This window comes from Homo sapiens, chromosome X (assembly GCF_000001405.40).
Source record: "Homo sapiens chromosome X, GRCh38.p14 Primary Assembly".
Taxonomy (NCBI): Eukaryota; Metazoa; Chordata; class Mammalia; order Primates; family Hominidae; genus Homo; species Homo sapiens.
In genome coordinates this window covers 13,229,984-13,374,162 of record NC_000023.11, presented here as the reverse complement: position 1 = coordinate 13,374,162, position 144,179 = coordinate 13,229,984, and the positions used below count along the sequence as shown (strand labels likewise).

Sequence of the window (144,179 nt, the reverse complement as noted above, 5' to 3'; positions counted from 1 at the left end):
TCCTCCATTAGGTCAGGGGTGGGTGAAGCTTTCAAGCTGCTATCACTTTTTCCAAATAGTTTCACTCATTCTTACTCCTAATTAATCTACAGTATTATGTAGCAACCAAATAAATAGTCTCCTAAGGAAAGCATTCTCTCCTTGGCTGTTCTAGAAAACTCTGCTGACTCATTCGCAGTTGGGCTTGAAGAGTTTTTTTCAGGCTCATAATGCCAAAGAAGCTACATTTTTTCTGAGAAACGCCTCTGCTTCCCTGACCTTAACTAACAGGGGAAGCTTTTATTTTGGGTTTTCAGTGTCTGGGCAACTTACGGGGTTTAGCATGGTTCAGGGAGCCATTTCTAAAGAATATATGCTACAAGTTAAAGATTCAGTTGCTGTCTACCCCACCTCCAAATTCCTTTACATGTGTATCAAATAGCCTTTTATGCTCAGGTCCTGGGTTCATGAGGACTGGTTTGTGGCTCTGCTGGTTGCCCCTCCCTCACTGGGTATTTCTTTTGGAGAATCTACCTAGATGATCTTACTCACCAGAAAGGGGTGATAAGAAGGCGACTCAGCTCGGTGAAAACGTGGTTGGAGCTTAAGAGTCCCAGCATCAAACAGTGATAGAAACCGTAGTAGCAGCAATAACAGATGTTCCAAACTACACATATACAAAAAGATTTCAAATAATAACAGTAAGATGGACCTCAATTTGTGGGAGATACCTTCTGATGAAATCTTGCTAAATTGAAATTGGATTGTAAATGTTTCCAGCTGAAGTCAATGAAAGTGATCATGTCTTTCTATTGTTTATTCTTGATATGATGGTTTCAACTGATATGAGGCCAGGTGTTTGGACCTAGTCTAGCTTGTGCCTGTATTTTCTACTCAATTACCTAATTTATCCTAACACTATGAATCTACCCAATATTGATGTACCTACATGTTTGTACAAGTAGTCATTAAAATCATGCTTGGTAGGGTAAATCAAAGTCAGTCTTCAGCTCATTGCCAATGGCATTTTCCTGTTTCTTTGATGGGAAATCCTACCCTTCAGAAGACACGCCTTTCAAGAGTTCAGTGGTGGAGTTTTACTTTGACTTCCTGGTGATAGAGCTAGGAAGTCAATCAATCAATCTGGTCAATTAACAGAGGATACATGGAGTAAACAAAAACAGCCCGGGGAACAGAGTAGTCTGAGATCTAATTTTGACTACGTACTTTTATCTGGGCAAATCTTTTCAATTCTCTGAACCTGTTTCTTCATCTATAAAATGAGAGGTTAGAATGCTTATTCCCACTTTGATTTTTGCATTCTGATGGTGTATTTACCGAAGACTATTTACTAGGTACAGTCCCCTATAAGAAATGCAAAAATTTTAAGACATAACACTTCCTCTCAGAATGCATGCAATCTTGTTGGGAAATTTTTTTTAAAAAAATAGCTAGTATATGCTACATCTTGTGGTGGTGATAGGGAGGTTATAAATGTTCTGTCCTCAAAGTTGAGGGGACCTTCATTCTAGCTGCTATTTGGCAGGAAATGTATGCAGAGGAATATAGTGAGGACTTGTATGAAATGTTAATTTTAACTGAAACAGATTTATCCCCAGGACTGGGGTCAGAAGACAAATACAAGAGTAAGGGGCTCTACAATCTAAAAGCTTCTAAAGGGTGTACAAGCAGTTAGTCATTAAAGTCATACCTGGTAGAGTAAATCAGTCTTCAGCTCATTGCCAATGGCATTTTCCTGTTTCCTTGATGGGAAGTTCCAAACTTCAGCAGGCATGCCCATGCTAGACATACTAAGCTAGCAATGCAATGCAAGATGGGTTAATCCCCAACAAAGCATATAAAAACTGTGAGAGTTTTTTGTTGAGTTGCATGGGTCAGGAAGGACCCTCCAATGAAGTAAAAGTTTAGATGGATCTGGAATTTTGGAAGGAAGCCATTCAGATAAAAATCATTGTGGTATTTGTGATATGATAACTCTCTTTCCTGAAAGCTTTATCAACCCAAGGAAGTTAATACTGGAGGGAGACCCACTGTGGCTGGTTGTTCATGATCACAGAAGTGGTGAGAAAATAGGCTGAAGCTCTTCTTTAGCTTAATTGGATCCTGTTGTTTAACAAGTATAGGAATCAAAAATAACAATTTAATGTTTTGTACATGGCTGTGTGGGCTCAGTAATCCATAGTTTCAAAAAATATGATTCTGATGTTCAGCCAGATTTAAGAGCCAATGCATTATTAGTCATATCTCCATGGAAGCGCTGTGTTCAAATTGGGAACTTTAGTTCAAGGGAGAGATGTAGAACTTGGAGAAAATCCAGAGAAAAGCAATCAAAGCCATTAGAAGTTAGGATGGTGGAATTCTAGAAGAAATGGTAAATGAAATGAAGAACAGAATGCTAAGGGAGAATTAGACTTTGAATATGGAAACCACTGTTATATGGGTGGTAGCTGACAGTTGTTCTCTGGGTATACGAGAGAATAAAAAAAGTGGGAGTGAGCAAAAATGGGAGCAATTGGGATTTAAAACAGATTTGCCAGCAAAGTCTTGACAAAATCTGTGAGAGAGTTGTTGGGAAGTTAAAGGTGGAGATTATGGTGTTTGGGTAGATTTTTTAAAGGTATAATTTGTATTGATGTCAAAAGGCAAGAGATGGACAAGGCAAAGTATCATTACTCCATATATATTCAAATTACTCAGGGCTGAGCTTTAATCTACATCTACCAAGGGACCACAAACAAGAACACACTTAAAGAATGTAGATTTACATGACTAAGGGCCCTGGACTCTCTCTGGTGATTATAGATACTTTCTGTGTACTTGGGAGGATGAAGAATAGGGAGAGGGAGGTCTTTTGTGTCCCTATGAATGTTGGAGGCTGGAAAAAATTGCACTGCATTTAAAAAATTCTCAGACTCTCTAGCAATTGGCCATGATGGGGTTCATTGCCATTAGTCCACAAAGTGGGGACTGAGCCTAGAATTAGATTAGGTCTGGAAGGGAGCTTGCAGACACTCTAGTTTAGTGTTTCCCCAAGTGTGTTTGAGAAACAATCAGGGTGGGAATGTTAGGACTGTTCCACTAAAGAATAAAAGGACTTCATTAGTCATATAAATTCTTATAATGCTGAGCTAAAAAGTTAAGCAAATTTATTTATTGCAGGGATTCTCAGAGGCTTGATTCTTCCAGCAGGGCATAGTAACAAGCATATGCAGTGCTGTATCTTATCATGAAATACTTTGAGACAAAAGGAATATTCTGGACCAACTCCCTCCTCTAGTTTTTAAGAATAGCATTCTGAAGTTCACAGAGATAGAGAGTTACTCATATGTAGACTTAGTAACACGTCAAGGCATAGAAACAAGTCTGTCAAATTTTGGAGAGTACTTTTTCAGGACTCCACTCTGTTACAGTTATATACTTGTGTTAGTTAAATAGTTATCATTTCTAGGATGCATTTGGGACAAACCAACATGAGCAGTTCTTATACATCCAATGAAACACTGTTGATAACCAAAGCCAACGGGATCAATTGCAAAACTCATACCACCATGAAGACATCATGTGATGCTGACCAATGAGAAAGTTGTGATTGGAACTGATCTCGAAACCACTATACTTGAAGACAGACTCAGGTCAACATTTTAGCATGCTCTGTATTATATTACTGCAGCACAAAGCTCTGCATGAAGGTCTTAATTTTCTATAGAAACTTCCTTTATGAGTACTACTCTATGCTTGTAATACATGGTTTGTGTGTACATAGACATTTACCTCACACACAGGATAGAGGGTAGAAGAGATAATGCACTGCAGATGGATGTTGGGAGTCAAGTAAATTGCCACCAATTAATTTATTTCTGATAAAGTGATTCTTTATGCCTTATCTATTAAAAACAAAGCAAAACAAAACAAAAACACCTCTCTGTGCCATTTCCCCCTAAGGAATAGAAAGTATTAATCTATGTATCTGAATAGCAACCACAGATCATTATTTAAGCATAAATTCCCTGCTGTAATTTGTGGTTTTGACCATTTTATACACAATGGAATTAATTTAATATTGGATAAAAGATACAGAGTAGTAAAAGGGATTGGAACCAAATAATTGCTGTTTTTAAAAAATTATGCAAGAGTTTTCTAGAGCCTTTGTTTTATAGTTTTTCAAAGCCAGCTATATTTGTGCCTGTTGGAAGAAGCTGACTCCTGCTGTGTGCAGCTTGGGTTGCAGAGGCAGCATATTCTGCTAGTATATTTTAGCTGTTTTTATGCTGAGATGAATAGGCTATTTGAAGTGAAAGGCGGACTGGTAGTTCCTATTGGAATGAAAGGATCATAAATCCATTCATGCCAAACTGAACACAGTTAGACAATGCACTGAAGGCAATTTTTATCTGGTAATTACTGTCTTTGTTCAGAAGCTTTGCCAATGCTAACTGATTGAAAAGATCCCAGAACAAATAGTGAAAGGACACAGCTCCTTCATTAGCCTAAACTGCATTTGAATCAAGCCTGCCTTTGATGACATTTTGTTTTTCTTTTTAAACAAAGAGTTAATGTGCTTTTTAATTTGTGTATTTAAATTCTAGGGAGATGGCAAAGGATCATTATCTCCCATCTTCCTAACCTTGCCTAGAGTAGGCCTTCTAAATGAGACCAACAGACTTTCCTATTTGAGAGCTTTGCATTTATGGCTGCTACCTGAAAGGGCAAGGGTCAGCAAGCGAGCCAGATGGCTGGAAATGCTCCTGAAGACTGGAGAGATGAATGAGCATATTAAAGACTCTCTATTGGATGGAGAGCAACTAACACCCAGATTAGCAAATTTCCTTTCTTTGGGGGTCATCTTGACTCTCTATTATCGTGGACATTGGCCCTTGCAATCAATTATCTTGGTCCTTCAGGATGCTAATGCTGACCTAACCTCTTTATGCTGAAAGAGTGAAAGAAATAAAGAAGAAAATAAGGGGGAAGGGGGGAAAGGGAGAAGGAAGGAAGGAAGGAAGGCAGGAAGGAAGGGAGGAAGGGAGGGAGGGAGAGAGGGAAGGAAGGAAAGAAACCGAGAATTACTCTGGTCACCCAAGACTTCCATGCAAAATTATAGGTAAAATAAAACCTTTTCTGTCTTGTTTGAAGATCCATTTTTCAATTCAAATAACATTTGTGAAATACTCTGTGTGTGCCCAAAGTTACTTCTAGGCTGTCTTTCTAATCTTGCCAATGATTTAATTGAGGCATGTGCTGCTTATGATGTGTTTCTGGTTGGCCTGGAAATATTGAAAGATGAAGATCGTAAACGAAAAGACATTCAGTGCAATACTGTTAATTGATACCTACTTGACGGCAGTCATTGGAGGTAGAAGATGAATAAGTCACAGCTCCTCCATTAAAGAGGCTGTTAAGTAAACAATATTGGTGCATGCTAATGGTCCAAATACTTATCTAGATACTCACAGAAGAGACAGGGAAGCAAAAGTCAACATAACATTTTAAAAATATGCTAAGGAATTAACCACTTAATAAAGTTTGTCCTCAATCAATATTGTGTGAGCATCTATGCTAGTCAATATTTAAACATGAAGACCTTAAATGAAAAGCCGTTAAATTCAGCTAATACTAATCAGTATCTACTTTATGGCAATCATTGGTGGTAGAAGATAAATAAGTCACAGCTTCTCCATTAAAGAGTTCATAGTCTAACAAAGGAGCTTTGTAAGTAACTGTGCCATTGAATGTGGCTGCTGTAAAATCTAATGATGCAATGAAAACAGTTGTTAAACTGAAATCACAAATGTTGCTAACATGAAGGAGTTCACAAAGCTGATGATGTTGGAGAATGGCTCAAATCATTGGCAAAGCCAAAATAAGAATCTGGTAAGGTTAATTTGGGAAAAAAAGAAACTTAACAAAGATGATGTCAGAAGATGGGAGTCAGAAAACAATTTGAATATCAAAGGCTTCGGAGAGGTCTGTGGGGAAACTGGTGAAACCTCAAACGTTTTTGTAAAGATGACCTTACTTATGACTGTGCGCGAAAGTCAACTGTGAAGACAGGGTGCACAAAACTATCATACGGTTTTGCCAGAACAACTGTGTCAAAAGAAAAATCAACACTTACGTCATTGTTGTTCATTTTAAGAGTTAGGATATGGCAATTATATCCTGAATTTTTCGCAAATAAGAAAATATAAATGTATTTTCCTACTTTTTAAAACAAATTGGTTTTCTTTTTAGAATAAAATCCTAATCTTTTTTTCCAGTACTTACTGTGACATTTGGTTTCTATTTTGGGTGGATTAATTTTTTTTATATTGCTCACCCATACCTCTAATTCAAGTACCAAAAATGTTAGCCTCTTCTTCACTTTAATTTTTCTTTCTAACTCCAGAAACTTTTTTCTTTGTACTCTTGAGTCTCCTTAAGTGTGCTTATGGTTGTTGCATTCATGTTGTCATATGCCTCTTTTGCTCTTGAGTATTCTGTCCTAACTGATATTTCTCTTCCTAGTTGCTGGGTCCTATGTGATGTGGTACTGTTTTTCTTTGCCGACCCGCTGGGAATGTTACAGGTGGTTTAATTTTAAATGGACTCTTGCAGAGACAAATTACGCTTGGGCAATGAAGGCTTTCCATATTTATGACACAATATGATAAGCATGTACATAGATAAGCAATTACAAACAAATAGAAAAATAGTCGAAACTGAAGGATTGTTCTTTTGAAATGCACTCAATGCATGTACATTTCCTACAGTATTTTACGGCAGTGCTCTTTTGAGTTAGATGTTCTCAGAGTCCAACCCTACGGGAAGAAGAATGTGATGATGAATCAATGGCAATGTCTGGCTACTGATATCTGAATTGGAGAGATAAATACCAGCTCATGTTGTCAGTCCAGGATGCTGGGATACCGTAAAACAGCCCAGATTTGCTTGCTGCCTCTCTGACTTCTGATTTGATCTTTGTTCTCAGGCTGCCCAGCCACATGATTTACCTTGGTCCTAGATCACCTCCAAGTTCACCAGGCCATACAGGGTCTTGAGGAATGCAGGTACCTAAACCCCTCCTCTCTTTTTGGGAGAATTGCCAAGTCAGGGAATGAGTGGAGTGTTTGCTAATAATTCCGGAAAGGCTTCTCTAGGTGCAAGTATTTGCATTCATTCCAGTTACTTTCCTTCATTTTTTAAGGCCCTTGATTCTGAGTATTGGCAAGGGTGTTATGCAAAGCTGTTGCTTTGGTGATGTTGGTTTGGACAATCACTTAAGTGCTGGTGTTCTATTCCTCACAATAAATGGAAGTGTGAACATTGCGATCTTGGGCTCCAGTGACCAAGAGGAGAGCAGACGCTCCTCTCCACAGGTTCCTATCAGAGATACTTAGAGCTTAGAGTTGGGGAAACTGACCCAGCAATATCACGCTGCCATTTGTAAGCTTTCAGATTCCCATCTCATTCCTTTTTTATTTTCCTGCTGCTAACTCTTAGATGTGCTATTCCAACTATTATGATGCTGTCAATAATTGGTAGTTTTAAGGCGTATTCATCCTGTAGCCCAATATTTCCAGCTTCCATTGTGGCCAATCATAGTACAGAGTTTCACTGCAAAAAGACTAATCTGACATCTAAAAAAGTATGGAAAATGTATACAACTTTACAGAAATCTCTTAGACTAAGGGGATTATGATTCATATCACACAGCCACATTTCTAAAAATCACTAGAACCATTAACCTCTACAGTGCCACTCAACACAGGGTGACAGCTCTCTAGTCTCCCATCTCTAGAAACTTTCCCAAACTCTTCCCTGAAGCTCACTCCTCCCTGCCTCTCCTCTGACTTGTAGCTTTTTCTTTTCAGGATTGTTTCTTCCTAAGAGCAGTTCCCTGCTTTTCCTAACATAAACCAGCCTAGCCTTTCCTTTCTCCTGACTTCCCTATTGCTACCCCTCGTCTTGTTCAACAAAAACTTGAAAACAGCATGTGCCTTGTAAGGCGAGGGGAAAACAAGAAAGGCTATGAATGCTCATTTACCTTCGTGGTACCTGAATGTTTGTGTACTTTGAATATTTTGTCCCTGTGAGAGTCCCTTATGAGAATTCTGCCACTACCTTGAGCAAAAATCCTTGTAAACTATTTTTCATATGACACTGAAAGTCCTCCTGAAGCTTCCCTTTAAAACAGGCTCAGCAAACATTTTCTGTAAAGAAGCAGATAGTAAATATTTTTTGTTTTTCAGGTTATAAGATCTCCGTTGTAACTACTGAACTCTTCCGTGGTAGCATGAGCGCCACCATAGGCAGTATGTAACCAAATGGTGGCTGTGTTTCAATACAACTTTATTTGCAAAAACAGGCTGGTGACCCCTGCTCTAAAACAGTGCTTCTCATTCTTGGCTGGCCATCAGTATTACCTGGGGAGCTTTTTCAAATCCTGAGGCCTAGGCCATACCTCAGACCAATTAAATTAGGAACTCTGGGGTGGGACCAGGTCATGCATATTTTAAAGTTCCTCAGGTGAGTCCAATGTGCGGCCAAGGTTGACAATGCCTGTTCTAAAACTCAGGAAGCAGCCACCTGGAAACTGATGGGGATCCCAGCCTGGAGAGATACTGATTTCTCAATCCCTGGAGTGGCCAGGTGGGGCCTCCTGTAAGCAGCCCTACTATTCCTTTACCCTAGTGTGTCCTAAAAATGTGCTCATCTTCCACATGTACATGAAAGGCTGAGAAGCATCCACTTAGGAAATACGTAGCCGCAAATGCAAACATTATGCTAAAGTTACTGGCACTTCAGCATACTACAGGCAAATGCCACCAGTTAGGCAGGCGTGGTGGCACGTGCCTGTAGTCCCAGCTACTTGAGAGCCTGAGGGGAGAGGATTGCCTGAGCCCAAGAGTTCGAGTCTGCACAGTGAGCCATGATTGTGCCACTGCACTCCAGCCTGGGTGACAGAGAAAGACCCTGTCTCAATAAATAAATCAATCAATAAATAAAAAAAGTTACTGAAATTCCTTGGATAGTGATACATGGAATAGTTGTTTCTTCGATAAAGCTAAATTTAACTATTCGCTCTCATCTAAACTGAGAAATATTAATATATTCAACTGCTCCTTTTTCTTGGTCCTACAGGCTACATATAAAACTGTGATTTTAACAGGATTGTCTCTCTCTAGGGAGATGAAAATAAACTGTATTTTCTGTAAGTAAATTTGAAACCCGTTCCTCAGTTCATGGCTGTGCTGCTTTTTAAATCTTCCAGAGCATGTCTTAGTTGGTAACAGTGGAGGACTGGGTTAGACTAATACTTCTCTGTTTTAATTGGAACCCGGGTTCAAGCAGATGGAAATGCTGTTTTAAGTTATTCTGAAGCTGAATTGTCTGTGACCATTTAACTTGAAGTATAACACTTTGTAGAGACAATCTCTCCATGGATAGGACTCCATTGTACCTGATTTACTGCTTCTTGGCTGTCATTTAAGAAAGCCTTGCAGCTGGCCATCAGCCAGGAAACAAATCCACTGCTTTTCTATTCCTTGGCAACCCTTGGCCTGTCACGTACTTTTGACTGTCTTCCAAACATCGACCTAACAAGACACTCAGATTTCAGTGCTAGCGAAGACACTTTGTCTAGTATTGAGCTAGGATGATGAGGATGGAGGAGACAGTAAGCCCCAGTGCACATCCCTTTCTCCCTCCTCTTGGTCCAAGGAGCACATGCTGCCTCATGGACTTTGGGATGAGTCTTTGCATAGCCAGCTCATTGCCTCATGCATGCCTTGGCAGTAGTTCATGCCACATGCCCTCCCTATGCCCCATTTGGTTGAGTCCAAAAAAGTTATGAGTTTATTGCAGCAGGCTCAAGGGCTGCTAAAGGGAGAAAAGAACACCAGTAGAAGATCCTTCTGGCATCTTAAAAGGCTCTTTGGAGAACTTCACATGAGGACAATGACTCAATGTGGTCCTTTCCAGATTTTCAGTTCTTTCCATGGCAGCTCTAGGAGAACAGAGACCTATTTGAAAGGCTGGCAGGGCCTTTTAGTTACGTTAGCAAAGAAATTCATATTACCTTGAGAAAATATTAGTGGTACACATCAAAAACGGGGAAGGGGATCTGATGGAGATTGGGAAGGGAGATAAACTCCACTCCTTTTTAGTGTTCCCACCAGCACCCGTGGCAGTGCTATTGAGTCCCTTGGATTCCTAACCCAAGTGATTTTGAGTAGGCCTAGAATTTGCCCAGATGTTTTGCAGTGGTAAGTTCTCATTTGAGTGAAGAGTTGAATAGTAATGGAAGCAGAAAAAAATATGCTACAGAGGGTAACAGGTGCCATTAGTAATTTTGCTCAGACTTTTCTAGAAGACTCACTTTCTGTTCTTTGCCTAGTCAAGGCCCATCTTTCCTACTCACTTCTGTCTTAACCTCAAAGCATTCCACAACTGCCCCAGGCCCCAATAATTAGCCTTCTTCAGACCTTCACATTTGTTCCTTAAATGAAAACAGCTCCTCTATTTAGAGGTGCCATGAAGACACTGGCCTATGTATTCTAATTTTCCTCCTGGGATAATCCCTGAGGCACTTTCATGAAACTCCCAGGGCTCTAAAACAACAAATTTGAAAAATCTTTGGCCTCTACCATTTTCCTAGCATGTAGCATAAGATACCTTGTGTTGTGTTTTATCTACTGATTTTCTATTTTACAGAAGTAATATATATTTATCAATATTAGGAAGATACAGGTATATGAAAAGAAAAAAAATGAAAATGCATGTCATCCCAGACTCTGAGATGAACACTAGTAACGTTTTGGACTTTTCCATTTTGATCATTAATCTACGAATTTGTATGGGTATCTATGCTCATAAATATTGATTTAAAGCTAGCCTTTTATTTCAAACTAATACTTTAACATGAATAATTTTAGTGTCATTAATTATTTTTATCCAAGGTCATTTTTCATCTTTAACAAACTTACTGAGGTATAACTGGCAAAAAGTAAGCCACACATAGTTAAAGGGTATATTCTGATAAGTTTTAACCTATGCTTATACCCATGAAACCAACACTGCAATCAAGATAAGGAACATGTCCATCTCCCCTAAAAGTTTTCTTGTGCCTCTTTGTAATCCCACTTTCTTCTTTCTGTCCACACCCACCCCAACCCCTACCCCAGGTAACCACTGAAATGCTGTCAGTATAGATTAGTTTGCATTAGAATTTTATATAAATGGGCCAGGCACGATGGCTCACGTCTGTAATCCCAGCACTATGGGAGGCCGAGGCAGGTGGATCACCTGCAGTCAGCAGTTAGAGCCAGCCTGGCCAACATGGCGAAACCCTGTCTCTACTATAAATACAAAAATTAGCTGAGTGTGGTGGCAGGTGCCTGTAATCCCAGCTACTTGGAAGGCTGAGGCAGGAGAATTGCTTGAACCCAGGAAGTGGGGGTTGCAGTGAGCCGAGATTATGCCACTGTACTCCAGTCTGGGCGACACAGCAAGACTCCATCTCAAAAAAAAAAAAAGAATTTTATATAAATGGAATATTATACTATGCACTCTTTGTGTCTGCATTCTTTGACTCAGCATACTTATTTTGAGGTTCATATTGTTACCTATATCAATAGTTCAATCCCTTTTATCACTGAAGAATATTCTGTTATATGGATATACCACAATTTATTTATCCACTCACATGCAAATGTGGACATTTGTATTGTTTCCAGTTTTGGGCTATTTGAAATACATCTTCTTTTAACATTTATGTACACGTTTGTGAGGCCATATGCTTTCTTTTTCCTTGGATCTTAGGTAATTTTAGTGGCTGCATTATATTCCATTGTATGAATGTACCCTTGTTAATTTAACCCCTATTTCTGATGTTTAGATTGACTCATGATTTGAGTTCCCTTGAAAGTAAAGTCTGAGATCCGAGACAAGGATTTGCAAGAATTTATGTGAGAGAAGCAGAAGAGAGGGGTGGGGAGAGTAAGTCAAGGAAAGAGCAAAGCCACAAAGGTGTGTTAGTGAGTTGCTGATCGCTGTGGGCAACTGAAGCTCAATCCCATGGGGTCCCTTGGAGGAATCACGTAGAATAGTCCTCAAAATGGTCTCTGGATGGAGAGGTTGGAGCATTCGTCCTCCATTTCTTTCTCTCATTGCTGCACTGTGGTCCCCTGGGAATATTAACTACCCCACTTTTCTCTGCCACATCCAACACAGGCAGAATGGCCTTCTGTGGGATCCAAGAAAACTCTGAAGCAGAAAAGCCTTGAGCCAGCAAGGTAAGCCCACAGTGAAAGGCTGGGACCATGCATGAAACTGTCCACCACAGGTGTACTAAAAGCAAGGGGCTGAGGGTAGTGGTGTGAAGAATCTATCTTGCTTCAGTGGTGTCATATTTTGCTATTATATACAACAGAGCATCAAACATCTTTGCACTTAGACTTTTTATTTATTTTTTTAATTTTTTTTTATTTTAGACAAGGTCTCACTCTGTGTCTCCCAGGCTGAAATGTAGTAGTGCAATCACAGCTCACTGCAGCCTTGACCTTCCAGGCTCAAGCACTCCTTCTGCCTCAGCCTGCTGAGTAGCTGGGACTATAGGTGTACGCTACCATGCCTGGCTAATTTTTTTTTTCCATTTGTTTTGTAGAGAGGCAGTCTCACTTTGTTTCCCAGGCCGGTCTCGATCTCCTGAGCTTAAGCAATCCTCCTCCTCAGCCTCCGAAAGTGTTGGGATTATAGCCGTGAGCCACTGCATCCAGCCTGCACTTAAACTATTATATATATGTTATGATATGTTCATAGAAGTGGAGTTGCTAGATTAAAAGGTATGTGCATTGAAAGGGTTTTGATTCTAGTCACCACATTATTCCTTGGAAAGGCCTCAGTTTACCTCTCATAGGTTGTATATGAGGACACCTGTTTCTCTGCTCTTTTGCCAATACTGAGCATTTTCATTAAATGAACAAAGAGAAACTTTGCTAATGGTCAAAATGATTTACTATTTTATATTCCACTTAATTACAGGCCCCACATATCAAGAGACCACACGTTATTCATCAGACACTGGATTCACAAATGAGCATATTTAAAGCAACCATCAAAATTTGTCCATGGTGATGGGACTTTGGGCCTGTAAAAAGTAGCCTATGGTCAGACTGTGTAACACCCTAGTTCCTGAGCTGTCTTTCCCAGTTAACCCCTTCTGATGTGACTTCTGGATTTGTCAGGTGATTTCTGTTCTGCTGCTGAACAGAACTGGGCCCTGCTCAGTGTCTCACTTAACCTGTGCCTTGCTGGTTCGATGCTGGGTCCATGCCTGCCCTCACAACTGACCTCTGTCCTTTATATCTCTCCAAAAATATTATGTCTTACCTAACAGCTTGTCTTCACTGGCGCCTGCCTTGTAGTTAGGACATGTGGGACTTTTTGACCCTTCATAATCCTGGAAGTCAGGCCAATGACCCTGGCTGTAGAACTTATTATGTCTGATGGCATTCAAGAGGCTGCCCCAAGACCCCAAATCTTAACTAATTAAGATACATGAGGAAGAGATCTTTTGAGAACACAGAGAGAGAAACACTTGCTGGCATTTCATTTTGGGCACAAGGCATGACTGTGCATCCCAGGCTGTGACCCAAATGTCTGCCTCAGAGCTTCTGGGCTCTTCTCTGTCCTGGGCTTTCACCTGTTGGGTTGGCACTGCCTGTGGCCCCACACGTGGCTATCCCCTTTCTGACAGCTGTGCTCCAGCAGGTGGTGTGAGCCACCCTCATCACCTGCTGTCTGCACTGACACTTGATCACTTGAAGCTGTGCATTTGCTTCCATGTGCACATTTTGCCCTCCATCAGCTTGCCAGCCAGCAGTACTTTCTAAATCTGTGACATGCATGCCCAGCTTCCCAGGGCTGACCACAATCATCCCCACTTCAACACCCACAGATGGCTGTATTTCAGGGCTTCATTTGACCTGCCATTTGGCTTAAGAGAAAGTGTGTGGAGAAAAGTCCTGGACAAAGGATAGGAACAGGGCCAAATCAGAAAGCCTCTGAAGAGACTGGACAGCATTATTGTTTGAGAGAATGGACAGTCCTGATATCAGAGACTGACCCTACGGGAATCCCTAACAATTTCTTTTTCTAAATAACCTCGACTTAATGAACAGCAATTTTTCAGTTTTAAACTGTGTTTTGCTTTCTTTCATTTTGTTTTTTGACCGTCATACAGACTCTGATGACAGGTCAACTGACTATGGACCATGATGTGCATTACTGACAGAATTGAAATTGTTTGTAAAGGCATGTCCAGTAAATATGGTACTGCTGTAAGGAAAGAATAGAAAAGAAAGAGGTACAGAGAAAGAGAAAATTGTATTCCCTAAAAAACTACTATTAGCAGTAAGAGAGTGCAAAAGAAAGACAACTATACAAAAATCTATAGCTATATCATTAAACCAGCAGTGCCCAATAAGAAAATATAATGGAGCCTAGAGGAGAGGCCAATTCTTCATGCTCTCAACACATAGAATTTACTGGGTAAAGTATAACAAAATTACTTCTGAAATAATAGAGGAGCTCAAATATAAGTATGTGAAATCCACAGATACCAGAAAAAAAAGAAAAATCTCCAAGCCAATAAAAAATAGCACAAACGATATAAATAACAAGAAGAAACCCAAATAACGAGTAAAGATACGGACATCATTAGTAATCACAGAAATTCACATCAAAACAACAGTGAGAGTGTTTATAACCAACAGATTATAAAACAAACATTTTGATTTTTGACAATGTGAGCTAGAGGTGAGGATTCAGAAAAGAAAATGGAAACTCCCTTTGACTGCTCATGGAAGCAGTGCTTCCCAATTATTCATGGTGCAGAATCAGGTCCTTTTATTCTTTTTTTCTGATAAGAAATTATTATATAATTGGTCATACCCCATATCCAGCTCCAAATACAGCATATTTTTTTTCAACATCATATTTTAAAAATAACATTTTTTTTCATTTATCCCTCATATGTCTTCTAAGACACTACTCCTTAAATATTTTGATTTTCACAGTGAAAAGCTTTTGGCCTCACTTAACCCATATTGTCCAAATGAGCCCTTTCCACAATTTGTTTTAGCATTACTATTGTTATTTTAAAATAATCAGGTTTTCTTTTTCAGTCCGATGCTTTTGTAAAATATAAAATTCATGTTTGGATATCATAGAAATATCAAATTATGATAAACACTTCTAAACACTTACTCTTAATGTCTGTACTTATCACAGACCAATAAGTCATGGTTCATGGACCAGACTCTAAATTTTTATGGTCAAAGAATGAATTGAAAGTATGTTAAAATTAAGCTAAATTAAAAAAAAAGTTTACCTTATACTTCGACAACCTACTTCTAGAAATCTATCCTAAATATAAGTTGGTTTAAGACACAAGGAAACAAACTAGAAATATATATTAATAGGAGAAAAGATGATTATAGTCTAGCCATATGGTGGCATATATAGCTGCTAAAACGAATAAACAATATTTACATAAAATTGGAAAGAAGTTACAAAAATGGGCTCACATTATTCAAACATGCATATGTTTGAAAAGCATAGAACACACATCTAGAAATGCATGTATTTATGTGTACAAGTGTGCATAAACACAAACCCTAAATTGTTAGTGGTGCTTACCTTTGGTGATGGGATTGGTGGGAAATTTGCATGTGCTATTTTATAACAAGTAAGTATTTCTGTTTAGAATCTCTTTATTTTCTGTTTGGAATCTCTCAGTTTGTCAAAACCCTACTGACAAAATTGCTGCAATTTCCATTTATTCCTGAGTATGTGGTCAACAACAGACAGTAGCCTGTAAGGGAAACCCAAGTGTCTGCTCGAAGCTGGAACAGGAACCCCAGACTTCTAGGAGAGCAGATGTTTCTAAACACATGGCCACATCCAGAAAGAAGCAGTGCAGATCTTTTAGGGCCTCCCAAGAATCCAGCATAAGACACATTCTTTCAGGCCCTAATCAAGTTCCCTGCTGTGTGCCAGGAGCTGCAGAGACCAGACACAGAGTATCAGACATGTTAGAACAGGATGGGCTGTCTTCACAAGGAGCTTACCAGCTGCCTGGAGAATAATCCAGACAAAACACAAAGGAAGTCCTTTAATGAGCACCCACACTACAGGACAAAGAACCAAAATAGAAACAGGATCCCATAACATCAGAAAGAAAACAAAGATCCTTACTGCCATTGTATTAGTTAATATAATTCTAAAACAGATATAGGGACGTTGCTATTGGAAATGAGAAAACAAAAAGTATTATTAGAGATGATATAATTGCCTACTGAGAAACCCCAAGATAATTAAAAAGTGGCTATCTTTATGGGAGTTTAGTAAAATGACTGGTTAAAGATAAGTGAACAAAAGTAACCAGCTCTCCTGCTCTCCCTGAAGTAACTAACCAAGATATATGAGGTGTTGGGGAAACAACACTCCACCCTAAAATGTCTAGACATAATGTTAATTTTAAAACTGAATCTATGTGAGGAAAATTACAAACTGCAACTGAGAAAGTTACAAGAAAACATGAATATATGAATATAGAATAAGATGATTGGATGAATACAGAATAAGAAGACTGAATATTATGGAGGTAAATTTTTCCCAAATTAGCATATTGGTTTAACACACTCCAAGAGTAATTAATTGAGCTGCTCTGCTAGATATTAAAGCATAATATAAATTGTGAAAAATTACGTGAGAGGACCTTGGTTCAATACTTTTTATTTTTTTAGAGATGGGACCTCAGGACGGGTGCGGTGGGTGGCTCACGCCTGTAATCCCAGCACTTTGGGAGGCCGAGGCAAGCAGATCATTTGAGGTCAGGAGTCCGAGACCAGCCTGGCCAACATGGTGAAATCCCGTCTCTACTAAAAATATAAAAATTAGCCAGGCATGGTGGCGCACCTGTAATCCCAGCTACTCAGGAGGCTGAGACAGGAGAATCGCTTGAACCTGGGAGGTGGAAGTTGCAGTGAGCAGAGATCACGCCACTGCACTCCAGCCTGGGCAACAGAACGAGACTCAGGCTCAAAAAAAAAGAAAAAGAAAAAAGAAAAAAAGAGATGGGACCTGACTGTGTTGCTCAGTTTGGAGTATAGTGGCTATTCACAGGTCCAATCATAGTAGCACACTGCAGTCTCAAACTCCTGGGCTCAAGCAATCTTCCTGCCTCTTAATACTTCTTCTAGAAAGAGACACATTATTTCATTGTTCTACTTTTTTGTGTGTATGTATACACACACAAACACACACAGACACATTAAAAACTACGGAAATGAGATCATATACTGGCATGGAAATGGATATATATCATCAACGAAAACAAAGTGATTGTAAAAAAGAGTCCTGATATATGAGAAGATAACAGATAACAAAGGAAGACTCACAAACCAATGGGTTAAGAGATTATTCGTCAGAGTTGAAAATAATTGACTCGGGGGAAAGTGTTATATTCACATCTCACATCATGCAAAGAATAAAATGCAAATACTTTTAAGAATTAGGTATAAAACATAAAAGCAGGCTGGGTGCAGTGGCTCACGCCTGTAATCCCAGCACTTTGGGAGGCTGAGGCAGGCGGATCACCTGAGGTTGGGAGTTCGAGACCAGCCTGACCAACATGGAGAAACCCCGTCTCTACTAAAAATACAAAATTAGCCCGGTGTGGTGGCGCATGCCTGTAATCCCAGCTATTCTGGAGACTGAGACAGGAGAATCGCTTGAACCCGGGAGGTGGAGGGTGTGGTGAGCCAAGATCACGCCATTGCACTCCAGCCTGGGCAACAAGAGTGAAGCTACGTCTCAAAAAAAAAAAAAAAAATTAGGTATAAAACATAAAAGAAAAAAATAGCGGAGAAAATGTTGATAGGCATAGAAAATGTTTTAGAATAAAGTTCTCATTTACCACAGTTATATGACCTAAAAGATGCCTAAGAATAAATTTACACAAGGTATGCAAAACCTTTTATGGAGAAAAATACAAAACAGTACTGAAAGATGTGTAAGATGGCCTAAATATATGCAGAAATATAGCAGGTTCATGAAAGGAAAGACAAGATCGGGAAGATGATGCTTCTCAAACTAATCTATAAATGCAATGTAATTCAAATCAAAATCTAGAAAGGATTTTCTGTGGAAACTGATGAGCTGACCTTAACATTCATATAGATGAGAAAGAGACCATAATAGTTAAGACACATGAAACTTGCCCTACCAAATATCAAGACTTACTTTTTAAAATATAGTAATTTAGATAGCATGCTACTTGTGCAGAGTTGGACAAAACAGATCCAGGCATACACAGAGATTTGATGCGTGACAGAGAAGATCTTACAAATTAGTGGGGCAAGTATAAACTATTCAACAAACGAGTCTGGGAAATTAGTTATCCTTCTGAAAAGAAAATTAAGTCACTAGCTTATATCACACAAAGATAAATTCCAGACAAAGATTTAAATGTCAAAAGAAACCATGTAAACTTCTGGAAGAAAATAAAGGAGAAAATCTTTATAATCTTAAATCTTCCATAGACAAGCACAAGAAAACAAAACCCTTAATTAAGGAAAAAATAGACAAATATAACTACACTAAAATTACAAACTTAAATACAAGAAAAAAGCACCTTAAAATTAAAAGAAATTATAGACAGGAAGAAGATATTTGCAATGCATATAATCAACAAATGTTGGTATTTAAAATATGTAAAAAAATGTTTACAATTCAGCAAGAAAAAGACAAATACTCCAAATGGGCAAAATATATGAAAAAGCAAATTCACAGAAGAGGAAACTTGAATACCAAATGAATGGAATGTTGCTCTATTTCTCTAGTTTTTAGGAAATGCAAACTAAACAAGAATATGCCATTTCACAGCCAACAGATTTGCAAAATGAAGGAAAAGAAACTTTCATACATTGGTGGTATAAGTTGATAAATCATGCTGGAATGAAAGTTCTCACTCTACCTTTGTGAATCTTTAACCTAGAGAGGTTATCTGACATGTGCACAGTGAATCACACACCAGATTGGTTTTTGCAGCATGTTTGTAATGGTGAAAAATGGAAGTAACTTAAATGTTCACCAACCAAACAACAGATATGTAGATTGTACTATATTCAGCGATGGAATATTACAGAGCAAATCAAACGAGGGAACTAGAACAACATAGGTAAGATTCATCAAAACAACCAATGAAAAGGCAAGCTCCTCATAATGCCTGATAGGATGCCATTTTCAAAACTAGAGTCTTACTGTGGATACATGCATTTATGGTAATAGTGTAAAATATGGAGAAGATTGATCCAGATGGGGGTGGCCTCCACAGCAAGAGGAAGGGTAGGAACCAGGAAGAGGGCCTGGGGAATGTCAAAATGTTAATATCTGTTACATCTGAGTGTTGAGCACATGGGTATCTGTTATATCACTCTGTATATTAATATATGTTTAAAACATCTTACAATAAAAATGGGGAAATTGTTGATTATACTTTATACATTTTATTTTTTTTAGAGACAGGGGTTTTGCTCTGTCACCTGGGTTGGAGTGCAGTGGCATGAGCACGGCTCACTGCAGCTTAGACCTCCCTGGGCCCAGGTGATCCTCCCGCCACTGCCTCCCGAGTAGCTGGGACCACAGTAGCGTGTCACCATACCTGGGTAATTTTTTCTATTTTTTATAGAGATGAAGTTTCATCATGTTACCCAGGCTGGTCTTGAACTCCTGAGCTCAAGCGATCCACCCACCTTGGCCTCCCAAAGTGCCGGGATTACAGGCATGAGCCACCATGCCCAGTCTCTATATTCTTCTTTAAGCTGGTGGGAGGTTTATGTAGGAATCTTATTTCCCTTAGTACCTCTTCCATTACCTTTGCTCCATAGCAATAGCTATTCCCTGACTTCTTAGTCTACGATAAGGGCAACTGGCATTTTCTCAATCTTACATACAGTAAAAATTTTAAAAAATCTTTAGAAAACTTTGCTATTCTTATTTACCATAATATAAATTCTAAAATAAAAACTGTGTATTCGCTGTGCAAACACAGTTTCAAATATGTGTGCCATCCCTTCCCCACCCCCTAGCTCCAAATATATTGTAGCTTCTAAGTCTATCCTGGATAGAAATTCTGAGGCCAGCAGTGTGCACAGCTTTCCAAAGATCAAGGAGGCACGTAATTGGGAAGCTTCGGAGTTGTCCTTCTCCATCAATGGCCAGAATTATAAGTGGAGAACTACAAACTCAACAGTGTATGGAACAAAGCTATTCCATATATGTTGTGAGCACGAAACATCTTGGACATGGCTAATGTGTAGCTTCCATCTGGCATTTTTGGTATTGTGTAAAATTGTTATGTCAGCAACAGATGGTAAAGCTAAGTGTTAGGAGATATTACTTATGCCCAGTTATCAGGTTTGCAAATCTGAACCTGAAACAGTTCATGGGTCTGTGGAAATGCATGCGGTGCTAGATTTTCTTCTGTTGAGCTGCTTTTCAGAGTATTACTTTCTTGCCTGTTTCTCTTTTCCTCATTACTAACAAATCTTGATTTTGCTCTGATATCCTCATCGGAGCTCCTGAGGTGACTTCTCCACCGTTAGTCCATCAAGCCCTTGGCCCATGTTTTTTGCAAACTGAGGAAGGACTTACAACTTGTGTGTGGGTGGAATGTTTGTATCTCCTCTCTCTCGTGTGTAGCTTCTAGATGTGATTTCTTCCAGCAGCCATTTAGTGACCGTGAGGAAAACTGCTTTAGGGGCAAGCTGATGCTGAGGAAGGTAGAAAGAAGGGTCTGAGAAAGTCAGAGTTTTTGCCATTAACGAGCTGTTGATGGTCTATAGACTACCTGACTACTGGACATGGTGTTTTAGTAGATGAAATACATCCTTATTGCTCAAGTCTGTGTGAGCAAGGGTTTCTTTTTTTTTTTTTTGTGATGGAGTCTTGCTCTGTCACCCAGGCTGGAGTGCAGTGGTGTGATCTTGGCTCACTGCAACCTCTGCCTCCTGGGTTCAAGCGATTCTCCTGTCAGCCTCCTAAGTAGCTGGGATTACAGGTGCCTGTGATCACGCCTGTCTAATTTTTGCATTTTTAGCAAAGATGGGGTTTTGCCATGTTGGCCAGGCTGGTCTTGAACTCCCGACCTCAGGTGATCCACCCTCCTCAGCCTCCCCGTGTTGGGATTACAGGTATGAGCCACTGTGCCCAGCTGAGCCAGGATTTCTTTTACTTAGAGACCAAAGTATCTTGATAGATGGAGAAACTTCAATATTTGTTAATTTGGAAGTCTCCTTCTATAAAGTTTATGGAATATGATGAAAAGGAACCACAGACATGAATCAAGAGCATCTGACTTCCTGTTTCCTCACTTGGAGGTAACGCTATTCATGTTGACAAGGCAGGAGCTCTGAAATCCAGCCCAGCCAGGACAGCACACTGAATATATATCTTACGTTTAACACCTTACAGTTTAAAATATACATATATATGTAAGTGCGTGTGTGTGTGTGTGTATATATATATATATATTTCCCATTTAATTGTCTCATCAATCACGTGAGGTGAGCTGTTTCGGCGTTTTTTAAAAAACTGGAAGTTCAGAGACATTATCAAAGGCAAGCAGGTTAGAAACAGGTCTCCTAAATTTAGGACCACTGAATTTTCTGCTGAGTTCTGATTACTTTTCAAATACTCTGTATTATGAATAGATGTTTTCTGTAGAAATACCTTATCAATACTTAATTATGAGATGATAAATGTTCTGGAAATTGTAAAGGTCAGGCTGGCACAGGTTATCCTCTGGTAAAAAATGCCCCCAAATCTTAGTGCTTTTACAACAGCAGGGGCTATTTCCAATCATGGGTTGGCAACAGCTCGCCTCCATATTTTCCTCACTCCAGGCCCCAGGCTGATGAAGCTATTTCTATTTGAACCATGGTTGGTCATGATGGCAGAGGGAAATGCACATGGCAAACCGCGTGCTGGCTCAAAATCTTCTGCCCAGAAGTCCCACACGTCGTGTCCACTCTCATATTTTGACCAAAGCAAGTCATGTAGCCAAGTCAAACATCAATAGAGTGGGGAAGAATGACCCTCCCCTAGAGAGTATTAGTGACAAGTCCACTCTCATATTTTGACCAAAGCAAGTCATGCGGCCAAGTCAAACATCAACAGAGTGGGGAAGAATGACCCTCCCCTAGAGAGTATTAGTGACAAGATGGGCACAGGGGCTTACACCTGTAATCCCAGCACCTTAGAAGGCCAAGGAGGAAGGATTGCTTGAGCCTAGGAACTCGAGACCAGCCTCGGCAACACAGTGAGACCTCCATCTCTACAAAAAAATAAAAAATATTAGCTAGGCATGGTGGCACGCACCTGTAGTCCCAGCTACTAGGGAAGACTGTTTGAGCCCAGGAGTTCAAGGCTGCAGTGAGCTATGATCGTGGCACTGCACTCCAGCCTGGGAGACAGAGCAAGACACTGTCTCAAAAAACAACAAAAACCAACAACAACAACAACAAAACCAAGAAAGAGAACACTAGTGACTATTTATGAACACGAAATATTTTCCATATTTCAAATGAGCTTCTGTTCTAATTCTGTGTCCCTAGATGCAATACCACTCAGCCTCGAGAATGACCAGGTCAAGGGGCTGTGGTATCACTCACGACTGGATGTAACCCACAGTTGACCTAGGAAAGTTTCTCAAAGCATGTCCTCAAGAATACTAGTTACGTCAAACATCCCTAAAAATGGGTTATGTAGTCTTGATTTGGGAAAGTGCTATATCCCAAACTCTTGAAACTTTGCAGTGATAATAATATGTTCAAGTCTCTGAGAAGTCCTGTAAAATGCTGGACTTTGTTTAATCAAAAACTTTCCAAATCTTTTTGATCCTGAAGCCTTTAATTTCTTCCATAATTTTATTTATTATTTGCTTTGCATAACACCTATTGGCATCCCACAGTGCCACGGTTCCCTGATCACAGTTTGGGCCAATTTGCTGCAATAAGACTGGGCTTGGGATCAGGTCCCTAGGGTTTTAGCTCCACCTCTTTCACTAAATAGTGTGAACTTGGTATAGCATTCATAACTCTGTTTTAATTTCCACATTTGTTAAATGGAATTATGTTATCCTCTGAGCCTCTAGTGAGATCATTAATGTGAAGACGACTTAAATAATATAGTGTTTTATATATGCAAAGAACCAGCCTTGGACAAATATTTCAAAAAGACCCATCTTTTTTATCAGAGTCCCGACTCTTCTCCTTGCACTTCCCACAAGCCCGGTTCTTTGGGCCTGTGTCAGAATAAGATGAGCTGACAAATATGCTTGACGTGAACTCATCTTCATAGTTGAGCTATAAACACAGAGCCCTCCTCTCTTTGGTGTTTCACAGCCAGCTGGGCTCTGGCTTGAAAAAGTAAAACCAATCACTGCAGGCTGTTGGTGCAGCAGTAATAGTATTTTTGTCTTCTAGATGTGCCTGGATGAATGGGACTACTCAGGTGAAGGGAGACTTGAGGGACCATATATCTACCATAGGTGGGGCAGAGACAGAGCCTGAATTCTCATTTCCCATAGTAAATGCACCAGGGCCATGCAATGAAGATTAGGGGAGGTCCCAAGACCCTCGCCCACCCTCCTCAGCTTATTCTACACATGCGGAAATTGAGCTCTCGGAAGAAGAATTCCCTTGGTGTGAGTCCACAGAAAGTTGGTGATGTGGTAGAATTAGCAGTCTGGATTTCTCCCTTGCAGCAGACTTCTTGTTCTAGCCCACTTCCTTTCCCTGTTCACTGTGCATGAGGGTAGCTTGTAATAAGATTTCCTACTTCTGAAAGATTTATTTGAATATACTTGTAGTGGATCAGGAATTTTCCACAAGTTGAAGTGACCTATATGTCATTTTGCCGATAAACACAAAATGAAACAAAAAACTGTAATCTACTGTGGAATTGGGCATACTGTCTCCAAGCCATCTTTGGAAACCAGTTCTCTGGGGGTGGGGCTTGGTTAAGAGTCTACTGGAGTCTACTGAGCAGTTAGAGGGTCTAGGATGAAGGAGGAAGGAGGAAGGAGAGAGAAGGGAAATAATTCAGGGTGATGGGATTCTCTGGCAATGTGCAGAGCCCTGGGGAGATAGATGTGCTATTGATGAAGTTTGTGAAATGGTAAGATGTGAGCTCTCTCTGCACATCGGTGAGTTCTGACTGGCATGGAGTGCATAAGAAGACAATTCATGACCTTAGAGATTTAGCTTCAAGCCCTGGATTCTTTGGCAGCCAGATTCAGCTTTCACAAATACGATTTTGTAGGTGATCTCTCTTAAAGCCAGAGAGAAAAGCAACAGCAGTTCTGTAAGTGTTGATAGGGAGCCTTTGTGCTTCGGCCTTTCTCCTTCCATCTGCGTCTCCTGAAGCGGATTTAAAAGGAAGCCTGGCCAGGCAAGGTGGCTCATGCCTATAATCCCAGCACTTTGGGAGGCCGAGGCGGGCGGATCACAGGGTCAGGAGATGGAGACCATCCTGGCTAACACGGAGAAACCCCGTCTCTACTAAAAATACAAAAAATTAGCCAGGCGTGGTGGCATGCGCCTGTAGTCCCAGCTACTCGAGAGGCTGAGGCAGGAGAATCGCTTGAACCCAGGAGGCGGAGGTTGCAGTGAGCCGAGATCACGCCACTGTACTCAGCCTGGGCGACAGAGTGAGACTCCGTCTTAAAAAAAAAAAAAAAAAAAAAAAGGAAGCATGTGAATGCATGCTTTGAAACGGAACGTGTATCTTTTTGCGAATAATGTCACCTAATTCTTAAGCTACTTTGGGAGCATAATACACTATCTGATCAATTTGTGCATTCAGGACTAAGTCCTTTATAAGGGTGGTGGAAATTTTGCTTTCAGATGTGTTCCATTGAGGATATAACTAGCCTTTGATAATGAATGGATTTTTCCATTCAAAATAAAGATATCACTCAGGAGGGTTCCAATATATCTTCTCATTATATGGCCTGGACTTCGCATACTTAAATGAGCTTACCTCAACCTACATTTCCAAGGTCTTCCCCTCCCTCTCTTCCCTCTCCACTTTTGGCTATAGTCATGTGACTTTTCAAATATACACACAGATATTACCAAATATGTTCCCAGACATGTAGAGGCAGCATGTTGTAGTAATTAAGACTATGAACTCTAGACCTAGGCTCTTGGATTCAAAGCCCAGCTTTGACAATTACTGTTCCTTTGGGCAAGTTACTTAGTAATTCTGTGCCTCAATTTATCTGCAAAATAAGGATGGCATTAATAGTACTTATCTCAGAGGGATGTTGTTAGGATAAAATGAGTTAATATTTATACAGCTCTTGAAACACTGCCTCGCAGATGGTAAGTCCTACAGGCTTATTAAACAAAATGCCTCTATTTCTTTGCATGTGCTTTTCCTTCTGCTCAGAATGCTTGTCCACCACTTCTTCAGCCCTCACTGTACTCCCATCACTTTTTAAACAGCTCTACGGAGGTATCATTGACATGCAGTAAACTGCACATATTTAAAGTTTTGACATATGTACACATTCATGAACACATCTATCACTCACAAAAGGTTTCTCATGCCCCTTATACTTCTTTTCTCTCTCTCCGTGCCCTCCTCCTTGGCAATCACTGATCTGCTTTCTGTCACTGTAAGACTTCTTTGAATTATCTGGATTTTTATATAAATGCAATCATACAACATGTAGTTTTTGGTGTCACTCCTTTCACTTAGCATAATGTTTTTGAGTTTCATCCACATTGTAGTATGTATCAGTAATTAGTTCTTTTTTATTGCTGAGTAGTATTCCATTGTATGGATATACTACAACTTGCTTATTCAATTACCTGTTGATAGATATTGGGGCTTTATCTATTTTGTTACAGTTGTTTTCCTAGTGCCTCAAACAGTGCCTGACATGTAGTAAGTACTCAATAAGTAGTACTTTAAAATAAGTGAATGAAAGAATTCCTTCTGGTGTGCTTCACCTTGTCCTTAAAACAATTATTGTTGCTATGAACAATCTGCAGCCATTACAAACCATGCCTTCAAAGAATATTGTATCATATGTAAGAACACAAATTGTTGCTGATAATAGGTCAGGCGAAAAAGGCAAAACCCCAGAGCACATAAAGGCCTAGAATGCATGGAGCAGTCTAATATATATATATAATCAACATATGTAATCTCTTTGACTTTATTTTTACTACTTCCCATAGTTTCCAAATTTTTGACAATGAAAGGAGATTCAACTTTTTTTTTCAAAAATGCAATTATATTTTTAAGAACAATCTGGCTGGGCACAGTGGCTCATGTTTATAATGCCTGTAATGCCAGCAATTTGGGAGGTCAAGGCGGGAGGACTGTTTGAGCTCAGGAGTTCAAGACCAGCCTAGGCGACATGGTGAAACCCCGTCTCTGCAAAAAAATACAAAAACTATCCAGGCATGGTGCCCCATGCTTGTAGTCCCAGCTACTTGGCCAGCTGATGTGGGAGGATCAATTGAGCCCGGGAGGTCCAGGCTGCAGTGAGCTGTGATCACACCACCACACTCCAGCCTGGGCAACAGGGCAAGACCTTGTCTCAAAAAAAATAAAAAATAATAATCTGCTCAAATGTTACTTCTTTCATGAATCTTTTGCCCTTTCCCCCAGGCAGAATCAATGGCTCCTGGCTCCTTCTGTAAAGGCAACATGGTATGTATCAGTCAACTCTTGCCAAAGTAATGCTGTATACAAAATCCCTACCTATCTCAGTAGCTTACCATTACAAACCTTTCTTTCTCCTGAGTCTGCAGGTTGGCTAGGTGAGAGGCATGGTGCTTTGCTTCAGGCAGAGGGTCAGCTAGGCTACTCTGATTCTATGCCTATTACCTTCTGACATGGCTTTGTGAAAGAGACGAGTGCAAACACATGATGCCTCTCAAAGCCAAGACTCAAGAACTGGCCCACAGTTCTTTAAACCTATATTCCATGGCTAAAACACAACGCACAGCTAACCCCATGGCAGTGGGGCAGAGAATGATCCTTCCATGGAGATCAGGAGGTGTGGGAAAGGAAATACTTGTTGAACAATAATTTAATCTACCACATTATAGGAGACACAACACTGGTTTTGGAGTCTTTTGAACCTGGCTTTGAAAGCTAGCTCAACCACTTAAGAGCTGTGTGCTTTGGGGCAACTTACTGTTTACCTTTTTTGTTAATTGGAGGTAATAAAATGCCTGGAAGAGGCGTTGTGAGCTTTAAATGAGGTTAGGTGTATGGTGACCACAGAAGTACACTAGTCAGAGCTCCTTCTAGAGAATGTGCAGTTGGCAAATAAGTATCCCAGCACTGGGTGCTGTCCCCCTGGATCCTCCATCAGGCTTGCCCTGAGGCCATGCTTCCCTCAGGCTGCACCCGGCCATTGATGAAGCCCAGCAGAGAAACTAAATCAGGCCCATTGCTGGAGGATGAGACTCCTCTAGTAGGAGACATGGGCTTGAAGGCCTCCCACTGATCTGGCTTAAACATTCTGACACCAGCACTGCAGTCTGAGGCTCTGTCTCCAATCCTCTTTCTCCCTTCCTTTGCTCCTCTAAGCTGGTGTCAGGCCTGCACTGCAGTTGGGAGACTCTCCCTGCACACCCCTGCTTCCTCCCCTTTATCCTGCACAGGTGTTTCTCCCAATACATCTCTAGCTCATTCAATTTCTTTTTTTTTTTTTTTCCTTTTTTTGAGACAGGGCCTCAGTCTGTTGCCCAGGCTGGAGTGCAGTGGTACAATCATGGCTCACTGCGGCCTTGATCTCCTGGGCTGAAGCGATCCTCCCATCTTAGCCTCTTGAGTAGCTGGAATGACAGGCACGCACCACCACACCCAGCTAATTTTTTGTGTGTTTTTTTTTTAATAGAGACAGGGTTTTGCTATGTTGCCCAGGCTAGTCTTAAACTCCTGGGCTCATGTGATCCTCCCACCTCGGCCTCCCATAGTGCTGGGATTACAGGTGTGAGCCACTGAGCCCAGCTGCACGTTCAATTTCCAATTTCATCTTGGTGTCTGCTTCTTGGAGGCAGACTGAGACACTGTATATTAAGTGCCTAGTAGAGTGCCTAAGAAAAAGTAGAAACTCAATACATTTTGTTTTTAAAAGATTATTTCTCTTGTTTACTCAAGATCTTTAACGTATATCTCATCTATAGCTGTTGTCACACTTCACAGATAGTTGAGGGTTTTCTGATTTTAGAAATTGTGATAAAATATGTGCAACATAAAATTTGTGATTTTAACCATTTTTAAGTGTACAACTCAGTGGCATTAGTTACATTCACAAAGTTGTAAAACCATCACCATGATCTGTTTCCAAAGCTTTTTCATCACCCCAAAATACTCTATTACTAAGCAATAACTCTTCCCCCGCTTCCAGTCCCTGGTAACCTTCATTATACTTCCTGTCTAAGTTGTTTTATTACTTATTTCCCATGGTTAACTGAGCTCAAAGGCAGGAATTTTGTCCTAGTTGTCTTTGTATTTTAGGTTGTGTACTAAATCTTAATAGAAATGAAATGAAAAATACAAACAGGGATGTACACTACTAAAGTGATGAATGCACCAGATTGTTTAACTTGATTGTAATTTTGATTGACGTTACTATCTCTCAATATTTTTGCTTCATGATAAAACTTGTAAAGAAAAAAGGAGGGTTTCTATGCATGCAGTTTAAGTGAATCTATCTTTTTCCCCTTGTGACCCCTTTCTCTCCTCTACTGCATTTTCTAAAGATCACTGCACACAATCGTTTAAGCAGAACGCCGGTTGTAGGTCAACAGATGATTTTGTAACAAGGGGGCAAAGGAAAAAATGCAAAACTTCCTCTTTCTCAACATTAGTTAGCATGGGAAAGTTAACATGATGTGCTTCAGAGGGTTCATTAGAGGGGGCTTTCCTTTATGTGGCATTTGACTGTTTCTACTCAAATAAAATGAACTGGCAAAATATTTGAGCAGAAATGTGTATGCCTTTCTGAATAAAAGGAGCCTGGAGGTAGCCGCTTCACCTTGCTGATTGTTTCCTTTGCTGTGTAGAAGCTTTTTAGTTTGATGTAGTCTCACTTGTTCATTGCTTATGTTGCTTGTGTTTTAGCGGTCATATCTAAACATATCACTGCCAACGTCAAGGAAGGCTTTTGCTGTGTTTTCTTCTAGGAGTATTACGGTTTTACGTCTTTAATCCATTTTGAGTTAATTTTTGCATATAACGTGAGATAAAACCCCAATTTTATTCTTTGCATGAGGGTATCTAGTTTTCCGAAAACCATTTATTAAAGAGACTGTCCTGTTCCCATCATGTATTCTTGGCACCCTTATCAAAGACTAGTTGACTGTACATGTGTGGGGTTATTTCTGGGCTCTTTATTCTGTTCCACTGATCTATGTCTCTGCTATTACAATAAAATCAGTATCTCCAAGAGATACTTGAGCCTCCATGTTCATTGCAGCATTATTCACAATAGCCAAGATATGGACACAACCTAAGTGTCTGTCAATGGATGGATGAATGAATAAAGAAAATGTGGTATGTAAATACAATGAGGCCAGGTGTGGTGGCTCATTCCTGTAATCCCAGCACTTTGGGAGGTCGAGGCAGGCAGATCATTTGAGGCCAGGAGTTCAAGACCAGCCTGGACAACATGGCGAAACCCTGTCTCTACTAAAAATACAAAAATTAGCTGGGTGTGGTGGCGGGCACCTGTAATCCCAGCTATTTAGGAGGCTAAGGCACAAGAATTGCTTGAACCTGGGAGGCAGAGGTTGCAGTGAGCCGAGATCGCACCATTGCAGTCCAGCCTGAGTGACAGAGTGAGACTTTGTCTCAAAAAATAAATTAATTACATAAATAAATACACTGAAATACTATTTGATCATAAAAAGAAGAAAATCCTGCTATCCATATGGGAAACATTATGATAAGTGAAATAAACTAGACACAATTACTGTATGATCTGAAAGAAACCAAAATATCTCACCCCAAAATATTATGCATCCCTATTGCTCACCACATACGAAAATTAACTCAAGATGGATTAATAGCTTGACCCAGTGCAGTGACTCATGCCTGTAATCCTAGCACTTTGGGAGGCCGAGGTAGCTGGATCGCTTGAGACCACGAGTTCAAGGCCAGCCTGGGAAACATGGCAAAACACCTTACCCCAGCCAGAATGGACATTAAAAACTCAAAGAACTATAGATGTTGGCATGGATGTGGTGGAAAGGGAGTGCTTATGCACTGCTGGTAGGAATATACATATATATATATACAATATGCATACATATATACACACACACACATACACATATACATACATATATATATATATATACACACACACACACATATACACACGTGGGTGGAAGTGGAGACCATTATTCTAAGAGAGGTTAACTAAGGAATGGAAAACCAAATACCGTATTTTCTCACTTATATGTGGAAGCTAAGCTATGGGTATGCAAAGGCATACAGAGTGGTATAAAGGACATTGGAGACTCAGAAGGGAGGAGGTAGGAGGAGGATGAGGAATGAAAAACTACATATTGGATGCAATGTACACTACTTGAGTGATGAATGCACTAAAATCCCAGACTACCACCATGCAATTCATCCATTTAGCCGAAAACTACTTGTACCCCTAAAGGTATTGAAATTAAAAAAAAATTTTAATATATATTTTGACATATTTTGAGGTGGCTGTTCACAGGGCCTGCCAACAGAAGTGGCCTGCAAAGCTATCTTGTGTGAAGGAGATTTGCAACTGTAGAGGGAGTAAAATGAAGTAAACAACAGATGCTATCATGTATTCTTTGAAACACCACCCCACTCTCTCCCTCTGGATCCAGGAAGGATCACCTGGGAGTCTTGACACTTTAAAGGCCCTGCAGAAACATTTATCACAGGCTCCCATCTCTTCTCTCTGAGGGATTTCAGAGAGATTTCATCTGTGAGATTTCATCTGCATAACAAGACCACCTTTACTAGCCAGGCCTCCTCTTCTCTCTGTCCCATAACCTGTCTTGCCACCATAACCTGTTTTGCTATAATCCAAGTCCTCATTCTTGCTGTAACCTCAAGATGGTATAAAAGTGTCAACCCTCTAGCCATTTCTTTGAGCTTGTATGACTTCCATACACATGTGCACACAATAAAATTTGTATGCCTGTTTTTCCCGATAATCTATTATCAGTTTGTTTTATAAACTCAAATGACTGAAACTTCAGGGGAAAAAATTTAAACTTTCCTACAGTCTCACTTATATGTGGAATCTAAACAAAGTCAAGCTCATAGAAGCAGAGAGTAGTATGGTGGTTGCCAGGGGCTGGGAGGTGAGGAAAATGGGAGATGTTGGTCAAAGGGTACAAACTTTTGGTTATAAAATGAGTAAGTTCACCAGAACTTATGTGATCTAACATACAGCATGGTGTAACATACAGCTGTATGTGATCTAACATACAGCATGATCACAGTTAATAATACATTCTTGTTTACTTGAAATCTGCTAAGAGAGTAGATCTTAAGTGTCCTCACCACACACACACACACACACACACACACATATACACACAGAGATAACTAGATATGGCGATGAATGTGTTAATTTGTGATAATCACTTCACAGTGTATGCCTATATCAAATCATCACATTGTACAGCTTGAATATATATGAATTTTGTTTGTCAATTACACCTTAATGAACTAGAAGAAAAAGTAAAAGGATCCTGGATCACTTCAAAATATAAGCATGGCCATGATTGTGTGAGAAAATCAAGAATGCAGCTAGGTACATGTTTGAGTTTAGAGTCTGTGCACAGGTTGGGTCTTCAGGCCTAATGAAGGTATCCTAGAGCAAGTAGTGGGAAACATCACCATGTTGAGCCTGCTTGGAGTTGGGTGGGTTGGAGTCAACTGTGTGGATGACATACCACAAACTCCAACTTGATTTGGAGATCCATCTCTGACAAGGCAATGATTTAGAATAGGGTTCCTCAACATTGGCACCACTGTCAGAGCATTCTTGGTGATGGGAGCTATCCTGTGCATTGTACAATGTTTGTAGCAGCATCCTTATCCTCTACCCACTAGATGCCGGTATCACTCCACTTGCCCACCCTTACACCGCCTCCCCAAGTGGTGACAACCAAAAATGTCTAGACATTGTAAAATGATGTCCCTGGGGGGCAAAATAGCACCTGGTTGAGAACCATTGATTGAGATGAGAATGACCATGAATAAATTTCACCATTGTATTATGCCTGTATTTCTGCATTTTCAAAGTGGAGATACTATTTTTCCAGGTGTTTCTTCTAAAGCTTTTGTTTGGATTTCTGCGTCAGAAGAAGGAAATGAAAAGAATGCCTTTAAGAATCTCCTATTCTCTCATATCCTTCCTTCTTACTCATGCTTGCTAGCTTTTTTCCCTCTTCCTACTGAGAAATAAGTAATGTTTTATTGAATTGGTTTAGGTTTGCAGTTTCTGTTTCCCTGCTTCACTAAGAATATATCAATAGATACATACTTTGCCACAACAATAAAGAAAAAATACTTTCTGACAGGTGGTCCAGGCTGGACTTCATTTTACAAAGCATTCCAAGGGGGCTGGGCGCGGTGGCTCACGCCTGTAATCCCAGCACTTTGGGAGGCCGAGGTGGGTGGATCACCTGAGGTCAGGAGTTTGAGATCAGCCTGACCAACATGATGAAACCCCGTTCTACTAAAAATAGAAAAAATTAGCTGGGCGTGGTGGTGGGCGGCTATAATCCCAGCTACTCGGGAGGCTGAGGCAGGAGAATCACTTGAACCCAGGAGGCAGAGGTTGCAGTGAGCCGAGATTGCACTACTGCACTCCAGCCTAGGTACGACAGAGTGAGACTCTGTCAAAACAAAACAAAACAAAACAAAAACCAAACCCCCGCAACACCCCCCCCCAAAAAAACCCAAAGCATTCTAAGAGATTTCATTTTATGAAGTATCACAAAAGACTTCATTTTCTGAGCATCAGGAAAGTTGTAAAGGTATGTTAAGTCTTCTTCAAGCAAAGGACTGCTGGGCTGAAGCCCCAGGCCTTCTGTTTCCTTGAGGACTTTCTGTGGCTTGGAGGAAAAGCGGAAACTCTCTCTCTCTGGGCATTCTTTCTGCCTAAGCCCACCAGGGAGCTACATAAGCTTAATTAATGTTTGTAAAACATTTTTGAGATGAAAAACACCATTAGCTCAAACCACTGCTATGAAAAGTATTGTTTTCGAAACTGCATCCACACATTAGCTGTCTTAACTAGTCTTGAGGGAGACAGAAAGAACCAAAAGTACCAAATGGTGACAGAGGAGATGATGAAGCCCTAATGGGACTCCTGGCTCCAAGGAGGAGCAGTGCTGGATGGATTCATTCCTATGTGTGCTGTATGTGTCCTGCTTTCCAGAACAGCCTCCAGCAACTGATTATTTACGTGAGTAAATAACAAAAAATGCTGTTTTATGCCCGGGATGTTGCTGAAACAAGAAATCAGCATAGTCTCATACCCAGGGTGAGAACCAGGAGACAGAATTGGCTAGCTGGTGAGGGTGCATCTGCTAAGAGATTTAGACAGTAAAGGATGACTGTCAGAGGCCATAAGGCCCAGGAAATGTCCTAAACACACGGCTGCTGAGCACAGACAAAGCCTTTGTGTTGTATAGAAAAGAATCCCCTCTGGGCACAGCCCTTTCCCAAAGCCATGGTGAGACAGCCAGGTGGGAAGGGCTCCCTGGCAGAGCCTCCGACCGACCTGCACACTGGAAGGAGCGCGCAGTGGGGTGGAGCCACAGAACGTCCAGCTTTTGCAGGGGAGAGGAGCCTTGCCCCTCCTCTTCCTCGGTGGTACCTGAGAAGCCCACGGGCAGGAAGCACACTCTCTTGCTTTGCTAGGTGTCTCTTTTCTCCTTTTCTTCCTTTTCACCCAATAAAACCGTGCCCTACTCACCCTTCAAATAATCTGCAAGCCTAAATTTTCGTGGCCGTGTGACAAGGACCCCGTCTTCAGCTGAACTAAGGAAAAGTCCCCAAACAATGGGAAGAAAGGCAGGGAGTAGACATCCAATTTCCTGGCGTGGATTGTGGAGGGGTACCATGGTTCTGACCAGATGTGTATCAGGAGCTTGGAATTCATAAGCAGAGAGGTAAAGCAGAGCTGAATTGAGGAGGTGTCCCTTCGAGCTGGCATGGTTTGGTAAGCAGGGTGTGACCTGGAATTTGGCCCTCGATCTAGCTTTTACAGCCTGGCATTCTGGTGTGCTGCATAACCTGTGTGGCCAAGTGCTGGGCCTTAGAAGACCAAGCCTAGCAGGATGGAGTTGCACCTCTGAGCTGCATCTCTTTAAATTGCCTCAGAAAGAATCTGGAAGCTGCTGGAATACCTACTACCAAGGTCTTCCACCAGATTTCTGGCATCTTGCCCTTCCCTCCCTCTTCAGTTAGTTAGTCCCAAGTCACCACTCCCTTGTCGGGAGACTTGTCCCAACTACCTTCAAACTGTATAATCCTTCACTACCATCACTGATGACAAGAGGAGAGCTTGATAAAACTCATGAAGCCTTGCATTTATTTGTGAGTCTGTTATAAAGTTCTAAAGTTCAGCACTTTATCTTTCAATACGTTAGGGGAAAAAGTTATAAATATATCTGCTTCTGAGAACTTTAAGCTTCATGTTTCATGTAATAATTTATCTTTCATTCCAGTGTTGGTAAAAAACATATTTTTCCAAAGAATCCTGGTGTCTGTGGCTTTATTGGAGGAGACACAGTATTTTTAAATATGAGAGCTTCATCAGAGAGTGATTTTCTGGCCTATGGGTTTGAAGACATTTGGCACAGACAAGTAAGTGAGGTCACTCTGCTCTCTTTTAAAGACTGTCCATTGCATTTCAAAGGAAACCCAAGCTCCTCCTCACGACAGGCAGGGCCTTAAAAACCTAGCCCTTGCCTCCCCTTGGGCCACTTCCATCCCTGCACACTGCCCTTCATCCACACTGCCTCTCTCTGTCCTCTGGATATGTCGTTTCCCCTTGCTGTTCTTACAATGCTTACACCTTCACTCTTTATCCGACTGGCTCCTTCTTGTCATTCATTCTGTGCTCCCCTCAGAAAGAACTGCCCTGACCACCCAATTGAAAGAAGTCCTTTCCCCAAATTACTGTCACCTTACTTTAGGATATTTATTTTTAAGTTAAAAACATTTAAATTTCTATTTTTTCATCTTCAGTGTCCAGCTGGAATGGATATTTTTATAGCACTTATTACTCTGCAGTTAATATATGTCCTCACCTCTATATTCTCTATTATGTCCAGGGTGACTATGTAATGTATTATCCAAACTGAGACACTCTTGAGAGTGAGAGCTATTAATAATTATAATGAGACAATGAAATAAGGTGAGACTCTCCCAGGGACACAAGAATGTATGGATCATTGGAGTTGAACCCATTAGAGAATGTAATCTTCCTTAGGCATGAACTTTGTGTGGTTTCTTCACTGTTGATCATCAAAGCAGGGAATTGTACCTACTACCAGTAGGTACCTACTGTTAAATGAACAAATGACTTCTATATGCATAGATTTACACGTTTAAATGTTCCTTGTCATTTTTGCATTTTTCCATATATTAAATATGAGTGTATATATTTACAATGTCATTTTAAGAGAAAGAAATCAGAAAATTATATGAACCTTATGTTCCCTATATGATATGTATAAATGTGGGTAATGACTGATAACAGGGAAAAATAAAGTGTTTATATATTTTAGTGATGGTATAATGGTTTTTTCTTTCTTTTTCAATTTCTTTTATCCCTGTAACATTATCTGTAAAATTTTCAAAAACTAAAAGGCAAAAATGGAAAAATGAAAGAATGTTTTCTTTAACATATCTGACCCTAAGCTACATCTCTAGCTCTGGCTTGCCTCTGTTTTATGAACTCCAAGCTCCTCAAACATATGTAGCCAGAACCATGGTACCCCTGCCACAATCCATGCTAGTAAAATATATGTCCACTCTCCTGCCTTTCTACCCATGGCTCAGTTCCAATAGAGGTTACATGTGAACATCTGATGGTGGAACCTAAATCATGCTCACCCACCTGTGTTGCAGGAAGTCTCAGGAATGAAGTTGATAGCTTTCTTTCCATCACATGCTGAAAGAAAGAATGGTTGTTGAATGAGCCAATCCATAAAGAAGCATTCATTTACTTCAACACATATTGAGTACCTACTATGTGGATGGCCCAGAGGTGACAGCAACTTGTTGAAAGCTTTTTAAACCCTCATTTCTTTAACCTTTTTTCCATAACTATCTTAATCTACTACTACAGGTTAACCCCTTTAACTTCTATTTTCCAGCAGAATTATACTATACGGGTCTTGGTCTGACATATTTTCAATGGTGTTGAAATACAAAGCAGTGATTCTATACCCAGATGAACAATAGCTGTGAAATGGATCCTAGAAGAATGGTAAAATCAGAGGAGAATGGAAGGTCATGGGTTTCCCATTTGGCTGAATTAAAATTCAGACTAGGTTGCTTCCCTTCCCCTTTGTTGGAGACATTTATAGCTAGGGGTTTAAGACTGAGATCCAGGCTTCCTTAAAGAAAGTTTTATTTTGAATTTCAACAAAAAGCAAAGTGTATGATGGAGAGTCTGACCAACTGGATATATATTTCCACTTAAAGAAGCTCTTGTATTGATTTAAAGAAGCTCTCGAACGCTTGTTTTATTGCTTTTCAATTGGTCTCAGGTTTTCAATAAAGAAAATAGGAGGCCGGGTGTGGTGGCTCACGCCTGTAATCCCAGCACTTTGGGAGGCCGAGGCGGGTGGATCACGAGTTCAGGAGATTGAGACCATCCTGGTCAACACGGTGAAACCCCTTCTCTACTAAAATACAAAAATTTAGCTGGGCATGGTGGCGCGTGCCTGTAGTCCCAGCTACTCGGGAGGCTGAGGGAAAATTCGTGGTTTTGAGAATTGGTAAAGACTCTATCATTTCCTATCTGAACATTTAAAAAGAAATCATGGTAACATCAAGTGTTAGGGACACAACCATCACTTGTATCTATATGAAGATCAGGTAATCTGTGCTCTGGTTTAGGTCTCTCCATCATCATTTACCTCAAAACCAGCAATATCACATATTAATTACCGTAGATAGGCTCACCGTGATCTCTTGACACACCCTGGAAAACACATTGTGGGAAATGGGTTTGGTACTAGTCTAATTCTACTTGTACAGCTACAAATTCCCTTGGTTTCTTGAATCTTTTGGGGCCCACAAAAGCTAGATAAGGGCAGAACTACAAAGTCAAACTATAGGAAGAGGCACCGTCTACTCTTTGACAGATACCTCCAAAAATCCCATGGCCAATAATGTGGTGATGAGCAATATGATAAAATAGCAAGATACCTGCATATATGTCTATCAGTACAAGTGTTAAATACACATTATCTCAAAAGAAAAATACATTAAAAACTCATGGTTCCTGTTAGTAGTAGGGATAATTTAATTTTTAAACTGCATACATGCCATAAACAAGGTTTATGTAACGGCCTTGAAAACACCATTCATTACTTACATGACTGAAAAGACGAAGGCATCTAATGAGTTAGAGTCACACCATCTCATGCCTGTATACTATCAAACAACTTTTGGGAAGCCTGAAAAAGACAAACACAGTAACACTGTGTTAGAGGGACCATACTTGCTTACCTAAAAATCTGAAGAACAGGTGGTCTGTAGTGTGGTAAGACCCAATTTATCACTGACCTGGTTACTACCAAGAACACATAAATGACCACTGTTAGGTTCACTATGATTTCATGACTATGGGTACCTGAAGAAACACATTCAATGATGAATGTGTTTAATGAAACACGCTGTTTTACCTGCAAAAAAGGACGGGGCACCTGCAACTTGTATCAGTCATTTTCCTCATTAGAGGAACCACCAACACTACCTCGATCTTAGTAGAACTTTGAGATCAACACTAATGTTAGAGATACCATCATCGCTTGACTTAGAAATCTCATTGTTCATACTATAATGTGGAAGAGTAGGATAACTCACCTGGATACCGGCATAGCCCTCCTTAGAGACTAATGTTAAACACACATTATATCTCTTTTATTTTTTTAAGAGACAGGGTTTTGTCCTGTTACCCAAGTTGGAGTGCAGTGGTGTGATCACAGCTCACTTCAGCCTCAACCTCCTGGGCTCAAGTGATCCTCCCGCCTCAGCCTCCAGAGTAGCTCATACTATAGGCACATGCAACTATGCCCAGCTTGGTTAGATACTACACATTATATCTAAACTGTAAAATAATAAGGGCTAATGCTTACTAGCCTTGGTTGGGAAAACATCATTTCTTAACTGAATGCCTGCAAAAAAACCATGGTAACACAAAAGTTAGAAGCACCATCCACACTTAATTATAGATCTGATGATCAGATTGTTTTCTGAGTGCTTGCTTAAGGCCCACGTCATTACTTACCTGGATGCAAGCAAAGTCTCATTCTTGATCATGATGAGGTTTACCATGTCTTCTTGACAGGATCCTAAAAACACATTATGACAAATGTGTGTAGACACAGCTTTTTTCCTTGAACCCCACAATTAAGCTTATTCACTACCATCATTCCAAGAACCATCAAGTATACCTGGAATCTTGCAGTACTGCAAGGTCTATAGCACTGTTACAGATACCATTTTCTCTCTACTACTTACCTGCAAACAAACCCACAATTGCTACTATGACATGCAACTCCATGGTTAATTCCTTGGATAGCAAATAGCTCGCCAATCACAAAGTTAAACATAAATTTTCTCTAAAATATAAAACAGCAGGATAACATGGTTGCTGTAGTTAGTAAAGACTATCATTTCTTACTTGAGTACCTATGGAAAAAAATCACACAGTAAAAAAGTTTAGGTAAATGTATAACACTTACTTAGATATATGAAGATCTGGCCGGGCGTGGTGGTGCACGCCTGTAATTCCAGCACTTTGGGAGGCCAAGGTGGGTGGACTGCTTGAAGCCAGGAGTTCGAGACCAGCTTGGCCAACGTGCCAAAACCCCATCTCTCAAAATACAAAAATCAGCAGGATGTGGTGGTGCACACCTGTAATCCCAGCTATTCAGGATGCAGAGGCACGAGAATCGCTTGAACCTGGGAGGTGGAGGCTGCAGTGAGCCGAGATCACCCCACTGCACTCCAGCCTGGGTGACAAAGCGAGACTCTGTCAAAAAAAAAAAAAAAAAAGATATAAGAAGATCTGATGGTCTATGATGTGGTTAAAGAACACATCATCACTTGCCTGCATACCAGAAATGTCTGCCATACCAACCATTGTTAGGTTTATCAGGGTCTCACTACAGAAACCTGAAATACACATTGTGAAATATGTGTTAAAGGACACAAACATTTCCACCAAGACATCTGAAAATAACCTTCGTCACTCCATCATTACAGAACACATAAACTCTACCTGGATACTTGTAATAATGCAAGATCAATACCACTGTCAGGTAAGACGGTCATTTCTTGACAGGACACCTGTAAAAATCCCCTGGTTACTGCTGTGGTAAGAAACACCAATAACCAGGATAGGCACTATCACTCAAAACTCAGAGGTTAATCATAAAGTTATTCTAAAATATAAAAAGTGAGAAAAATAATGTTTTTTTAAATTGGTAAGAGCTCTATCATTTCTTACTTGAACAGCTACAACAAAATCATAGTAACAGAAGTGTTAGGGACACCACCACTTACCTATATAAGGGAAGATCAGATGGGCTGGGCTGTGTTTTAGGCCCACATTATCATGCACATCCATACGAGCAATGACCCCTGTTAACTATTACTGATAGGCTCACTGTGACCTCTTCAAATGAACCTAAAAAATATACTGTTGAAAATGTGTTTCCTAAATGTCTCATTCTACCTGTACACCTGCAAATTCCCTTCGTCTCTTTCATCATTTCAGGGCCTATCAAAGGTAACTGGATGCTTGCATAATGCCAAGGGAAAACACTCGTAAGAGAAACTTTCCTCTCTTGAAGTGATACCTACAAAAATCTCAGCATTACAGTGATGGACAATATGATAAATTACCTGGATACTCGCATATCCATATATCACTACAATTGATAAATACACATTATGTCTAAACAAGAACACAGTAAAATCTCACTCTTACTAGTAATGTTAGGGAAAAAGTAATTTCTTAACTGCATGCATGACAAACACAAGGTTACAAGAAGAGTCTCAAAAAAATCATTAATCACCTACATATCTGAAAATAGGAAGGTTGCTAATGTGTTAATATCACATAATCTTCTACCTGTATACTAGGAAAGAACTTAACAGGATACCTGCAGGAATACATGGTAGACAAGTGTTAAGGACACCATCCTCACTTACATGGAAATATAAAGATCTAATGGTCTGATTGTGGGAAACACACTTTCTCAATTAGCAGGTTACAGCACGGTTCCATTAATGACTATTGTTAAGCTTGATTGTGAGCTCATTACAGAAAACTAAAAAACACATTGCTCAAGTGTGTTTAAGGAAACAATTTGTTTTACATAAAAAAAGACAAGACACAAATAATTCTGGGCACTTCCATCAGCAGGGAACCTTCAACACTACTTGGATTTGCCATGACTTCAATGTCAACAATGTAGTGGCACCATCATCTCTTGATGATGTTGAAGTCTCATGGTCAATAACGTGGTGGGAAACAGTAGGAAAACTTACCTGGATACCTGCATATCCCTCCCTCACTATAAGACTAAACACATTATAACTAAACTCTAAAATAATGACTGATGCTTACCTGCGTTGGTTGGGAAAATATAATTCCTTAACTAAATACCTGCACAAAATATGGCAACACAAAAATTAGGAAAACCATCTACAGTTACCTACATTTCTGTAGATCACATTTTTGTAGGGTGTTTAAGGCCCACATCATAATTGGCTTGGATACCAGCAATGTCCCATTGTTGATCATGATGAGGTTTCCCATGACCCCTTGAGAGGAACCTGAAACCACATTATGACAAATGTGTCTGTGGACACAACTCTTCCACCAGAACCCTGCAAATAACTTGTTGGCTGTCATCATTGCAGAAGACATAAATCTACATGGAATTTTGCAGTATTCCCAAGGTCTACAACCTTGAAGGACACACCATTTTTTCTTGACTACCTATCTGCAAGGATACCACAGTTACTACTATGAAGCACACCACGTTGTTATCTGTGTACACGCAAATCATTTGATACTCACAGCGTAAACCATAAGTTTTCTCTAAATTAAAAACAATATAACATGGTCACTAGAACTAGAAATACTGTCATTACTTACAAAAATCACTGTTATAAAAGCACATGATAAACAGTTCACGTAAACAGACATCACTTACCTAGATATATGAAGATCAAATGGTCTGTGATGGGGTTAAAGTGAACATCATTACTTACCACAGATACCAGAAATGTGGCCTGATAATGACCCCTGTTCATTGGGATTTCTTCCAGGAATCTGAAAAACATATTATGACATATGTGTAAAAAACACGTAACATGTTCTAGCAGTACAACTTGCTAATAGCTTTGGTTGCATTTATCACTATGGAAAACATGAACTCTATCTGGATACTTTTAGTACTCCAGGACCAAAACTATTGTCAGACACCTTCAAAATTTCCACGTTTACTACAGCAGATGGGAATATCTCATGATAATCTGAATATGTGCAATCCAACAACACTCACAGGGCAAAACAAATGTTTTCTTAAAATATAAAGAGGACTAATTTAACTGGCGTGAGATGGTATCTAATTGTGGTTTTGATTATTCCTCAAGGATCTAGAACCAGAAATACCATTTGACCCAGCCATCCCATTGCTGGGTGTATACCCAAAGGATTATAAATCATTCTACTATAAAGACACATGCACACGTATGTTTATTGCAGCAATATTCACAATAGCAAAGACTTGGAACCAACCCAAATGCCCATCAATGATAGACTGGATAAAGAAAATGTGGCACATATGCACCATGGAATACTACGCAGCCATAAAAAAGAATGAGTTCATGTCCTTTGCAGGGACATGGATGAATCTGGAAACCATCATTCTCAGCAAACTAACACAGGAACATAAAACCAAACACCACATGTTCTCACTCATAAGTGGGAGTTGAACAATGAGAACACATGGGCAGAAAGAGGGGAACATCACACACCGGGGCCTGTCAGGGGGTGGGGGGCTACAGGAGGGATAGCATTAGGAGAAATACCTAATGTAGATGACGGGTTGATGGGTGCAGCAAACCACCAAGGCACATGCATACCTATGTAACAAACCTGCACTTTCTGCACATGTATCTGAGAACTTAAAATATAATTTAAATAAAAGATAACTGAATTTTCAAAAAAATTTATATATATATATATATATAGAGAGAGAGAGAGAGAGAGAGGAAAAACCCTTGGCTTTGAGAGGTGATAAGGACTCTACATTTTTTTTGGTTTTTTTTAGACAGAGTTTCGCTCTGTCCCAGGCTAGAGTGCAGTGGCGCTATCTTGGCTCACTGCAAGCTCCGCCTCCCGGGTTCATGCCATTCTCCTGCCTTAGCCTCCAGAGTAGCTGGGACTACAGGCGCCCGCCACCATGCCTGGCTAATTTTTTGTATTTTCAGTAGAGACGAGGTTTCACCGTGTTAGCCAGGATGGTCTCGATCTCCTGACCTTGTGATCCACCAGCCTCGGCCTCCCAAAGTGCCAGGATTACAGGCGTGGGCCACTGCGCTCAGCCAGGACTCTACATTTCTTATCGGAATATCTGAAAGAAATCATAGTAATGACAAGTGTAAGAGCCATGTTCATCTCTTATCAAGAAATACGATATTCATAGGCTGTTTTTTGGTTTAGGTTCACATCAGCACTTAGTAACATAAGTATCTGCCACTGAAAACCAAGGTTAGATTAATCTTCATCTCTGTAATAGGATCTCAAAAACACACTACGAAAAATATGTTTCAGGACACAAGTTTGTACATCAGAAAAACAGCAGATAAACTTAGCTACTTCCACAATTATGAGACATATCAAATCTACCTGCACAACTTCAGTGATACACGGTCAAAATCTATGCAGAAATCCATTATTTCTTGACTGGACACCAGGAGAAATCCTATTGGCAGAACAGGGGTGGGGAACACAGTGATAAATACCTGGCTGGTTACCTGCAATCCCTCAACACTCTCAGGGTTCAGCATATACTTTTGGTGAAACAGAAAATGTGAAAACTCGGCCTACCTGGGATTGGTAAGGACTCAATCATTTCTCTCCCAAATACCTGGGAAAGAAATCACGATGGGAAGACATGTAGGGACACATCATCACAGAACTAGGTCTCTGTAACAGTCCCACACTGCAGGCTGTGGCACTTACCTCACCCAGCAATGTCCCACATTACCTAGGATTGAAAGGCCTGCTGTGATGCCCTGACACACATCTGAAAGACATATTATGGAAACTGCTTGGTCCACAACCTATGCTACAAGGACAATCACAAATACTCTTGTTCACTGGCATCATTTCACGACTCATCAAGGCTACCTGGATAACAGAAGAACTCTGAGGCTACAGTCTACAAGGGATACCTGCAGAAACACCACAGTCCACATCTGGGTGACAGACAATATGATCAACTACCTGGGCATTGGCATATCTGTCTATTGCGTGGAGTGTGAAATTTGCAAAAAACAAACAAACAAAGCCTTACCTCTGAATAAGCAAACAGTAAAATCTCATGCTTACTGGCATTGGGAATCACTAATTATTTTTTCCCAATGACACATATGCCAAACACAAGGTTACTCTACCAGACTCAAAACCGTCATTAATTTTATCTACATGCAGGAAACACAAAATGTCTTTCACGAGATAATGTCACAACATCTCCTACCTCTCTACAGGAAGAGAACTTTACGGGACTCCTGCAGGAAACCATGGGAAAAACAGTGTGTCAAGGAGAGTGCCCTCTTTGTCCAGGAAATCTGAAGTTCAGGTGGTCTGTACTGGCATAGGACTCATGTGATCAATTAACCAGTTACAATCCAGGGCCCCTGAATGGCCGTTCTCAGGCTGGCCTTGATCTCATGACTAGCAGCAGCAGAAGAAATGCATCTGACAGGTGTTTTCCGGGATGCCACTTGGCGTACCTGAAAGACGAAAAAGATATGCACTACACAGCCTGGTCACTGCCATCATCTGGGAACCATCGGCCTTACCTAGATCCTGGCAGAACTCCAACTTCCACCCCACTGCTGGCACCATTATTGACTCTGGACTGAGGATGTGTCAGAACTATCATTCCATCCTGTGGTCTGGTAGAGTAGGATAATTTACCTGGACACCCACATCTCCCTCAGTCAACACGGACTCAGGTTCAAGGCACATTTTCCTAAAGTTGAACATAGCAAGGACTAATGCTTACCAGTCTTGGTTGGCAAAGCATCGTTTCTTAACTGAATAACTGCAGAAAATAAAGAACAGAAAATGAGCCGAGGAACCCATGGCAGGACAGGGACAAGAGCCAGAAAGCCATCTGCATTTACCTGTGTATGGGAAGATCGGATAGTCCGTGGCCTGCTTAGGCCCACGCCATCACCCACCTAAATACAGGCACAGTCCTCCGCTCAAGCACGAAGAGGTTTCCTGTGACCTTTCCACGGGAACCTAAAACCACATATGTGACCAATGTGTCTATGGACACAGCATTTCCACTAGGACCATGAAAACCGCCTGCTCACGATCATCGTTGTGGGAGCCAAAATTGTACCTGGATGTTTGCAGGTCCTCCAAGGTCTAGGCCATTGCAGGACATGCTATTTTCTCTGGCCCGCTTCTCTGCAAAGCCACCATGGTTACTCCTGTGATGCACAGTGCCATGTGAATTCCCTGGGCACGTGCCAATCAATCAGCACTCACAGGGTACATACCTCATACGTTCTCTCCTGGACTGAAAACAACAGGATCACATGGCAATGAGAACGGGGAGCTACTACCCTTTCTTACCAGAACACCCATAAACCCATCACATGGTAAACCGTTCAGGGAAAGGAACCTCACTGACCTAATACATTAAGATCAAATGGTCTGTGTTGAGTTTACAGCACATACCATCACTTACCCAGATAGCAGACACGTCCCCTGATTGTGTCTCTGGTTAGTTAGGATTTCCTCCCGGGAACCTGGAAAGCATAAACTGAGATATATGCCTCAGAAACACACAAGCTGTTCTAACAGGATACCTGCAAATCACGATGCTCACATCCATCACTGAAAGACTCTTACCTGGATGCTGACAGGGTCCCCAAGCTCAGGGCCGTGGTCCCAGAAGACAGCATTTCTCTCTACAGGACACCTGCAAAATGTCTACGGTCACTGCTGTGGCTGGGAAAGCCAGATCATTACCTGGTATTTGCTGTCCCACTGCACTCACAGGGTTAGTCATTGTCTCTGAAATATGCAGAGGGAAAACTCACAGTTTACTATGCCAGGGAGTCTTACCATTTTTTCCTAGGACAACTGAAGTGAAATCATGGGAACAACAGGAAGGATGGACACCATCATCACTTTCCTAGACTGCTGAACCTTACGTGGCCCGTGCGTTGCTTTCAGTCCTCATCAGTGCTGACCTCCAGACCTGTATCATACTCATTGTGATGTCACGGTCAGGGGCTGAAATAGGCATGAAAACATATACGTAGAAGGACACAGGGTTTTCCACCAGGACTCCTGCAAAGAACCTTGAGTTCTTCCAGCTTTATGGGACACACCACTCGACCTGGATACTTGCAGTAATCCTAGGTCGACCCTGATAGCAGAAAACCACCGTTTCACAACTGGACACTTCCACAAATCCCAGGGGCAGTATGGGGGTGGGTAATACAGTGATAAATACCTGGTTACTTGCAATCCCTCAACACTCACAGGGTCAGCATACACTTTCGGTGAAAGAGAAAATTAGAAAACCTAGCCTATCTGAGATTGGTTAAGACTCAATCATTTCTCACCTGAATACCTGGGAAAAAATCATGGCGGGATGACGTTTAGGGACACATCATCACTGAACTAGTCTCTGTGACAGTCCCACGCTGCGGGCTGTAGTTAAGGCCCGCATCAGCACTTACCTCTGCCAGCAATGTCCCATGTTACCTAGCTTTGACAGGCTTGCTGCGATATGTTAATGTAAATCTGAAATATATATTGTGAACAGTGTGACTGGTACACGTATCATTCTACCTATATACCTCCAATCTTTTCTGGTCCCTTTTATTATTTTTGTAATCATCAAAGGTACCTCAATACTTGTAGAAATTTGAGGAAAACGCCTTTTAAGAATCCTTGTACTTTCTTGATTAGATCCCTGCATAATTCCAGTTGTTAATTTCATGGTTTTGGACAATACTGTTAATCCAGATGCCTGTGGATTTGTGTAGCTCTGTAAGTGTTCAATACTCATTATCTGTCAAGACATGCAATAAATTCTCTTGATTATTTGTATTACTAGAGGCATATTTATTTTTAACTGCATAAATGTGAAAAACAAGTTTAAGTTAATATTGTGTAAAACATTAATAAAGTTGATATCCGAAAATACCAAGGTGTTTTACATGTTAATACAACCTTATCTGGTAGCTGTATACTAGCCCAAAAACCTGAATGGATTACCTACAAAATACACAGTAGCTTAAGCATTAGGGATCCCTTTTTACCTACCTAGAAAATCCAACGCTCTGCATTGTGTAATTACCCCCATTACAGGACGCAAACAGTTATCACTACCTGTTTACAAGCAATGTTTCATTACTGAGCATTATGTGATTCACCTCATAGTTTTGACAAGAACCTGAAACATCATATAAGACAAATGTGTTTAAGGTCACAACTTGTTCTCCCCGGGCACTTGCCTACAACCTTGTATGCTTCCATTATTTTGGAATACACATCAACTCTACCTAGATACTTGCTTCAATTCAAGGTCAACATATCTTTGTTAGAGACACCATCATGGGTGGTGATAACTGCACAGCTGATAATATCCCATGGTTGCTACCCTGATGGGGAGCCACAAGATATTTTCAAGGACACATGGAAATCATTGACCACTCACCTGGTTAAATGTAAATTTTCTGTGAAATACAAACTCTGGATTAACACGTCTGCTAGAATTAATAAAATGCTATCATGTTTTGCCTGACTACGTACCAAAAATCAAATGGTAAAACTTACCTAGATATATAAAAATCAGATGATTCATGATTGGTTAGGGTGTGCATCATCACTTACTTAGAGCAGAAATGTTTTTATTAACATCCACTTTTAGTTTCATAACAATCAGTTCACAGGAACCTGAAACACAATGTGAATATGTGTTAAAGGATGCCATGTTTTCCAGGAGGACACTTGCAAATAACCTTGCAGAGTTCCGTCCTTATGAGACAAATCATCTGTACCTGGACATTTGCAGTATTCCAAGGACAACACTGTTGTCATATCAAACTATCATTTCTTGAGAGGAAGCCTAAAAAATTACGTGGTTTCTACTGTAGTGAAAATCACCATGATCATTGCCTGGATACATGCAATCCCTCAAACTCAAAGAGTCTGCCATACATGTTCCCTAATATATGAAAAGTAAAGACTCACGGTTTCTAGAATTGATACAGGTTCTATGATTTTTTTCCTGAACCCCTGCCAAAAAATCATGGAAAAGGCAATAAAGAAGTGCTTGGGGCGCTGTCATCACTTACCTATGCACATGATGATCAGATGGGCTGTGCTGTGCTGTGCTTTTGTCCCACACCATCTCTTGCCTTGATACCGGCAACATCCCATCTTTCACAGACTCCCTGATTACCTTTCACAGACTCACTATGATGTCTTGACTTGGATCTGAAAAACACATTGTGGAAAATGCATCTGGTATTGTGGAAAATGTGCTTGGTAAGTATCTTCAGATACCTGAACACCTGCAAAGTCCTTTGGTCACCTGTATCATTTCAGGACCCATCCATGCTACCTGGATGCCTGCTGAATTCCAAGTTCAAACCAAGGTAAGAAACTCCTTCATCTCTTGAAGACATATCTGCAAAATGACCAATAACCTGGTGATAGATAAGACTATAAATTACCTGGATACCTGCATATTCATCTGTTGCTCGGAGTGATAAATATGCATTATCTCTAAATAAGAATACAGGAGAATCTCATGTTTACTAGTATTGTTAGGAACTAACTCTCTAACTGCACACATGTCGAAAACAATGTTAATATATGTGTCTTAAGGATATCACTAACTGCTCAGGTATCTGAAAATTAGAAGCTCTCTCATGAGTCAATGTCATATGATCACTTACCTGGACACCAGCAACGTCTCCTGTTAACAAACATATTTAGGTCCTTTGTGATCTCTGGATAGGCATCTGAAAAGCATAATTTGAGATATGTGTTGAAGAACACAACCTTTTCTATCAGGATGCCTGAAAATAACCTTGATAACTGCCATCATGCAGAAACCATCTACTCTACCTGAATATCTGAAGTACTCCAAGGAAGTGCTGTTGCCAGATAAAAACATCATTTCCTGACTATAATCTCAAAATTCCCATGGCTACTAGTGGAGGAGGAGCACCACGATAGTTATCTAGACATGTGCAGTTCTTCATCACTAAAAGGGTTGAGCATACATTCTCTACAGAATAAAAAAGTGAAAATTCATGGTTCCTCATATTGTTAAGGGCTATCTCATGCTTAGCTGAATAGTTGCGATAAACACATAGTCAAAAAAATGTGACACCATCATTACCTATATACATGAAGATCAGATGGCCTAAGATCAGATGGCCTGTACTGTGGTTTAGGCTCACATCAGCACTTACCTGGGCACCAGGTGAATCCCTGTGAATGACCATTTTGAAGTTCATCATGTTCTCTGGACTGAAACCTGAAGAACAAATTTTTACAAATGTTCCTATGCACACAATTTTTTCCTCCTGAACAGCTATGGACAAAGTTGGTGGCTTCCTCCATTGCAGGACCCATCAATTCTACCTGATTACTTGTAGTATTCTATGGTCTGCACTACTGTTAGTGAAAACACTTTCTGTTCACTGCACACTTCCAGAAGTCCCGGGGTTACATCTGACAAGCAGGACATCATAAGAATTACTTAGATTTCTGCAAATCCAACACTCACTAGGCTAAACATAAGTTTACATTAATATATAAAACAAACAACATAGTTAATAGTAACAGTAACGAGATTATCATTTCGTACTTGAATACTTTAAAAAAAAACAAAAGCTGACAACACTAAGTAGAAGCCAACAATACCACTATGGCTCACATCATCACTTACCTGGACACCAGCAACGTCCCATGTTAACCACCGTCTTTAGGTTCCCCATGCTCTCTTGACAGGAACATGAAAAACACTTTAGAAAATACATGTTAAAGGACACAATTTATTTTCTATGAGGATGCTGTCAACTAACCTTAGTTACTTCCAATATTACTGGACACATCATCTCTACTTGAATATTTGTAGTACATCAAGGTAAACACCATTTCAGATAAGACCATAATTTCTTGACTGGATAACTGCAAAGATCCCATGATTACGAATGCAGTGGGAAACACAATGGTAATTACTGTGACAATCCCTCAATACTCACAAAGTTAAAGAAATTTTCCCTAAAAGGTAAAAAGAAAGAACTCATGGGTTCTATTACTAGTAAGAACTTTTCATCACTGAATACATAAAGAAAAAAGAAACAAACACAGTAACAAGTATTTGGGACATCATTAATCACTTACCTAGATATAGGAAAATCAAGTAGACTTGCTGTGATTTAAACTTACCACATCAGTTACCTATATTCCAGCAGTGTCCCACATCAACTACCACTGTTGGGCTCACCATAATCTCCTGACAGAATCCTGAAAAACACATTACGAAAAATGTTATATTTGATATACATCTGATTATACCTGGTCACCTGCACATTCCCCTGGTCATTTCTGTCATTTTGGGACCCATCAACATTACTTGAACATTTGCAGAACTCCAATGTCAAAATCTAGTAAGAGACACTTTCCTCTCTTACATGGATACCTGCAGAAATCCCATGGTCATTATGTGGTGATGAAAAATAGGATAAATTAGCTGGATACCTACATGTCCATCTAACACTAGGATTATTAAATACACATTAGCTCTACATAACAATAAAGTAAAATCTCATGCTTATTTATACTGTTAGACAAAACTAATTTCCTCTATGCAAACCAGCCAAAAAACAAGATTAGTATCAGAGTTCTCAGCACCACTGTTAATTACCAGGATATCTCAAAATAGGAAGGTCTCTACTACATAAAAGTCGTATTAGTTCTTACCTCTATACTAGTAAAGCCCTTGCCTGATAGCTGAAAATAAAAACATGGTAATACAAGTACTAGGGACACCATCATCACTGACCTAGGTATGTGCAGATTAGATGTTCTGTAGTGTGAAAGACCCACATCAACACCTACCATGTTAACAACCATTGTTAGGTTCACCACCATCTCTTGACAGGAATTTGAAAAACATGTTTTGAAATATGTGTGAAAAGACACTTTTTTAAGCATGATGCTTGCAAATAACTTTTGTCACTTCCATCATTATGGGACATATACACTCTAGCTGGACATTTGCACTACTCAAGGTGAACAATGTTGCCAGATGAAGCCACTGTTTCTTGACTGGATGTCTGCAAAAATCCCATGGTTACTACTGTGGTGAGGAACACCATGAAAATTATCTGGATATGGCAATGACTCAGTGCCCATGGGGTTAACAATACATTTTCTAAAATATGTAAAACTAAGAACTCATGGTTCCTAACACTGGTAAGGACTATGGTTTCTTATCTCAATATCTTCAAAACAAACAAGCGAGCAAACATTGTAACAACCGTTAGGGGCACTTTCATCACTTACCTTCTTATGCCAAGGTCAAATATTTTCAGCTGTGCATTAAGCACACCTCATCACTTACCACATACTCATAATGTCCACCATTAATGGCCATTGTTAAGCTCACTATAATCTCATGAAAGGAACCTGAAAAGCATACACCTCTTATAATACCTGGACACCTGCAAATACCCTTGATCACTTCTTTTTGTGACTCATCAATGCTACATCGATAGTTCCAGAGGTGTGAAGTTAAACCCTAATAAAGACACCTCTCTCCTTTGAAGAAATACCTGCAAAAATCCCATGGTCACTAGTGGGGTGACAGACAGTGTGATATCTTACCTGGATACCTGCAGGTTTCTCAACTGCTACTAGGGTTAAGTACAAATTGTCACTAAAATTTTTTTTTAAATCTCATGCTTACTCTTACTAGGGGAGCAAGTTCATTTCTTCCCTGCAAACCTGTACCAAACCAGGTAACTATTACAGTTATGATCACCATCATCAATTTCCCAGATATCTGAAATTCAGGTCTCTAGTGTATAAATGCCACATGGTTTCTCACCTTTATATTAGCACTGACCTTACCTGAATGCCTCTTGATAAAAACAACATTCTTGTAACCACAGTATTACAGGCACCATCAACGCTTACCGAGATAACTGAAATCTGAAGCTCTCCAAAGTGTAAAGGCTCACACCATCTTTTCCCTCTCTTTTAGCTAAGTCCATGTTCACTATCATTGTTAGTTTCACCACCATCCACTGACAGCACCTAAAAAACCCATAAAGGCAGCCCATGGTTAGAGATACGTCTTTTTCTATTTAGACCATGACACATCTCATGAGAATCACTAGCAGTAGGAGAACCATCAACTTTACCTTGATACTTGCAGAATATCCAGGTCAAAACCATGGATATGTCATAATCTCTTGACTGGGTACCTGTAAAAATACCATAGTCAATACTGAGATGAGAAACAGTACGATAATTTACTTGGAAACTTACAAATCCCTCAGTCATAGCCAGATTTCAAAACATTATCTCTGCACTAGTAAGCAGCAAGGGTGTATTATTAAATAGGAATTATGGGAACACTATAATTTCTTACCTGAATATCTGCAAAAACCCAAAAAAACACGGTAACACAAATGTTAGAGGTATCATCATCACTTATGTAAACTTCTGAAGGTCACAATGTCTACCGTGTGATAAGACCCACATCATCACTTGCCTGGATACCAGCAAAGCTCCATGTTAATCCCCGTTGTTAGGGTTACCTTGATCTTTAGACTGAAACCTGAAAAAACATATTGTGACAGATGTGTTTAAGAATGCAACTTTTTCTAGCAGAACATCTGCAAATAACTTTTGTCACTTCCATCTTTACAAACCCATTAATGCTACCTGGATATTGGCAGAACCTGAAGGTCAACACATTGGTACAGGCACCGTCATTTATTGTCTGGGCATCTATAAAAATCTCAAGGTCATTACTGTGGTGAAGAAAGTTATGATCACTTGCCTAGATACCTGAAAATCCCTCATTCACTCCTAAAGTTAAACACACAATATCTCTAAACTAGAAAACTGGTTAAGCTAAAGCTCATGGATTCCAATACTTATTGGTAGAGCCCGTATCATTTTTTTTTACCCGAATACCTGCAAAACACATGATACCAACACATGTTGAGGACATCATCGTCACTTACCTCGATGTCTGAAGAGCAGATGGTCTGTACTGTGTTTAAGGTCCACATAATCACTTAGCTAGATTCCATGAAATTCCTACAAAAATGACTAATATGAGTTTCACCATTATCTCTTGATAGGAGCTTGCAAAACCATATGGCAGCAGTAGTGGTTAGGGATACATCTTCTATACGCACCTCAAAAAATCCCATGGTGACTAGTATTGTTAGGGGAACCATGAACTCTACCTGAATCTTAAGGTTCTGAGGCCAATGTTGTAGTTAGAGACACCATCATCTCTTGACTACCTGCTGAGAAAACATATGGTGGCAACCCTGGTCAGGATACATGTCCTTCCATCTGGACCCCTGATAATTCCATGCATACACTCACTATAATCATTAGGGCAACCACTAAGTGTACTTGGACACTCAAGAGAAGTCCAAGGTCAACATAGTAGTTTCACACACTGTCTGTTCACTGGACTCCTGCAAAAATCCCATAGTTACTACTGTGGTGAGGAACTCTGTGATATCTTACCCGGATACCTGCTAATATCTTTGTCACTACTAAGTTTGAGAAAGATTGTCTCTGAACTAGAAAACAGTAAAATCTAATGGTTACTACTTTTGTTAGGCACATACATTTCTTACCTGAACACCTGTAAAAACACATGGATAAGAAAAGAGTTCAGGACATCATCATCAGTTTTCTAGATGTCTGAAGATCATTTGGTCACTCATGTTTTTCAGGTCCACATAATCTCTAACTAGGATACCAGCAAAGTCCCATCTTCATTGCCACTGTGAGTTTTATTGTCATCTATTGACTGGAACCTACAAAATTCTATGGCTATTATTGTGGTCAGTGACATCATGATAACTTAGCCAGACAGTTCCAAAATCCCATGGTGTCCATTCGGTTAAAGCCCATGTTATTTCTCTCCCAGTTACCTGCCAAATCTTCTGTTTAGTGCTGTGGTAAATTTCACCTTTATTTACTTACTAAAACCATGCTGACAAGCATAATTAGAGAGACATTATTTTTATAGGACATCTGAAATTCCAACGGGCACTACTATGGTGCAAGTCACCATTATCATCTATGGGATAACTCCAAAATCCCATATTCACTTTAGGTTTACCATCAGCTTTTGACTGGATACTGGCAAAACCACCTTGGTCACAATAGTGCTTTGTGACATACCATCTCTTACCTGAATACCTGCAAAAACCCATGGTCTTCATAAGGTTTGAAAACCTAACATCTGTTACATGGCTATCCACAAACTGCCCAGGTAACTGCCATAGCTGGGCATACAACATCTTCCGGCATACCTACAGAAACTCACGGATACAATTAACATGGATTTCATCTTTCATGAGAAACAGGAAGGTTTCCTGTGTGCTCAGCACTGTCTGAACAATCTATTGCAAGGAGAATATTTTAGCCCTGTGGAATTAGCCTCAATTGCACATCAGCTAGATGAAGAAGAGAGGATGAGAATGGCAGAAGGAGGAGTCACCAGTGAAGAGTATCTTGCATTTTTACAGCAGCCTTCAGAAAACATGGATGATACCGGTTTCTTCTCCATTCAGGTAATAAGCAATGCCTTGAAGTTCTGGGGTTTAGAGATCATCCATTTCAATAATCCTGAATATCAGAAGCTCGGCATTGATCCTATAAATGAAAGATCTTTTATATGTAATTATAAACAACACTGGTTTACTATTAGAAAATTTGGAAAACACTGGTTTAACTTGAATTCTCTCTTGGCGGGTCCAGAATTAATATCAGATACATGCCTTGCAAATTTCTTGGCTCGATTACAACAACAAGCATATTCTGTATTTGTTGTCAAGGGTGATCTGCCAGACTGTGAAGCTGACCAACTCCTGCAGATCATCAGTGTCGAAGAGATGGATACACCAAAACTTAATGGAAAAAAATTAGTAAAACAAAAAGAGCATAGAGTCTATAAAACAGTCCTTGAAAAAGTATCAGAAGAAAGTGATGAGTCTGGAACATCAGACCAAGATGAGGAGGATTTTCAGAGGGCCCTTGAACTAAGCCGCCAAGAAACCAATAGAGAAGATGAACATCTCCGCAGTACTATTGAGTTAAGCATGCAAGGTAGTTCCGGAAACACATCGCAAGATCTTCCAAAGACATCATGTGTAACTCCTGCTTCAGAACAGCCGAAGAAAATAAAAGAAGACTATTTTGAAAAGCATCAGCAGGAACAGAAGCAGCAGCAACAACAGTCAGATCTGCCGGGCCACAGTTCATACCTACACGAAAGGCCAACAACAAGTTCGAGAGCAATTGAGAGTGATCTCAGTGATGACATCAGTGAAGGCACAGTACAGGCCGCTGTCGACACCATTTTAGAAATTATGAGAAAGAATTTGAAAATCAAAGGGGAAAAATAATGCCTTTAAAAATAATTTAGATAGTCATACTTTCCAACATTATCCTGTGTGATTATACTGTAGGATCCATTTTGGTCATCTGTCAAAGAGATGAGGAAATAAGGCTTTTAGACAGTTTGCAAACAAAATGACGAGAGAGATGTGGGACTAAATAATGATCGTTCAACTACTAGCCAAGGAGACATTCAGCAATTAATTAAATTTAAATTAGCTTTCAAAATGTTCCTTTGATTTTTGAGCCTGCAATATCTAATGTGTCTAAAATTGGGTCATTTTTCATGGATCTTTTTGTATACCAACGAATTAGCTCTTGCCATAGAACTTTTTCCATATAGTCTCTTCTATTGTAGATAATGTGGCTCATTTTGGTTGCTTTTATTTCTCATGAAACAATTTAACCTTTCAGGGAAGTGTCTCTTGTCTGTGTTGATCATAGTAACGGTTTTAGAAGGATAAACAGTTCTCCCTCCAACTATGTACTGTGCGCTTAAGTATATTCTTATGTTATTTCCTCTGATCACAATTTCTGCTACCTGGTCCTTAATTATTTTCCACAAGTCTTTCGAAATATGGTAATATTTTCTGAGGTTTTGTTTTTTACGCCCTCTGTGGTAAGATCATTATTTCATGACTCTGGTGCATTACTCTTTCTTTGTTTGGGGGTGGGGTGATGGGGGCAAAGACGCTCTGTCGCCCAGTCTGGACTGCAGTGGCCCAACCTCGGCTCACTGCAACATCTGCCTTCTGGGTTCAAGTGATTCTCGTGCCTCAGCCTCCCGACTAGCTGGGACTACAGGCATGTACAAGGACGCCCGGCTAAATTTTGTACTTTTAGTAGAGACAGGGTTTCACTATGTTGGCCAGGCTGGTCTCGAACTCCTGACCTAAAGTGATCTGCCCGCCTCGGCCTCCGAAAGTGTAGGGATTAAAGCGTGAGTCACTGGGCCAACCGCTGGTGCATTCTTATACTCTGAAATCAGCCCTGCACAAATATTTGAGAATGAGCGACTTTTTAAATGGGAAAAAAAAAAGGTAACATCAAGATTTCAGGATATATTATTGCTTATCTAGGTATCTAAAAAATCATATGGTCTGTAATATGTTTAAGGACCACATCATGTCTTACCTGGGTATCAAGAAATCCCATGTTTGCGCCTACTGTTAAATTCATCATCACCTATTGACTACAACCTGCAAAATCCCATGGTTAGGGACACCGTGATCACTTATTTAGAAATCCCCAAAATCTAATCATGTCTACTTGGTTAAAGCCCACATTATTTCTTTCCTCAATTCTTGCGAAATCCTATATTCATAAGAGCGGTTAAGATTGTCTTCATTATGTTGCTGGAATTTGCAAAAAAACCATGGTGACAACCATAATTAGACACACACCACCTGTTACCAAGATATGGGCACTACTCGTGGGCATTACCACGGCTTAGGCCAACATCATTCCCTACTGGGTATCTTCAAAAACTTATATTCACCAGAGCTTTAAGTGAGATACTTGTAAAATACCTTGGCACTTGGTTACAATTTGTGACACATCATCTCTCATGTGGATGCCTACAGAAGCCCAGGAGATCAACCAGATATAGAAATACCTACCAGACATGGAGACCTACAAATTAACCAAATTAAATGCCATTGCTAAGGACACATCATTTCTTTCCTGGGTGACTGAAAAACTGTTAAATACCTTGGGACTACCATTTCTAGTGACACATTATTACTTAACTGGTTATCTGCAAAATCCCGTGGTCACCACATGTTTAGACATTTTTAGAGACACCATCATATCTTCTCTGGCAGCTTGCAAAATCAGATGTGTAGAAGACACATGTGTAGAAGGACATGGGGTTTTCCACCAGCACTCCTACAAATAACCTTGATTTCCATCTTTTGGGGACACACCCACTCGACCTGGATACTTGCAGTAATCTCAGGTCGACCCTGATAGCAGAAAACCACCGTTTCTCGACTGTTCACCTGTAGACATCCTAGGGGCAGCACGGGGGCGGGGAATACAGTGATAAATACCTGACTCCCTGCAATCCCTCTACACTCACAGGTTTCAGCATACACTTTTGTTGAAACAGAAAATGGGAAAACCTGGCCAATCTGGGATTGGTAAGGACTCAATCATTTCTCAGCTGAGTACCTGTGAAAGAAATCACGGCGGGAAGACGTGTGGGGACATCTCATCAGTGAACCAGGTCCCTGGGACAGTCCCATGGTGCATGCTGTGGTTTATGCGTGCATCAGCAATACCTCAGCCAGACTCTCAAAAAAAGAAAAAAAACTATGAAAACACAGAAAAAAATGGTCATAAATCCAACAAATACATAAAGCCAGAGCTCTTAGCTGGACACTTATAAAATACTTTGGTTACGGTAGTGGCAGTTACTTACAATTTATGACATATCATCTCTCATGCGGATGCCTACAGAAGCCCATGAGATCTATCAGATTTAGAAAAACCTACCATACATGGAGACCTACAAATTACCCAGATTAAATGCCATTGCTAGGGACATACCATTTCTTTCCTGGGTAACTGCTGAATACCTTGGTACTACAATTTCTAGGAACACATTATTCCTTAATTGGATATCTGCAAAATCCCACGGTCACCACATTTTTAGAGACACAATCATCTCTTACCTGGTGATTTGCAAAATTCCTTGTTCAGTATCACGGTTAGGATCTCTGTGATCTCTTAATTACTGGCTTACAAAATTTCATCATAACTTTCATGGTTAAGGGGACCACCATCTTTTTACTAGACCCCTGACAATCTCATGATCTCATGGTTATTTTGTGATTAGGTTCGCCATCATATCTGGAATACCACAAAATGTCATATTCACTAACATGGGAAGCGGCATCATCAGCTCCTTCATGCCTACCTGAGCAAACTCAATTTTGGTAGTCAAGTTAGGGTCACCATCCTCACTTATCTCGATATCTAGAAAATATCATGGTCACCCCCATGGTGAAGTTTATCATCATTTCTTAACTCTGTAACTTCAGTATTCTATGTTCACTTCCTAAGCAGAAACATTCATTTGTTACCTGGATATTTTAAAAATTTCAGACATTACCATGGAGATGGTCATTGTCATCTTTTCATTCTATAGCTAAAAAATCCCATGGGCACTACCATGGTCAGGGACGGGCCCATCATCTGTTTTTGCATTCCTTCAAAATACCATGGTCACTACAATGATGAGAGCCATGATCATCTCGTACCTGAATCACTACCAAATCCGAGAGTCCATAAATCGCCTGGAGAGACCTCAATGTTGTCCTCATGCTCTGACTTCTGCCTGCCTGAACCTGAAACTGCAAGTGTGATCAATGGCTCAACAGACACAGCTTTTCCATCAGGATCCTGCAAACCGCCTTGCTCAGTATAATCACTGTGGGAGTCAAAAATGTATTTGGATGCTTGCAGGCCCTCCAGGGTCTAGGCCATTGTAGGACACACTATTTTTCCCTGGCCAGTTTCCCTGCAAATCCACCACAGTTACTCCTGTGATGCACAATGCCACATGAGTTCCCTGGGTATGTGACAATCAATCAGCCCTCACAGACCACATACATCATACATTCTTTCCAGGGTAGAAATCAATAGGATCACATGGCGAGGAGAACGGAGAGCCGCTACCCTTTCTTACCAAAATACCTGTTAACCCATCACATGATAAACCCTTCAGGCAAAGGAACCTTGCTTACCTAGGTATGTGGAGATCGCCTGGTGTGTGGTGAGTTTACCATGAACACCATCACTTACCCAGATAGCAGACGTGTTCCCTGATCCTGACTCCTGTTTATCGGGATTTCCTTGTGGGACCCTGGAAAACCTACACTGAGATATATGCCTCAGAAACACACAAAGTGTTCTAACAGGACACATGCAAATCACAATGCTCGCATCCATCGTTGAAGGACTCTTACTTGGATGCTGGTGGGACCCCCTAAGCTCAGGGCTGCAGGCCCAGAAAACAGCATTTCTCTCTACAAGACACCTGCAAAATGTCCAGCGTAATCGCTGTGGCTGGGAACCCCAAGATCATTACCTGGTATTTGCAGTCCCACTGTGCTCACTGGGTTAGACATTGTCTCTGAAATATGCAGAGGGAAATCTCACGGTTTCTAGTGTGCCAGGGACATTTGTCATTTCTGACCAGGACACCTGAGGTGAAATCATGGGAACAACAGGAAGTATGGACACCATCCTCACTTACCTATACACCTGAACTTCAAGTGGCCCATGTGTTGCTTTGGGTCCTCATGCAGCCTTGACCTGCAGAGCAGCCCTGCTTCCTGATAGGGACCCATGTTGGATTCACTGTGATGTCATAGCAGGAATCTGAAAGAGGCACCAATACATATGTGTAAAAAGACAGGGGGTTTTCTGCAAAGACTCCCACAAAGTCCCATGTTTATTTCCATCTTTATGGGACACACCCACTCGATGTGTATAGTTGCAGTAATCTCAGGTCGACCCTGACAGCAGAAAACTACTGTTTCTCAACTGCACATCTCTAGAAATCGGAGCGGCAGCACAGAAGTGGGGAACACAGCGATAAATACCTGGCTCCCTGCAATCCCTCAACACTCACAGGGTTCAGCATATACTTTTATAAAATGGGAAAACCCGGCCTATCTGGGAGTGGTGAAAACGGAATCATTTCTCATCTGAATACATGGAAAAGAAATCATGGCGGGAAGATGTGTAGGGGCACATCATCATTGAAATAAGCCTCTGTGACAGTACGATGCTGCGGGCTGTGGTTTAGGCCTGTGTCAGCACTTACCTCAGCCAGCAATGCCCCACGTTACCTAGCTTCAAAAGGCCTGCTGTGATGCCCTGACATTCATCTGAAAGACATATTGGGGAAACTCTGCTTGGTACACAACCTATGCTACGAGGACACCCACAAATACTCTTGTTCATTGGTATCGTTTCGCAACTCATCCAGGTTACCCAGATAACTGAAAATATCTAAGCCAGAGCCTCCGAGGGATACCTGGAGAAACAGCACAGTCCACATCGGGGTGACAGACAATATGATCAACTACCTGGGCACTGGCATATCTGTTTCTCACGTGGAGGGTCAGATTTACCGAAAAAAAAAAATAAAAGCCCTTACCTCTGAATAAGCAAACAGTAAAATCTCATGCTTACTGGCATTGGGAATCACTAATTATTTTTTCTCAATGACACATATGCCAAACACAAGGTTACTCTACCAGACTTAAACCATCATTAACTATCTACATGCAGGAAATTCAGAATGTCTTTCATGAGGTAATGCCACAACATCTCCTACCTCTCTACAGGAAGAGAACTTTACGGGACTCCTGCAGGAAACCATGGGAAAAACACTGTGTCAAGGACAGTGCCCTCTTTGTCCAGGAAATCTGAAGTTCAAGTGGTCTGTATTGGCATAGGACTGGTGTCATCCATTACCTGGTTACTATCCAGGGCCTCTGAATGGCCATTCTCAGACCCACCTTGATCTCATGACTAGCAGCAGCAGAAGAAACGCATCTGACAGGTGTTTTCCGGGATGCCACTTGGCATACCTGAAAGACGAAAAAGACACGCACCGCACAGGCTGGTCACTGCCATCATCCGGGAACCATCAACCTTACCTAGATCCTGGCAGAACTCCAACGTCCACCCCACTGTTGGCGCCACTATCGGCTCTGGACTGAGGATGTGTCAGAACTATCATTCCATCCTGTGGTCTGGTAGAGTAGGATAATTCACCTGGACACCCGCATCTACCACAGTCAACACGGACTCAGGTTCAATGCACATTATCCTAAAGTCGAACACAGCAAGGACTAATGCTTACTAGCCTTGGTTGGCAGAGCATTGTTTCTTAACTGAATAACTGCAGAAAATAAAAAACAGAAAATGAGCTGAGAAAACCCATGGCAGGACAGGAAAAATAGCAGGAATGACATCGGTGATTACCTGTGTATCGGAAGACTGGATCGTCCATGGCCTGCTTACGCCCATACTGTCTCCTCTCTGGATATGGGCAGAGTGCCCCTGCTCGAGCATAATGAGGGTTCCCTTGACTTCTGGAAGGGAATGTGAAACCACATGTGTTACAATCTGCCTACAGACACAGCTTTTCCACCAGGACCCAGAAAACCACCTGCTCACTAACATCATTGTGGGAGCCAAAAATCTACCTGGATGCTTGTGGTTGCTCCAAGGGGTAGGACATCATAGGACACTTCATTTTCTCTGGCCGTCTTCTCTGCACATCCACCTTAGTTACTCCTGTGATGCACAGTGCCACTGGAGTTCCCTGGTTACGTGCCAATCCATCAGCACTCACAGGGTACTTACCTCATACGTTCTCTCCAAGACAGAAAACAATAGGATTACATGGCAAGGAGAACGAGGAGCCACTACCCTTTCTTACCGGAATACCCATAAACGCATCACATGGTAAACTGTTCAGGGAAAGGAACCTCACTGACCTACAAACGTGAAGATCAGGTTGTCCGTGGTAAGTTTATGGTGCACACAATCACTTACCCAGATAGCAGACACGTCCCCTGCTCATGACCCCCGTTCTTCAGGATTTTCTCCCGGGAACCTGGAAAACATATACTGAGATATATGCCTCAGAAACACACAAGGTGTTCTACCAGGACACCTGCAAATCACGATGCTCACATCCATCACTGAAGGACTCTTACCTGAATGCTAGTGGGGGCCCCCAAGCTCAGGGCGGTGGTCCCAGAAGACAGCATTTCTCTCTACAGGACACCTGCAAAATGTCCATGGTCACTGCTGTGGGAAGGAACACCGGATAATTACCAAGTATTCAAAGTTCCACTGTGAACACGGGGTTAGGCATTGTCTCTGAAATATGCAGAGGGAAAACTCACGGTTTCGAATATGTCAGGGACACCTGAAGCGAAATCGGGAACAACAGGGAGGCCTACACCATCATCACCATCATCACTTACCAAGACAAGACTCAATCATTTCTCACCTGAATAAGTATGAAGGAAATAATGGTGGTAAGGCCTGTAGGGACACATCATCACTCAACTGTGTCTCTGTGACAGTCCCACGGTGCAGGCTGTGGTTTAGGCCCACATCAGCACTTACCTCAGCCAGACTCTGTTTCAAAAAGAAAGAAAACAATAGATAACATGAAAGTCTTACATCCAAGGAATAAATAAAGCTACAGCTTTAAGCTGGATACTTATAAAACACCTAGGTTACAATGGTGGCAATTGGTTGCAATTTGTGTCACGTCATCTCTCATGTGGATGCCTACAGAAGCCCGTGAGATCTACCAGATTTAGAGAAGCCTACCATACATGAAGACCTACAAATTACCCAGATTAAATGCCATTGCTAGGGACACATCATTTCTTTCCAGGGTAACTGTAAAATCCCTTGGTACTACCATTACTAGTAACACATTATTCCTTGATTGGATATCCTCAAAATTCCATGGTCACCATATTTTTAGAGATACCATCATCTCTTACCTGGTTACTTGCAAAATCCCCTGCTCCTTACTGTGGTTATTATCAGCATCATCTCTTAATTACTGACCTACAAATTTCGTCATAACCTTCACAGTTAAGGGCACCATCATGTCTTTACTAGACCCCTGACAATCTCATGGTCATTTTGTGGTTAGGTTCGCCATCATGTCTGGAATAGCACAAAATGCCATGTTCACTAACATGGTAAGAAACATCTTCAGCTCCTATGTGCTTACCTGAGGAAATCCAATTTTGGTACTCGAGTTAGGGCCATCATCCTCTCTTATCTGGATATCTAGAAAACACCATGCTCACCCCCACTGTTAGGTTTATCATCATTTCCTACCTTTATAACTTCAGTATCCCATGTTCAATTCCTAAGTAGAAACACTCATTTCTTACCTGGATATTCACAAATTCCCGTAGACATTACCCTGGATATGGCCACTGTCATCTTTTCACTCTATAGCTACAAAATCCCATGGGCACTATCATGGTTACGGACATGTCTATCATCTGTTTTTTGGATTCCTGCAAAATACTGTGGTCACTACAATGATGAGGGCCATGATCATCCCATACCTGAATCACTACCAAATCCTATGGTCCCTGAATCTCCTGGAGAGACCTCAAGGCTCCTCCCACTCTGACTTCTGCCTGGCTCACCAGCCTCAGTGCTTGCTGTTTCCCTATCCCCCTTTATTATATCAACATTCTAAGCAGTTTAAGTTCCGTAACATTCCTTTTTCTCCTGGTTAGCTGTAACACAGTGTTCACACCTGTCCTTACCATCTAATGAGAACTGATTATTGTCATTTCCTTGTAACTTAGTGTTCCTTGTCCTTAAAATTGGCCATGGTGGGAGTACCAACTAGGATTTTTATTCTAGGAGAGCGAGTTATTAAGCTCTCCTGGATGTGCTGATGAATAAAGTAATAAATAAAAAGAAGTACTACTGAATAGTAACACCTCAATCTTCTCTTTTTTCATTAACTTGATCTGACTTTTGTGGATGAATGTGTCAGTTCACTCCATACCTGGCTTAAAATCTATCGTCTTTCCAAATATTTATACTTAATGAATAAAATGGGTATACACTTTTATTACAAATTAGATAATATTATATTAATGCTGTCCAAGGACTTACATAATCTCAATATGTCCAAAGTTCATAAACTTGCTGAAAAAGAAAAACAATAATTAAGTAATTATTTTTATACAACTGCTGGAAAAAAACTCGTTATTTTAAAAATTAGATGTATTACTAGACCTAGCAAATGAAAATCATTGAGATATACATACTCACTGATATATGTATGTGACGTGTACATATATACACCACACACACACACACACACACACACACATCCTTACCTCACCCATTTGCCAGAGCAAATCTTTTCTTTTTTTTTGCCATGTAAATTTCTTCCTGCACTCTTTGTGGAAACCTAAATTTCCATCAGTGACCGCATTTAGATTCCATGAGATTCTTAGTCACGAATTCCTTTGAAAACCAAGTAAAATGTCAAGAGAGAGAAGCAGCACCCTATAGCCCCTCTTTTTAGTTCCACAGTGTGGGAGCCAATTTTCTTGTAATTCTGGAGAGGAAAAAAATCACCATGTGGCTATAATTCTGAAGACTGTTTTTTTAGATTGCCCAGAGACTAGCAGATGCAGAATGAAATAAATAAAGGCTATTTTTCTCATGTTTGAGGTGGTTTCCAATTAATACTTCTTTATTTCTCTTTGCCACTCCACTTTTCCCCAATCTTTCCTGATAATAGAGTACAAATAACCTAAATGTTCTATGGTGATTGTAGATACAAAACTGATATATCATTAGGCAATTTTTCCTTTTTAAAGAAAATGTTCTATTTTTTCATGATTATTCTTAGCTACTACCTACTTCTACTCACCAAAGTCAACCATCAGCCATGAGAAAGAATATTGAGGCCATAATTAAAACAATGGCAGGGGCATGAACAACACCTGAGAATGCTGCTCTGTCTCCTATATCTACTTCTCATTCAACCCAACCCTTTACTTTTTGAAAATGAAAAATATTACCTTTTTTTCTAGTAATGATTTTGTTAACTTTCATTGATTGACTTCCCATGGAATTATTTCCTGGCTGGCAGGGAATTAAATGTGATTTAAAATTATAATGTACTACCAAGTGAGTTTTTATGTCCAAAGTTCATGAAATCATATTCATTAGGGGCTTTTCCTTCATATTCTGACTTACATGAAGGCAACGTTTTGCAGTCATATGTATTAGTAAGGTGGTGATAGGGTAACTGAAGAGCTTACCTCTCTGTGTTTATCAACATCTGGCGACAAGAGACATCTGACCTCTGGTTTAGGCTAAGCAGAGGACAAAGTCTGGCATTTGGGCTTTCAGTTATGCCACACCCTGACTTAGCAAGGCTCTTTGCCTTTAGTAGCCTTGTACCTTCCCTCAGAGCATGATTTAGATGACTTCCAAAATTAATTCTATATTTTATGTCTCATGTCTTGCCTATTATGTCTGGATATAATTGCAATACTATGTAACTGTTATTTTTATATATGATATATGCAGTGGACCCTTGAAGAACAAGGGTTGCTGTGCAGGTCCACTTTTATGCAGATTTCCTTCTGCCTCTGCCACCCCAAGGCAGCGAGATCAACCTATCCTCTTCCTCCTCCTCCTTTGTCTACTTAACACAAAGACAGTGAGGATGAAGACCTTTATCATGAGCCACTTCCACTTAATGGTAAATATATTCTTTCTTCCTTATGATTTTCTTTTCTCTAGCTTACTTTATTGTAAGACTACAGTGTATAATACATATAACATGCAAAATATGCGTTAACCAACTGTTTATGTTACCAGTTAGGCTTCCGGTCACCAGTAGGCTTTTAGTAGGTAAATTTGGAGGGAGTCAAAAGTTACACACATTTTCGGCTGTGTGGGGGCCGGTATTCCTAACACTCATGTTGTTCAAGGATGAACTGTATTATATAACATATATCCTATATATACCAGTATAGATATTAATAACAATTATTTTATTTTATATAAGCTTGGAACTCCTGGGATACTAAAATTACTATTTTTGAACCTAAAAAAAAAAATCAACCACCCCCCGAAACAGGCTTCCACTACTAAGCTATACTATTTATCTTAAATATGAAACACTATTATATCTTACCCGTTTTTAGAAGCAGACACTACAACAATCAAATTTTCTGGGCACAGTGAAAAATATCATTATCTGCGTACACGGATTTGTATATAATTTAACGGATATTTACAAAGCCCAGTATTGTTAGGTATGATGAGAAGTCAAAGATTTGTGGTTTGTTTTTCATATAGCTGGTGGTATTTTTTGTTTTTGTTGTTGAATTTTGCTGTTTCAATATACCAGTGTGCTTCAGGCACTTTTCTTCTCTGTTTTGTTTGTTTGTTTGTTTTTTGGTTTGTTTCTTTCATACAGAAAAATGTTGCCACTTATCAAGGGGAATGATTAAACATATGAAGTAGTCATATGATGAAGTATTTAAAATCATTAAATATCATACTTTAGAAAATATCAAATATCAACTCAAGTGTATGCTGCTTGGGTAATGGGTACACCAAAATCTCAGAAATCACCACTAAAGAACTTACTCATGTAACCCAACCACCACCTGTTCCCCAAAAATCTATTGAAATAAAAAAAATTAGCTTATCAAATCTGAAAAAGAAAGAAAATATCAACTGACCTCCTAAAATGCCCATGAAATGATACTGAGGGGAGGGGAAAAGATAAAGGTGATGTACACAGAATAAATGCAATTACACTTAAAATGCATTTACATGCAAAAAAAAAATAAGTAGCAAAGAAATACACTAAACAGTTATCTCTGAGAGTATAATAATGAGTGATTTTTATATTTCTCTGTAGACGCTGTGTAAGTTGTAAATTTATACAAGGCACATATTTGACTAATTAACAGGAACAGGATAAAATTATCTTCAAAGTATCATTCTGTTCTCTTCTTGACTCTTTGTCTGACAAGAACAAGATTGTCTGGTGAGGCTGTTATGAGGATGAAATTGGAGAGCATCTGTAAACCATATGTGAAGCTCAACAGGTCAAAAGAGCTTGGTTCTCATTCTTCCACTAAGGCTATTTTCGAAATTTTATCTGTACCTTTAATTTGTAGTTTCTTTGTATTATTACTATAACACAAGATTTGCTCTGTATTATTACTATAACACAAGGAAACTACAAATTAAAGGTACAGATAATATTTTTGTTTGTATAAGCTGCACACTAAACCACTATAATTGTGCAAAGGTGTTTAACTCTTAGGACTCCAGCACCCATAGGCCTCCACTCCAATAAGGAGATTATACTGTGAATTACTGACCTGTAAGCTTCGTGGGGCAGGATTCCAAGACTAACTTCCTTGGTCAAATGAGAAAATAGTCCAGAGAAAAATATTATCTTTGTAATACAGAAATTAATAAAGAGATAAAAATAATGAGATCTTTAGGATCCTAGTATAGACAAAGAAGCCATGGTGGCTAATTTCTCAGATTCTAGCAGGGCTTCTTTACCTCCGCCCTACTGACAATTTGGGCCAGATAACTTTTTGTGGATAATTATTTGTTATGGGAACTGTCCTGTGTGTTGTAGGATGTTTAGCAGCATCCCTGGCCTCTACCCACAAGACACCAATAGCAATCACTTCTCTAGGTGTGACAATTAGAAACGTCTCCAGACATTGCCAAATGTCCCTGCAGGAGTAAAACTGCCCCTAGTTGAGAATCATTGGATTATAGAAAGAAGGAAAATAAAAATCATGATGTTCTTTCATTTTCTCCAAATCATCCGACCAACAACATTGCTAATGGTAATCTAGAGACAGTTCATAACAAAACAGGCTTAATTTAGAAAGATATAGTTATGGATTCAGCCACTTTGATTAAAAAGTTGTAATTCTTGTCTTTAGTCCACTGCCCATTCATCCTAGGGAGAAGATTTTATCAAGTACTAGTAAGTAGTAGGCCTTAGGCTACAATCTACCAACATGTGTCTAATTCAAGGGCAAAGAGTTGGAAACTCATAAGGTGGAGAGGAGGTCTACTTATAAGCCAAAGAAAGCACATTCCAGAGTTACTTTACTTAAGAATTAACAACTACAATACAGAGAATTTGTGAAAAACCCATTCTGCCACTGAGAAGGCCACTGGGATTTGATACAGTGGAAATGAAATCTGGTTCAAACCATAAGGCCATATCTCCCTAAAAGATTCCCCTTTTGAAAACTGCATTTAATTTGACTAACTACTCAACAAAATATTATATTCATAGAATGCAATTCTAGGAGAAAAGTTGGTTTGATGAAAGAATCAGTGGCGTCTGGCTGTAATCAATATGCATGATTGCCATGAACCATAGATAGGCTAATTCCACTTAGATTTAAGCACCCTTCCTCTAGTTGTATACCGGTCATGCTTCCTGATTAGCTCTGATATGCAAAGAGCTTAGAAGTCAACATTCCTGTTCTCACAGCAAGAAAAATGCTGAACAAGCTAACAATCAACAACTTTTCTTAAATCTACCAGAGAATTGAGGTCACAGGGCAAACTGCCACCCCCAAAACTGTAGAGATGTGTAAATACAAAGAATTACAGTTTACCAAGAGCAGAGGCTTCTGGAACCAGTAACTGGTAGGAACACTTAAATGGTAATTGATAAACTGCTGAAGGCTGAGTGCAGACTAACTTGAGATTTAAAAACTCCTGATGGCCCAGTTTTAGGAAGCTCCACACTTTTGTGGGATTTACCACTAGGTGCCCCACCGAAAGTAAAAATCATATGGGAGAGAAATCTCCTCTGCTTTGAGCAAGAGGAAAGAAGAAGTGCCATTTTGAAATAAGCCCAGGGTTTTCTGTGCCACTAGGAGCCCCATAAGAGTAAAAATCATATGGGAGACAAATCTCCTTTGCTTTGAGCAAGAGGAAAGAAGAAGTGCCATTTTGAAATAAGCCCAGAGTTTTCTGTTCTCTGTCACAAGAGTTACATCAAGGGAAATTACCAGAGTCTTATGTGACCAAGAAGAAGGGCAACTAGACAATGCTAGTTCCCCCTAGCCTTCGTGTCTCACATAATGATAAGGAAAAAAAAGGCTGAGAAATGCTGAATGTCACAGCTCAGGGACTCAGGCCCACTAAAAATAGCTGAGATTTAATTATAAGATTATAGAGTGCTTACCCTCCTTAAAGTCTTACCACCACATCAGCAAGGCTCCAGTAAAAAAACGGTGGATTACAACTGAGAGAACTGAAAGACGTAATCTATTTAAGAAAGAGTTCTTAGCGGAACCTAAAGGCACCATGGAAGCAGGGAATAAAAGGAAACTATAGAAAACTGGAGCCTCTGGCATATATGCGTTACAATTAACATTAAACGTAGCCTAGCTCCTAGCCAGATCAACATAAAGCCTTATATTAAAAGCCCAATTAACTCAGTTTCTATTACTAGATATAGCATGATCACTTCCAACAGAAAAAAATTATGAGATATGCTAAGGGAAGGAAAAAATAAAGTCTGAAGAGACAAAGCAAGCATCAGTATCTGACTCAGATATATTCAGATTTTGGAATTATCAGATAAGAAACTTAAACAACTATTATTGATATATTAAGGGCTCTGTGGTATAATAAAGAATTTGGCCAGGTATGGTAGCTCAGACCTGTAATCCCAGCACTTTGGGAGGCTGAGACGGGAGGATCACTTGGGCCCAGCAGTTTGAGATCAGCCTGGGCAACATAGTGAGATCACATCTCTACAAAAAATCAAACAATTAGCCAGGCAAGGTGGTATGTACCCATAGTCCCAGCTACTTGGGAGGCTGAGGTGGGAGGATCGCTTGAGCCCAAGAGGTGGAGGTTGCAGTGAGCCAAGATTGCCTTACGGTGCTCCAGCCTGGGCAACAGAGCAAGACCTTGTCTTTAAAAAAAAAAAAAAAAAAGTTTATCTGGCCTTTGATCTTAGTTCCTGACAAAGAACTTCAAACATCCTGGGAATTTCCTGAGAGATAGAAATTATTTGTTATGCTAATGAGGTAACTCATGACAGACTCCTAGTTAGCTTCAGGATGGGAGATGGACACCAGAAAGACCAAACACACGATTAGAAGGCTGGAACTTTGGGCCAGTTTTACCTGCATGGAAAAGAGGGCTAGAGACTGAGCTCAATTATGTGGCCAATTGCATATCCAATCATGCCTGTGTAATCATATTCCACATAAAAAATGTGTACACTGAAACTCAGTGGAGTTTTCTGGTTGGTGAACATACTGGTGTACAGGGAGGATGATGCACTCAGATTCCTTGGGAAGAGAGTATGAAAATTTTGCATCCAGAGCCCTTCCAGATCTTGTCCTAAGTGTATACTTTATAATAAAACTCTACATGTAGAGTTTTACACATAGTCTACTTTCAGTGAGTTCTGAGCCATATCGAATTATCAAAACTGAGGTAGTTATGGGAACTCCCAAATTTATAATCAGTCAGAGGTGCAGGGAGCCTGGGGACTGGGGACTCCACTTGTGGCTGGCATCTGGAATAAGAAGCAGTCTTGTGGAGGACTGAGCCATTAATTTGTGGAATTTGGTGCTAACTCTAGGTCATTAGTGCCAGAATTGAATTGTAGTACTCCAGGTAGTCAAAACAGAAAAAGCCTGATATGGTTTGGCTGTGTCCCCACCCAAATGTAATCTTGAATTGTAGCTCCCACAATTCCCATGTGTCATAGGAGGGACCCAGTGGGAGGTAACTGAATCATGGGGGCGGGCCTTTCCCATGCTGTTCTTGTGATAGTGACTAAGTCTCATGAGATCTGATGGTTTTATAAAGAGGAGTTCCCCTGCACAAGCTCCCTCTCTTGCCTGCCACCATGTAAGAAGTCCCTTTGGTCTTCCTTTGTCTTCTGCCGTGATTGTGAGGCCTCCCCAGCCATGTGGAACTGTGAGTCCATTAATCTCTTGCCTTTATAAATTACCCAGTCTCAGATATGTCTTTAATAGCAGTGTGAGAACAGACTAATACGAAGCCCTAGTGGAAACAATAGACAACATGAAGGCACAGGTGGGTAATGTAAGCACAGAGATGAAAACCCTAAGAAAGAATCAAAAGGAAATGCTAGAAATAAAAAAACATTGTGACAGAAATGAAGAAATGAAGAATGTATTTAAAGGCTCATCAGCAGGTTGGAAATGTCTGGGGAAAGAATTAATGAGCTTGGTGATAGGTCAACAGAAACTTTCCAAACTGGAAGGCAAAGAGAAAAAAAGAATGGGAAAAATAACGAAATATCCAAGAAGTGTATAATCATTACAAAAGGTGTAACATATACATAATGGGAATACTAAAAGGAAAAGAAAGAGAAAGAAGAACAGAAGAAATATTTGAAGTAATAATAGCTCAGAATTTTCTGAAATTATTGAAACACATCAAAACACAGATCCAGGAAGGTTAGACAACACCAAGCAAGACAAATCCAAAAAATCGACATCTAGGCATTTCACATTCAAACTGCAGAAAATCAAAAGCTAAGAGAAAATCTTGAAAGAAATGAGAGAGTTGGGGGAAGCATTACCTATAAAGCAACAAGGATAAGAATTACATCAGACTTCTCATCGGGGACCATGCAAGCAAGAAGAGAATAAAGTGAAATATTGAAAGTGTTGAAAGAAAAATAAAGAAAAACACAAGCTTAAAATTCTTCATCCAGTGAAGTTATCCTTCTAAAGTGAAGAAGGAAAAAAAGACTTTCTCAGACAAAAACTGAGGTAATTTGTTGCCAGTAGACTTGCCTTGCACGAAATACTCAAATAAGTTCCTCAGAGAGAAGGAAATTGATATAGGTCAGAAATTCAGATCTGATCTGAAAGAAAGAAAGGAAGGAAGAACATTAGCAGGGAATCAACAAGATTTAAACAAGATCTTTCATTTTTCATATTTTAAATTGATTTAATAAATAACTGTTCAAAGTAAGAGTAATAGCAACAATGTATTGGGTAGTTATAGCTTATGGATGAGTGAAATGAATGACAGCAATGGTACAAGGAATGGAAGAAAGTAATTGGAAATGCTTTGTTATAAGGTATCTGCATTACCCGTGAAGCATTATAGTATTATTTGAAAGTGTACTTAGATTAGTTGTAAATATATATTGCAAACTCTAAGACAAACACTAAAACATTTTTTCAAAGAAATATCATTGATGTGCTAAGAGAAGAGAGAAAATGGGTTCATATAAAATGCTCAGTTAAAACCAGAGAAGGCAGGAAAATGGGGGCGGGGGGTGGGGGTGATAAAAATGAAACAAAGAAAAAGTGCAACAAATAGAAAACGGTTACAAACATTGTAGATACTAATCCAACTATATTACTACTCACTGTGAATAATAGTTTAAATCACCAATTAAAAGGCAGAGACTGTCAGAGTGTATAGAAAAAACAAGACCCAACTATATAATTCCTATTATATTTAATGAAGCCCACTATATATATAAAGACACAGCTACATTAAAAGTAAAGGGATAGAGAAAGATATACCATGATAACACAAATCAAATGAAAGCTATAGTAGCAATACCAATTTCAGACAAAGCAGACCAGAAAATTATCAGGGATAAGGAAGGGTATGATACAATTATACAGGGGCCAATTCTCCAAGAAGACATAGCAATCCTCAACATGTATGTACCTAACAACAGATCATCAAAGTATGTGAGGCAAAACTGATAGAACTTCAAGGAGAAATAGACAAATCTATTATTATAGCCGGAAACTTCAAAACTTCTCTATCAGTAATTGACAGATACAGCAGGCAGAAAATCAGTAAGGCATTGTTGAACTGAAGAACACCATCAATTAACTGGATCTAACTGACATCCGTAGATTTAGAATACTTCCTCCAACAAAGCAGAATACAAATTCTTCTCAAGCTCACATGGAACATTCAGCTTCCAACATTCAGAACGTGCATTCTGGGCCATAAAACATCCTAACAAACTTAAAAAAGATATCATACAAAGTTTGCTCTCAGGTCACAGTGGAATTAAGTTGGAAATCAATAATAGAAAGATAGCTGAAAATTTTCAAAATATTTGAATATTAAGCATACTTCTAAACATATGTGTCAAGTATCAAGAAAAATTTTAAAATATTTTGAACTAAATGAAAATGAAAATACAACTTTTCAAAACTTGTTGAATGCAGCAAAAGTAGTGGTTAGAGAGAAATTTATAGCCGTGAATGCATATTATTAGAAAAGAGAAAAGATCTAAACAGCAATCTAAGTTTCCACCTTAGGAAACTAGAGAAGAGCAATATAAACCTAAAGCAAGCAGAAAACAAGAAGTAACAGAAATTACAGCACAAATCAATGAAACTGAAAACAGGAAAACAATAAAGAATATCAACAAAATCAAAAGCTGCTTCTTAGAAAAGATCAATAAAATTGATAAACATCTAGCTTGACTAATCAAGACAAAAAGAAGACACAAATTACTAACATCAGAAATGAAAGAGGGGCCATCACTGCTGATCTCATAGACACTAAAAGGATAATAAAGGAATATTATAAATAACTCTATGCCCACAAATTTGATAACTTAGATGAAATACACAAATTCCCTGAAAGATATAAGCTACCAAAATACACACAAAAAGAAATAGATAGTTTTAACTGCCCAAAACTGGAAACAACAAGATGTCTTTCAATAGGTGAATAAACAAAATTTAGTACATCCATACAATGGATAATTATTCAGTGATGAAAAAAAAAAGAGCTACCAAGATGTAAGAAGACACAAAGGAAACTTAAAAGCATATTCCTAAGTGAAAAAAAAGCCAGTCTGAAAAGGCTACCTACTGTATGATTCCAACTATATGACATTCTGGAATAGGCAAAATTATGGAGACAGTCAAAAGTTCAGTGGTTGCCAGGGGATTGGGATGGGGGTGGGTGGAAGGAAAGCTATAAATAGGTGAAGTACAGGAAAATTTTAGTGTGGTGAAACTATTCCATATAATACTATAATGATGGATATATGATGTTATGCATTTATCAAAACCCATAGAACTGTACAACACAAAGAGTGAAACTTAAGGTAAACTACAGATTTTATTTAATAATAATGTACAATATTGGTTCATTAATTGTAACAGATGTACCACACTAATGCAAGATGTTAATAATAGGGTTTTTTCCTGCTTGGTGTATAAACAGCCTTTTATCAGCCCTTGTTAGGTTTCTGAGATCGCAGGAAGCCTAAGTGTCCCCTTTCCTCTCTTGGTTTTTTCTCCTCCCATCTCATGGCAGGTAGCTGTGCTTATTTTTTGCATTCAACATTGGCCACCACTATTCCTTCCTGTGCTCACTTCAGACACTGCTTACCAATTATGGCCCTCTCTTTCACTAAGCCTGAACATAGTCTTAGATCTTTATCACCGTAATTTTTAATTAGTTGGAGTTTGGCACAATAAATGATTACTATTTTCTATGTCTACACTAGGAGTTTACAATTCATTCCACAGTAGAGATGTAACCGCCTCAAATTTCTTCTTGAACCTTTATATATATATTTTTTAGGGCAAATTGCCAATGTTTGTTTTTATGGAAAAAGGTTTTTCTTCTTAACTCAATTTTTCCCCTAACACACTTCATAAAAATGGAATTTTTATGAGTAATAATTGACATTTTCCTTCTTACACATGTGCTCATACTGGAAGCTCTCAAAATGCTTGAAAATAATAACTTTTCTTCTAGTTTTATGGTATAAAGAAGAGGTCAAGAAACTTTTCTTGTAAAGGGCCATATAGTAAATATTTTTGGCTTTTCAGGCCTCTGTCACCACTACTCAGTTCTGCCATAACATGAAAACTACACAGATAATGTGTAAACAAATGGGCAGGACTGAGCTTCAATTGCCCTCAACTGTAACCTGCTCTAAGATGTGCTGTTTATTAGCTTTCTTCTCTTCCTTGTCACATTTCCCCTACCAGAGCTCTGTAGGATCACCTCCTAAATAAACTGCTTGCACTAGAATCCAATCTTTCAGGGTTGGTATCTAGGGAAACCTGAACTCAGGTAGCTGCCAAAGAAAAAGCATTCGTAGAAGGCTTTTTAATACTTTTATTAATACATGGCAAATACAGTTGAGACGAAGACTGATGGTGAGAGAAATTGTGAATATAAAAAGAGAAGACAGATGTAAGAGTACTGGGAAAAGATAAAGCACTCCACAAATACAGGGTGAGAGCATTAATATTATGGCTGTCATTAGAGTCGGAGCCAGGAAATTGCTCTATAAAACACTGCCAGCTCACAGCTACCTATAATCATGGAGGCAAGCAGCAGTATGAATAATATAAAGCAAAAGATGATTGGAAAATTAATGACAACGGCTTTGAAGAACATTATTTGAAATTTAAGCTGCATTTTTCATATCTTATTATGGATTTCTTTCAAATTTACAGTAAAGTTTGTAGAGTAGCATAATATTCATATATGCATTTGCTGGAATGAAAAAATGACAACATTGGGTAGTATTTGTTTTAGATCTCTTAAAAAAGCAAAACATTATAAACACAGTTGAATATTGTTTTGTAATCTTAATCTAATTCCTTCCCTCTTTTCTCAGAGGCAGCCATACTCATTAAATTGATATGTATTCTCCATGTTGATGGTTTTATGATTTTATTTCATATATATATTTCTATAAGCAACATACAAGTTTTTGTGATTTTAAGATTTATACAAATAGTATCATGCTGCAGAAAGCATTCTGTAATTTAGCTGTGTTCACTCGACATTATCACTGAGACCCATCCATGCTGATATGTATTGGTTAAATAAATTCACTTATCCTTAGGGAGATCCTCCCTTTACTCTGAAAGGAGCTATCTTGGGGAACCTTTAATAAAATAGATCAGTGGTTCTCAACTGGTGGTTACTTTTGACCCCAGTGACATGTGGCAATGTCTGGAGTGAGGCCAGACATGCTGCTAAACATCCTACAATGCACAGGACGACTCCTACAACAAAGAATTATCTGATCCAAAATGTTAATTGTGCTGGGGCCGAGAAACCCTGATACAGATGAAAACTCTACATTCTTGAAGAATTCCTGGATATGAGGAAGTAACTCAGTGCAGACCCTTCAAGCTGAAATAGCATATGTTCTGCTTGATGGATCACCAGAACTGTGCCTTTATTGCATTAGAGAGTTTTTTCTTCTTACATGTGGATTTTAGACTGTTCTATGCTTATTTTGGAGAACTGTGTGTACATGAATGTGTATTTTGTGTGTATACAAATATTATGGTGGGGCTGGGCACAGTGGCTCACATCTATATGTAATCGCAGCACTTTGGGAGGCCGAGGCGGGTGGATCACTTGAGGTCAGGAGTTCAAGATCAGCCTGGCCAACATGGTGAAACCCCGTCTCTACTAAAAATACAAAAAATTAGTCAGGTGTGGTGGTGCACACCTGTAATTTCAGCTACTCAGGAGGGTGAGGCAGGAGAATTGCTTGAACCCAGGAGGTGGAGGTTGCAGTGAGCCAAGATCGTACCACTGCACTCCAGCCTGGGTGACAAAGCGAGACTCCATCTCAAAAACAAAAAACAAAAACAAAAACAAACAAACAAACAAACAAAAACAAATATTATGGTGGGGTTGGGCACATGCTTGATCATCTCTTTTCCTTATGCTGATGGTAAAATGTAATGAAGAACTAAACTAAACTTGATGTAGCAAAAACTAACCATACTTTAGGGTCTCATACATGGTGTTAAAGATAATTTTTTTAATGGTAAAATCATGACTCTCCTATATAACACATATGAACACGTGTTCAAGATTTTATTTAACTCATTAATAAGGAAAACGCTGAGGTATCAGCCAGTTCAAAGGAGAATACAAAGAACAAACACAGTTATAGATGAGAAATAGGGAAATGAATATGCAAATTGAGACAAAACGAGCCTTTTTTCACAGTAGGAGAGAGAAGTCAATTGAACCTCTATCCCTCTACTGGATAGGAAACAATCTGATGTCTATAAACAAGCATTTTGCATTGATATCAATAATCAATAATTTACAGCATTGTAAAATAGCTCCCATAGAATCAGATAACCCAGAAAGATGGGTGTCCTCTATGCTGGACAATGCATAGTTTCCCTCTAAAGCACAGTTTTTTCTTACAATGAGGTAATTATAAGACTGTGTAAGCCAGACTTTGGAAAATATACTGCCTACGATTGTGATTATCTTGTTCAAGCTATGAAGCCCAGATCAATCTTTGAGTGGCTAGACTACAGGATTCCTACCACCCCACATCTGGGAAGAGGAAAATTCCAGGCAGGAAAATAAAGCCCAGCTTAGGCTTGAGAGAATTTGAAGGACTCCTTTTTTTAAGCTGGGGGGCATGGAACCTGAACTCCAAGATAAGGAGATACCTGGAGTTACCTGTTTCCTTTTGAGCTGCCTCCCTGCCACGTGATGGACTGCTGGTAATTAGGCAGGGCTTCATATTTTGGGTTTGGGCTTGTTAGCTCTAAAGATCTACTGCTCTTGGCTGTTGGAAGTTATTCTCTGTTTTCAGTTTCCTTTTTCTGGAACCTTCAAGATATGTTTTTTAAGGAGTATGGTTTCATCACAGTTTAGATATGGAAAATCTGGAGAGGGACTAACCTTGTCACAGTAGGGATGCATCAAGAGTTGTCACCAGGGGAGGAGAGTGGTGTCCATCAACATTCCTGTCCAGAAGAAAGACAAAGAAGCAGGTGTAAAAGATGGTGACCAGTCCTGAGTATTTATGAGGCATTACCCTGGGACCTTAGAAATTGTTGGGGAAACAATTTAAATACGGCCAGTTTCCAGTAGTTTTGCTGATTTGAACTTGTGCCATACGAGTTTGGGTTTGAAATGCAAGTATGAGTTAATTTTGTTGTCATAGACTGATAAAGACTGTGACTTGGGTTAACAGTTGTAGGAACATTTTATAAAATTATGAATGCCTGGAAATAACAGTAATAAAGATGATGGGATAAAAATATGACATCTTTTAGATGGAAAAATTGGATGTTAATTTGGTTTGGAAAAGGTGAGCAATATTTAATAAGCAATGAGACTAAATCTACAGTGAGAAAAATTTAAGATCACGGTGATTCAGTTTTCCAGAGGGCTTAATCACCTACAATCTGAATTACTAGACTTAAGGCACCTTAATCAGAATTCTTGCATAAGCCTGTTACAGGAAATGTCGGATATATACGTCTACGTTTGTGCAACATATTTAGATATAGGCAATTTTTTTCATGTTTAGTTCTATAATCTTAAATCTGAGATCATTCACTTTCTTGAGTAATTTATTAAGTAAGAATTAGTAATATCCTAAACTTAAATATTATACTGCCCAGTCTAAACGTCAAGGACTGGTAGATATGTCATTAGCTCTCAAATGGAATTTGCACCAGAAAGGCAGTGTGCCTGGTAGAAAGGTCTGGAACCTTGGTTTCAAATTTCAGCCCTGGCACTTACTAGCTGTAAAATCTTGAACAATTTGAATCTCATTGGGTTTTTACTTAATCATCTATAAAATGTGGGAGTTAACCAGATGATCCTTAAGGGCTTATAAAACCCTGTAATTCTATAAATAAATCACTGTACAGAATCCTTCCAATTTTGCGTATGGCAGGGGAACAGACCTAACAACATGGAAAGGGAAGAGCCAGTACCTTTCACTTTTTCCCTCCAAAATTACTGACTAATCATCAAGGTTTTTCCTTTTGAATGGTTTCTGAGATGTCTTCAAATGTTGCCTTTTGTTCTTTTTATACCCAAACTCCTTCACATATGAAGAGTAGAATAGCTAAGTAAATTAAAATAATGATGAGAAAACATTTGCGTTTATTAAAACTATTAAAAATCAAAAAGAAGTCAAATCTCAAGCTAGCAAAACTGTAAAAAATAGCAACAAAATCCTTTTAGAAGACATTCTGATACACTTATCAAGTATCATAAATTTGTTTGACTCAGTAAACCCTCTATTTCTAATTTATATTATAGAACTATTGTATTTCTCCAATTCTAAGGCAGTTTCAATTTTAAGATACAATATTAATTTAATAATATATTTTAAAGAAAAAATTACTAATATCTTTATACTAAAATGTATCCTGATACATATTAAAAGAAAAAAATATGTATCTTGGAATTGAGGAAATATGAAAATTTAAAAGGAGAAAAATCCACATGTATGAAGACATTTACAGCAGTTATTTAAAATCATTTAAAAAAAAACAGCGTTGCAGCCTGGCCAACATGGTGAAACCCCGTCTCTATTAAAAATACAAAAAAATTAGCGAGGCATGGTGGTGCGTACCTGTAGTAACAGCTACTCGGAAGGCTGAGGCAGGGGAATCACTTGAACCCAGGAGGCAGAGGTTGCTGTGAGCCAAGATAACGCCACTGCACTCCAGCCTGGGCGACAGAACAAGACCCTATCTCAAAAATAAATAAATAAACAGCATTGACATCCAATAATAAGGAAATGATTAAAGTATATATATATAATGTATAAATACAATGAGACGTAACACAGCTATTAAAACTTTTATGATACAAATATAAAATCAAGAGAAAGTGTTTCTAAAATAATGTAGCATAATGTTTAACATATATAAATGCATAAAATATATAGTGCCTCATCAACTTAGAAACAATATGTTCATATGAATAAAGGAACTCCAAACAAATGAAAATCATAATGTTGCTGAGATATTGGAATTACATATGTAATTTTAAATGTCCCTCATATATTTTAAAAGCACTTTAATCACAAATTAAAGTTCCCATAAAGGTTCCTTTTTAAATTGTATATATTTAAGGTATACAACATGTTTTGATATACATCTACACAATGAAGTGATTATTATAGCCAAGCAAATTGACATATCCATCATCTCATCTCACATGGTTATCCTTCCTTCCGTCTTTTTTCTGTGGTAAAAGTATCAAAAACCTACTCTCTGAGCAAATTTCCAGTATACAATACAATATTATTAACTACAGTCTTCAATTTGTACATTAGATCTCTAGATTTATTCATCCTACATCATTGCAACTTTGTAACGTTTGACCAGATCTTCCACTTTCCCCTGCCCCACCAAACATTTTTATCTTGACAGCCTATCTCTTCCCCGTGTTTTTCTTTGGGTCCGGTTTTCTCCCCTCCCTGACATAGCAAGTAATTTAACATTTAGCTGGGCAGCCAAGAAGCAGCCATGGTGGGTGTGATTATCGGTAATAACAGGTAATGTGTTTACACAATCATTTCCGTTCAGTTTCATAAGTAAAGAGTATAATGAGGTAGCCACTGAGAGCCAGAGCCAATAAAACAGTCACTTTTGTCTCGACCCAAGAATCCTGCCTAGACTTGCAGGAACTAAATACTTTCCAAGGGAAGGGACTGGAGAGAATGCAGCATTGTGATTACCAGCAACAAAGAGCAGCTTTGGGATGCTGGTACTTCTCTCTCCTCACATGGATGCTACCGCTCTTTCTAGTTTAAAATGATGGCAGCCCTGAAGAATTTATGCCCTGTTACATTATAGCATAGAATGAATATATAGGGGTACTTCCATAATTGAGTTTGCATATAAATGTGATCTGCCTCAGAAAATTCAAACTATGAAAACCTAATGTGAAAGTAGGTGAAATATTTGTATTTCAGAAGCCACTCCACCCAGGGGTCCAAGAGTCATGTCCTATTTTCTCTACGTTCTCATTTCTTACTCGACAAACTCAATCAAACTGGCTTCTGCCCCAACCACTGCATGAAAATGGCTCATACCAGAATATTAATAACGTCTTGACTCTATATTTTAAAAATTGTAAAGTTTAAAATTTTTTAAACTTGTATTTTGAAATCATTTCAAATGTGTAGATGTGCAAGAACAGTACAAAGAACTCCCATATGCCCTTTATCCAGCTTCACCAGTTATTAATGTTTTGCCACATTTGCTCTCTCTCTCATATATATATACACATATGGGTAAATGTGTATATCTGTATGTATATATGTATATATATGTATACAGTATATGGGTGTGTCCCTTTCCCCAGTGGTACTTCAGTATTTTCTAAGAACAATGCCATTCTCTAATGTAACCACAGTGCAATTCTCAAATTTAGAAAATTTAATAGTGATATAAATATTACTATTATCTAGCATATTTATTTTAATGAATCTCAACAATTTTTAAGGGAACTAAATTATTTTTATTAAAAAGTATTTTTAAAAAATGAAATAGATTAATATTCAAATTATTTTTAACATTTGCAGGGCTTTTAAACCATATTTACAGTAATTATTCAGATGTCCTAATTTAATTGAATTTTACACTCACCACCAGGACTTGTACCACATACTTCTACTTCCAAAGTCTTTATTTTGCCAGCTGCAGTGGCTCACACCTGTAATCCTAACACTTCGAGAGTCTGAGGAGGGCGGATCACTTGAGGTCAGGAGTTCGAGACCAGCCTGGCCAACATGGTGAAACCCAATCTCTATTAAAAATACAAAAAAACTAGCCAGGTGTGGTGGTGCACGCCTGTAATCCCAGCTACTTAGGAGGGTGAGGAGGGAGGATCACCTGAACCAGGGAAGCAGAGGTTGCAGTGAGCCGAGATGGCACCACGGTACCCCAGCCTGGGCAACAAAACAAGATTCAATCTCAAAAAAAGAAAAAAAAAAAAAGAAAAAAAAGAAAAGAAAGTCTTTATTTTGATTAATCTTTTGGTCATGTATAGTACATCTGTGAATAAATTTTTTCAGAGCCCATATATAAGCAAGAATTATTTCTGTGGCTTTCACATGTGACTTGATATAGAATTACACACAGCCGTCTCTTTCAAAATATATATATGTTGCTTCGTATATCCTGTATCATGTGACACTCAGGCAAAGTCTGATTATGTACTTTGTGGATAATCTTTCCTTTTTTCTGGAAATCTATGGCATTCTTTTCCTTTCAAATTTAAAACGTTATTGTTCCCACTCAGGTACCGGGCAATTTTTGTCAATTTTGCTTTGACCATGACAGGGCCTTTTCATCTGAAGATGAAACATTTTTCTCGAGCTCAAGAAAACTTTATTCTCTTCTTCAAATATTTCTTATTTTCCCTTTATTCCAGTTTTCTTTTCAACATGTCGGTAATCCATATATTGGATCTCTAGTGTCTGTCTCATATGCTTTCTCTTAGGCTCTCAGACTACATAGGTCTGACGAAAAATGTGGCATACTTTTGAGTTTGAAACTTCCTAGTATAGTTCATCTCCTGCCAAAAGCTGGAGCAGTTAATACTGTGACTGGCACCTACCTTGCCCTCCTTTCTAATGTACGATGTAAACTAAATGCGTTCAAGTGACAGAAAGGTTTCTGTTTCGTTTTTTTTTTTTTTTTTTTTTTTGAGATGGAGTCTCGCTCTGTCTCCCAGGCTGAAGTAGAGCATCAGCGCCATCTTGGCTCACTGCGGCCTCTGCCTCCTGGGCTTAAGTGGCCCTCCCATCTCGGCTTCCCCAGTAGCTGGGACTATAGGCACACACCACCACGCCTGTCTAATTTTTGTATTTTTTGTAGAGATGGGGTTTCACCATGTTGCCCAGGCTGGTCTTGAGCTCCTGGGCTCAAGCCATCTGCCCACCTCAACCTCCCCAAGTGCCGGGATTACCGGCGTGAGGAACCACGCCCGGCCAAGTTTTTGAGGCTTCTTATTTTATAGAGTTGGGTGAGGGTTGAAGCTACCAACCATGTTTCTTCAGATAGGGAGCTTTCAGATACCTCTGATAGAGATGACCAGCAGCAGTCCACTCCCTCAGCCACATCTGAGTAGGCGGACGGTTTTATGCGGGTGCACAGGAAAACTGCCATGTTGATCTCCGCGAGCCAGACGCTCCAGTCATGCAGTGCCCGGATGTCACGCAAGCACTTGAAATGCACGCAGGCGCAGAAAGTGGCGGGGGGGGTGCGGGGGGATGTCACGCAAGCACTTGAAATGCACGCAGGCGCAGAAAGTGGCGGGGGGGCGCGGGGGGGCGCGGGGGGGTGCAGGGCGGCCTGTGGCACGAGGACATGGCCGGACTCTGCAGCCTATGGAGCTGACGAGGTGACAGTGGGCTGCAAGAGGAGCGCCTCAGTTCACCACCACGCCCCACAGTCCAGGACCCACTGCATTTCAGTGCCGTGTCCTATTAGACAGTTTTGAATAATACAGGACAGTTGTTTTGTGCCAGGTACTTCCATTTGGGGTTGTCTGATGTTTTCTCTTGATTAGAATCAGGTTATGAATTTTTGGTAGGAGAACTTTATAAGTGAAGTTGTGTCCTTATCAGCGTATTGTATCAGGAGGCACACAACATCACTTTGGTATTGATGAATCATTTGGTTAAGGTGGTGTCCTCCAGATTTGTCCACTGTAAAGGTACCTTTTCCCCATTTGCAATTAATAGGACCATTAATAAGGAGACATTTTGAGACTGAAAACCATAGCTTCTTTGGTTCCTGTTGTCCCTGTCTACTTCACGGGCACTTTTATGACAATATGTTAAGGACCAACCTTTTTAGCTTCATCCCACCTTGCTCTTTTTCTAAATGTCCTCTCTCAGCTAGTGGTATCATCATCTGCCCAGAGTCCCCAGATAAAAATATCAGGTATTTTTAACTTCTCCTTTTCCCCACACCCAAGTAAGCAACAAGTCCTGATTCTGTCTCAGAAACATCTCCCAAATCAGGCACCTCCTCTACTTAAACACTTAAACAACAGCCTCCAAACCAGCGTCTGTACTTTCAGAATATTCTGTCTATTCTAGGCCATCCTCCATGCTATGCCTAGAATTATTTACCCTGAACCTAAACCTAATGAGGTCACTCCTTGCCCTGCTTAAAATCTCTTATCTATTATTATCTGTTTGTTGATCTCACTTTATATATATATATATATATATATATATATACACATATATACAGAAAGTAAATGTTCAGGATCTATAGAATATCATCCAAGGCTCCATAGTTTGTCCCCAAGCTACCTCCTCATCCTCCTAATCCAGGCACCCCCCTTTTCCCCGAAACTCTGGTCAAAATGAATCATCACTCCCCAAACATTTCAAGTTCATTCAGAACCTTATGTCTCAGACCCTGTTATTCCCTCAATTTGGGATGCCCTTCCTTCGTTTATTCCTGTCACGCTCTCAGTTGGTCTTTTCAGACCTCTAGGAGATATAACCTTGTCTTTGAAGATTCTCCTATCCCCTTCCTCACAGCAGTTAGTCGTCCTCTGTCTAGGCCTATAAACTCCTCAATTGTCAAAACTGTTTCTCACTCAATATTGTACCTCCAAAACCTAGACAGTTCATAGTTGGTATTTAAGAAATGTTTTTTGAGTAAGTGAAGAATAGTGCAGCTGACAGTAAGCCTCAACAGTTGTCTGAAGAAACATGGCACTGAATATAAAGCTTTGTATATAACTGCATGAAAAATATATTTGTATCACAAAAACTATAACAATATATCTAGCCTCAAATGCATGTCAGCTTCCATTTCCAAACTTGCTTAATTTACAACTTAGTAGGCTTAACATCATTAAATAAGTTCAGGATGAGCAAGTAAATTTCCTCTTCACATAAACATATACTAACTGATTGACCGAGAGACTATTTTGAGTAAGATTCAAGTTCCGTTTTAAGGATTCTTCCCTTGATAGTAAATGTTAGCTTTTAAAATGTATGAGTCTTACCAAGTTGAATAAAACTTAGTTTCAGCCAGGTGCAGTGGCTCACACCTGTAATCCCAGTACATTGGGAGGCCGACGTGGGTGGATCCCTTGAGACCAGGAGTTCAAGACCAGCCTGGGCAACATGATGAGACCCCCATCTCTACAGAAAATTTTAAAAATTAGCCAGGCATGGTGTTGTGTGCCTGTGGTCCTAGATACTTGAGAGGTTGAGGAGGAAGAATCACTTGAGCCCACGAGTTCAAGGCTGCTGTGAGCCACGTTCGTGTCCCTGAATTCCAGCCTGGGTGACAGAGCAAGACCCTGTTTCAAAAACAAACAAACAAACAAAAAACAAAAACAACTTAGTTTCTAACCTCAGTAATAAACCAAGATTTATTTATAAAAGTAGGAGAATAATACCTGTCTCCCAGAAGGATATTGAGAGATACTGATTAAATTGAATAAGAAAAACATGTCTGAAAACAATTTGAATTGTAAAACAGCATACTAATATAACGTACTTTCTGACTCTCCAGTGAGTGTTGGCTATGATGATGTTAATGTTTTGCACTTAAAATATCCCCAGTTCTCTCTTTCCACTGTATTGTTATGATATTCTAGAGTAGCGCTTCTCAAATTTCAATGTACATACAAATCAACGGAGATTCTTGTTAAAATGTAAATTCTTATTCAGTAAGGCTGGGTTAAGACCCAAGATTCTACATATCTATGAAGCTCCTGAAGGCTGCTAGTCCGGCTTGTTTGAGGACCCCACTTTGAGGAGCAGAAGCCTTAATCAGAGGTTCCCAACGTTAGGTTCATCCAAAGAGTTTTCTAAAAGGTGTACCTAATCAGAACTTCCAAGGAAGAGGGTCCAGTTGGCTGTATGTCTAATCACTCTTCTTCTCCACGTGATTCTTAGGTGACCAGAACAATACCAGTAAATGGATAGTTACGGGGTTCAGGATATGCTACCCCCAAAAATGGCACCTTGGCATTTGAAATAATAGCAGAAGCAGGAAGGTTTCTCTTGGCTTTCTTTCACCGTTCTCCCCTGAAGCAGGCCATAAAAGAATTATCTGACCTTCCTCTAAAGTAGGCCATAAAACCTTCATTCCAGAGGTGTCCTTTCTATACCTGAGGAAAGGAATGTCCCTATCTCTGAAGGCAAAGGAACACAAAAAAGAATCTGAACAAACATGCCTTGCTAAGTTCCCTCTAGTTTATTACCATTAGACTGTCAACCTTAAATAATATGACTCAGAAAATATAATCAACTGTGCTTATTCGAGTTTATTTGAGTGCAAAGCTTGAGGATGGACACCCAGAAACACTGACTATAAAAGAATGGGTCAGCGTTCCAAAGTGGGAAAGTTAAGGTTTCACTTATATAGGCAGTTAACAGAGTTGCAACATTTTCCATACAAGGTCAATATATATGGTATAGCAGTTTGGTTGGTTATAGTTTGCTACATTCCAAGGTAGGTTGCTTTAGCATTCTGTGAGGAGGGGTGATGATCTGAAGGGGGTCTTATCTCTGGTGCCACAAGGCCTTTCCTAATGATTTGCAGGAAAAAGTAGAAGTTGCAGCTGCATGCTACATGACTCATGCCACATAGTCACATTCCTCTCAAAGCTCAAAATAATTTAAAGTTCCAACAGCTTTAAGTCTGAATGATTTAATTTTACAAGATCGTACCCTTTTGTCCCCCAATAATACTTATGCACAACTATCTATAAAAAGTTTGCCCTGTTTCTTTGAGTATTCATTTCTGAAGACTCCCATGTCGTGTAAAATTTATATTAAACAGATTTGTATGGTTTTCTCTCATTAATCTGTCTTGTATTATAGATGCCACAGCCATGACCCTTACAATGGGTGAGAATTTTTTTCTACCCTACAATGAATATTTGAATGTTCTACAATCTAGGTACTCAAACTGTGGCCCAAGTGCTGGTAGCATTAGCATCAACTGGAAGCTTGTTAGAAATGTAGAATCTCAGATCTCACCCCAGAATGGACTATGGACTCAGAATCTGCATTTTAATAAGATTCACAATTCACAGGTAACGTGTGTAATGTGTATGTTAATTCTAAGAAGCACTATTTTTAATTACATCTTATGTTCAAAATTCATTATTTCTCTCACTGTTTCAGAATCACCAAGAACCATAAACCGAGGATACTGCGCGCGCGCGCGTGTTTGTGTGTGTGTGTGTGTGTGTGTGTGTGTGTGTGTGTGTATGTAAGGGTAGTTATTTTAACAGATGTCACCCGAGCCTTTGGAGCAGCTTTACTTAGGATTACATTGATTGAGTGCTTTAGGTGTAGAGAATGAAACTCTGAGGACATGATCTGAAAGGAGATAGTGAAACAAGGAAATAGTTCAAATTCTTTGTATGTAACATGAACTGGAATTGAAAGCTGAAATAGGAGAAGAGATGAAGGTCAGAGTCCTTTCTTTAATATATGAATACATAATAATCATATTTTAAATGATTGCTTTTTAGTATAGAGATTTATACTTCCTCTTCCCTTGTCATTCCAAATGTTCATTCACTAAATTGTACTCTCATGTGAAAATGCTTGGGATATTTGAGGAAATTGAGTTAATCAAGTTTCGGGAATTCAAGTCAGTTTCAGGTCAATTACAAAGAGGTGGGTGGGGGTGATCTTAGCTGATGTCTGATGAACACCAGCTAGTTAATTCTATATAATCATACATAAAACAAACAGACTTTTATTCATAGTAGTTTGTAATGTATTCATATCCAGATTGCCCTGATCACAAATAAATTGGTCAAAGTGCTAGAAATATTACATAAGAAATAATTTAAAATGTTCCGTATGTACTGAAATATGTTGAGAAAATTTCTACCAAAGCCCAAGTTGTGTCCTAGTAGTAAAGTAGAAATACTGTTGTTGAAACATTGAGTGTATCATGGCTTGGAGCCCTGAGAAAGTTGCAATTTCCAAAATTGCTTGATTCGCTGAGTTAATTTAGTTATTAGAATAACCTGAGTCATTGCTAGAACTTTAACTAGAATAATGCATCTCGATTGAGGTTTTTTCCTCCTCCTTTACCTTCCACTTTCAGGAAAAAGAAAGAAAGTTATGACTAGCAAAGTTATTTTCCAAAGAGTTATTCCTAAAAACATATTTCAGATGACATTAACACCTAGTATGGAGTATTTTCCAAATAGTAAACAATGAAAATATCCCTGTTATTAGGAGAAAAATAGTACTTTATTTTAAGACGTACAGCATTTATCTTTACCAGTTAAGGTAAAGTATGCGATAACACATAAACCCCAAATCTCAGTGGCTTAAGAAAATAGAAGTGTATTTCCTTTTCATGTAAGGTCCAAAAGAGGTATTCCTGATAGATGGGTAACATTCCTCCAAGCGATAATTTTGGTACCCAGGCTTCTTGCATCTTGTGGCTTTGCATTTTTTAACATAGGACTTACAAGGTCACGGTGACACAGGATTTTTCACAGCCCCTTTGCCAGACTTGCAGCAGGGGGCACACCCTCTACACGGCCCACCGGGCCACATCTGGCTTGCATTCCGGCCTGTAACTCCTGCAGCTGCACAACTGCATCCTCAGCCCCTAGGGGGAGGGAACACATGAGTGAGTGAGTGTGGGGTCCAGCTGGCCACTCCAAGTGCCGACACAGAAGCAAGTTCCATGCAGGGCCTGCCGCCAGACCAGGCATGTTGCCCCAAGGGGAATGTGGTGGTACCCAGGCAGGGGTGCCTGTGACCCCAAAGCCCCAGAGTGGCTGTTACAGTGTGCTAATTAGCTCTTTTTGTTCTGCTGTTCACAGCCAGATGGACTGCAGTATGTTAGCAGCTAGTCAGCCTATTGTCCCCCTCTGGCCCACAGCTCCAGGACCAGCATGGCTCTGGGACTGGTTTGGCCCTGCCACTGCTTCTGTTTTGTGCGGCGCTGCCCCCCCACTGGTGAGGGCAGAGGGCCAGTGCCACAGCCTTTCTGGGTACCCACATTCAGTGGGTCTAGAGCTCTTGTCCCGCATCCAAGAAGAATGAGGTCATGCTGACTGTTGAAGGGTGATGAGGGCAGAGAATTTTATTGAGTGACGAAACAGCTCTCAGTGGAGAGGGGATGGGAAGATTGAGTTGTCTCTTCCCTGAAGTCAGGTCGTCTCTCCCCCAAAATCAGGTCATCTCTCCCCTGAAGTCAGTTGGCCTCTACCCCAAAGTCAGGTCACCTTTCCCCCAAAGTGAGATCATCTCTTCCTCAAAGTCAGGTCATCTCTTACCCCAGTGTGGCTGAGTCTGGATTTTTTATAGGCACAGGATAGGGGAGGGGCAGGCCGTAGGTAGCATTGGAAAAGGCAACATTCAGTTGGTGTGTGAGTATGCAAAAACAGTTAAAACAAAGGCACCAATCAAAGGTGGGCACAGTGTAAAAACAATAAGGGAAGAGTAGGTATATGTAAAATCGGTGAAAGGTGGGGATAAATCAAAGGAAAGCACACCAAATGGGACGACAGGTTCTCAATCTGGTCTGTGGATTTGACTTGTAACTTGGCCTTCAGGCTTTAAACAAGCCAAAGACAGGCTTGAAGGTGGGGTTTCACTAGGGACCTGCCCCTGTCTGCCTAGGCATTTGTCTGCCTCCTGCTGCTATCAGCAGCCAATAAGAAAGAACATGGAGGATGGTGCCTGGAGGTTTTTAATGGGCTAGACCTGAAAGTCACTCATTTTACTTCTGTCGGCATTCCATTGACCAGGATGCAGTCACATGACCACACTTAACTGCAAGGACAGCTGGGAAATGTAGCCTGGCTGGGTGCCCAGGAGGCAGAGGAGAGGGGTTTTTTTCAACAACTAGCTAGTCTATGCCAAGAAGATCTGTTCTTCTGTGCCTCCTTTATCAATTTTTGAAGCCCTAGTCAGTGAAAAGTTATGGTCATAATTATGCATCCACTACTGAATTCATAACTATAAAACAAAAACCTCACTGAATTAATGCATGGTATTAACCAAAGTATGAAACCAAGGGTTGAAAACAATTTTTTAAGTTCATCTTGAGCTGGATAAAAATTAAATTGAAATATGCCTGTTTCTGGAGACTTGCAGCTAATTCAAATGTCACTGTCATTATCATGTGGAGAGCTGTCACTTTACTTCATCTGGAAGAGTCACTTGGTACCATGGATCCTTAGAAATGCTATGTGCATAAATAAATGTTGCCTCCAATTGCTTGACAAAGGCAAGCGGCCCAAAGAAAAAGCCACTCAGGTGGAGACAATTAAATGTGATTGCAATTGAATGACTCAGCTGGGGATGGGGAATCACAAGACCTAGGAGAGAAGGAATTGTGTAGGAGTGGAATTGTGTGATCAAACCTAGGAAACAGTTGGCTAATCTCAGAGCAATCAGTCTAAAGGCTTTTCATGTAAATGTAGAATCAGAGATTTGAGGAAAACACAAGGGTCTAGGAAAGCAGGCCCTATATAGCAGTAGCCAAATGGAGTAAGAAAAGACAAACAACTGAAACAGTTTCTTCTTTATGACATGGGTAGCATGTCCATTAAATTTCTAAAGCTGCACACACCTCTTTGTTTGTGATGAAAGAGGTCAGGAAATCTCATGGACTGTGCATAAATGAAAGAAAGTGCCTGGCAAGTCATCTTATTTCCTCTTTTAGTGTTATCTCCAGATGCCCTCCTGTGAGGTGACTTAAGAAGGCAGCCCTTCCTGAAAGAGGAAGCACACAATGATAACAGCTGCCATTACTGAGCATACAGCATTGTAAACCAAAAATCAAGCCATGCAACAGACTGATGGGCCCTCCCCTTGGCCAAGGGCATTCCAAAGTTAACCTAAAAAACCAGTTCAGGCCGTGATGGGAAGTAGGGGTCGGACATGCCTCATTACACCCTCCTCCCATTGGAATCTGGGCACAGCTGACCAGCATTAACATTAAAACAGAGCCCTTAAGACTGATAGAACAGTCAAAAAGAGTTTGAATCTTTTTGTTGACGGCATGGACCAGGTACACAACTAGGTACTTACCCATGTTATCCCCATTTCAGGCAATGATTACTTTTGAAAGCAGCTAACTTGCTAATTATATTTCTTATTTTTCCTGATAGTGCTAAATAAATAAGATATATCAAAACCATTTAAAAATAGCAATTCTGGAGAGATAGCTTCCCTTCCTCTCTAAGTGTGATAGAAGATGGTTCGTCAAAGATGGATATATTTAGAGATATAAACTAAACTTGCTGGTAGAAATATTAAAAATATTTAAATGGGTCAACTTGAATTAAGCAGTTTTTGCTACTCTCAGGAGTTATTTTCTAAAGAATTCATTAGTGACGAAAAAATATTGTGAGAGAAGTGCTGAAAACATATTGTGAGAGAAGTTATCACTCAAGCTCTATGTATTTATTCCTATATAGGGCTAGGCACTAGGCTTATATGAGATTAAAAGCATGGTCATAGCTTGTCTGGAGTCTTCAATTTGGGGAAGAAAAAAAGGTAGTATTCAAATATTAAAATCACTTGGGGAGTTTTAAAAGATACTGTGAGACACTAGTGAGACCCCAGCCCCAACCAGTTTTTTGGATTCTTGACACTGTCACAAGAAAGAATTTGGGGATAAGTTGGAATGATGTGAAAGACAGGAAGCTTTATTGCAAAGCAAAGGTACACACTTAAGAGAGAAGTGTGGGCGTGCTCATAAGAATGAGTTGCCCACAGTGGAGTATGGGTTTCTAATTTTGGGGGTTTTTTTAAATTAAGGGGTAAAATAATCATTAGATTTTCTGGAAAAGAAGGGGATTTCAGCCCTGCCCCAACTCCCCATTACTGCCCCCTTTCTCCCTTATGTTGGTTTGCCCAGAAGAGTCATGGACACGTCACCCTGACCAAGATTTTTGTCATTTTCTCTCCCCTATTTGGGGTTTTCTGTTATCCTGTGATTTCTTTGCCTAGTTCTTGATTTAGCTGTTGTCTGGGTTTTTCCATCCTCCTGCAACTGCCCAGTGCTATTCCTATCTCACAAGGTAGGTAGCCAAGGTTGAGACCCTCTGCTGATGGACATATAAGAAGTGTTCAAAGTATAGGGGAGAGGAGAGGTAGTTGGTCTGGGGGTGATAGGGTATGATGGCTTTGAGCTACGATTTGAAGGATGAATAGGAGTTTTCCAGGTATGGAAATCAGGGAAGTCATTTTGGGAAATGATATATGTGAAGATGCAAGGACAGGAGAGAGCATAGCATTTTGAGGGCATTACTATTAATGACTGCTGCTGGGATGTAATATGTAATGGGAAAGGATGGGGGCAGATGAGTCAGAAGCCAGATCCAAGGTGTGTTTAGTCCATGCTAATAAGGTTAGGTTTTATTTCATAGGCAATGGAGAGCTATTGAGGAATTTTGAGCAAGATGAGATCTGAGAAAATGAGGATACTGTTTACTGAAATAATCAAATACCCTGCATGCTTTTATGCCATGTTTCATGTTCAAGTGAAGAAGAAAATGTCCTTTAAAAACTATGTCTTGTACAAAAACAAAAGACAATACAATGAGTTTGGTTCTATATTCATTAAATTCTGTTGGATGAAAATGTGACAATTATGCAGGCACAAATCTCATGAGATCCCTCAAATGCTCCCACATCCATGTCCCTAGACTGGAACATACCTGGAGAACTGGCAGGGTCAGGGGAACTGGGATGATCAGTTCTCCCTACCATTCTTCAACTTCAAGAGTTCCTGCATCCTCCCTCTATCTGACTCTCTTTCATTTATTTCACTGCTATTAAATTCTCTCCTGCTATCTTCTGTTTAAATGCTTGAGAGAATCTGATTGACATGACTAATGTTAAATAAGATAATATATCATTCTGATTGAGAGCTTGGACTCTAAGGTCAGATCATCTCTGCCATTGACCAGCCGCATAATATAGGAGGCACCTCTATTAGTCAGGAGAGGATAGGCTATGCTGGAGTGACAAACAGCCCCAAATGTTTGTTTATCTCTTAACACGACATGTACATTGCAAGGCAGCTGGGAGCTCTCTTCGTGTTTCCTTACTCTGAGATCCGGGCTGCTAATGCAGCCACCATCTTCAATGTTGTCAGTTGCTGTGGCAGAAGGGAAAAGAGAGCCCTGGAGAGTCGTGGGGCTTCAATCAGTGCTCAGCCTGGAAATGACACTCGTCACTTCCATATTCAGTGGGCCATATTCAGTGAATATGGTGTCAGCCAAAGACAAGGTGCAAGCCTAGCATGTTCTCTGAAAGTGGAGGAATAGAAATATTTGGTGAAAAAGTACTGTGAATTCCACAGCATTTTATCTAATCTCTCTAATCTTTGATTCCTTCATTTGAATCATGTGGATAGGAGCAGCACATACCCCAGAGAGCTGTTGCAAGTATTAGATAGGTGAATGAATGTAAAGCACTTAGGATAATGCCCAGTAGTGGTCAGCTCTCCATCAGTGTTCAGTGTTATTACTCTGTGATACACAAAAGGAACAGGAGGGTGGCAAATAAGAGAGAAATAAAAGTTTTAAGATTTTTTTTGGACAATTATGCAGAGGATGAGTTAGAATAAGGAGATTAGATAGAATAAGGAGAGTTGCCTGGTATTTCTCATTCCTTCAGGACTTGTATATTGATGTTCTGATTGCATTTATAGCATTGATAGGTGAGCCTATGCCTTATTTTTCATGGATGTTGGTCCTAGATCTCCAATTTAGATTTTTATCTGCTCAAGTGTCAGGCCTGTTTGAGCAAAGATGTTGAGGCTTGAACCCATGAGGCGCAAGGAGTATAGGCTACAATAGAGGAAAAGAACATTAAACCAGTAAGCCTTAAATACAACAGATATAGGAAGTGATAGGGAGAAAATGTCTTGTCTCTCCTTTGACAAAACTTAAAACATCTACCCTGTAGTCATGAACTTGTCTGGAGGACTCTAACAAGTTTATTAATCCTTGGCTCCAGGGAAGACCATTTAAATGTGTTTAAGGATGATCCTGTGCCCTTGCTGGCTGGCAAGGGTGGGCATTCAGACCCCAAAGTTTTAAGGACCTGACTTTGACGATTGTAAGAGAAACACATTATCAATGATTCATGTAATTTCTGCCTCAGCTGTGGAGACAGAAGGATGGAGAGAATAATTAAGGGTGGTCTTGCCTCTAAAGAGGAGTCAGGTATTATCACATCACTGTCATAGAGGCAGAAGAATGGAGAACATGTTTAAGGATGGCCTTACCTCTAAATTGGAGTCATTCCATTGTCATGTTCACTCTCAAGCTGAACAGTGAAAAACAGCACACCCACAGCATTTGCTAAATAAAGGCCAAGAAAATTATCATGCAATTCATCCATCTTCTATCTCTGGCTTCCCTGGGAGGCCCCTTTCCAATCCAGAGAGTAGATCTGTTATACATCATGCAGACAATACTATAAAATTAATAAATCAGGATGTTGATTATCTTTAAAAATAATGAATATATTACTCTTCTAATTTTCCCCCAAGCCTGGAATTTTAAAAATAAAATTAGTACAAGGAAAAAAACTCATTTAAATGGAGAATGGGAAGATTAGAATGCGAGAGGAAATTATGTTGTTGCCAAAGATGAGTCCTGGCAGACCCTCCGGCTGCCCTTCAATGACAGGCCACAGGCATGCAACACTCCAGCATACTGAATGTTATTCTATATTTGGATATTTTTAAAAGGCAGTTCCTTTCTGCTGGAGATCAACCCCTCTCACATAAATACAAATCCATATTCAATCACAGTACAAGCCAGTTCTAGACCTTATGTCTGGTATTTACCAGGGGTTGCAAATATTTGGAAACATGACATTGACAAGGAGTATGCAGGTATTGGGGTTTAGGTAACAGCACGGGTCTGAAGGCCTTGGAGACCCAGATCCTCATGGTGGCTCTGCAACCCAAGGACAATGACTCTTATCTACGTATTTACATCACACCTTTTTTTTTTTTTTTGACAGAGTCTCATTTTGTCACCCAGGCTGCTGGAATGCAGTGGTATGATCTCGGCTCCCCACAGCCTCTGCCTCCTGAGCTCAAGCGGTTCTTGTGCCTCAGCCACCCAAGTAGATGGGATTATAGGCGTGTGCCACCACGTCCGGCTAATTTTTGTATTTTTAGTAGAGACCAGATTTCACCATGTTGGCCAGGCTGGTCTCAAACTCCTGGCTTCAAGCAATCTGCCTGCCTTGGCCTCCCAAAGTTACATCCCACCTTTTAAGCACACACACACACACAGACACACACACATACACACATGTACGTGTATGCACATGCACACACACGATGGTTTTCAATAAAAGAAACACATAAAATTGGGTTCATACAATGGCAGTGGAAAACTAAAATCAAGAAAAGGCAGAGAAGCCAAATATGCAAGCCACAAAAGTTAATATAGTTACTGTCAATACAGATAAAAATCAATGTGGGCAGAAATGTAAAGCAGGGCCATTACACATAACTCTTCTTATTTTTCAGAGGCACAGTTTCTCTTAATACTAAAATTTAAACCCTTTATTTGGGAAACCTTGGACTATATGTTACACAATAATTTAAACCATTTTACAAAAATCAAGGATGTTATTGTTAAATGGCTAGTAAGCCTGAATATAGGCCGAGAGCATGCCCTAAAACAGAGATCGTTAGCTTGGGATTCACAGATCTCGAGTCTGTAGGTGGAATCCACGGTATCTATGGGCTTGGATGGAAAAAAAAATTGCGTCCTTACTTTCATCAACCCCTAACTGACATTTAGCATTTCTTTCTAGCGTGCATGAAGCCTACACAGAATTTTATCAATACTTATAACTTTTTCACCAATAGAAACCACAGATTTTTTAAAAATTACAATAGAGTTGTTGCAGATATTTCAAAAATTCATTTGTTCTCATTGACACTTTGAAATTACAATTGCTAGTAGACCTCAGGCAGCTCTTGTTTGTAATGCTTTCTCTAAGAAGCATACATGTTGCTATATTAAAGTTTTAAAGTATTTTGATAACTGAATTTTAGTAAAAGTGGTTTTCTTTGTAAGCTCATGCCTTTTCATTTATGGATTTAAACACTTGCTCTGGGGAGAGTCCATAGGCTTCACCAGATCACCAGTAGGCTCTGTGGCATAGAAAAAGATCTGACATTTGCTCCAAGGTATAACTTGGAGAAGAAAATTTTGGATAGGCGGTAAGAGCTTAACCTAACATGGTACAGAACTTTATAATGAGCTGACTTGACATAAGTAGAGGCTTAGCAAACCTAGAAAAGGGATAAAATAGTATGTCTCTTAAATTATATACCACTTTCTGTTCAAAAATTTCATGATCCTGTGTATCTGCTACAATTATGAAGAGTGACCAGTGAGTGAGATTCAAGGGGCCCTACACTCTGCTTTTAAAATTGTATTCTATTCATTGAATGACTAAAAATAGAATGTCTATTTTATTTACCTCGTATAAGTGTGGCCTTTTCTCTCTTTATCTGAAATCATTTCCTTCTGGATTAAGATCTCCAGGGGCAACCAATTTGTTGAATTATGAGAAAATAGCCCCAGAGTGGGCCAGATTCTGATATTGGATATTATATGCCATCTAGGACCTTTTATTATATCTCTAATTGTCTCAAGTATCCTTCAGTTAGATTCTGGCACTCATTTGGAAGGATGGAATGTACCAGTGCTTCTGTTTACCTGGCCTTCTTTCCTTCAGACCTCCTAAGACTGCTCTACCCTAACATCTACTCAAGCCAGGCCTCCAATACTACACGCTATTGTCATAGAGCATTTTTCCAGTGTCGAGCATTCTTTGTCTTTTAAAGTATTATAATCCTGGCTCTACCCTGTTTAAGTGTGCAGGAAATATTTAACTACCGAAGTACAACATACATAAGGAAAAATGTGCAGCTTCTAAGTTTACAACTTGATGAATTTTTACAAAGTGAGCATACCTGTGTAAACACTACTCAGACAGAGAAACTGAATATTGCCTACACCCCAAAAGCTCTCTTTTGATCCCTGTCTTCATACCCCCACTCCCACACCACCAAGGATAACCACGAAGCTGACTTCTAACAGCACAGATTGGTTTTGCTTAGTTTTTTATACTTTAGAGAAACAAAATCATGAAGTATTCCATTTGTCTCTGGATTTTTTCACTCAACACCATACGAGATTCAAGTTACTGGAAATTTTTAAACTCAAAAGTTCAGTTCTTGTTTATTCCTTTTGAGGTTTAGCATATGGTATGGGGAAAAGAACAAAAATATTTCTTTTAGGAAAGTTGACTCTCAGGGGGCCTAAGAATCCAGCCCCCATAGTTTAGATAACACTATGTTTTAGTTGTTGTGTGTTTTCTTTTCCTTAGAAATTGACCTCTGGTTATAATTCTGCTTCCTGTCAAAGTTAGGGTTGACTACAGTAAGCCTGTGTGCTCAGATATGTTGGATGCCTTGCAGAGAAATTGTATCAGAACTCTTTTTTTTTTTTTTTTTGAGACGGGGTCTCACTCTGTTGCCCAGGCTGGAGTGCAGAAGTGTGATCACGGCTCACTGCAGCCTCGACCTCCCTGGGCTCAGGTGATCCTCCCACCTCAGCTGTCCAAGTAGCTGAGACTACAGTGTGTGCCACCATGCCGGCTAATTTTTTGTATTTTTTGTGGAGACGAGCTTTCCTCGTGTTTCCCAGTCTGGTCTCTAACTCCTGGGCTCAAGTGATCCGCCTGCCTCAGCCTCCCAAAGTGCTGGGATTACATGCGTGAGACACCACGCCCAGCCTATCTGAACTCTTGAAAGCGATCCTACTCGGAAGTTACACTTTACTGTCATTCAAGGCCAACCAGAACATCATCCACACGTTTAGAGTTAATCAGAAAGTGTTAAATATATTTACTCATTTAAAATTCCTTTTTGTTGCTGCTTTTCTGTATTACATGCTTTAAAGTGCAGATAAGTGGAATCAACATGGTACTGTGGGACAATGCAGAACCAGGGATAGCAGACAATTTTTTTTGTTGTTCTGACCACAGGCTTATACAGTTGTGTTGCACCAATTAAGCCTCAATAGCCTTCATCTCTCAGGCTCGGTTTGAGGATCAGAATGAGAAGACGTATGATGTGTATGAGACACAGCACAAACTGTACCGTGTCCCACAGTGGCAAGCTCTCCCCACATCACTACACTCACATGCTCTATGCTTGCTTTTCTTATTCATGGTAGATTTTATTGTTTCTATGTGCCTACCATAACTTTTCCATGACTTTCTCTCTGCCTGATTGCCCATATTCCTGTCCTGCCTGTCCTTAGAGACCTAGCCCAAACTCCAGCATTTCCATGGTCTCTGCCATATGTGCCCACTCCTTTCTCTTTCTTTCTTGGACTCCGCTTGTCCTTATGGTCAAGGTTACACTGCTTTGTTTGGTGTTTCCAGTCTTCCTTCTTTCCTCAAATAGGTTATAAATTCTGTGGGGAAAAAAAAAATGTCTTTTCTGAGGAGCCCACCATCTTAAAAAAGGACATGGTTGGCATTGCATAACGTGTGTTTTTCTTCTTTTTCAAACGTGGGACAAAATCAGTCAACTTTTATAGGCTGGTGTGAGCTAGCTCCAGCACTCCAGTAAGCAAAATGCTATAAATAAGAAGTTTCTTTAAAATAAACATTGTACACTTCTTCCTGATTCATAAGAGAACCTCATATTTGGTTGGGTAAAAAGTCATCCTGTTGCTTCTCAATCTCTCAAAAGAAGGTTGGATGTGAACATTTTTCAAAAAGTAGGTTTACATGGACAGATGCTAGAAGCCAATGCCTGTCTTGCTCTGTCTGTCAAGCACGGCAAATACCATAAAGTGATGAATCTGTATCATGTGTGACTTGGTGGCACCTTAGTTAAAAATGCTACTCTTCTAACCATAGAACTGTGCTGCAGCTTTAATTTTAAATATGAAAATGTTCCCACAGTGGAAAATGTGTCCCCAACCTCCTGAAGCTTTGAAAAGAAAGCCATCAATCAACAAGGCACATGAGAATGGTCTTCAAAGTTGTAGATTCATCAGAGCCCCAGGGTGGTGTGACAGGGGGTCAGGGTACCAGGGTGGCTTCATAAAGGGAAAAGCACACAAAGCAACCAAAGACCCTATACATTCCTTGAATTTTTTGAGAGATTATGTACTAAAGTCTCAACAATATGCTTATAATCCTACAGTAATCATCTGGCTAGCAGAAAGACACATCCTCTTAAATAACCATATGAAATACATTTTTAAACAATCCATGTCTATGTAGAGAAAAAAATGGTTTAGTGAAGTCAACAGAAGGTTCTCAAAAGCCTCAAAAAACATTTATCTGAGATGCAATAAATTTGGACTCTTAGCCTCAAGTCAGTTCTTTGGAGGTTTATTACTACTAGGTCACAAGGAAAGAGCGAGGTGAAATGCACAGGAATATCTCTATGAATAGCCGTATTAAGGAATAATGGAACTAGGTACATGTCTAGCTAGGTCCTGATCGTTTGTTTCCTAACTCAGGGAGAGCCAGAAACTGACCTACATACCAATCATTTATTTTCTTTATTTTCCTGAATTAAAAATGGAGTCACTGTACAAAAGTGGTTAGTTTCCACAGGGGAAAAGAAAATCAAGGAAATGATACAAATGGTTTGCATTTAAAGGATCTTTGTTAAAAAAATGAAAAGCAATTCTCTGGGACTACAGAACTCAAAATAAAGTATGTGGGCACTTTTGGTGGAAGGCACAGGGGTTTGACAGCTGCAAGTGGACTTAGGAAGTACCTGACTCAGTTGGTTTTATGGTAAGGCTGAATGGGATTTGGTTCCTTGCCTTACAATTGGGTGCTGCAGGTAGGTGGTCCTCCTGATTGCTTAGTCTCTCTGTTCTTACTGCTTAGAATTTTGCTTCTGCTTTGAACATTATATGAGATAATGACTATAGTTAAGATAATGACTGTAAAAGGCCAGTTAAGACCAGTGTCATTCTTTCCTCATCCTTCTTTCACTTGGCAAGTGAGGAAACAGACCCAGAAATATGAAGAATTAAGTCCAAGGGCACACACCCAGCTGACTCCCACCAGTACAGGGGTATATCAGCCCTCTGCAGTGCTATTTTCATGATGGATTTCGACTGACAAGAAAGATGATCTCTGTTTGCAGATGACATGGTTATATATAGAGAAAACCTTAAAGATTACACATTCAAACCTGTTAGAAACTACTAAACTAATTCATCAGTTGCAGGATATGAAATCAGCACAAAAATTAATATATTTCTTTACACTAATAATGAACAAACTGAAAAAAATAATTGAAAAACTCAGTTAACAATAGCGACTAAAAGAATGAAATACTTGAAAATAGGCAGATGACTGCAGCCCTGGTCCACAGCCTAGTTCCACAGGAGCCTCATGAATGCTCCTGAGCTGGAACTACCCATCTAAGGTACTCTTGAATTCCTAACCCACAGAAACTGTGAAATAAAAAATGTTGACTGATTTAAGCTGCTAAGATTTCAGGTAGTTTGTTATATGTCAATAGATAACTAGTAGGTAACCACAGCGCTAAATGGAATGAGGATATTTAAACATAACTATAGAGAATCAACCCTGTTTTTCAACTCTGTTGTTTTACATTTGTCGGGAAAAGAAACTCAGAATTCATCGTTAAAAGTGCTTTTTCAATGTACATAAGGGGGGTTTTTACTTTTATTATTATTTTAAATTGACGTATAATTGTACATATAGTACAATGTGATATTTTGATACATGTATACAATGTATAATGATCAAACCAGGGTAATTAGCATATCTATCATCTCAAATACTCATCATTTATTTGTGTGAGAACATTCAAAATCCGCTTTTCTATCTAGCTGAAAATATACAATAAATTGTTGTTCATCATAACCACCCCCAATAGTGCTACAGAAGACTAGAACTTATTCCTCCTATCTGGCGGTACTTTTCTATCTGTTAACCATCCTTTGTGGTTGTTTTTATAGAGATGAGAATACCATAAGCAGATATCAGGCTTGAACATGCAGAGGATTAAATAGAATCTTATCAGAATGTGGCCATGGATGCTTGAGAGACCAAAACATTATAAGAGATTTTGAATAATCGAACAAATGGTGGCCTCATATGCCCTAGCAGTATTTCCATTTTATATTCTAGATACACAGATTATATGCTGTATTCCTCATTGGCATTGCATGCCCCAGATCACAGAACATTGCCTCCCCTCATCATGATTTGGGAACATTCTATTTCACTGCAATTACAGTTTCCAGGAATGACAGCTGCTGAATAATTACAGGAAAATTACTTTAGTTCTCTATAGAATTTACAAGTTCCCGAACCTGACATTTATTGAGATGGTAACTCTCAATGTGTAGAGCCAGGTTAAAGATAAAAATTTTAAAAAATATATTTTTATTTAAAAAAATACACACATATGTAAAATACTTCTTTTGGATTTCTTGGCTGCCTTACAGCATCAGACATAGGAAAAATTCGTCTTCTCTGAATTATCTATGTAACCATTTCTTTTTGTTTTATTCATCTATGATTGTAATTTTTTAAAATATGTAATTTATAGATCCTCCCTAGAAGGAAAGGTTAGAATAGATGATAAATAATTTCAAAGGTCCATTTTAGCTTTAAGAATGTAAGCGTATCTAAGAAAAAGTGCCTTGCGGGGCCAAAATGAGGAGTCTTAGGGCTTGTCTAGAGTCCTTGGATCAGCTAAGGCATGTCCTTCTGGGCAGGAGCTAACTCTCTCCTAAACAGCCACCTTGAGTAAAATGTCAGTTATCTTGTGAAGGATGGAATGAGTGATAAGAATGCCCTGGAGCCCAGGCTATTTGGGATAGGGAGATAGGATTTTCTGAGCAAATATCAAAGAGAACCCTTGGGCAGAACCCTTGGTGTGTGGTCAATCCATGAAGGTGTCACAGAGTTGCAATAGAAATGTGTGTAAGGAGTGGGGAGGCGGGGTCCTAGAAGGAGGATTCCTCTTTGGGGGCCACTTTATATAAGTACATAGATCTCAACAAGGAGACAGTAAAGCCTGGACAAATGGAAAGGAATGTTACCAGGCTCCCTTCCATCACCATGTGGCATGTTTGAGAAATCAGAGCCTTAGAGGCCTACAGTAGAGCTGAGTCTCAATCAAAATGCAATTGAGAAAAGGAGAAACACACCTGTTATTTTAATCTTAATATTGAATATAGAGACTCAGTTAAATAGGCATTAGAGGACTGAAAAGAGAAGGTGGGAACACGGAGGTAACAGAGGTAGCTGCTACTACTGAAGACAACAGCCACTCCCAGGCCTGCGGGGAAAAAAAAAATGGAAGAACTTGGGGTTAACAGAACCTAAAATCTATGAGGCGAACCCTCGAAGGGCTGGGGCCCAGGCCTCTGAGGAAGTAGCTCTCACTCAATCAGCTGGTGCTGGTACCTTTAAGGGTCGAAAAATAATGCAGGTAATAATAATAATAATTTAGGTAGCAGTTTGATGTTTTAGTTCTACAAAAAAAAAGTGAGAAGTGCCTTTTCCTAGACGGAAACAAACATTTTCTTTTGCTATAAAGGGAATGGGAAGTAGGATTAGGACCTCACACCACGGAAGTTCAGAATGGTTTAAGTGTTTGTAAGGAACGGAAAAAACTAAGCATGGTCATGGAGGAATTTTAAGGAAATAGAAACTATTGCTTCACCTCCTTTTTCCTGGAATGTGTCAGTGTGTATTGCCATATAAATATATTAATAAATATGCATGTAATATCTGTGTTAAAGGTTGCATTAGTTCCTACTTATCTACCCCCATTCACTCAAATCCAAAAGACATATGGACATCAACTTCCTGTTTCACTTAGTGAAATCAGGAAACTCTTATTCATTTTTCATAACATTTTATTTATTATTATTATTGTATTATTATTGTTTTGAGACAGAGTCTCACTCTGTCACCCAGGCTGGAGTGCAGTGGCATGATCTCAGCTCACTATATATAGTATATAGTAAAACCCTGTCTCTACTAAGAAAAAGACAGAGTCTTGCTCTGTTGCCCAGGCTAGAGTGCAGTGGCATGATCTCAGCTTACTGCAACCTCTGCCTTAGTGGTTCAAGTGATTCTCGTGCCTCAGCCTCCCAAGTAGCTGGAATTACAGATACCCACCACCATGCTCGCTAATTTTTGTATTTTTAGTAGAAACGGGGTTTCGCCATGTTGGCCAGGCTGGTCTTGAACTCCTGACCTCAAGTGATCCACTCGCCTCGGCCTCTGAAAGTGCTGGGATTACAGAAGAGAACCACCATACCCGGCCTAAAGGTGCTTTTATGACCCCAAATAGGATGAATCATAAAGGAAACATTCGAAGCTTCAAACACGGGATTAAAATTTGGATAAAATGAAAAAAATGAAAGAATATTGTAAAAGGTTCTAAATTATATTCTTGGTTTTGTTTTAGCCAATGGCATCCTCTTTTGAACTATTGGATCTGCTTTTTAATATTTATGTTTTAAGAAGGGTTCCTGTTTGGATGAAGTACAACTGGAAAACCATGTGGTTATAACAAAACTTCTCTGGAGGTCGTGTACTTAATTTCAAGACAAGTTCCTCAGAGAAAATCGCCTTTTGAGCTTTGAGCTTCTAGTCTTAAAGATTCAAATTATGATAATAATATCACAGATGCACATAATAATATGTTGAGAAAATTGCTCCCACTTTATTCTGGACTGTTTCAGAAGTAGTCTCTACCAGTAATCTTTTTATTCATAGTTAGGCTCACAGCTAGTTTCATGTCACATGTCCTCTTCGGACAAACCCAGGAAATAATTCTAAATCCTGTAACTTCTGAGTAGTAAGGTTGGATTGTGTTTCATCATAATGCCTAGCATTTATCATATCCAGAGGATGTATAAACTGGTTCTACAAAAAAGACCTGACACACCTTGTGAATAAGCACTTTCCTCATGTACAGCCTGTTGAACTGATGCTGTTAATGGGAAGGTAGATTTAGAATCCATTGAGCTCAAGCCAAAAAAATACTGCAAAATATTCTCTTACAATTTTCCCTTTGCAGTTTTCCAGCTGGGATCTTTGCCTGTTGTTTATATGGTAAAGCTCCTGAAAGCATTTCCATCTCAAGCTTCTTCCCTTTCAATTTGATCCTAGATTTTCCAAAAAGAAACCTTTCCAAGAGTCACAGATGTAAAATAACCAGTCATCCTCATTTCCTGGGACTTGAGACTTTCAGTGCTTAAACTGGGCAAGTCGCTGGCAAACTAGGATGAGTTTGTTATAGGGGCACATGATGGTGGCTTCCATGCAGGCTTTGAGTAAAAACTTCTTCAGCAGGTCTCCTTATTGCCTGGGTTCAGTCTCTCTGTATAGCAATATCTTTTAACAGTTGTTATATAAAAGCACGTAATTTTCTTTTTATCCAAATATATGTTTTAATTGTTTAACACAGGGATCATCAAACCCTGCCCTTACCTGGTTTTCACAGACAGGGGCCAGGGTCTTGCTCTGTCACCCAGGCTGGAGTGCAATGGCATAATCATAGCTCACTGCAGCCTCAAACCCCTGGGCTCAGGCTTTCCTCCCGCCTCAGCCTCCAGAATTGCTGGGACTACAGGTGTGTGCCAACGCACTGGCAAATTGTTTTTATTTTTTACTTTTGTACAGACAGGGTCTTGCTGTGTTGCCCAGGCTGGTCTCAAACTCCTGGCTTCAAGCAATCGTCCTGTCTCAGCCTTCCAAAGTGTTGGGATTACAGGCATGAGCCACTGTGCCTGGCCCTATTTTTCACATTTTTAAATGATATTTTTTTAAAGATTTTGCAATTTTCTTTTCTGTGGCTTACCTTCAAAGCCTAAAATAATTGCTATCTGCCTCTTTACAGAAAAATTTGCTGATCTCCAGTATAAGATATATTTAGCTATAGAAAACAGCCAAAACACTAGGCCCATTTTCCTGATATGATCAAATTTATGTCTGAATTACAAATTGCCAAAAAAACTTTATAAATTCTTTTTCATTTTGCCATACAGTGCTTTATAAATTTATGAAAAATATACAATGTTAAACAGTTTAATATTTTTCTAAGTTCATAATTATGACTCATTTTTCTAAGTTGAACAGAAACAGTAGAAATCATAACCAAGCCCCCTCATTTTACAGGTGAATAAACTGAGGCTGGGAAGAGTAAAGGAAGAGCTCACCCACAGAGCTCACCCACAGCTGGTGGGGAAAGAGCCAGAACTAAGAACCCCACCTGGATCCCAGCATTCTTGCATTATAGTTCCCCAGGAGGACTTTATCATACAGGATGGCAATTTAAAAAGTGAATCATTGCTAAATTGTTACATACCAAACTTATTCTCCTGGGCTATTCCTGCCTTCCACCTCCCCTCAAGGCCAACACAGGGAAATGTCCCTACTATCTCTATGGGGCAATATTTTCCCATTTTACCTGCCAATTCTGTTGCCTATGATGGTCTGTGCTTTAGATCTGAGTTTTCAGCCAGCCTTCCCACCATGGCAGTATGTTTGAATTGCCTGGCGTGTGTGTGTGTGTGTGTGTGTGTGTGGTTGTTGTTGTTTTGTTTTAATATCAATACCTGGGCCTTATCCTCTTATATTCTCATTCAACCAGTCTGAGCAGGGCCTAAGAAATGAGTATGCCTTTAGGGCCCAATTGATTCTAATAGGAACCACTGTGTTAGACTACATAACACTGTGTTTTACAGGAAGCAAAAATATTTTTACAAATGGTAAAGTGTCTTCATCAGAGAGTGAAGTGAATTTGAAAGTGCTTTAGGCTTGATGAATTCCGATACAATAGGGTAATTTTGATCAAAAACTTTTAAGAACAAAACTGTATATCATGTAGACCATAACTTAAGATAGTTGAAGGTAAACTGAGACAATTAATTTGGTCTCCATTTTATATTCTTCTTTATAAAGTCCATTATAATCACCTGCAATTTTTTTTACTGGCATACAAAATCTACTTTAACCTGTGGAAAAGATAGTTATCAAAATTGTATACTAATGGATATAACAACCAGTGACCAATAATCTTTAGTGCTTTGGATCTGGAGTGGTTTGGTCAACATGTAGTTACTTGGGTAGAATAACTTGCACCTAAGGAAAACCATATGTTTCTCTAGACGTATCTATCTATCTAGGCATATATATATGTATACATACAATTACAAATATTTTGATTTGTAAATATTGAGCTGAAAAAAATTTAAGCCAGGCGAACATGATATTAAACACAAAGCTAATACAACATGTGATTTTAAATGTAAATTTGATTTTATATATAATATATAATGTTATATATAATATATATAATTGAACAACATATAGTGTGTCCCAGTGTGTCATTTTCCAAGAGGTTATAAATATTTCCAAGTGAGGAGGAAGAATTCTTCAATCAAATTTTATGCCATTTGGAGCATATTTAAGACTTAGCTGAGCGTGAAGTAAAAGACATATTGTTGGCTGTAAGAAAGTCAAATTACTGCATGTAGGAAAATTTTTACCCCTCAGTGCTCAATATACAATTTTCTCAAACTTTACACCCACTGCTTAGATAAAATCTTTCAATATTGCAGCCAAGGATGAGAAATTTTAATTTCGGCCCTGTTCTTTGTCAAGAACTGTTCAATATTCTAAATCAATATAGTGATCATGGGGCTATAAGTCCCTCGAGGTGCCCATTTATCAATAGCAATTTGACTCAGTAAGAATTTGTAAACTAGCTTCACAAAGAAGGCCACAGACTAGAGTTCCTCAGCCTTGACACTGTTGACATTTTGAGCCAAATAAGTCTTTATCGTAGGTGCTGTCCTGTGCATCGTAGCATCTTCAGCAGCATCCCTGGACTTGATCCACTAAATGCCAGTGGCACCCCCTCACCCAATTGTGACCACAAAAAATGACTCCAAACATTGCCACGATTCCTGGGGGGCAAAATCACCTCCAGTTGAGAGCCATTGCTATAGAGCATAGAACACTGGTCTCAAACTTCAGAGATGGGAAAAATTTAGGACAATAAGAATGTAAAGTGACTTTTTCACTAAACCTCTTTTTTCCCTTTCAGTATAAAATAATAAGATGGCTGATCCTGCAAAGAGGCGCGGTGACATCAACAGTGACTCAGTCTCTATGATGGTATTAGTAACTGGCAGCTGACTCTCCTATTTATCATCAAGTTATGTTCCAAATAAGACTTTCAAGTCTGAGAAAAATGACAAATCCCTTCCAGGCATGGTTCAAGTTAAAGCTGAAACTGTGTCTTCGTTTCAGCTCAAGAGAGGTTTTGATTGTGTCGTGGCTTTTCCTTGTGTATTGGTTGAGGAACTGTGCCTTGGAGGGGCGGGGAGTCTTGAGAATGGGTCAACTGATGGAGGGGGAGTGGAAGACATTGGTTGCCCAAGAAAATATGTCAACATCTGTCCATCACTGCAACTCCGGCCTGATTATCATTTTTTCTGCTTCTGTAAGCACCAATGAGACAATGCCACTGAACCACATTCTTTGTTGCCTGCAGTATTTCCCACCACTGCGCCACCTCTGATATGCTAATGAGGAAGCCCAGGGTTTTGTGTGGCTGAAAAGCCTTTCAGGCACAATCAGTGGGTCAACAATCTCAACTCTGTACAGCGGCTCAGCCTGCTCTGTGAGAGGCTCCTCTTTCGGAGGGGTCCTTCCTCACACCTTTTCTGTGAGTGCGTCTGTGCTTAAGGAAGGGCAATTAACCATCTGGCTGCTTGTCCCCTGGAGAAATTGACAGAACATCAAACAGAATAAACTCATACCTTGAAAACTGCCAAGTGGCACATGACTGTCCGGTTCACTGTGGGGAGAAGCCACTAACCAATGGTCTGAATCTAAAAATGACCCAGTGGCACCGGTTTGTAGTAAAACTTTGAAGATAGAACTCCATGCAAATTCTGACTCCATAGTGCTGGTTCTTGATGTAAATCTCCCAATGTAACTGTCAAGGTTTAAAAATATCTTACGTAGGTGTTCAGAATCATAAGGTCATAGAATTATAAAATGTTAACCGGCAGAAGTATTTTCATCTTTGTCATACGAAAAAGAGTAATTTGCTCATAATAAGCCTTCAATATTTATGTATTGGATTGCAATTAACAGGAATCAAAGGAATCTTATAAGGATCATTTATCTAGAATAATCTCTATTTTCTAGAATTACTTAATGATCATTGTCTTTATTCAGCCTAAGTAACATTGAAATTTTTCTTCATTCAAATAAATTCATACTCATGAAGCCTTTCCCCACTTTTCATTTCATATTCTGTTTCTACTAGTATTGTTAACCATTGCAAAGAAATACTGTTGCCCTCCATTAAAACCTGAACTGCCTGCTGTCTATGGTTTATTTATCTAACAAAGATTTATTGTGGCGCCAGACATTGTAATAGGCCATAAAGACACAAAAAAGAAAAATAGATAGTTTCTGACCTCAGGAAAAACTTAGTCACATGAGGGAGACAGTATATAATACAACGTGGTTAGTACCTGATGAAACAGTGCACATGGTGCCATGGGAACACAAAAGCCAGCCACAGGGAAGTCAAGGAAGGCTTCCTGGAGGACAGTGAACCGAATCTTAAACTGAATAATATGTAGTGAGGAAAAGCGAGGGTAAATGGAATTTTATGAAATTTGTCAGAAGAGGTTAACCATTGTAACAAACAGCCCTGGAATTTCAGGGGCAAACACAACCAAGATTTATTTCTTGCCTATGTCACAGTCTAATGAGGTTGTCAGGGGATGTCACAAAGTGTGGTACTGTGTTCTATGAAGTCTTTCAGAGACCTGGTTCCTTCCATTAGCAACTCCCCCATCTTCTAAGACTGCACTGGATTCTTGGTTTCCTCTTCCCCAGATAGTTTGGCACCAGGAGTGTCCTCAGTAAGATAGATCTGCTTCCTGCTCTCATGGAACTACTCTAATGAAGAAACACACAAATCAATACATAAGAAAAATAGGCCTTACTTAGATGGGATGGTCAGGGAAAGCCTCTTTGGAAAGATGACATTTGAGCTGATATGTAAATGACAAGAAGGAGCTATCCACAAGAATGTGGAGGAGGAGGGACATTCCAGGCACAGAGTTAAGTTAGAGTCAAGGTCCTTAGTTAAGAATAAGCTAGGTAAGCGTCAGGATAGAAAAATGTCCAGTGTAGCTGAGGATAGTGGGCCAATGGGTGAATGGACAGATGAGGTCTCAGAGGTCAGCAGAAGTTAGCTCATGAAGGACATTATAAACTAGATTAAGAAGGATGGATTTTTAATCTAAGTGCAATGAAAAGTTATTAGAGAGATTTGAGCCCAGAACTAATGTGATTTATATTTTTACAAAACAATTCATGTGGAAGCAGAGAAAACTAGTTAGGAGGCTTTTGTACAAGCCCCAGTTGACAAAGGGTGGTGATACCAGTGGAGATGGGGAAAAATTGAAAGGTTTGAGAGGTGCTTTGAAAATAGAATTCACGGGACTTGCTGTTCCAGAAGTATTGGGTGTGGAAGGTGAGGGAAGCTATAAGACAGTAATCAAGAACAATTACTTGAGCACTAAGTGGGTGGTAAAACCATTTACTGAGATATGTGTATTTCTAGGGGAGCTATATGAGATACATGAGACTGGAAAAAACCTGATTGGCAAAAGAGAGAATACTCTTGGGTCATGTTGAGTTCGAGATGCTTATTAAGCTTCCACATAGTGATATCTAGTTGGCTGTTGGATACAGGAATCTAGAATCCTGGGCGTGAATATTTTAAAGATATTGGACATGATGAGTTTGCCCAGTTAGAGTGTGGACAAAAGATACGAGACCCAGGATAGACCCCTGAGGCGCTCAACATTTAGAGGTGCAGGCAGAGGCAAAAGACCCACCAAAGGAGCATGAAAAGGAATTGTGAGGTAGGAGGAAGCCACCAGGGTGCTGGTGAGGAGACAAGGGAAATGGGTAAAGTTCTAGGCAACAGAGAAAGGGGATATTTCAATTTTATTTCTTTAACTTCTGCATCCTCCAAACCCAGTAAGCCATTTTAAATATGATTTCCAATGAGAATACATCTGGTCAAATTAATATACTCACGAACAGCGTCCCCACAATGAACTTTTGGCCCAAGATTCATTTGTCAAGGAGATGCGGAATCAGTGGAATGGCCAATAGAACGTGGACTCTGAAGCAACCTTCCCAAAAATACAGTCATTTTTGAGATGGAGACATCGAAGCCAAGGAAATTCATTTCCAGCTTCACGTCTGAAGGTTTGAGTTCACATTTCAGCACTAACAATTGTGTATCTCTAGGGGAACTATATGAGGTTTCTGAGCCTCAGTTTCATTTTCTATATAATGGGTGTAATAACCACTGTGTATTTGTGATTACTCTCATCCCTCTGAGTAGATACAATCTTTCTGTACAATAATAAGACTTCACGCTTTCCTATCTTAGAAACCCCTTTAAAACTCCTCCCCAGACCTTCCCCTAGGTACTACTTGCTGCATTAGGTGCTGCTCTGTGTCTAAGAACTGCTGACTTTGTTTGTCTGCAGTTACTCATTATAATGTCATTACCTACCAAGGAAGGAGTATTGTTGCCTGGGCTGCTAGCCTCTGCTTCATTTGGTCATGCTTGAACTCTCTTCTTAGCTCACATCTCCTTTCTAGTCACAAGGATGTAAAATTGTCTTCAGTTTCCTCCCACCCATTCTTATTTTATAAATTGTTCGAGAAGGCGTTGGTGACCTTTACATGTGCCTCCAAATGCACTGGCTTCACACATGGTTTCTTGCACTAGCCTTGCATCTTCATGTCCTTCAAGTCAATCAATTCCTTCCACCATCCATACTGTCCAATCAACCTCAACACCACCTAACTCACATGGTGCTTGAAGGAATCAAATACTTTAGCACACATGTTGTGAACTTCATCTACAAAGGCAAAAGAGTTTTCTTGGTACTCTTGTAGCTAGATCTTTAAGCCTTTAAAAATAGACAAATGGGGACTAAAATCAAAAAGGGCTTATGTAAGTAGATTAAAGCATTTGTTCTGATTGATGCAGACATTTAAAAATGCATTATTCTAAAGAACACAATTCTAGCTCTGTGGAAGTGCTATTGAATTTCAGTCCTCTATGCCTTATGATTTTTGTAACATTCTGTTTTAGAGTCCAACAATAGACTCTGAATTTTCCCAGAGACATGAAAAGTGGTCTGTAAACAAAATGACCATTCTTCTAGAAATCAAATCATCACCAATTAATAGAACAAGGACATCATTTTTCACCCATCATTGCATTAGCTCATTAGCTCAGGCTGCCATAAAAAGCTACCATAGACTAGGTAGCTTAAATGACAGAAATTCATTTTTTTGCAGTTCCTGAGGCTGGAAAATCCAGGTTCAAGGTGACAGCCAATTCTGTTTCTGGTGAGGGCCCTCTTGCTGGCTTGGAAATAGCCAACTTCTCACTATGTCCTCATGTGGCCTTTCCTCAGTGCATGTGCATGTCGTATGTATGTGAAGGAGATCTCTCTCTCTCTTCCTCTTCCTATAAGGCCACCAATTCTATTGGATTAGGACCCCACCCTTATGACCTCATTTAACCTTAATTACCTCCTAAAAGCCTTACCTTCAAATCTAATCACATTGGTGGCTAGGGCTTAAACATATGAATTTTGGGGAAAGAGCCATAATTTAGTCCATAGCACTGGTAAACACTGCTCAGAGTTCATTGCAAAGGGCACTTTTGTACACTGCTCGTGGGGGTAAATCTGGTGTAGTCATTATGGAGGGAAATGAGGTGACGAGTACCAGTGGTCTTAAAATGGTCTCTGATGCGATAATTCCTCATTTACACCCTTAAGAAAATAATCAGAGCTGTATATACAGATTTTTGAATACATCTTTTTCTAAACCTACTATTTATAAATGCAAAGGCCTAAAAATAACCCTTTTATGTTCAACAATGGGATAATAAACACATAAATTCAGAGGCAATAATATGGTGCCAATGTGGTAGAGTGAGGAGAAATAATCTTTTTTGAAAAATCTTTAATGCCATGAGAACATATTTAGGATAATATTTAGAGGGGAAATAGGCTACTTAAAGGAATCATTTAGAATAAATTAATATTTTTAATGCATATATAAATTTGATATGCATTTACATAATATCAGAAGAATAGACATATAAATAGTAACTGGTTAGGACTGCTTGGTGGGATTTAGGGTGGTTTTTTTTTCTTCAAAGTCTTTTGTGTTTCCAAACTATTGACAGTTCGCATTTATTATCAGTATACTAAGGAAAAAAAGCCATTTTAAAAATAGCTCTAGGAAACTATTCAAATCTAAAGCTTAAGCATTTATATTTCATGCTGCTTATGAGAAGACCAGGGACATGTAGCAGTTGCTTGTTTTTTTCTTTGTAATTCTAGTCATTCTATGTGACTCCCCTGTAGCAGGCAGAATAATGGTCCCCTAAAGATTTCTACACTCTAGCCCCTAGAACTTGTGAATGTGTTACATGGCAAAGGGGAGTTTGCAGATGGGATTAAAGGTATAGGTCTTGAGATGGGAAGATTATCCTGGGTTGGCTTAGTGGACTCTATCTAATCATATAGGTCCTTAAAATCGGATAAACTTTTTGGGCTGTGGTCAGAGGGAGATCTGACGGCAGCACCAGAAGGACTTGGCCCGCCACTGAAATTGCCTTTTTCACCTTTTGCAGGGAATTCTGGTAGCCTGCAGAAGGTGAAAAAGGCAAGGCAAGAAAATCTCCCCTAAATCTTCCAGAAGGCATGCTGTGCAGCTGGCACCTTGATTTTAACGCAGTGAGATTTGCGTTGGACTTTTAACCTATAAAACCATGAGATAATAAATGTGTATTGTTTTAAGCTACTAAGTTAGTTGTAATTTGCCACGGCAGTAATAGAAAGTTGATGTAGTCTTGAAAAGTAATTTCACTCAATCTTGTTTAATTTGGTGTTCACACCACCCCCTCCATTATAACCACCTGTTTTCTTTTTTTTTTTTAATCTTAATTATTCAACAAGTATTAACTGAGGACCAGCTATGAACTGGACACTGTTAGGTGCTGAGGAAAAGAGAAAGGAAGTGTAAGATACAGCTCTGAGTTTGGTAGTACAGACAAATGACCTTTTAGAGAGAACCAAGAGCGTGTTAGGGAAGAAACACTGTGTTGCTATAATATTAATCTGATCTTTTTAATGATTTTCTGTAGCTTAATGTTCATTCTTTTGAGATATTTCTGTTTAACTGATATCAGAGATGAAGTCTACATATAAGAACAATAAATTTCCTTTGCATTTTCTTTCTTACTCTTTGTGACTATCAACCCAGCAGATACAACCTTTAAATAAATTTATCGTCTATCTCAGTATAGAGACCTCTAAGTCACCAAATATGCTCATCCTGCTAATAAAATTAAAGGCAGTTGTTCTTATCCCAGAGAACATCAAGAACAATCCCAGAATTCTATCAACTGCATGCAGGTGTGGGCTGTTAGAATTCTGTGGTGTTAAATGTGATGAATCATGCCATTTTATTCGTTAGCCAGTTGATTATTTCTTTGAAATGTGATTGCCTACATTGTGCTGGCCTTTGGTCATACAAAGAGAAATAAAGCCACTCCTTCACCTTCAGGAGCACCGAATTAAGCATGGGAGACAGAGACACAACCATGACAAAATGTGACATGTATGCAATTAACAGGTATGCAAGTCCCGTGGGGTGACAGTGAATGGAGCAATTATTTGGTATCCGGAGAACTAAGGTGGGAAGGGAGGTTGGAGGGACATTTGAATTGACTCTGAAGATCAAGCATGAATTTGCCAAGTGGAATTAGAGAAAGGGTATCCATGATAGATAAAATAACATGGACAAAGGCTGGGAGGTAGGGAAGTGCGTTGATCTTTCCTGTAAAGGAATGGGCTGCTCAAAGGAGTCTAAGGAGCAAAGAGGGGTTTGGAAGAGACATCTGAAGTTAGATAGTAAAATATATTAAATGCCAAGCTAGATGACTGAACTTGATCCTAGAGGCAATGGGAACTAACAGAGGTTTTTAAGCATGCCAATGTCACCATAAGCTCTATGGTTATAAACTGCTGTCCAGTTTTCTGCAGTGATGAAAATGTTCTATTTCCGCATTAAAATGTTACAGCCACTAGCCACTAGCTCAAATGTTGCAGTGACTGTTGAGCCACTGAAATATAACTATTGTGATTAAGGAACTGAATTTTTACTTCTATTTAATTTGAATTAATTTAAGTTTACTTTTAGCAAGCCACACGTGGCTAGTGACCACCATATTGGGCAGCCCAGAGCTAGAAAGTTATCTCTGGAGGAGTATTGAATGGAAGAGGAGAGAAGGCTTCCTACAGGGAAAAAAAGACTATATTAAAGAGGGAATCATTTCTTTTCCTTTCAGAGATAAATTTTTAACACTATATAAATGATTTTGACCATGGATTGTGTACAGATGGGTGCCAACTTATGATGGCTCATCTTACCATTTTTTGACTTTATAATGCTGTGAAAGCAATACGCATTTAGTAGAAACCATACTTTGAGTATCCATACAAGCATTTTGTTTTTCACTTTAAGTACAGTATTCAATAAATTACATGAGATATTCAGCACTTTATTACAAAATAGGCTTCGTGTTAGATGACTTTGCCCAACTTTAGGCTAATGTAAGTGTTCTGAGCACATTCCAGGTAGGCTAGGCTAAGCTATAATGTTTAGTAGGTTAGGTGTATTCAATGCCTTTTTGACTTATGATATTTTTAACTTATGATGTGATTACTGAGATGTAACTCCATTGTAAGTCAAGGAGCATCTATACTCAAATATAGACCATTAATAATATGGAGCCAACAGGCGTGGTGGCTCACGTCTGTAATCCCAGAACTTTGGGAGGCCGAGGTCAGGGGATCACTTGAGCTCAGGAGTTCAAGACCAGCCTGGACAACATGGTGAAACCCTGTCTCTACAAAAAAAATTTAAAAAATTAGCCAGGCATGGTGGCGGGTGCCTATGGAGCTAGCTACTCGGAAGGCTGAGGTGGTGGTACCAGTGGAGGGACTTGACTATGAGTTGTGCAGGTTCTTGGTCTTTTGAACAAAGAATTGGACAAAACATGCAAACAAAGCAATGAAAGGATGAAGCAACAAAAGCACAGATTTATTGAAACCAACGTACACTCCACAGAATGGGAGTGGGCTTGAGCAAGCAGCTGAAAAGCACTGGTTACAGAATTTTCTGGGGTTTGAATACCTTCTAGTGATTTCCCATTGGTTACTTGGTTGTACCTATGTAAATGAAAGAGTGGCCCACGACCAGTTTGATTGGTTGCAGGAGGTGACCAATCAGAGTCTGAAGTGAAGTTACAAAGTTACACATGAAGACTAGTCCTGCGACCAGTCTGATTGGTTGCGGGAGGGGACCAATTAGAGGTACTTTCCATTTTTCATCTGCACAGTGCAAAGGTAGTAACCTCTGATCCTTTCGTTACTTCAGTGTGGAGAGGTGGGGTTTTCCTTTTGATTCAGTTCTAGGAAGTCAGGGCGAATTGGCTTTAGGTAACCTGTCTCCAGACCCTATTCTCCTGCCTCAGTGGGAGGATCACCTGAGCCTAGGAGGCAGAGGTTGCAGCAACCTAAGATCATGCCACTGCACTCCAGCTTGGGTGACAGAGCAAAACCCTGTCTCAAATAATAATAATAATAATAATAAAGGAGCCAGTTTAGTTTGTGTGCCTATAATCCAGAAGAAAGGTGTTTCAGTGTACAGTCAGAGACGATAACCACTAATCCTGCCTCTGGGCTGAGGATGGGACATTGAACAACTGTTTTATTCCTTATTCCTTAGTATTTATTTTATAGAGTTGAATCTCCAACCCCTCATCTACTTACCCACCATACTATCTGTGTAACTACAGTTAACATGCAGTAGCCAAGACAGTGACTCTCAATGTGGGAAGGGGGTGATTTTGTTTCCCAGGGAACATTTGGCAATGTTTGGAGACGTTTTGAGTTATCACAACTGGGGAAGGGGTGCTACTGGCATCTAGTGGGTAGAAGCCAGGGATGCTGCAAAACATCCTACCACGCACGGGACAATGATGCAGTCCAAAATATCAATAGTGCTGAGGTGAAGAAATCCTGGTCTAGAGCAGTGGTTTTCAACCCTCAATGTTCATTAGAGTCACTTGGGAAACTTTAAAAAATCCCTATGCCCTGGTCATTCCCCAGGCCAACTAAATCAGAAACTCTGAGATTGGGGCCCAACCCAGGTTTTGGTGCTTTTTAAAGAGATCTCCAAGTGATTCTAATATGAAGCCAGAGTTGAGAGCTACTGGCATAAAGATAGTCCAAAATATCCTATTCTTAAGCCCTCAACATATCTGACTCCTATGAACATCCATTTTGTGTCTCTCATGCAGTCTTCTGCCAAAACCATGTCCCTGTCTTTTACTTAGTCTATTTGTCACTGCAGGGCTCTTGAAACCTGTCAGACACCTAAATATGGAAACAATAGACACTGGGGACTACTAGATGACAGAGGGAGGGAGAGGGGCTAGCGTTGAAAAACTAACTGTTGGGTCCTATGTTCACCACCCGGGTGAAGGGATCAGATCATTCACATCCCAAACCTCACTATTATGTAATACGCCATGTAACAAACCTACACATGTACTCCATGAATCTAAAAGTTGAAATTATATATATAATATTTATAAATATTAACATATATTTATAAATGTTATGTATACATATACATTATGTATATGTATATGTATATGTATATGTATATGTATATGTATATGTATATGTATATGTATATGTGTGTATATATAGGAACCTGTCAGGCAAAGATAGGTTTTGGCTTTACCCTATCAAACGAAAGGGGATTTCAGAGGGCTTCTCTGGTAAACCACACCGTAGAATGCTTCCTACCCACTGGGGAAACCCAAGTTAAAAATGGTTAACAGGAAATCTAGTTGAGGGATATAATTAGCAATTATTAGCTCTTCGGTGGCTGTATTCATATTACATGAGATTATTCAGTAGCAGGAAAGGCTAGACTTATATCAAGTCTGTTTAGCTTAATAAAGCCAAAAAGAACAGTTGTTTTTGCATTTTTAGGTGGAAAAAACACACATTCTGAAGTTGCTCTTGTTAATTTGTTGAATGTTGTTGGAAAAGATGTTTCGCCAGAAGAAATAAAATTTCATAGTTTTTGTGAGAGATCAAAACACATTGCCTATGTCATCCTTTAATTGTCAAAAGATAATAAACAGAACTTTCTTACCCTGTTTCACTTAAGACTAACAGCTTGGAGGAAAAAAAATCAGAGGCCTTTGTTTTCTGCAAATTCACTGGGCAGCCATGTACAGTCTGGTGGTTCAAAGCTTTCATGATCTGTCCTCTGAGAACTTTGGAAAAACAACCCATGAGTACACAAGACTTTCTTTTTAAATTGGATTATTCTTTAATGAGGGTATGATTTGCTCAGGGTTATGTCAACTCCAAGCACCCTAGTTATGCTTCTTGGTGAGAATGTACAAGCCTCTCAGCACAGCTCAGCTTCTCTCTGTTGCATCTCTATCAAGGTCCTGCCTAGCAACAGCTGAAGGGAGCAGTTGAATGAAGATGTTCATTAATGCAGATGAGTGGCTTGTTGGCACAAGAACTTTCCAGCTAGAGCTGGGGGCAGAGTCCCTGACTCTTTCATCTTAAACACTGTGATACTGCTCACTTTAGGCTGGAGCTTCTCGGTGACATTCGGGGCTGGCCATTCTTAGTTGTGGGGGCCTGTCCTGGGCATTGGAGAATGTTTAGCAGCATCCTTGGGCCCTACCCACTAGATGCCAGTATCACCTCCAAGTGGTGACAACCAAAGATGTCTCTAAACATTGCCAAATGTCCCCTGGGGGACAAAATTACTCCCATTTCAGAACCTTTGTTACAAACTTATCAACTTCTAGCCGATAGTTTCAACAGGGAACTGCTGTAGGGCTTTAAATGTGTGAAACAATGAGATGAGGGAGGGGGCTTGTGATGTGATCTGATTGCTGCTTTGAGACGGTCCCTTGGCTGCTGCTTGCAGGGAGAAAGGAGACAAGAAGGTATTCCAAGAGACTTGCTCAATTCATGGTATTAGTCCAGGAAAGAGGGGATAATGGCATAGAGTGGGATTTTAGCAGTAGGAATGGAGAAGAAAGGAGGCATTGGAGAAATGTTTGGAGAGAGAGCTACAAGCCACCAGAACAAGTTGATGGACTAGAAAATATGTGGACAAAACAGATCAGCATCCAAGATGGCTCTTAGATTGTTGGTGCTCAGTACTACGTACTGACATGTAGAATATAGCAGGAGAAACTGGTGGAATGGGGGAATTCTTGGAGAGGTAGGGAGAATCAAGAATCCTGCTTTGGACGGGGCACAGTGGCTCACACCTGTAATCCCAGCACTTTGGGAGGCCAAGGTGGGAAGATCATTTGAGGCCAGGAGTTTGAGACCAGCCTGGCCAATATGGTGAAACCCCATCTCTACTAAAAATACAAAAATTAGCTGGGTGTGGTGGCACACACCTGTAATTCCAGCTACTCGGGAGGCTGAGGCAGGAGAATCACTTGAACCCAAGAGGCAGATGTTGCAGTGAGCCAATGAGCCAAGATTGCACCACTGCACTCCAGCCTGAGCAGCAGAGTGAGACTTACTCCAAAAAAAAAAAAAAAGAATCCAGGTTTGAGATCTCAATTGCCAGCTCATCAGGGTGAGGAGGTTACTGGGTCCAAGAGTCCTAGAACTCAGGGGAGAGGAGTTGGGAAAATAGGTTTGGTAAGAAGACAGATAATATTTGAAGCTATAGAGAAGTGAGTGTAAATGGAAAAGAATTGAGAACTTTATACTCTTGGCAACTCTATAATTTCGAGCTCCATTTTCAACCCCACCCTGCCACAGATTAGAGGCAACACATTAGAAATGGAAGAGGCTAGCGGAGACTTAGACTAGCTTGATTTAGCAGGAAACCCAGTTAAGTTTGAATTTCACATAAATAGTGAATAATTTTTAACTAAGTATGCTTTGGACATACTCATTTTGTCTCGCAATCCTAAACGGAGACCAACACCAGGGAAAGACGGCAATGTTTGATGATCATGATGTGTGCCTTGAGACACAGCAGATGAAACAATGCTTGACACCTTCTTTGAGAAGATGGGCAAATGTGCAGCATGTTTGAAAATGTATTTCCAAAATGAGATGTGTGACAAAGAGTTAAACATCCCTACAACAACCACAACCACAACCACCCCTGAAGAGGAAGCCTCAACCTCCCAATCCTCTATGCTAGCTACAAAACTATAGCTGAATTTTCTGGGCAACTCCATAGGCCTAAGGGACAAGAAAGCACCTTAGCAGATAGAAGATGTGAGAGCCCATTATTATAACTGGACAAGAAACTCAAAAGCTACAGTAGCTTTTATTGTTATGGCACAAGACACTTTAGAAACAGTTGATTTAACAGTTACTTTATGTTTTGTAGGTGAAGAAACTAAGACCTTGTGATGAGGTGTGCAAACAGTGGAGCCAGATAAAACCCGGGTCTTTTGACTCCTAAGCATAAACTACTCCAGGATTCACCAAGTGTGGGACACAAAATGAGAACACATAGAATATCATGGCCCTTGAGTTAAGCTGTCCTGAAGAACCCTGCTAGGCCATGCATGCTGAGTCATGCAGAGGGGGCCCCCAGGTGGCTCAGGGCAGTGTTCATTGCCTAACCGGCACTGAAGTCCTGTACTTCAATATTTTATCATCCAGTCAGACATGCTGGTGCTTACGAGCTGAATACTGACCTTGTTCCCAACCTATCTTCTATCATGCCTTCTTTTTGTAGGGTCTTGTCTCCTCTTGTCACAAAAACATAGAAATTTCTTTCCAGCACAAACTACCTAAAAGGGAAGGATAAACCAGATTGTCTGCTCTCTTAAGCATTTGTAGACAGACAACTTTTAAATAGAAGTGCATGCATGAGGTTCTAAAAGCTGTACAGGAACAGCAAGTCCCAGCCAGAGATCCTTCTAGAAAGAGAAACTCAAACTCCTGCTGTGACTATCGAAAATGAGAGTGTGGGAGATTTGGCTGTTGAGAGAAAAGCTGGTATCTTTGCTTCAGGTGAAATCGCAAGATTATGAAGTAAACTTAAAATAATCATAGAGTTGCATCCTCTAGCCTGGCTGGTGAAGTATGTTGAGTGTAGATTTAAGGAAGAAAGCTATGGAGCACACTTTGAGTGGCAAGTGTCTAATGAGTGTAATGACTGCCTAGAATATTTCATTTGTATTATCCTTGAATACCTAATCTATGGACTACACATATCATTTGACCCTAATACAAGCCTGATTTTAAAAAAACATAACACATATTATGTCTAGACTACAATCAAGCTTAAAAGTTTTACAAATTCCCTGGTTTTACTGCCTGTAAGTATGTATTTCTAAAATCTCACTTTAGGGAAAGGAAACTGGCGGAGGTGGAGTGGGGAGTGAAGACAGGAGAGTGTCTTTCTCTGCTGTATAGGAAATGGTTTGGTTTAATCTGAAACCACAATCACCATTTTATTCCATGAATCCCCAGTGCTCCTAGAACACTAGATCTTTTTCTTTCCAGTGCCCCTTCCCTACTGCAGTGGAAACTCCACCTGATATTCTTACCACCACTCTTTGTTCTTCTGCTTACTTCTGCCCACCCCTATCGTGCCCAGTTTGCATCGTTTTGTTTTCTTGCTGGAAATAATGAACTTCCCATTTCCATGCTACAGGTTGATTCTCTTTCATTTCTCAGTAGCCTTCACTTCTGTGTGTCATGGTTGGTTGCTTTCCCCCTACCTCAGGGTGCCTCTCTACCCATTAGGGACTAGAGTTCAAGTTTAACACTTTGCCCTCACAGCTGTGTTTTGCTGCACTCGATGACATAATATTATACCACTGACCTAAGAGTGGAATGACTTTAGTGTGTATATCAGTCACCTATTGCTGCATAACAAATAATCCTAAAATATAACAACTTCAAACAACAATATTTATTACCTCACAGTTTCTATGGGACAGGAATCTGGGAGTGGCTTAGCTGGGTCCTCTGGCTCAGGTCTCTTAAGGTCTGTACGGAATCAAGGCTGGAATCAAGGTGTTGAGCAGGGGCTATAATCATCTCAAGGCTAAGCTGGGGGAGAAGACACTTCCAAGTTCATGCAAGTGGTTGTGGGCAGGATTCGCTTCCTCAAAGCCTGTTGGACTGAGGGCTCCATTCCTAGCTAGCTATTGGCCAGAAGACACCCTCTGTTTCTTGCTGCATGAGCCTTTCTGTAGAGCAGTTCCCAATATGATGGCCTGCTTCACCAGAGAGAACAAATGAGAAGAGTCAGAGAGAAAGCACAGCTGAAATAACATTCTTTAGAACTTAATCTTGAAAGTAATATCCCATGACTTGTGCCACATTCTGTTTGCCAATGTCAAGTTACTAGGTCCAGCCCACACTCAAAGTGGGGACTACACAAGGGCATGAACACTGGGAGCGGGGAATCGTGGGGGCCATTTTAGAAGGTGTCAACCACTGTGTAATGGTGCAACGTGGCATAAAATTTTTAAATTCACATGGATTTAAGCAGCAAAGTGTTTAGAGATCACTACTCTTTGCCAGTTTATTCCAAAACATCAAATCCACTCAGAACATGAGAAATCTAGGCTAGAACTGTGTGTATGAGATAACAAGTCCACCAGGACCCTGGCTCTGATTTGTACGCAGTGTGGGCCCAAGCTGATGTCCTTCCTGCCCTTTCTAGCAACCTCCCTATCATCACCTGCTGGCTTTTGCATTTCTCCTAGCCCTTTCAGACACCCACCTGCCCATCCATCTACCTTCCTACCACTACCAGCCCACTCCCTTGCTCCTAGTGTCTGCTCCACTTTCTGATGCCACATGCCTGGGGTCTCCCAAATGGTCAGTAGCCCAACTCTCTGGATATGGTCATCCAGCTATCTGAATGTCCCCTCATCCACTTAAGCTTGATCTAGTCAAAATTTCTGTTCTTTCCCAGTCTGGAAGGCTAGTTCCTAAGAACTTGCTTCTCCTACTCTGGTCCTTCGTATTACCTGATAACCTCTTGTTCTGACCCATGAAATGGACCCAGCTGTATGTTGAGTTACGGAGAATAGCCAATAACATCATGGAAAATAAATTTGTTAAATGGATTATGATTGGTTTTATGTAGATAAAAAACGGCAGCCAGGAGAGCCTTTTGGCTGAATTTTCCAATTTTTCTGCAGGGTTTTTTTTTTTGTTTTTTTTTTTTTTTTTTTTTAGATATGGATACAATTGAAAAGTTGGCTCCTGTATGTTTAGGGAAGCTGCTTAAGAAATTGTTGTGAAGCTACTGTCTCTGTGAAAATGAAGAGAGGAGGGTCATCAAAAGCTAAGAAGGAGACAAAGAAAAATGGCGACTAAATGCAATGTGGTGTCCTGGGTGGGATCCTGGAACAGAAAAATGACATTAGTGGAAAAACTGGTGACATTCAAATAAAGTCTGGGATTTAGTTAATTGTAGTGCACCAATGACAGTTTCTTAATTTTGACAAAGGTACTCAAGTCACGTAAGATGTTAACCATGGGGAAATTGGGTAAGGGGTTAAAAAAATAAACACTGAGGAGAAATTTGGATAATTTTTATGTTGTGAAGAAACCCTTCAAAAAAGCATAAGGATGTGGGTTTTGTTTTGTTTTGTTTTTAAGAGGATGTGATTCCAGGATCACTTCTGTTTCCTCCCCAGTCCAGATGCCATCTCTTAGGTCAAGACTGTGAGGCAAGCATTTTCCAAGGGAACCACATGCTCGGTGTCCACATTCTTCCTATCTCAGAATGGTTAGAAACAGATGTTTCCACACAAGAATTTCAGCACAGAGTCGGTTTCCCTGCTGAGAAACACACCCACGCTCATGTGTATTTGTTAATTTCTTCCCAACACATAGCTTTCGATTGTAGCAATAGTTTTCCAACCACAAACATATGAAGTCCTGGCCTCAGTGGCCTCCCAGAAGTGCATATTATTATCAGGAAAGCTTGGCCAGTCCCCTAGATGAAGAAAGATGTGAATTTCACTTCCTGACATTTTCAGTGTGAGTGAACCCAGGTAAGCATGTGTCCCTGACCTCAAATATGGTTTTTCCATTTATTTTGGATGGCCACTGCTGAAAAGTATCCTGCTGAAGGGGTAGGTCCAAATCAATCTGGTAAGCATATTGCAGAGGAACTAAAATGAACCCCTTTCTAGTGTGACCACCAGATCGTCAGAGAATGTGTTCAGCATGACATCTCCTAATTGTGGCTTTTTCCTGCAACTAGGGAGAGGCCAAGCATAGTTTTTTGAGGAGTGAAACTTCCAGCAGCAAACCGCTTGGATAATTACTCAAGGTTTTCCCTACAGTATTTTCTAAGGCAATGTGTAAGTATAATTAAGGCTGTTTGAACATGTATTCTCTCCGCAGGATAATAAGGATAATATGTAAGAATCTGTTGCTGATTTATGTGTTTGCTGTCTTCAAGAAAGACTGTGACAAGGCTTTTCAAATGGAGGATCTGATTTTTGCTCAAGACGGTGCCTGTTTTAAAAGTAGTTGTTTTACCACTATTAGAATATTATTTAAGGGCGGGGCACACCTGTGATCCCAGCACTTTGGGAGGCCGAGGTGGGCAGATCACCTGAGGTCAGGAGTTGAGACCAGCCTGGCCAACATGGTGAAACCCTGTCTGTACTAAAAATACAAAAATTAGCCGGGCATGGTGGCGTCTGCCTGTAGTCCCAGCTACTCAGGAGGCTGAGGCAGGAGAATTGCTTGAACCCAGGAGGTAGAGGTTGCAGTGAGCCGAGATTGTGCCATTGAACTCCAGCCTGGGGGATAGAGAGACTCCGTCTCAAAAAAAAAAAAAAAAAAAAAAAAAGAATGTTATTTAAGAAAATGAAACATCTATACAGCCAGTGTCTCCCTTGCAAGACAAAAGGATCACCCTTTTTAAAATAGGTTAGTAAAAATCAGTAAATAAGCCTTAATATGAAGAGATGCACTGATGATAAAATTATTAACTTAATGATAAAATTATTAATAATTATTGGTTTATTTTTCTGTATTTTATTACAGAGAAAAGTTGTAAGAACAATGTGTTTTCTTTCTTTCCTGTATAGATCATGTTCTTCTTATGTTGTGAATAATGTTCTAATTTCTTACCTGCTTGTGTCTGCCATGCAGACCAGCCTGTGGATACCACAGTGCTGGACAGGGAGGAATTAACTTTCATTTTATAGCTCCATGATGTGTATATACCCTGGGGCCACGTGGGATATCATCTTTGTAGGATAAATAAGTTACAAGGCTGAAGTCTTTGATTTCCCTATGGAGTTCCGGAACCTTCTCCTCAGGGCTGTTTCAGAGGGCAGTGGCATCACACTTCACAGAGATCAGGAGAATGGGACCTGTCTCAATGACATTGCCCACAATAAACAGTAATTAACATTTTCAATTATATGATATCAATGATACTATAATCCTGAGTTTCTCACCCTTGGCACTATTGACATTTGGGGACAGATAATTCTTCGTTGGGGGCCTGGGGGTATGTCCTGCTGTAACTGCCCAATGGGTTCTCCTTGCCCACTGTCTAGACAGAGCCAAGTTACCAAGACAGGGAAATTGTAATAGACAAAGAGTTTAATTCACGCAGAGTTGGCTGCATGGGAGACCAGAGTGGTACGGGAGACCGGAGTTTTATTATTAGTCAAATCAGTCTTCCAAAAATTCAGGGATCGGGGTTTTTAAGGATAATTTGGTGGGTAGGGGGTCAGAAAGTGGGGAGTGCTGATTGGTCAGGTCAGAGATGAAATCATAGGGAGTGGAAGCTGTCCTCTTGGTGCTGAGTCGGTTCCTGAGTGGCAGCCACAAAGCCAGATGAGACAGTTTATCAATCTGGGTGGCGTCAGCTGATGCATTGGAATGCAGCGTCTGCAAAATATCTCAAGCACCGATCTCAACTTTTACAACAGCGACTCTTAAAACCATAATTTTTAATCCTGTGGCTAATTTGTTACTCCTGCTAAGGCAGTCTAGTCCCCAGGCAGGAAGGAGGTTTGTTTTGGAAAAAGGCTGTTACCGTCTTTGTTTCAAAGTTAAACTATAAACTAAGTTCCTCCCAAAGTCAGTTTGGCCTATGTTCAGGAATGAACAAGAACAGCTTGAAAGTTAAAAGCAAGATGGAGTCACTTAGGTCAGATCTCTTTCACTCTTACAGTTCACGCAGTTATAGCTTTTGCAAAGGTGGTTTCACTGTGCATTGCAGGATGTGTAGCAGCGTCTCTGGCCTCTCCCCATTAGATACCAGTAGTATATCCCAAGTTATGACAACCAAACTGTCTTCAGATTTTGTGGAATGTCCCCTCGGGGGCACAACACCCCCCCACACACACACAGTTACCCACACCTCTTTGAGAACCACTGCTATCTTCAACAGGGCAGAAATTTTTGACCAAGAGCATCTAGGGAAGAGGCCAATGATGCTTCAGGTTGAAAGGTTTTAAAAGCCCATATATTACTGCCTTTTTAATGCAAGCAAGATGCTGCAAATGCGGGCAATCGTGCAAGCACATAGGATCTGGCTTTTGCATAGGGATGGCCACGCACTTTACTAGGCCTCTAGGTTGCAATGGGCACCCCGGGAGAAGGCTGCCAGAATTCACCCCATAGGTGCAAACCAGCCCACCAGGGAAATCATGCCTGGGCCAGAGTAAATAAACACAAGCTTCTCTAAATAGCCCAGGCAAAGGAAAGAATGAAGGACAAAGAAGGCTTGCTAGGCAGGCATTTGTTTCTTGCATGTAACCTTTTTTTAAAAAACTTGAGATAAAATTCACATAATATAAACTTCACCATTTTAGTCACTTTAAAGCGTACAATTCATGGCTTTTAGTGCAACCATCACCTCTATCTAATTCCCGAGCATTTTCATCACTCCAAAAGAAACCTATATCTTTTTTTTTTCTTTTTTCTTTTTCTTTTTTTTTTTTTTTGAGACAGAGTCTCACTCTATTGCCCAGGCTGGGGTGCAGTGGCATGATCTTGACTCACTGCAACCTCTGCCTCCTGGGTTCAAGCAATTCTCTTGCTTCAGCCTCCTGAGTAGCTGAGATTATAGGCATATGCCACCATGCCCAGCTAATTTTGTTTATTTTTAGTAGAGATGGGGTTTCACCATGTTGGCCAGACTGGTCTCCAACTCCTGACCTCAGGTGATCTGCCCGCCTCAGCCTCCCAAAGTGCTGGGATTACAGGCGTGAGCCACTGCGCCTGGCCTAAGAAATCCATATCTATTAAGCAGTCACTCCCCTTTCCTTCCTCTCCTAGTCCCAAGCAACTACTAATCTACCTTCTGTCTCTCTGTCTCTGTATATTTGCTTATTCTGGACACTCCATATAAATGGAATGATACAATATATGGCCTTTTGTTTCTTGCTTGTTTTACTCAGCATGTTTTTAATGTTCATCCATGTTGTAGCATAGCTCAGGACTTCATTCCTTTATATTGCCAAATAATATTCCATTGTATGGGTATACCACACATGTGTTTATTCATTCATCACTTACTGGATATTTGGGTTGTTTTCACCTTTTGGCTATTATCAATAATACTGCTATGAACATGCGTGTACAAGTTTTTGGTTGAATACATATTTTAATTTTTTTGTGTATATATCTAGAAGTGGAATTGCTGGGTTATATGGTAATTCTATGGAGAGTAACCAACTTTGTAATCTGTAAATCTAAGGTGGTTAGCTTTTATTCTACTATTATTTAAAAATTTTCATTGACCAGACTTGAACACAATGCCAGTGATAGATTCTAAAAGGCCCTAGAATAGGCCTTCCTTAACCTTGGATTTCAAATGCTCTTGGAAAATCTCTGGATTAGTTGCAAGAGAACATAAAGCCTCTAGAAATTGGGTGTCAATTTTGTGCGTGTGCAAATGTGAACGTTACTGAGGAGAAGGTTCGTTGTTTTTAGTAGGATCTCAAAGAGTTCCACGAGCCCCTCTGAACCTAAGACCTCTGCATTAGAAATATCATTCAGCTGCTTTAAGAAAGAAAAGGATTGCAATCCTGGTGTTGGTGCTTGAGAGTGGTGTGATCACTAGCAAACATCAACATTTCTGAGCTCCTCATCTGTAAAATGGTAGCAATGACAATACCTACCACATTGTGCTATCATAAACCTTCACAGTAATTATACCTGTGGATACATCTAAGAGAGCCTGGCACAAGGGGGCTGCTCAGGATGTGCAGACTGCCCTGGGGAGGGGGCATCAGTTCATCTTTTGGATGTTTGAAAGTCTTGTCCTTTATTGAATGTGTCCTGAACAACTCATCTTCTGTAGGGGAGATCGAACACAAAAACAGACTCTTACACTGCTAAGAATAGATATGTTTTACAAAACACAAACTGAAATTAATGTTCTTAGAATGTCTAAGTAATTCCTTGAAAAAAACTTCTTTTTAGGCTACAACTAATAAAACTAATTTAATAAATTCAAACTCCTCTCCTAATAATTTGATACTATCCTCAATCCCTGGCTTTGGGTGTTAATGTGTTTTCTTTCTCCCTTCCCCTCCCTTAACCTCCCCTCCCCTAGCCTCCTCTCCTCTCCTCTCCTCTCCTCTCTCCCTTCCCCTCTGCTCCCCTTCCCTTCCATCTCCTCTCTTCTCTTCTCCCCTTCCCTTTCCTTTCTTTTCTCTTCCTTTTAGTCTTGTTCCCAGATAGTCTGAGTTTAATGAGAAATGGCTACCCCGCACCACTACCTATCCAACTGGGCAAACAAGGAACCACGGTATCATCGAAACCATTTTCTTTCCTACCCATGCCCACCCTTCCATTGAGTCCGTATCACTTCCTGACCATGGCAGCTCCCTAACACAATTCTTCCACTGTCTTTGCTCTCTCTTCTAAATTACTACCACAGCCTCCTCCTAAGTGGTCCCCTGCATTCATCTGCCTACCTGCCCCCCCACAACATCATTTACTGATTCTCAACACTACTGCCCAGGTGATCCTTTCATACTGCCAATCTGATTAAGCCACCCCTTGTAGAAATGCTTTGATGGCACCTCTGCATAAAAGCTACGATGTCAGCAGAGACAACTGTGTAATCTGGTCTATACTTTCCACTCTGGAATTATTGCCTACCATCGTCTCCCCCTTTCAGAGGTGTTTCCCATTCTTGAACATGCCAAGCTCCCTCGGGCCTCAGGATCTTTGTACAGGCTGGTCCCTCTACTTGGAGGACTCTCTACCGCCACCTCCTTCACCTGCTAACACCCAACAATCCTTGATGTTTTAAGGCAAATGTGGTGTCCTCAGAAGCATTGTATCTTAACCTCCTACCCACAGATTAATTGCTTCTGTCAAGACAGTCATAGCACTTATCACAATTATACATTTGCAGTTATCTGATTACTGGATTATAGTTGATCTCACCCAGTAGAGTGGAAATTCCATGAGGGCAAGGGCTTTGTTTTTGCTTTGTTTTTTGTTTTTGCTTTGTTTTTTGTTTTGTATTGCCAGCGCCTTACAGTGTATACATGCGTATAATTCCAGAAAGAAAGAATGCTAAATTCATCTATAATGCTAAACATGGTAAAAATATGACACTAAACTTACCTAAAGAAGAAAAACTTTTGTTGAGAGATTTGCATCAGTAGACCTCGAAGAGTGGTCCTCAGACACCTGGTGGTCTGTGAGAACTTTTTAGGTGTTTCATGAAGTTGAAACTATTCTCATAGTATTTCGAAGATGATATTTGTCTTTTTCACTGGGTTGATATTTGCACTAATGTTGCCAAGCAATGGGGAGTAAAACTGCTAGCACCTAAGCATGGGCCAAGGTGTTCTTCACCATTATACACTTGAAGGACAAAACAAATGCCAAAGTTATTACTCTTACTAAATTTCGGAGCACACATTTTTAAATTCTGTGTGACAGAACAAGAAGTACAGCTGAATCATTTCAACTGCATACCAAACTTCATATATTGTCTCAAGGACAAGCATTCAGTGACTGGTTGAGGTGAGGTGCCACTGTTTGAGTTGCCAACTAAACTAGCTGCTGTTTTCATGTAACACTATTTTAACTTGAAAGGACAACTAACAACTAATGATTATTCAGACTTGGAGGCTAGGCAGACATTTTCTCAAAATGAATGATACAAGTCTGTCACTTTAAGGAAAACGATTGACAGTATTTGGTGCAAATAATACAATTTGAGTTTTCAAGTGACAATTAAAATTTAAGAAAACTTGAATCTGCCCCCAGGAGCTTGATAGCTTTACAACCCTTAAAGACTTCTCTAATGAGATCCGTGGTATTAATGAGTGTGATGCTAAAATATTGTATGAGGAAAATCTGCATAGCTCAACAAACCAATATATTCCTAACAACCAACATGGTGTTACAAAATTGTGCATGGGTAAAGGATACATTCAAAATGCAAGATGTGCCAATGGGTTTTAATGTAACAGATTATGAAAAGTACAACAGTATGGTTTCAAATCTCACAATGCATCTTTTCTTTAGGAAACCATCACTTGCGATTTGGCATAGTATCAAAGATGAGTATCCACAGCTATCTAAAAAGGCTATCAAGATACTGTCCCCATTTCTAAATACGTATTTGTTTGAGGCTGGATTTTCTCCATATTTCTCAACCAAAATAATGTTTCACAATATATTGAATACAGAAGTAAAGGAAACAAAAACATTTCACTCAAAATTTCTTTCTTTCTTTCTTCTTTCTCTTTCTCTCTCTCTCTCTCTCTTTCTTTCTCTCTTTCTCTCTTTCTTTCTTTCTTTCTTTCTTTCTTTCTTTCTTTCTTTCTTTCTTTCTTTTTTTCTTTCTTTCTCTTTCTTTTTGAAACAGGATCTCACTCTGTTTCCCCAGCTGGAGTGCAGTGGCACCATCTTGGCTCACTGCAACCTCCACCTCCCAGGTTCAAGCAATTCTCATGTCTTAGCCTCCCGAGTAGCTGGGACTACAGGCACACACCACCACACCTGGCTAATTTTTGCATATTTAGTAGAGATGGGGTTTCACCATGTTGGTCAGGCCAGTCTCCAACTCCTAACCTCTGGTGATCCACTGGCCTCGGCTTCCCAAAATGCTGAGATTACAGGCGTGAGCCACCACACCTGTCCCCAAAATATGTTTATTTGATATATTTCAAGGTGGCCATTCAGAGGGACTGGAAACACGCAGATAGCCAAAAAGCTGCTTTTTGTGGGGGAGATTTGCATCTGTGGAGAAAAATCTACATTGGTGAAATACACAGCCAGGCTTTCTCTGCCCCCATGTCCCTTGTCCAGATCTAGGAAGAATTGGCTAGAGAGACTGAGAGTCTGACAGCTTTGGGGGCCTGACAGAAACATATTTTTTTCTGAGATCTGCTACCTGTGAGGTTTCATCTGCATAACAAGACTGCATTTGCTAGCCAAGCCTCTCCTTTTCTCTCCTCTCCATAACCACTCTTGCTGTGCTACAAGCCTCCTTTCTTTCTATAAACTCAAGATGGTATTAAAGCATCAACCATCTGGCCCTTTCTTTGAGTTTCCATATTTTGTATGACTCCCATGTGCACACTGATAAATTTGTATGCCTTTTCTCCTATTAATCTACCTTTTGTCAGTTGATTTTCAGTGAACCATCAGAAGGTGAAGTGGAAGTTTTCCTTTGGACCCTGCAGAAGCAAATATGAGAATCCAACTGCTTCTATTTAGGCAGGCACTGAAGAGATAGCAAAATGTAAGACAATGCCATTCTTCTCAATAAATTTATTTTTTAATCTAGAAAATAGTTATTTTCATAAAACACACTTTTATATTGACACACATTAGGTTAATTATTGTGGTTTTTAAAGAATAAATATTTAAAAATTTTTTCTTGGTTTTAATTTCTAATACAGTGAGCACCAATTGATATAATCCACATAAACACAAACTGTTTGCCATCCTCCATGATTCTTAAGACTGTAAATGATTCCTGAGGCCAAAATGTTTGAGAATTGCTGACTTTCATTATAAAGATTTCCATTTTAACGTTTTTGAAATTGCTGATAGTATTAGAAAGAATACAAATATAAAGTAACCAAACCGTAGAGTCTGTAGAGGTGGGAAAGCAGATATACCTCACTTATTTTATTTTATTTTCAAGACAAGGTCTGGCTCTATTGCCCAGGCTGGAGTGCAGTGGCACAAACTTGGCTCACTGCAACCCCCGCCTCCCAAGTAGCTGGGACTACAGGCACCACACCACCGCGCCTGGCTAATTTTTGTGTTTTTTTGTAGAGATGGGGTTTACGCCATGTTGCCCAGGCTGGTCTTAAACTCCTGGGCTCAAGTGATCTACCTGCCTTGGCCTCCCAAAGTGCTGGGATTATAGGCGTGTGCCACCATGCCCGGTCCTCACTTATTTTAGTAATAACTCTCTTAAGTAAAAAAATCTGACAGTATAAATTCTAAAGCAAAAGAGCTGAGAACAGAGTCACTCATATGCACCTGTTTACAAACATAGGAGTAGTATCCAATGACCAATTACCATGTCCAAACGCCTGTTTCCAAGTATGCATAACATATAGGTGAGGGGAAAATGTCAAAAGCATAAATGTTAGTAGAAAGACAACTCTGATTCATTTGAACTGTTTGATTACTAGTCTGTAATTACTAATCACTAGTTCAAGCGCATTTTCACTCTTGAAAAAAAGTGATCTGACAAGACTGGATCAGGGATGTGCTACTCTTATAACTGCCCAGCAGGTTCCTTCACCTTGCCCACTGCCTAGACAGAGCCAATTTATCAAGATGGGGGAATTGCAATGGAGAAAGAGTAATTCATACAGAGCCGGCTGTGCAGGAGACCAGAGTTTTATTATTACTCAAATCAGTCTCCCCGAGCATTCCAGGATCGGAGTTTGTAAAGATATTTGGCGGGTAGGGTCTTGGGAAGTGGGGAGTGCTGATTGGTGGGGTGAGAGATGGAATAACAGGGGGTCGAAGTGAGGTTTTCTTGCTGTCTTCTGTTCCTGGGTGGGATGGCAGAAATGGTTGAGCCAGATTACGGGTCTGGGTGGTGTCAGCTGATCCATGGAGTGCAGGGTCTGCAAAATATCTCAAGCGCTGATCTTAGGTTTTATAATAGTGATATTCCTCGGAGCAATTTGGGGAGGTTCAGACTCTTGGAGCCAGGGGCTGCATGACCCTTAAACTATAGTTTCTAATCTTGCAGCTAATTTGTTAGTCCTGCAAAGGCAAACTGGTCCCTAGGCAAGAAGGGGGTCTTTTCGGGAAAGGGCTATTATCAGTTCTGTTCCAGAGTCAAACCATGAACTGAATTCCTTCCCAAAGTTAGTTCAGCCTATGCCCAGGAATGAACAAGGACAGCTTAAAGTTTAGAAGCAAAATGGAGTTGGTTAGTTCTGATCTCTTTCTCAGTCATAATTTCCTCAGTTTTAATTCTTGCAAACGTGGTTTCACTGTTTGTTATGTTATTCTGTGTGTTTTCTATCCTTGAAATATTTCATGAAAATATAACAAAAGAAGCAAATGGCATTGGTAAATTGGGGAACGGAAGGATATTCAAAGTGGGAACAGACTATAGCCATACCACCCTGAATGTGCCCGATCTCATCAAAGTAGAAATAGAAAGGTAAAGAAGACTCTCAATTTTTTTTTTTTTTTTTTTTTGAGGCAGAGTCTCACTGTCACCCACGCTGGAGTGCAGTGGCGCTATCTTGGCTCACTGCAACCTCTGCCTCCTGGGTTCAAGCAATTCTCCTACCTCAACCTCCTGAGTTGCTGGGACTCCAGGTGTGCGCCACCACGCCTGGCTAATTTTTGTATTTTTAGTAGAGATTGAGTTTCACCATGTTGGCCAGGCTTGTCTTGAACTCCTGGCCTCAAGTGATCTGCCTCCCTCAGCCTCCCAAAGTGCTGGGATTACAGGCATGAGCCACCATGCCTGGCCTCAAACAATTTGATTGTAATAACATTTCTTCTTTACCCACATGCTTTTATAATTTTTTCCAAAACCATAATGGCCTGCTTGATCTTATGCTTGAGCAGGGGAAGACATCAGAGAACCTTAGATGCCAAGTTCCCAGCACTCTGCGTGGGGCCCTTCCAGGGAATTCACTGCACAGTTCCTTCAAGCCTACAGCCCTGCTCCCTCCACACGTGTCCCTACCCCAGCAACTATTTTTACCTAAGAATCGACTGGTAAAGGAAGCCTGCTCCCTCCAGGGGCAAAGATCTGGTTTCCTGGCAATGCCAGCGGAAAGACAATGGCCCCAGAACACACACTCTCTACTTTAGATACAGGTTTTGGCTTTGAGAACTTCTACCCACTTCCCTCTACAGAGATGGTCAAAGAACTTTGATATTTTGTGGTTGGTGAAGATAATGACAGGAGCTGATAAAAATTCCACTTTAGCACTTTTAGCTATTAACCTTATTACTGTCCCAAATATTTTCTTGGGGTGTTTGTTTTATTATGCAGCATTTTATTTTAGGGAAAATTAACATATAATGAAAGACACAAATCTTAAACGTATCATTCAACGTGTTTTGACAAATGCATACATACCCCACCACCTAACCCAGACTTCTGTGAAAATGAACCTTTACCTTCACTCCAAAAAGTTTCCTCTTTCCCCTTCCTTCCCAGCAAAAAAATCACAGCCCCACTCCCCTTTAGAGGCAACCACTGTCTGATTTTTCCATCTTTTTGAATTTTGAAGTGTATCTGGGAACTGGGCAGGTAGGAGGCAAATTTCTCAGAGTTCTTATTCATTAAATGAGTTGAACAGTGGGTTAATCCAAAGGGGCTCTGCTCAGTCTCAAAATGGAGGCCAAATTTTCAGAAGTGGGCTTTTGATTAAGGGCTAGCTGAAATCTGTTTTCCCCAGAGTTGCTTCTGGTTTCCTGGACATCACCCTGGTGCTATATTCAGGAGATGTCAGTGCTTAAGGAATAGGGAAGGAAAAAAAATAGCTAAGTGTCAACATCAAGACTCAAAAGTTTAAAAGCTAGTTTTTGCTTGGAGCTCATCATTTTTATGTTTATGTTTTATATATCAAGAGGCTGCAGACAGGGGATCTAAATTTTAAACCTAGCCCAAGCTTGGACTGGCTGTGACCTTGGATAAATTACTTCCCATCCCTGAACTTCTTCCAGCTAAAAAGTGAATACCACTGTATTGATTTCCACTGTAAATCTGGTAGCTAGGGTATTTGGGGTGATGGCTTGTTTATGTTTGTTCAGGCTTCTTCAGCCTCAAGGAAAGAAAGTGATCCTAGCCCAAGATGTTTAACAAAATGAGAGCAAACTCCTTCTATCACAGTGCAAAAGGTGTCCAAGAGAAAGTTCAATGACAAAATTCACTGGAAAGTTAAGGGCCACTTCATTGGCGGGGGGTGGGGGGATGGAGCTGGTGATAGTCTCCAAAATGTTCCAGAATTTTATTCTTCATGAAATAAATCATGTTATTTCTATTTCCTGTCAGATTGTTTTTCAGCTGTCATTATTCATAAATATGCAAAAAGCAATGCTGCCTCCCCACCCCTGCTGAAGTCACTTCTGTGTCATTTTTGTTCATTAGACTGTTTAGGACAGATTCATTTTTATTTGGTCTGTACAATAAAATAGCTACCAATGGTAATGCCTCTCAAACAGTACTTTGTTCCCAAAGAATCACACACCAGAACATTGAGGGGGCTGACTTCTGTGGTGGGAACTCAGCCGCGCCATTTGTTCTGACAGAAACCAGCTCTCCCTGTGAGCAAGTCATTCTCCTTGGCAGCCCAGAGCGTCTCCGTTCTTTCTATGTTAGAATCTTGAGATCCTGTGGGGCCTCTGCTTCTATCCCTTCTCTTTCTCACTTCTCTCCTGCCCACAAGGATTCAAGTACAGCCTCCTTGTAAATAAATAAAAAAAAAAATCAAAACCCCCCAAAAAAAACTGCGATCAGAAAGTCAAATAAGCAAACCCCAAGGTCTAGAAATACTTTCCCTCCTCTCTGGCTGAATTTGCATCTTAGCGTACTCTGGGATAGGAGGGAAGCTCATCTGAATGCACGTCTCATACCTTTGTTGCCTCGCTGTACTCTGCAAACCTGTGGGTGGATCGTGGTGAGTGTCCAGGTCTGAGCTGGGGGCTCCAGTCCTCGTTCCATGGCTGGAATTTGAGAAAGTGGGCAGACTGAGGAGGGATTTAGGAGCTCCAGATTGTAATTCCTCTTCTGGGGTAAGAAACCTCCATTTCCTAAGCATCAATGTCCTGAGCTGGAACTCCAGCTTGTAATTCCTACTCTGGGGTAAGAAACCTCTATTTCCTAAGCGTCAATACCCTGAACTGGAACTGGGAAATGAGGACCGTGGGTTTATAGATCTTCTCTTCTCAGCCTTTAATGCATATCATTCTCACCTAGGGGTCTTGTGAAAACGCAGATTCTGATACTACAGGACTTGGGTGAGGCCCAAGAATCAGCATTTCTCACACGCTGCTCACAGCTGCCAGAGGATGCTGATGCTGCTGATGCTGCTGGTCTGTGGCCCATGCTTTGAAGAGCACATTCTGTGGCCAGGCATGGGTGAGGTGCTTGGCTTTTCAAAATCTCCTGGAATTCTCACAAAATCCAGCAAGGCTGGTATTATCTGTATGTGATACAGAAAGAAATGTGGACTCAGAGAGGTCAGGAGAGTGCCCGATGTCACACAGCTAGAATCTGAACTCCGGAGTATCTGGGTCCTCAGCAAGTGTAGAATGAATGAAATGAGTGCCTCTCAGAATGGAATCCCCAGTCCAGTGGCATCAGCATCACCTGAGAACGTGTTGGAATTGCAAATTCTCGGGCCCCATCTCAGATCTATTCAGTGAGAAACTTCGGAGGGGCACCCCCTCCCCAATCTATAGAGTATACAAGTCACCCCCTCAGGTGATCCTGGTGAATGTTCAACTGTGAGAATCACTGAGTCAGACCATTGCTTTCAGACTTCCACGTGCACATAAATCACCTGGGGATCTTGTTAAAATGCAGATTCTGATTCAGCAGGCACGGGGTATGGCATGAAACTGCATTTTCCACGAACTTCCAGATGATGCTGATACCGCTGGTCCAAGATCACACTTTGAGTAGCAAGGAATTGGATGATCTTGCCCTCTAGTTGGATGACTGTTGGGTTATCTGTGGGTACTATTCTTCACATGCAGATGGAGGTGGGAGAAGGAAGCAGAGAATATTCCGAAATTTAAGTGCAGAACCAGCTGAAACCAGAAAACTTCAAATTCAACCTAAAAGGTCTGGGATAAGCAATAATACAATTAAAAAAACACCAAAAGACAAGATATGCAGTTGCTTCAAATAGAAAATTCTGTTGAGGTCAGCATTGCCCTCAGAAAGTGGAGGTATTTTTTCTGCAAAGACCTCATTTTCTGGGATTCACAGCCTCACTCCATCTTTTCTCTGGGAGTGACCCTATCAGTTCATCTTCTCTCTGAAATAGTATATGCAACCAGCTGGTTTGCTGTAATGAAATAATTCCTGGGCCCCAAAGAACATGCAGCTCCACGGAGTTCCAAGTTCAAGTCTATTATTCACTTCAGTACAGAGGAGTAACAGTCAAACTGGCAGTATGTCACTTGCAGTGTGATTCCAAGGTATGCTGAGAAATGTGCTTGGCTTGGTGTGACCTGGTTTGGCTTGTCCTCCTCACTGTCACATGAAGCCAACATAGCCAGAATCCATAAGATACTTTACCCCAAGAAAGCCCTTTCTCTCTTGCAGAGATAAGGGGGCCTTATCCTATGCACTTCAGTTGATATTTTTCCAGCCAATGCCGGATTTTCCCTCTGGACTTGCTGTACTTCTAAAACCTGTTTACTTTGCAACCCCAAGCCAAAAACTTTGCAAAATCAGGCATAGTAAATAACACAAACCTGATTTTACTATGACCTCCCTCTTTTGGACATTAATCACTATTTACCTTGAATTTTCTCTTTGCTTAAATGGCTGCCCACTGTACTGTGTCAACTGGTAATTCTGCGAGATCAAAGGGAAGAGGAGAAAGCCGTCATTTTATATTTGGGTAGATTTGCAGTATGAAAACATGGCTAATCCAGCATGCTATCCTGAGGCCCAAAAACATAAGATGAGGATAAGAGAGGTAGTTTGGGGCGAGCCACTCATAGGACATTTTGTTGCCCATCTCAGGGGAGGTTCCTAGTTCATTACTCCTGGGTGTTAGGTGCCTGGCAGTTGGGAATCAGGTGTAATTAACCTTTGTTTTCTCTTTTGACTTGGTACAGTGCCTTAGACATACCTGGTAGGCACTTAATAAATGTTTATTAATAAGCTAATTTCCCTAGATCACATTTTTTTCCTGTTTTATTTTTATTTTTTTCTACTTTTGCTTTTAGAGATCACATTTTTATATCTGAATTATTACTTACCCAATTTAACACTAATATTTATATGATGCTTTGAATTGAGGTATTCACTAGCACTAAATAATATTTCATTGCCTGGATGTATCAATTTATCTATTCACCCACTGAAGGACATCTTGATTGCTACCAATTTCAGCAATTATGAATAAAGCCGTCATAAACAACTGTAAAAAATAAAATAAATTGAAGCATTTGCTAATTCTTGCTTTCCAAATTTTGCTTTGCATCTATAATGATCAACTCCTTTTCCATTTTCCACCTACAACAAGGAATATTATAATCACTTTTCACAATTCCTGCTGACAAATTCTCATAAAGGGAAAATAAAATAAAGTTGCAAGTCTAAATTTTAATTTCATGAGGAACTCAAAATTTGGAACTCCCAAATCTGATAAAGCATTTGACAGTGACAGTGAATATGGTAATAATTTTTTAAAATTATTAAGTTTTGATACATTCGAACTGTTTAATGAGAAGTTTAAAATAGTACTGGTTTTTCAGGTTTTCTGAATAGCAGGTTTTGTCTATATCATTATCACAATTAGTCCTAGATGAGTCTTATATCTGTTTCCATCCTTCCCATTCCACTGACGCTTCCCTAATCAGCCCCTCACCATATGCTGCCTGGGCTGTTACAGTAATTCCTACTCACTTCCTCCTCAAAGTCATTTCACTGCCACTATCAAGACCTCTCCTGTTTTGGCCTATTTCCAACACACATTTAAGTCATCTAGGGAGAAACTTTACTCTGACTCCATGCTGGTGATGACAGTTTGGTTTTCTACATATAGTGGGCTACAGGGAGAGTATATTGCTCTTTGTGATGCTCACATTTCTCATTATTAATGAACACACTGACATCCTCATTTTACCTATCAGTATCATTTTTGGCCAATATCAATGCACCTTTCAAAGACAGTCCCACCCATAGTGTGCCGACCATGTCAGACTTTTGATCCTGTGACTTTTGATTAGACCTTGGACCATTTTTATTTCCCTCACGTTGTAAATACCACTCTGAGATGGGGATTTGCATGCAGGAAGCCCACTGGGACTGGCACCTGTAATTAGGGTGGAGTTCAGCTGCAAGGCATTTGCAACAGAGGCCGCAGCCAATTACATGGCGAGCTCTGGAGCTGCGATGGCTCTTCAGAGTTGTCTCACCTCCAACAGGGGGCCCTACCTTTATAATCCCACATCGGCCAATCACCAGATGTGGGCTGCCCCCAGAGATGAGGCATAACTTTGAGCTGGATGGCTCCCTTGCTAAAACGGGCAATGGCTGTGAGCAGTCAGTGGCAATGGGCCACCAGCTGGGGAAATGAATGCCCATTCCTGAAGGAGTTCTCACAGATGTTCCAGAGAACCTCCGTGCACCTGGGGAAGGTCTCTCTGGTATTGATTGTTTGCATCACTCATTTGTATCACTCTGTGCTTGCTATTTTTTTTTTTTTTTTTTTTTTGGAGACAGAGTCTTGCTCTGTTGTCCAGGCTGGAGTGGAGTGGTGCGATCTCGGCTAACTGCAAGCTCCACCTCCCAGGCTCAAGTGATTCTCCTGCCTCAGCCTCCTGAGTAGCTGTGATTACAGGTGCCCACCACCATACCTGGCTAATTTTTGTATTTTTAGTAGAGACAAGGGTTTTGCCATGTTGGCCAGGCTGGTCTTGAACTCCTGGCATCAAGTGATCCACCCGCTTCAGCCTCCCAAAGTGCCAGAATTACAGCCGTGAGCCACCGCGCCTGGCTTTCTTTGAACTTTAGAATACACTACAAGGCTAGGATCTATGTCTCTTTATCTTTGAATCCATACCTAGCACAGTATCTGGTATGAGGAAGAGCTATACATTTTTATTGAATACAGTTTTAAAGTTCGGTTAAATTTTATGTTTTTACTATTTTAGATGCAGGCTTTATTTCCTTATTTACTTTCTCTTAGTCACCAAAACATGTTTATATTTCATTTCTAAGCCATAAAATTTGAAACACTCACAGCTTGTATGTTATGTCAGGAAATTTGTCTACAGCCACACCTTTAATCTTGATTAGTTTTTATCACTTGTTTTACATCTAAAACAGTGATGTCCAATATAATTCTTGGCTATGATTAAAATGTTCTAATATACGCAGTCTAGTGTGGACCTTGATCTGCTCTAATTTGGCATCATGGTTGGGTGCTCTGATACCAAGAACGTAGTCCCTGGTTTAGTAGGCTGAGCAGGAATGCAGAACCTGTTTGATCAGGAGCTGTGATGGATGTGACTCCTAGTGAGGAAAGTCAGATGCTAGTTTTCTAGCCATAGGGCAATTTTCCCTGACTACACTACACATCCATTCCAGAAATCCACTGCAAGTCAGCAGTTTCCTCAACAGTAGATGGATTGGGAATTGCTTTGGCCTAGTTCAGTTCCCTATGGCCTCAAGTGTGGGATATTTATTTAATGAGACCACTGAATAACTGGGGTTTGCTTCTGGTATTTGAGTTGAAGCAAAATAAATTAGATGGCATTCACCCGTTGATATGGTTTGGCTCTGTGTCCCCACCCAAATCTCATCTCGAATTGTAATCCCCATATGTCGAGGGAGGGAGGTGATTGGATCATGGGGGCAGTTTTCCTCATGTTGTTTTTGTGATAGTGAGTGAGTTCTCAGGAGATCTGATGGTTTTATAAGGGGTTCTTACCCCTTCGCTCTCTCTTTTCCTTCCTGCCACTTTGTGAAGAAGCTGCTTGCTTCCCCTTCGCCTTCCATCATGATTGTGAGTTTCCTAAGGCCTCCCCAGCCATGTGAAACTGTGAGTCAATTAAACCTCTTTCCTTTATATTACCCAGTCTTGGGTAGTATATAGCAATATGAAAATAGAATGATACACCTGTCCATCCTATCTTACTTTCTGGCTCAAGGACATTTTAATTCGTTTAATCTTTATTTTTGTTTCCATTTCCAAAGGTCATAAATTTAATCCTAGAACTTTGCAGTTATTAAAAGAAAATCTTTTTTTCTCTCAAGATATATTCTAACAAGATTGTCCAGTTGATTGGAATAGTCTTTTCATTTAACAAATCAAAATAAGAAAAGGATGTAATCAGTGAGTTATCTTCAATATTGAAAAAAAACAGGTTTAAAACTCGAAATCTTTGAGCTTTACAAATTCTTAAAATTATATCCTAGTATCAGCAATGAGTATGTAATATTAATATTAAAAAACCTAAGTTTTATCTAAGAAATGTTTGCAAAAATTCACACTAGATCAGCAATTTATTCAACATCAGGATTTTCTGTGTTCTATTTCCATTTGTTATATTTCCAGTTATATAATCTTTTCCTAGAGAAAGAGGAATAATGTGAATTAAATGTGTCAGATAAATGGTTATGAATCTTTCTCTTGATATAAACACTTCACACAAATTATTTTCAGGACATCCTTGGTAGTTGCCTAATTAGGTTATTGAATGATTTTTTTAAAAATCAGTATTAGTGTTCCACATTTAATTATAATCTACAGCTTTCTCCCCATTATTTGAATCCCAGCAATTCCAATAATGAGAACACTGTGTCTCATCCGTGTGCCAAACCCATCCGGTAGTAGCTGCTATAAAAAGAGGAAGGGAGGAGCAAACAGTCCCCAAGTCAAGAAGCCCCTGACTTTGTCATATAAATTAAACAGAGTGGCATGCAAATTTTGACATTTGTCTATCCCTATCGAAGCAAAAATCACACCTCATTTGAAATCCCTGCACATTGTCTCACCATAATTTGGAATCTGAAGGCTACTTCTGATTATATCAGGGAGCGAGGGTTGCAGATTAGCCCCATAGAAGACCACCAAGTACAATCCCTCTCCATCTTCTTTCTTTGAAAGAAAGTCTAATTGTTTGAAATGTATTAAATCCATTTCAAGGTGAATTGCTATTGCAGTCACAGAAGCTAGTAAATCTCAAAGTGGGAGAATATATACTTATGATTTTTAAAACTCAAATAAATGTTTCATGTTGGACTGCTACATGAAATCATGAAAAATGAACTTGGAAAAAATATGAAAAATGTATGCTTCATGCTTCTAGTACATTTCAACACCAGATTTTAGTGTGATATACAGTGATGGTTACCATAACAACACAGTCATCCAGGGCCTCAATTATGCATATAAGAAAACTGTCAGTGAAGTAGAACAGCCTCTGGTTGGAAATAACTGTCTTTCTCATAGTCACCTAGTATTTCACCTTTACATCAATTTTCTAGATTTGGGCTCTGAAAATTGCTGATCATCTATCTAAACTGTAGATTCTGAGCCATTTCTCTTGATCATCCTGGAATACTAGAGCAAAAGAAGATAAACACAGCAAACGTGTGTCAGGCCCCCTTTTCTCAATGACTTAAGAACTCAACATAACTGATAAGATGGAGTTGAAGCAAATGCTTCAATTAGGGAAAGGGGGAACTCATAGTTTTGAATTAAATGATGTGATAATGGATAATTATTCATCTAAATGCTCTGAGGATTGCTTTGGAATAAAATATTACATGCATGATCCAGCATAAGAAATATGACTCTACCTTTCAACAAAACAGCTGATGGCATTTAGTATGTTGGCACATCAGTGTGGGCACTTAGCTTATTTATTATTCTAAATGATTAGTAATGAAAATACATGTTCACAAGCAACTTATGATAGGCACCAAATCAAATGGAAACCATGGCCCCTTAATTTCCCTAAAAGATTTTCACACCAATAGTTTTGAGAAAAACAATAGAGAGCTGTTTCTAGTAAAGTGTCTAATTTTTCAAAACTATCAGTGAAAAATGTCACCTTTCACACAAGCGCCATGCTTATACATTTTTGTCATTAGGCAGGGCTTCTGACTTGAGGTCAGAAAAAAATCCAATGGTGAAAATCTATCTCTGTAATGATAATAGCAAGTGTTTATGGGGTAATAACTCTCAGTGCCAGCTACTTTATTTAATATTATTTTACAATCTCATAACAACTCTTAAAGTAGACTCCATTTACTCTCCATTTCAAAAATCAAAGTTTATTATTCTCCATTTCAAAAATCCAAGTTTATTCCATTTCAAAAATGAAAGCTGAGTGAGCTTAAGTAATTTCCTCAATTTCAAGCACTCCTTTCATTCATTTGTGGAATTTGATTGCAAAGTACCTGAAGGCAGATTCTGCGTCTGTTTTCCTCCCCATTGTATGCCTACCATATAGTCCAGACTCTTGTCATCTGGTTGATAGTACAAGATCAGAATATGAAACCTTTCAATACAGTTTTCCAGCAATAAAGTTCTGTGCTAGCTGTATTAGCTATCTATTGCTGACTAACAAATTACCCTAAAACTTAGTGGGTTCAGGACAATCAGCATTACTATTTCACAGTTTCTGTGGGTTAGGAATTTGGGAGCAATTTTGTAATTCTGACTCAGGGTCTCTCATGAGGTTGTAGTTAGGACATCAGTGGGACTGCAGCCATCTGAAGTTTTGACTGAGGCTGGAGGATCTGCCTCCAAGATGGTTCCCTTACGTGGTTGTGGCAGGAGGCCTCTGTTCCTTGCCATAGGGGCTTCTCCATGAAACTGCTTAACCGTTCCCACTATATGGTAGCTGGCTTCTCTGACAGTGAATGATCTAAGAAAGACACCAAGGAGGAGTCTACGATGCCTTTTATGTCCTAGTTTAGGAAGTCACATACCATCAGTTGCTTCTGCCATGCTATATTTATTAGAAGCGAGTCACTAACTACAGCCCACACTCAATGGGAGAGGAATAAGTCTCCACCTTTTAAAGGAAGCAATATGAAAGAATCTGTGAACACAGTTTCAAGCTATCACATGAGCAGACTTTGGAGTTCAGAAAATACTATAGCCATAGAAGCCCAAGAACATAAAAAAAACAGTCCAATTTGACTTACCTATAGGAGCTGACAACATGGCCACAATCAACTTGCCTACACTAAATGTGATAAGTAATGTTAGGAAAATTTGCATCATTCAAATACTTTGAGTCCTGGTAATATTATATGTCTGGATAATATTGAGATAAGATGCCTATTCAAATAATATTGTGTCTGTAACATATAATTACCATACTGTAACATTTTTCTTAAAAGGTCTGGTTCATAGTCTGTACCACTATTCAAAAAGACTCAAGGGTAAGACAAATTATTGAGATAGAAAAATAATGTAAATATAATCTATTAATATCTGTAGATATCTCTCTTGTTTGCTTTACCAGGTTTATGGATTGTGTTGATGCCTACGGTGCCACCTCTTTGTATTCTTAAGCTTACAGCACCGTTAACCCCTGTTTTGTATTTTTCCAATCATGAAAAGCACCTTTGACATAATCCAAAGCCAGACGTAAGAGGAAAGAACCTGGATATTTTAAAAACCAAACAGCCAAACTGATTCTATCATCCCCTAATAAGAAGATGAGAAAACAAGCATAGAGGTTAAAAAAGTACCCCCAAACACGAAACAAAGAATTGATGGCCGGGATCAGATGCTTGGATTCTGTGCTCAAGGCCTGGATATCTTCTGGTTTTTAAAAATGGTGTGTGTTTGTTTGTTTGTTTGTTTTGAGACAGTCTTACTCTGTCACCCAGGCTGGAGTGCAGTGGTGTGATCTCGGCTCACTGCAACCTCTGCCTCCCAGGTTCAAGTGATTCTTGTGCCTCAGCTTCCCAAGTAGCTAGGATTACAGATGTGCGCCACCACACCTAGCTAATTTTTGTATTTTTAGTGGAGACAGGGTTTTACCATGTTGGCCAGGCTGTTCTTGAACTTCTGACCTCAAATAATGCACCTAC

At 39.9% G+C, this 144,179-nt stretch overlaps 1 protein-coding gene and 3 long non-coding RNA genes across 5 annotated transcripts, besides 3 other annotated features; 2 read left to right on the top strand and 2 right to left on the bottom strand.

Moving 5' to 3' along the window:
- Positions 1–32,337: 32,337 nt before the first annotated feature.
- Positions 32,338–38,922, bottom strand: LINC01203 (long intergenic non-protein coding RNA 1203). Its single transcript, NR_045260.1, has 7 exons — positions 38,851–38,922; positions 38,618–38,681; positions 38,466–38,504; positions 37,703–37,784; positions 36,215–36,268; positions 34,064–34,237; positions 32,338–32,432 (listed from the first exon to the last, which is right to left on the bottom strand). It is a non-coding gene; the product is annotated as a long intergenic non-protein coding RNA 1203 (long non-coding RNA).
- On the top strand, positions 54,110–55,516 carry ATXN3L (ataxin 3 like). Of its 2 annotated transcripts, NM_001387036.1 has the most exons (2): positions 54,110–54,462; positions 54,727–55,516. In NM_001387036.1, exons 1-2 carry the CDS (start codon positions 54,229–54,231, stop codon positions 55,294–55,296), a joined length of 804 nt encoding a protein of 267 aa, NP_001373965.1. In that variant the 5' UTR covers positions 54,110–54,228; the 3' UTR covers positions 55,297–55,516. The 2 variants fall into 2 exon arrangements, with proteins under 2 accessions (NP_001373965.1, NP_001129467.1); NM_001135995.2 differs by having other exon boundaries at positions 54,110–55,516.
- Positions 54,230–63,511, bottom strand: GS1-600G8.3 (unknown transcript). Its single transcript, NR_046087.1, has 17 exons — positions 63,421–63,511; positions 63,241–63,307; positions 63,075–63,133; positions 62,450–62,461; positions 62,305–62,330; positions 62,032–62,102; positions 61,516–61,928; positions 61,292–61,401; positions 61,082–61,136; positions 60,823–60,894; positions 59,550–59,674; positions 59,096–59,165; positions 58,552–58,638; positions 57,461–57,601; positions 55,327–55,375; positions 54,670–55,155; positions 54,230–54,544 (listed from the first exon to the last, which is right to left on the bottom strand). It is a non-coding gene; the product is annotated as an unknown transcript (long non-coding RNA).
- Positions 63,512–70,710: 7,199 nt separating this feature from the next.
- On the top strand, positions 70,711–108,115 carry LINC02154 (long intergenic non-protein coding RNA 2154). Its single transcript, NR_146309.1, has 2 exons — positions 70,711–70,843; positions 106,828–108,115. It is a non-coding gene; the product is annotated as a long intergenic non-protein coding RNA 2154 (long non-coding RNA).
- Positions 110,089–110,338: an enhancer, noted in NCBI's record as "active region_29437". NCBI's record gives its function as "activates an Ori minimal core promoter by ATAC-STARR-seq in GM12878 lymphoblastoid cells {active_cell/tissue: GM12878}" and the evidence as "EXISTENCE:reporter gene assay evidence [ECO:0000049][PMID:35858748]".
- Positions 116,751–116,800: an enhancer, noted in NCBI's record as "active region_29436". NCBI's record gives its function as "activates an Ori minimal core promoter by ATAC-STARR-seq in GM12878 lymphoblastoid cells {active_cell/tissue: GM12878}" and the evidence as "EXISTENCE:reporter gene assay evidence [ECO:0000049][PMID:35858748]".
- Positions 119,731–119,850: an enhancer, noted in NCBI's record as "active region_29435". NCBI's record gives its function as "activates an Ori minimal core promoter by ATAC-STARR-seq in GM12878 lymphoblastoid cells {active_cell/tissue: GM12878}" and the evidence as "EXISTENCE:reporter gene assay evidence [ECO:0000049][PMID:35858748]".

What these genes read in the sequence shown, in the direction of transcription:
- ATXN3L (NM_001135995.2), top strand. Translation starts at nt 54,229, where the DNA reads ATGGATTTCATCTTTCATGAGAAACAGGAAGGTTTCCTGTGTGCTCAG.